The sequence below is a fragment of the Limanda limanda genome, chromosome 1 (assembly GCF_963576545.1).
Source record: "Limanda limanda chromosome 1, fLimLim1.1, whole genome shotgun sequence".
Taxonomy (NCBI): Eukaryota; Metazoa; Chordata; class Actinopteri; order Pleuronectiformes; family Pleuronectidae; genus Limanda; species Limanda limanda.
The window spans coordinates 5,819,554-5,963,732 of NC_083636.1; the positions used below are offsets into that span (position 1 = coordinate 5,819,554).

Here is a 144,179-nt window from a genome sequence, read left to right on the forward strand (position 1 = left end):
TGGCCGTCTGATCCTAGGCCCTGTGTCCCGGTTGAGGTCTTGTCTTTCCACGAGTCGGGGGTCCCAGGCGTTGTGTCCTCTGTTCCTGCGTTTGGTTTCATGGCTGCTGTCTTGTCCGTTTCCGTTTCCGAGTCTGTTCCTGTTTCTGGGGTCCAACCAGCCTGTTCCTGAGTCTGTTCTGGTCCCAGTTGACGATTCCCCTGGTCCTTTATCGGTTGGGTCACCGGGCTCAGTGCTCTCAGTCTTATGCCAGGTTTATTCTCTTCGCCATTTGCTGTTTAATATCCATAACAACATTAAAGTTTAGTGTATGGAAAGTATCAAGGAATGGTTGGGGGGGGCTCTATTAAAAGCATTTATGCACCCATGGGCTCGGCTCCTTCTCCATTACGTCATAATTGTGACTGTGATTGCTTCAAGGACATTTTTGAAGTCTTTTTGCTCAATTTCATTAGTGGTCCCTAGTTTAGTTCTGAGGCACTGCACCGTATGAGTGATCTGTCGGGGGTGCCAAATGGCTTTTGTTCCTGTTTCAGCCGAGCAGTGCCAGCCAGAGCAGATAAGGACAACCACGGACAACTTTGACTGGTGGAGATTAAACAACCTGTTACAGGCAGTATAGTCACAGCAGTCTCCATTCAGAGTTCCCTCTTTGTTGTCACGCTTGTGATAAAGAAGTGGGGACTGGTTTAATAGCAGATGTACGACAGGCTGTCTCTGATGTCTCTGATGTCTTTGTAATGTAGCAGGGACAGACATCTGTTGTCTCTTTTGTTGAGGGCTTAAAACGGCGGTAAATGATGTGCAAACTCAAATGATAGATGTGTTGAAAGCACTCGACAGAACTCCGAAGATCCAAAGTAATAAACTCAAGTAATGAAAACTGGGGAAACTCAGGTAGATCTGTTTGGGAACAGGATGTCACATCAGGGAACGTAAACAACAGCAGACGCCCGGCTTAGTTAAAGGTTCAATCCAGCACACTTCACTTTTTAGAATAAGGTGCATTTTCCATTTGAACGGAGAAAATTCACTTTGCTTTGTTACTTTCTTTGCCGCTGAAATATCATCAAGGTTTTATAACAATCATCCGTTCACTGTGAGTTATCCTCCTAGTCGCTCCCACTTCTATTTCTTCTATTGTTTAATGCTGTCACATCTTTTGCAATTTCGTCTGAAAGTCAGAACTATCCAAGGCAATGCTTTCAAACTAAAAAAGGTATAATAATATATTATACTTTTAGAATTCACCATAAATTGTACCATGTATAAATGACAGTATAGTATAAATTACAGTCACTGTTTAGGTCGGGGACCATAATGTTACAGAAGCACAGGTCAAGTTACTTTTTCGTTTTCTAAAAGTAGTTTAAAGTTTTCGCTGGGATACAGCCAGACGTTTGTCCTCTTTGCTAACTTACCCGCAGCTGTGCTTGTTTTCGGTCCACGCAGTAGTTAGCGTCAACATCTTTCAACGTGCGTCCATGGATCTTCTCAAGAAGCACTTACAGTATGAAGGGGCTCCAGAATCAATTCCTCCTCCTTTAAACCAATCAAGGACACGTGTCCATGTATTAAAGCTTCTGTGTTATTCTTTATTCGCATATAATTTTTAAATCACTTAGTTACCTTGTTATTATATAAGTGCTACAGATTTGTTCTTCTTTCAGAGTGAAGGATCGATGAAAAGCAGCTAAAAAATAAACTGTCACTGAGGAATGAAATTAGATACACGGCTTTCTCTATTCACCGTCAACCCGTCTCACTTTGTTATGAGTTTGATTGATGGAATAAACATAAGAAACATAAGAACATTTGGTAAATTATTCTACTGCCAGCTGGATTCGAAGGTGAAAACAGACGACATCTAAGTGGCCGTATTTTTTCCTCAAGCCTGTGGACTCAGAAATACAAAAACGTTATAGATTATGAAGCGTTTTGCTGTGTAAAAGAGAAAATATAAAGTATAGAGCAACAACGCAGCTTCCTGAAGGACGTTTTTCTCTCTGACAGCTCACACTCACAGCACTGCCGGGCTCCTTTCCTGTCAACAGTTGGAATCACTTAGCTCGCATGTGAGCCTGATGCCTTTCCGCCAGGCAACCGACAAATTCCCTGTCATTACACGGTGCTGAAATCACAGGCAGAAATCACACACTGCTCGTCAAGGACTATCTGGTCTGCAGGCTTTTCAAGGCGCCGGGACGACAGGCGCAGATCAACAGGTGTGGCGCGGCGATTGTGTGAACATGGGATGTTGTGCAGCTGCTACGAATAAAGTAAAGAACTGCAGGCGGCATCCGTCTCCTGTGATTCAGGCCGAGCTGTCGTGTGAGTGACACGTCTCAGGGGGATCGCACCAACACCTTATGGTGGGAATGAAACCTGAGGATTACTGAAACTTGAAGATGCTAAACCCCAACGTGATGATTTATTTCCAACAAGAAAAACACGTCTATAGGCCTGGAGAGAGGAGCTCTGGACTTCAGAGTAGTTACAGACCGACTTACATTTGGCATTTCTGGAATATTTGTCATCTCACAGACATCAGACATCTGCAGACGGGTCAGAGTAACAGCCTGTTGTGAAGCTTCAGTCCTAGACAGCAGCGACATGATTTGCCGCCACCATGCTCCTTCACCTCATTCGCCATTTTCTCCGGCATCCGTTCTCCTCACGTGAACTTTGTGCATGTCCTCCTTCCTCCCTCTCTCCTTCTTTACTCTCATCCCAATACCATACGACACGATATGTACACAAGGTACGTGAATCTTGTGACGGTAGTATTGTTGGAGATGAGTATGTGTCACTGAAGAGCAAAGAAACCAGGCACAGGAAAAGTTCGTCTCAGGGGCGATAACCCTCTCTCCTGCGCTTTGAGGCATTGGGTTTTGTTTACTGGAAACTTTTCCTTGCACTTAGAGGCTCGTGGTGCAGGTTGGTTTTGCCTGAGAAGTTTGGTGCCTGCTCTAATTACAGGCTGTTGTTCTCGTGCTGTTTCCAACCTCACCGTGTCATTTTCAGCCACTGCAGGTGACCTGCTTCTGCTGCTGCTGCCGAGCAACCATGAAATCACTGCTTTAATTCGACAAAACAAAAGCAGAACTAAGAATCTACAGCCAGAGTCTGAGAGCGAGGTTTGATTTCTGCCCGATGAGATGTGGCTCTGCCGTCAAAATTAGAAAAGACAGACTGACAATAGATCCTTGAACACAACACACTGAGAGACTTTATATCTGAAGGTCGACACCAGCTGGATCCAGACTGGTGGGAACCTGCAGACTAGTTTGCTCTCTTCTCATGATAGACCCAAAAAATCATAAACACTATCATGTAAATAAACTGGAGGTGAAACAAATCTTTCTGTCACTGTTAGATTTAGAGTATTAGGTGTATTTCTGCTCATTTGAAGTATTATCTACAAGGAAATTCAGATAGTACTTTGTGTTCTTTTCATTTGTCTGTTGGATGGGGCTGGGGGGGATTGTGATTCTTAAATTACTTGACACACACAAGAGCTTATCAGTGATTTCTGGAACAACAATGTTTTTTTGTCAGGAAACACAGACTGTAGGGTGCAGAAGCTTAATATTCCTACTAGAAGTAGTAATTATGGTTATATTTAATTTATTCCTAAAGACTGCTTTAGTTTGTGGAGCCACAGAGTTGGAATATTATATTTACTCTCAGCGTTAATATAAATAATGCTTGTCACCTGAAACCTTATTGCTATTTAATTGAGTTTGGTGTTTAATGCTCCGCACGTCTCTTCCAGATAAGAAGGGAACATATATTCTCAATTTTCCACTTAAAGTCTTTACCTGCTGACACAGTTAAACTATTTAGACCAACTGTGGTAATCTGTGATAATCACACCTGCTCATGATCGCAATCTAAATGAGATGAAGTGAAGCAGAGAAGCAGTAAAGCCCGTGACTCACAGTCCCCTCGTTTTAGAATCGAGCTGCACCAAGTTTCACAGCTTTATAGATATCAGTTCCCTCAATATGCTGGATTATTGTTGTTTTTTGTGCCTTGTTCACAAACAAACCAATCAACAAATAGAGGTAATGAGCGGGAAAAATGAAAAACCTGACGAAAGTAAAAATCAATGTTTCTCTGCAGAAGCTATCAAACCAGGTTTAATATAAAATCCCCTAATTTCACCAAATCACGTAGTTTACTCTTATTATATTAAATAAATAACTTTTATGATTCATTTATATTCCATTGAGCATCTAGCTTCTCCCCAAACAACACTGTTGTCAGGGAACAAAAAAAGATCTATTGATTTTGAAAGTATTTGTTCATGCAAAACACCCAAAACGGGCCGAGGGGAATACCAATCAGTTTAAGTATTCACGTGCTTTGTTGTTGGCGAGCGCAATCAATGTGTTTGAACACCTTTCATCCGCTGAAGGATAAACACCGTGATGTAAAGAACCCGTAAATTACAGCAGACGGAGAAACAAAGGCTGCGTTCAGGTTTATTTATTAAAATATGACAAAAGAAAACACGCTTTGCTTCGTTAGGCTTTAAACTGAGATCAAAGTTGGTAAAACAGATCATTTAAAAGAGGCATTGAAGAGGATATATAAAGTAAACAGGTTTATATAAATGAACAATGGATCAATTGAAGTTTTAAAAGTTTTACAGTGTCACATTTTCATCTGAAACAATGGAGACCCTGATTCAGGGACTGAATAGAAGTCGAATTCATTCAACAGAAAGTTTTCATTTTATATGACAAACAAATACACAAAAACATTACAAATCTAATAAACATACATTGTCTCCCCCATCAAAATACATCATAATATATGTTTTCACACACCACATATAGTTTGACATTACAAAATATTACTTTAAACTAGATTAATATATATTAAACTAAGAATATTCTTTCAAACAAAGATATAATCTAGAAAACTTAATCAGTTTTAATATTTTGTGACATCCTGATAAGCTTCTTTTGTTTTTGCATAATTTTCATAGTTGTAAACAATATTGAAACATTGGCTGTAAGTTCAGGAAAGACATTTTACAATTATTTACAAAAGCATGTACAGAACTCACAAATATGCTCAATTATAATAATATTTATCTGTATATTTTCACTATTATAATATAAAATGCATATATTTTCCTTATGTTAAAACGGAACATATTCTTCAAAGGGGCAAATTAAGCCTTTTTCTTTTAATTCCAGAAAAGGAAGCTCTGAAGCAAACGTGGGCTCAGTTAACTTCTTTGTACAGGTGGATTCTCAAGGACACGCGGCAGCCGCCATTGTAAAAAGGTCGTCAACTCTCGCTGTAATCAATGAGAGAACGAGAAATACTCAGTGCAAGGTGAGCGCCCGTGGGATAACGAGAACACGGACGTCTTTCAAAAAAACCCTCCGTCTCTTGGGCAAACGCCTAATTAAAGTGAGAGAGGGGTTAAGAGAGATTCTGCTGTACTGAACAAAAAAATAAAGAAAAGACTAATATACGACAGAAGGAAAAGATGATTCCCTCCCTTGATGCTATTATTCCACAGTCTGCTGGGAGGCAGCGGTCGAGGTAATTAACTTCGCTGACATGTTGTGAATTCTCGCCGCTCCGGCAGAATTCTGGATGCTCAGATAGGCTGATTGAAAAAAAGTCCCATTTAGGTTTCAATCTTCAAATTATCCGCGTCAGACCATATTTCCGCGGTAATAACGCTGATAATCGCTGTAATTGTACATTCGGGCTGGAGATAATAGTCGGGGCTTATACGCTCGGGCAACAGGCGCTAACCGCCATGCTCATTTCTCATTTTCCTGTGGTGGAAAATAAATGACCTGCTGTGTGGTCCACTTAAAGATGGAAAAACTTAAAATAATTACAACGTCCACGAGGTTAAATGAAACATAAACCAGTGCATCGCAGCGGAACTCAATCTGAAAATGTCACAGTGCTGCAGGGAGTTCTGGTTTTGTGTAGTTTCAATGTTGTCGTCACCCTCGGGTTGTTTGGTCACATGTGTGAAGGTTGTTGACAGAATAAAGTTGGATTGGCTTTTGTTGCTGTTTCTTATAATCTGTTGACTGTTTTCCAAGATATATACATATATGGAAACTATAGGCTTTATTGAAAAGTAAAATTCTGCATTTTAACATCTGCAAATGTTAAATAGTTAAAATTTCTTTCACTTGATGACATCTTTAATGTAAGTCCCAGCTGAAAAATGATTGACTATAACAGAAATTACAAGTAGGGATGAAACTCTTCACATTATCTACATCAACTTTTCAATAAATGTTCTGTTTATAATTATATATTTGATATATAGAGTCAAAAAATATGATTGAATAAATGTAAAACTCTATTCTCTGTACATAGTTGTTCATGTTGGTATCGATATTTTCTTTCTGCTCCTGTTTTTCTGCTGCTATTATTGTTTATATATATATATTTTTACATTTGTCTTCATATAATTTTATTTCACCTGAGAATAATGGGAATAAAGATGTTTCTGATTCTGAAAATCATGTTTTATGAGCTTTTAGCCATTAAATATTACGTTATAAAATATACTTAAGAAAAAATCTGCACTTTTGAACATCTCAAAAAAGTTGAATTGGTTTTTCTGCAATTAATCAACTTTACTGATTTGAGTATCACATGTTTAAGGGGAGTGGATTTCAGGTTTACAAACTTAAAACGACAGTTGCAGAGTCACACAACCTCCAGGTTACACACAACTGTAGAGAGAAGCAGGTTTTCAGCTATTAATGGAGTGCCTGCTTTGGCCTTGAGGTGAAAAACCACTGAACAACACTTGTGCTTTCAGGTGGGCATGAGCGCGTGATTTAAGATAATGGAACACATTTATATTCCGGGGAGACTTCTGACATAGAGACGACCTCTAATCTGAGGCTGTTCAGCTGCTAAACACTGTACCTTGTTCCCCAGTTTGTCTCTAATGGCGTCCACCTGGTGTTTGAGCAGGAGACCGAGCACAGGGTTTTTTATTCCAGAGGAATTTTTCAGCGAGAACGAAGCAGAACAGTCAATTTTCAGGCCGAACAATGAGCTGAAACTCGCTGTGAAGCTCCATAAACAGTGAGGAGCTGCAGGTTCTGGTGATAAATCTCTGCAGCATCATCTCTATCACTTCTGTTTTTTTACGTTGTCTTCACATTGTCGTCATAAAAATATCAATTATAGCAGCTTAGAGAAATTTTACGAGATTACATCTTATTGTTCGATGCTATTTATGTTCAGCATCTGTTTATTTTCTGTAACAACCTGTCGATACAGTAGTTTTAATGTTGATTTAAAATATATTCTCATTTAAGGGAGACATTTTATAATTTAAATCAGTGCTAGAAAAGGTTTTAATGCTCTTATGTTCAGAAAACACTTTCCTTGATCCTCATTTCACCCCAGACAACAACACTAGAAAGAGAGAAAGAAAAGAAACACTGAACCAGCCTCATATGTCTCCTTTAAAAGCTTCAAAGGGTAAATCATGCCTTGGGTTTTATTATGAAACAGGAAATGCGGTATATCCCTCACCTCATGTGGCCCCAAATGAAATTCCCCGGAAAGTGTGTTTACGGGGACGAGATATTGGAAATGTTTGATTTTTCCTTTGTCAGCAAACATGGCAAGAAACAAAGAAAAAGGACAGGCCTCTGTTTTCAAACCTGAGGTCACGTGACATCTCTGCTCACGTTGCAGAAACATCAGACCGTCGCCGCTCGTGGCTTTGATGGAAACGGGGCCAAGTGTGGACTGATTGCTTTGCTCGAACAATAAACAAGAAATCTGGAAGATGGAGCATCAAGGAAAAACTCCAAAGCTCCTCTCGAGCCGTCACTGTCTCACGTCTCGTCGAGAGTTGGAATCACAGGGTGAGAGAAACACACAGATTTAGCCCGAGTTGGAATGAGTGCTGACGGAGAAACAAAGAAATCAAAAACAAGTTACACGTCAATGTCAACGGCTGCTTTGGCATTTGAATGATAAAAGTGTTTGCCTCTGAAAACAGAACGTTGAAGTACCCGCGCCCCGGCAACACTTGTACACAGTCAATACTTTGGTTGTTTGCTCTCAGCATCGTGAAAAACTCAGAGACAGACGAGAAATATACGTGTTTACCCCCCCCCCCCCACCCCAGACATCTGTGTTGTCAAAGTTATGTAACGGTCTAAATAAATGGAATTGAAAAAGATGACTGTGACACAACCTCCGATCTTTTTCCACGGGGGGTCGTCTGGAGTGGCCGTACCGAGGCCATTAGTATAATTGGAAGCCGGTTCAGATGTAAGACAAGAGTTTTAATCAATCAATAAAGTTGAGCAGAGTGTCAACAGATCTGAACGGGGGTGTACGACACCGTGCTTTGTTTTCTTCCGGCTTTGACACTGTGTTAAAGGAGCAGAGCGAGGAGAGAGCGGCTGAAGCTGACTTGAAAAACTGTGAAACTGTTCAATGCACACTGTGTTTTCAGCAACAAATTAAACCCTGATGCCAATAAGTAAATTTCAAATTTAAAGTTCTTAAAGCTCAGTTAAAGAAAGTGTCAATTCACGTCTGATTTTCGGAGCAACGGGGTCGTAGTTGTTGAAATAGAACAAGCACATTATTCACATTTTTATTTGAAAGGCCTTGAAAACCTATTTTCTCAGTAAGATTCCGACAGCGATCAGGCTCCAGATGCACAAACTGAATCTCAATCAAAGTTCCGTTGATCATTTCCCTTGAGAGGTTGTAAGTGCACAGCTCAGGAAACTGTGACGTCAAATTATTTGGACCAATCAGGATTAATGTGTATAAACAGAAAAATGTGTTGCGGTCCCGGAATTATCTCCAAGTCAAATCCAGACCCACTTTGAACCCGTTAACAGACGTCCTGTCACCAGTGATAAAACACACATGCAGATTTAGATGTTAAAAATACTGCACAACCATTTTTTTGTATGTGATTCCACCAGATAAAGAAGTCTGACTCATCTTCTCCACCGCTGCCTTCCCACGGTAAGGTGTCGGTAACTCCACCCGTATCATTTGACTGGCAGAGGGAAACAAAAAAGCTAGAAGGCTAAGAAACCAACATTTTCCTGTCTGTGATCTCTGCTCTGTTCCAGTATCAGCGGGAGGGCGGCCTGCACACAACAACCAGTGCAGTCGCAGTGGAGTTTGATTAGCTCCATAAATTATTTACATGTTCTGGTGCAGCAACAAGTCAAACAGCGTGTTCGGTGCAGCGTTCAGGTTCCTCTCATGTTCGGATACAAAAGCACATGAATGCACCGCAAATGGGAGCAAAACTTTCTGAACTCAGCAGCGGGATCGAGTGAGGGCCACACTGAGAGACACATGGATGTCAGTGAACATGAACCCTCCTCGGTGAAAGTTATCTGTTTATCAAGAGTTTATCGAAGTTATGAATAAACAATGTTTTCACGGAACAAACAGCTTGTTTGCATCTTTTCTTCTGGAGTTCTCGGTTTTGGGAAGCAGAGGTACTTTTATACATCGAGAAACTCCTCCTTTGAATTACGTTTAGTTGGAACCTTCTGTAGTTACAATAAATTTGTATATTGTTGTACTGATAACTAGAAAAAACAACGAGTCCTAAAGCCGCAGTGTATCAGAGACTGTAGAGAAAGATGGCTGACATGACAGTTCCCCAAAAGTGAAGCCAAATCTTCTTGATCGCTCCCTGGTGGCCGGCTGCAGTACAGGCCATAAACCCTGCCTCCTACATGTTTTCATTTCCAGTGGTTTGTTTGGTTTTAACTAATTATTTAATGCTATAATAATACAGAGAAACAATATACCACGACTGCCTCTGAACAGAAGGAAGTGAAGACTTGTCGTCCATCTTTATTTACAGTCGATGAAACAAGCATATAGAATCTGAAACCTCCCCCTAGTGGTGGTTTAGAGACAGCGGCAGATGGAGAGCTTCATTAATTTGAGTAATCACGGCGAGTTGACACCTCACCCTCTACGGTAACATGATGAACATATGGTTCAACTTCTCAGCTATAACGTGACATTTCCTTTTATTAGACTTTGAATAGTTTCCACCTGAGAGATTCACTTCCTGGCATTTGTGAATAATTCATCGGCTGCTTAATGGGCGTAATAAAAGTGCGCTTGCTTTAAAGTTAATCCACCTAAGTATACACAATAACTGATAAAGGCAGCAGTATAAAAATCTGCTTTACGAGCCCTCGCCATTGTCCACGTCTCTTTGTGAACAGGTTTCCTTTGAGAGCTTTTTATTCCACAGTGAGTCCACACTTCTATAGCATCAATGCCTCTGCAGGAGCATTTCATGATTGAATCCTCAGGAGCTTTCAACCTGCAACATTCCGCAACTCCCTAAAGAAATCTGTTATACAAGGTTGTAGCCCCTGCTGCGGAGAACAAGGAATTATTCCTTTTAAAAGGATTACATCCGGTAGACAAAGAAAATATTTCCACACACTTTACTGCGTTCTTTGTCCTGGAAGCGCAATATTTAGATATGGTTTCAAACACATGGGCAAAAGAAGTAGTGCTGACTCCAAATCCCCAGAGCGGCACGTGGGGTTTGATCATTTGTGGACTCCAGCTACAGCTGCGTGTGCGCCAGAAAATGAGAATGTTCCACCGAAGTGAATCATTGATTTGCAGTAAATGTAGCCTCAACGAGTGAATTCAATTATAGGACGGATACCCCACAATGCTCCGCTACAGTGTGGAGTTCTGAGTTAATTATTTGGTTGACTAATGTGACGGCCCTGAGCTAGAGCAAGCAAGCAAAACCCATTTTTCCCTTTTGCCTCCATTGTTCGGGGAAGAAAAGGCAGCAGCAGGTGGCGAGAGCAGGTTTCTCTCAGAAGGTTCGGGGCGGAGGCGCTTGATCAAAAACTGGGAAGGAGGAATTTGCGAAAAAAATCAACACGTTCATTGTGTCAGAAAGCTTTCAAACATCTTCACCTTTTGCTAACTTAAGTGTGCAATATATTAGTTTTTAAGCAATTTTTGCACATTTATCCACACTCAATAGCACGACTATCTATCCATCTATCTGTCTATATGTGGCAAACATATCCCAAGAACAGGCCTGTGTATTGTTAAGGGCACAAGGAAGTGCAGAATTTAATTTGGTGCGATTTGGACACGCGATATGTTCAGTATGGATTAACTTTGAGTAAACAGTGGACCGGCGCTCTGAAGCAGCGCTGGCTGACACTTCTCAGCTCATCAACAGTGTTGTTTACAGCGGATTCTCCAGTTTTGGTTGCTGCACACTGAAGTGAGCTCCACTGAACTGGAAATGGTGAACAACTCTTTGTGACAGGCTCAAGCCAAATTCCTAAAACACACGTTTCCACCTCGTCATTATGGCTCATTTAATCTGGATTGTTGCCAAAATACAGACAGTTTATCCGTTTAAATTAAATCTACGATAAAAAGAATATGAGCAAAAGGGTGAAGGGGTCTGGAAACTTTCTGAAGCCACTTACGATCACATGATGCAGTGAGCTGTGTCCCACTCGAACGCCTCATAACAAATACAATTCTTCACACACACACACACACACATACACGAGTGCCCACTCACACCAGAAAGTAACACAGCAAAATGTCTGCTTAACAGTCATATAGTCGGTGCTGGCAGCCTCAAGTATCAACAAGAGCAGTGAAGCGGATGTGATGGCAAATCAAGAAAAGCTCCAATCTAATGATGACTATGTGTGTATACATCTACACACATATATACACATATAATGGGGATTTAATGCAACAGGCTATGTAGAATTTAGAAAGATGTCCGCAGAATTCAGGACGTTTGTATGATTGATGAGTTGCATGATTAAAAGTCCAATGCACTGACAACTCAACACGATTGAATTTGTGATTAATTACGTCCAGCGACACAGTTTAATTGACATGAAGCATTTGTCTTTTCAGTCCCTTCCATTTTAATTAGCACCCGGTCAGATATCATCCATTTTTCATTAAAAAAAATCTGAATTTAACCCTCATAATTACAAGGTGGATTATGGAGCGAACCGCCATTTCATACAAACACATCATAAAGCTCCACACAAATATATTCTGCTTCCATGACTGAATCCATCACAGGGATTCGACAGAAATGAAGAGATTCTGGTCTGAATGCTGTTTTAAATACTGATGTGTCTGAGCACTCACTCCCACTGCTGTAATTCACAATTTCCTCATTAAGTCCACAAACAAGAAAGTTGATTTACGACCCCTGGGGCGGCACGGGAGGCATTAAGCCCACATAACATGTACCACTTATGAGCACGACTGTTGTCTGCCAAGTGTGAGCACAGAGCAGGTGCTGCTGGGAGAGAAACCCACTAATCAGCCCGTCAGCTGACCCTTGGAAAATTACAGGCAGAACACGGAATAAAAACTAATTTCCCTTCATGTGCGTGAGTAAAATAAACAAGGACAAACCCAACAAAGTAACTTGACCCTCTTCAATTATGGAAATTATCAGAGGTCTCGCTTCACGGAGCAATGAGGCGGCCGGAAGAGAAAACACCCGGATGTTTGGATTCAAAAGATTTAAAGTATTTTAAGGTCAAACAAGAAAAAAAGTTTGAGGAACAGTGCAGCAGAATAACCTTTTCTATGTGATATTTGTCTTCCTTAGTTATTGGCATTTCATAAACACCTCTTTTGTTAGACTCAGGGGTGATTAATCATCTCTGTCGCCTAAATCATCCACAGCTTAAATCAGCGGCTCGATGATGCCTGAGGCCGTTTTGTCCCCTTGTGTTTGTGCAGATTCATCCCCGGATGATGAATGCACATCAGACTTCACCGGAGAACAGAGGGAATCCATCAGCACACACAAACGCTTTGATACAGGCAGTTGGGCAAACTGTCTCTGAGGAGTTGAAGCTCAAACTCAGACCTGTGCATGTTAAAGATGATTGAGGAGTGAAGCTTGATAAGGAGACGCAGCAGAAGACCAACCCCCTCAAAAAAAAATCATTTTTCTTTTTCTTCCCTTGGATCGAGGAAAGAAAAATTCAGTCCAACAGACAAAAGCTCACTTTCTGCCACATGCAGTTTTTGTCGCCTCGATGAGTGAAAGGACACACCAGTGAGATGAGCCGAGGGCTGCCACTGTCAGAACAGCACAGTGTCTGGTTCTGGCTCAGCAGAGCAGCTGCTTTGATGCCCTGGGTGCAAAGACAGCTGAGTGCATTTCCTCACAGCCTTCGCGGAGCACGGCATGCTGGGAAGGCCACGGAACGGAGGAGGCTTCAGCAGAATCATTTTGAGAAGCAGGCCTGTGGGTAGAAAGAAAGTTGTGAAATTATCTTTTACTTTTTCCATTTTACTGCAGTTGTTATTTTATTAAACGTCTGTGCACCGCAGCTTCTCTCACAGGTTCAGGTTTGGATATTATCTATTGGCTGCGGAGTGGAAATGCAGCTTTGCAGGTTAACTTGTTGGTTCATTCAACGGGAGCGAGAGAGTGAAGTGCAGTAATTGCAGAAATGGCGTTGCCCTCTACCACGCACACCGCACACTCTTTTATGAAAAAACAAAATGTGAAATGAATTTATTTTGTTTTATACATTTGAGTCGGAAAGTTTTCCAACTGCCCAGGAACCATTTCACCTAAATTAGGCATATTCACCTATTTTCAGTCAGGAACACTTATAATTGGTGTTCACTGTTCATGGTCTGAACCGGGACCTCGCTGTGCTGCCACATGCCCGAGGTAGAGAGAGGACGCCTCCTCACCCTTCAGAGTGCATACATGAAAAGACTGCATCCACATTATTCAGTCTTAGTTTTAGTATAACTTTTGTTTAGGCCTGTAGCCACACACAGTTTTTCAGAATCTCGATGAAGCGTGTTATGATTGGCTTTTTGAGGCAAAGAAAACTATGATGTCTGTCGATGAGGGCGTCAGATCAGACTTATATGTGCTGCCTTCACTTATGAAAAGAGAAATGTCTGTTTGAAAGAATGCAACCGTCATTGTCCACATATGAGTCCTTTAGGTTGACATGGTTGTTAAGCAATGCATCCACTAGAGGGCAGCGCATGAGCAACAGTTTTGTCCGATATGTGTGTATCCGTAAGTTTATAGAGGACTTGTAGAATGAAGGGTTTATCCCTTTCCCCATACATATCCAAAGTTGAGTCTAAATGAGCCTTTAGTCGTATAAAGCAAGACCTGGAGTGATGTAGCTAAACATGAAAATACTGACATCGGTGTTTCATCCCTACGTCCTGTATCCTCATCCAATAGAGAGCTTGGATTTGTCCATTGAACTTAATAAAAAACATTTGGATCAACGGTAAAGTCTTTAAATAGGAAATCATTCGGTTTAAACGCTGCATCAATTTACCACGATTTACAATTCTATACAGACACATTTATTTATTAATGTTATTTTCCACTGTTTCTAACTAAATGTAAAAAAAAAGCATATATTGATAAGAGAAGAAGAATCCTCACCATCGCCGTCTCCAGGCTCTGGGAAGACATCATCTGCATCCCACTCATAATTCTCATCCACGGAGGCCTTTCTCCTGGAGAGGTCACAGAGCATCACATTATACCACGAGTAAACCCAGATAGGATGTTTACAGCGAATGGCAAAGGACAATTGTGTGTTGTGGAATACTTCCTGTGCAAGTAATGGATGTTTGTTGAATCGATTTCAGATTATTTAAATGCTTATTTTATAATTATTGACCTGAAGTCAAAGCCTGATGTGCAAACTGAATAGGAAACTCGTGCATTTCAATACAGTTAAGTGCAAATGTATAAAAAAGTCTCTTTGTCTTGGAAATCTGCTAAATTTAACTTTGACTACGTGGAAGATAATTCAAATCTATAATCCTGCACCTTTCTTTATTTCCTTCTATAATATTATATTGGACATTGTACATTAGCTTCACCTTGAAAGTCTCTTATACATATCGACCACACAAAATCCTGCCGTGCCACAAATGCGAGCCGCCACATTTTCCTCTATAAAACATAATTTATCATATTCATTAGGTCCTTAATACCTCTGGCCGTGTTCCATTTGGTGACTGTGCTTGTCCTCTGGGTTGAACAGGCTCTCCTCCACAGTCTCAGGTGAGCTGGTGAGTGTTGGGGACAGGTGGCACAGAGACAGGCGTCCGTTCGCCGGCTCCATGCTGCCGCGGCCGCTGCTGGCGTAGCTGCTGTAGTTGCTCCCGGACTCCAGCCCTCCCTCGTAGCCTCCTGCCTCCACATACAGTGCCTCCTGGTGGTTGTTGTTGGGGGGTAGATATCTAGGAGCTTCCCTCATTGTGTCTGAGTAACCTTCTGCATCGTCCACGGCCTCCTGGTGGTAAGCGATTGGCCATGTGGCAGAATCTGGAAAGATGGAGTCGTCTGATCTTGGCTCGTAGTGGCGAGTTACGTCAGGATTTGGAATGAAGTTCTCTGGACTGCTGCCCGAGGATAAAGTGTGGACGGCAGGAGGTGAACAGGAGGCATCTTGGGTAGCAGAAGGAGAATTTACAGGAGACTTTTGGGTAGGAAAGCTTTGTGGTTCCCTGAAGAGAGTGTCTGCATGACACGAGGATTCAACAGAACAGTTCTCTTGGCTAAGTGACTCTATCCACACATCAGGGGTTAGGAAATTTCTCTCATTCCGTCTCCTTGAGTCCAGGCTACGACTTCGATGCTTCGAGTCCCAGACTTTGGAGCCTCTGGTCCCGGCTCTCCAAAGTTGTGCTTCTGGACGTTGTGGAGAAGTTAGCAACGGGTCCACGGAGGCCGGAGTGCGGCAGTTGAAGCTTGTGCTCCTCCTGGCGTCTTCACACTGGCCTCTGGGAGTCAGCGAACGCCCGTGTTGCACATGAGAGGCGATTCTGTGGTGCAGCATCGGCCGCGTTACGCATACGTCCAACTCGGGCTCATCCACGCTCATCTCAGCACATGCATCACCACCTGCGGGCCTGTGGAACAAGGCCTCTGCATCGATTGGCGAATACGAGCTGCCTGTATAATCATTTCTACGGAAAGACGACATTGAGAGGCTGCCATGACTGAGGCTGTTCTGTCTCTGTGCCTCCGAGCGTGAATCATTTGTTTGCATTTCTAAGACTGTGGATTGTGGTGAATGATCATAGCCCCGTGGTGCTGCCTCTGCTCTTTCATGTCTCTGGCGCTTGGCGGGGAGCTGTGGGAGAGTTAATGCGCGTCTGGAGAAACTGCCTGCCTCCGCACACTGGAGTGGGGTCTGACTGGTGAATGATGGAGTGAATTGGCGGTTGCCAGACTTGAAACAGGAGGCAATCGCAGGTGAAGATGTGCCGAGCGGAGGAGAGACAAGTGGACGGGCTTCCCAGTGGACAGAGGATAAAGATAAAGGGCTAACGGATGAACCGCAGCTCCTCCTGCTTCCCTGAGGGTATCTGTGAGGCAACGTGCTGCTCTTATACTCCCAGACAAACTCATCCCCGCCGGCCTCTCCTCTCTCCCGGTCCGTCGGCTCCCTCTTCATCTCCCTCATGGAGCCTCTGTCTAGCGTGTAACTCTGCAGCTCCCTCTCCAGCTCCTCCCTCTCCTGAGCCAGCTTCAGGCAGCGACTCAGGTTCCCTCGATCCCGCTCGTGCTCCATCTGCAGCACCAGGGCGCTGGCCGTGGTGGACGGCTGACCCAGGCCGGATCGGATGTGCGGGAGCACGGGAAACGTGGGAGTCACTCCTCGGCCTTGGCGAGGAATCGTGGCCAGACTCGTGTTGGAGCACAGGCTGCTCATGTCGGGAAAGCCATCGTAGCTCGCCTTCTGATTCCAGATGTACGCATTGTGGAGGGGCAGGGGCGGGACCATGCCACAGATTTGGCTTGTGGAGGTCATGGACTCCGCTGGTTTGAGAGGAGGGAGATCAACAGAAAGCACAAAAGGTCGTTCTTTCCTGTCTTCCCCTCCGGAGTGCAGCGACACAGACCTTCGGACTCTGCTTCCCTGGTGATACCTTAAACTTTTCCTGCTGTGAACACTTAACGTGTCAGGGTCGTAAGGTGTGAAGCGCCCGTCCGGACCCCTAGAGATCAACTCAATCGGGGGTGAAATCGGGGAGGAAGTTGTCCTGGTGAGACGCCCCCTGCTGGGGTACGACGGGAGATGCTTCCGCCGATTAGGATTCTCAGCGCCGGAGGAGAAACAGTCTGTCTGCAAGGAGGAGGAGGAGGAGAAGGTGGCGGTGGTGGTGGAGGTGGAGGAGGAAGTGGTGGGATAGAGGCTGCTGGCTGGAAGAAGGCTTTTCTTCAACACACTGTCTGGACTACCGGTGCCTGGAGTCTTTCTGTGAGAGAAAGAGAGAGGGGGAGGGAGTGGGGGTGACGGAAAGAAAATTGTAAAGAAAACTCGGAGGTGTGAGAGGAAGAGAAACAGAAGCGGAGAAAATACGATTTGAGTGAGAGTGAAGGGAGGGGGCCGGAGACGTGGAGACGGAGCGAGACGGAGACAGAAAGCAATACATGGAAATGAGGAAGAGAAGGAAGATGTGAAGGAGGAAAAGAAGCGAGTCGCTGGCATTTTCCCCCATGTTTGAGTTTGGTGTGGAAAAGCAGAGGGAAAGGTCAACGGGAGGTCGTATCATGAAAGGATGAAGGGGTACTCACATGGATGGGGAGCGTTTATAGATGGCTGGAGGGGGTTCTGAAAGGGAGGGAGAGGGAGCAAGATGGTATCGGAGCCATTAGGATACAACCACACTGACCAAGAAGTAAAAACATAATCAACCCCAATAAGAGCCCATTAAAGGGCCCGAGGCACCCGGGCTCGTCCAAAAAGTTAATTACACTTACATTTATCAGCCACTAATGAGAAATTACCCTAATTAGCAAGTAATGTAAATGACATCAATAACTTTTACAAGGGGATGGACGAGCAGGAGACAAGAGGAGCGCCAAATCCATGCAGAGGGGTCTGATTTATGTAATGGATTGAAAGTGCCTTCAATATTTTATTGAATAAATGATGATATTCATGATGCAGTTCATCAAAGTGAGTGTCTGCTAAGTCTCAGGAGGGGGGGGGGGGCACTTTACCATCCTTCTTCTTCCTGCGGCGCTGGTTCCTCCTGTGGCTGATGACACAGGCGGCCCCCAGCAGCAAGACCAGTGCCAAGCACATGAAGCCGACCCCGCCCAGCACGCCGGCCAGTAATGGCTCCGGGACGAACTCCAGGAGCCGGGATGTGCCGGGGTAGATCTCCATCGCTGTGACATCATTTCATCAGTGATGTAATTCAGGGGGAAAAGGAAACATAAGCAGTGAGCTGATAAGTGAGAGTGAAGAGTCAGCTAGGACCATAAAAAACTAGAAATAATTTAGTGAAAGGAAAAGTTTCTTTCCACCGTTGAAACAAACTTTAGAGAATCAAGAATACTAGTCAACGTGCATTTTTAGATATTTAAATAATGTTATTAACAATAAAAATATGATTCTGCAGTCATTTCAACCCTAACCCTAACCCACCGTTGAAACAAACTTTAGAGCAATAACAAGAATACATTGTCAACATACGTTTTTTGATTTTTAAATAATTTTATTAACTATAAAAACACAATTCTGCAGTCATTTCAAATGCAGACGTGTTTAGAACAGACACTGCACTAGTTAATCTATAAATTCAAAATATAAAAAAGATATATTTTATACTACATTACTTTTCATTCGAGAGAAACAACGCTTTATTCATCAAGTTGTACAATTATCTGATGATAAACCGCCTGGGATCCGTCTGTTTGATGACTCTTGCTCATTCACATTCCAGTCACATTCTCTATAGAATCAGAACGGACGAGTATCAATTCCATCACTAGCCCTTCTGAGAAAGTTATTAGTGGAGCTATTTCTATCATCCAGCCGCCTAATGGACGGCGTTCCCTGGGGCCCTGCTCTAATTCTGATCCAACACTGGGAACAGTGGGACGGGGAAGAAATAGAGGAGAGAAAAGGAGTTTAGAGAAGGAGAATGAGAGAGAGGGGGAGGTGGGGGGGGGTTGAAACAGAGGGTGGGGCGTGGAATACGACAGGGGGCAAGGTTGCTGTGGAACACCTACCCATGGTGGAGACATTGACTGATGGACTGGGCTCGCTCAGCAACTCCCCGCGACGAGATAGCAGCCGCAGCTCGTACTCACAATCCTGAGGCCAGCACCCACACACACACACACACACACACACACACACACACACACACACACACACACACACACACACACACAGAGACACACACACAGACACACAGTGGGGAGGACAGAGGATGAAACCACACTTTGTCAACACGGGATTGTGCCTGCAATGCTAATGAAGTTCATTTGAATTCAAGTAGGCCTATATAGGAGAGAAAAAAGGGAGGATGAAAGAGGAGGAAAGCAGAAACGGCAGCACACGCAGATCGAAAGACAACAGAAAAGTGATAAGTGCCACATGGAGTGCATGAGCCTGAGACTCTACACGGAGGTATAGCCTAGATACGAATCTCTGAGGCATTCAACAAGCACCGTGGACTGATTAGTCTCAGAGGAAGCAGAGCGGGGGGGTGGGGGGGGGGGGTTGTTACCTTGTGCAGACCCGGAACCACTATCTCACTGCTGTTGGCAGCGATGTCCTCCACCAGATTATACCAGTCCTCTTGCTGGGCTCGGGACTGGAGGACAAAGCCCGTGATGGGGGGGCGCTGCTCTTCAGGAAGGACCCACTGCAGGACGACACCTGCTGGCCGCTGATCAGCTGACAGAGACACGGGAGGCTGGAGTTTGCTTCTCCTCGGCGGAGGATCTGTCACATGGAGGGAGGTCCGATCAGTTGACCACCCGGATACGCTCGGGCGGAACATTTTAACCACAGCGCTGGAAATTGCTACTGTCACAGATGTTCAACCTTGAGGCGTCGAGGTTCAAGTCCAACAAACCGGCAATTATCAGTTCACTGTTCGATGGAGAACAACATGTTGTGACGTAACTTTTACTGTATTTCATAAGTTTCCTGCTGCAAAGTTTTAATCACAAACTACTTGACTATTTAGCTGATTATGTGTAAATGTTTATTTAGGAGATTTCATCGACTAAACACGATCAAAAGGCTGCATGACAGTGAGGGTGTAGATGCACCCAAAACGGATTGTGGTGGGTTTATGATCAGTACTGCACACAGCCACCAGGGGCGATCAAGATGTTTTGGCTTCACTTTTTGGGAGCTATGTCATCCATGCATATATACAGTATAAACATAAGTTTCCTGCTACAACGTTTTAATCAAAAACTACTTTGAGCTTGAAGAGTTGATGACGGCTGATTATGTGTAAATGTTAATTTGGGAGATTTCAGCGACTAAACTTGATGTCAATCAAAATAATGCATGAAGGTGAGGGTGTAGATGCACCCGGGACGGATTTTGGTGTGTTTATGACCAGTACTGCGCACAGCCACCAGGGGGGAGATCAATACGTTTTGGCTTCACTTTTTGGGAGCTATGTCATCCATGCATATATACAGTCGATGGTTTTAGACCCGTGCAAACAAAAGGAAGATGTAAATTGAGTTGCACAGGACGATCACATCTCAACCTGGACCCTGGAGAGGCAGGTGTGAATGTAATCAGGTCGACTCTAGATACGATTTGGAAAGGAGATGAACTTTTAACAGTGACTGAAATGGAGTCAACAGCCGCGCTCGCAGCTCGCAGCTCGGCGATGGCTGCACTTAGGCACAGAGGTGGTTAGAGGCAAATGCTAACATGCTCTGACAATGCTAACACCCTGACCTTTAGCAGATGCCGCTTGATGGATCAAAGTTGTGTCTACTCTTCCTGAGAGGGGACACAGACGCCTGCACCCGACTTTTACTCTGAATTTGAAATTTGTTCCAGAATTCATTTTGACTGACGGACAAACATGGACGTCCGTGCAGCCGGAGGTTTGAGTTAGAGGAGTTACATGTGGCCAAAAGAGGAAGGAAGCGTAAAGTAAAGCTTGGTCCCAGAGGCTGAACTGTGATCGTTGAGAAGTGTTAAGGAGCGGTTTCCTTCTCCTGTGGTCGGGCACAAACTGTGGCTTTTAGCTAGCATATTTAAAAGACAACAGCCAAGTTTAATTTTGGCCTTTGGGCAAGTTACTCATGGAAATAAATTTCATTAACCACAGCTCATATAATCTGCTCCTGGCAAGATCTGTCATTGAGCTGAAAAGAGAGACGACGGAAATGCGAAAAGCCTGCGAGCTGAATGTTTCGTTCTTTCTTCATTACCGATAAAAAAGCCTGAGGAGAAACACAATCTTTGGTCCGAGACTTTTGAGATGAAAGTGGGAACGTTACCAACCTAAAGTCCGAGCGGTGGCGAACTCGCTGAAGGGCCCCGTGCCCATTTTGTTCTGCGACAGGATGCTGAACTGGTAATCTGTGGCGGGAGACAGGCCCGTCACCTGCAGCCTGGCGCCGGAGGGCGGGGCCACGGGCACGGAGAACCACGCCTGCTTCTCATCATCATCATCATCACCGCCCGCTGAAATCTTCTTCACCCTGCCGAGAGCGGGAGAGAGACCGAGAGATAAGAAGAGAGAACAAAACAGCGGCGGGGAACTCTGGGAGTCTGGTTTTATGAAACATGACAGAAAAGTAGGTTTCATTAATCATTCATGTGCATCATCGACTCCGAATTTGTGGCAAAGACAGCTCTGACATCTCCCTGCTGCTGTAGAGACAGCCTGCACTCTCATTATTTATATATAATTACAGAAATGTATATATCTCAGATGTTTATGTTCTTACCATAGCTGACATGCCTCAGATCTATTTACACGGAGATCTTCTTCATACATTAATATCAAAGAAAGCTTTTCTTGGGTTTCAAAGAAACCGGCTGTTCAGAAGTGATATTTTCTTTTATGATCAAATAGAAATGGATAGAAAATGACTCACATTGACATAGTTGTGACCTCTTTTCCTTTATAATAACAGGTTCTTTTAAATGAAGCATAATAAACTCTGCCAAAGAGGTAATAGTTTAATTTGCATTTATTAATTTAAGTTGTCTTTTTTGCAGGATTACACAAAAGCTACCGGACGGATTACCATGAAATTTAGCAGAAGGCTGCGGTACAGGTCAGGAAATAACTCAATATATTTGGTACAGATCCAGGAATCTTATTTTCAGTAATACATAGTTTAATTCAATTCATGGATCCTGATAAAAAAAATTATAATTAAAACAATTCCGCATGTTAAGGGTGCTGATATTTATGAGCAGTTTGTTGCAGAGCCAAATTAAAATCCTGATCCAGTGAACTCTAATATGGTTTCACAAGGAGACTGCAGGGCCTTCAGGGGGAGTATGCGCTCTACTTGTTACCTTTCTACTTCAAGTATGCGGTGAGAATAATTGTCCTTTGAGCTTTCACAGCTGTAAAAACCTGTCTGCTATCATTATTATCCTTCATGAGAAACACAGAGACAGCTGCGGTTGACGTGCCATCGGGAAAAGTTCTGACACTATACGGCAAAGAAAAAGACAAAGTGTTGATTGTCTGATTTCTCATAAAACTGTGCGTCTCCCTCCTAATCTGTGGCCGTGACACCTCGGGCTGTCAGACACTTCAGGAGCCTGTATACACGGATTGGCTGATCTATTTTTACTGTTTTAATGTCATTTCTATTTCTTTCGATGCTGCTTGAAGCTGCGGCGATGACCCACTTCCCTCTCAGGGATTAAGATCGCTCATCTCATATTCATCTGATGTTCGCTCCCAGGTTACAATGTGATTAAGACGAGCATTAGGAGAACTTTTCTGGATACTCAAAGGAAAACACAATAATCTATATATGTTTTTTATTAGATAAGGGAAATTTAAAAAACTCTAAAAACAGTTTACTGGAAAACCCTGCTTTGTGGTACATGATGTCCGGTCATTATAAGTGGGGTACAGGGATGATTTTTTGTATTTAATGGAGAAAACAGTCCTCACAATGTGGTTGTTTTTTATCCAACTGGCTGCAGCTGGACTTCCCTTCGATCCAATCGTTCTCTTGTTTAATTTAGCTCATGCACATCTAAAAACACTGTGTTCTTGTTTTCTAAGCCAATATAAAAAGCCTTGATTTACAAGAAACCAGCGTCTTGTGTTCTGTGAAGTCGGTAAACTCCCATTGCAGCCAGCATGGCCACTGCATTACAAAGCTATGCTCTGCAGCAGAGTGTTTTTTTTTTAATTTTTTTTACTGTAGCTGCCAAGAAGTGATAACAGATAAATGAATTCCTCATTCCGGAGATCAATAGTGCAATACCAGCGTTGTCCAATGGCTGCCATGGTTACAGCACGAGAAGAAAGTGGGAGGCTCTCCACCTACCAAACTGCGAATGTCTGCGCCGATCCTCCATCAAAGCCGGCCTCCCAGGACACGTTGGCCTGCCTCACCCCGGGGGAGACGGACAGAGAGGTAGCCGCGTGGGGACTGGTGCCTGTAATGGAGCAAGCGGAGAGGAGTTGATGGAAATCAGCCAGCACTTCAACTACCTGACACCACTAGAGTTTAGAGGCCATCTCGGGATGTGCCACATTTATCCGTCGGAGGCGGAGTGGAGGCACAGGCATCCGTCCTGTGCCGGGTGTAATAGGAGGGTTCATAGAAAGCAACATGAAGAAAACCATAAATAAAATATGTGGGAAGGCTCATGTTGTAGCAGACTGACTTTTGAATTATGTCGGATGGGAATCCTCCGGTTTGCACTCACCGAGGACAAAGACTTGTGTGCTGGCCTTCACCGAGGCCACGCGGTTCGTGACAGTGCACTCCCACGCCCCCTGGTGGTCCTTGGTGAGCGGCTGCAGCAGGAGGGAACCGTTGGGCTCGATGGCGTAAGCGATGCTGCGAGTCAGGTCCACCTGCGCAAACACAAACAGATCAGTTAAAATACTCAAACTGTGTACAAGGTGGGAGGAAAATAATGACAATTTCAAAATCACAATATAATTGAACAAGCTCTATTAACTGTGCACACATGTCATAAATCAACTGAGAATAGCTCCAGATACCAATTAAATCTACCCAGGAGATAAAGAAGCTTCACACATGTCTGCCATTGTGTCTGTTCCTGTCAGCTCTATCATTATACTCACACTACAGTTCATCTACGATAATGGTCATCACTAATAACAATTATCTTTTATCGGTGAAGAATGAGGAGTTGTCACCACAAAGAAGTTACGTGATTTCTGTTTACCGTCATTTCGAGCAGCAGAGAAAGAGAAAGAGAGAGAGAGACCTTCACCCTCCAAACAGAGTCTATTGTGAAAGGTGTCGGTTTTTATGTATAACTGTAGATACCTATTTAATATGGCTGTCAACATGTCTCTTTTCAGTCTATTCACATGTGAAAAATAGGCGAGATGCCGAACCCCTAGAGGAGCACCGAGGCGAGAGACCCACACGTGGCCGAAAACCAAGATGTTTGGATCACATCAATCCACACACACACAGGCATAGAAGAGTAAAACGCACACAGGCTGAAAATCTGTGTGTTGCACCTCTGAACGAACCCAGCATCGATATACATGGACGACAATATTCTGATATTAACCAGAGAAACAATATTCTTTAACAATAGCAAGAGCAGGTTCTGATGAGCAGCAGAATCCAGACTCCACTGAGCTCTGTGGTCGTGAGTTTGCTCGGTTGTCTGTGTTGTTTGAGTTTCCTCTGACTGTTGCCTGACTGTTATCTCTGTGTTTTCACTTTAGTAGAAGGTCAGGAAATAACTCAATATATTTGGTGCAGATCCAGGAATCTTATTTTCAGAAATACATAATTTCACTTAATTCATGGATCCAGATAAAACAATTATAAATAAAACAATCCTGCATGTTAAGGCTGCTGATATTTATGAGCAGTTTGTTGCAGAACCAAATTAAAATCCTGATCCAGTGAACTTTAATATGGTTTCACAAGGAGACTGCAGGGCCTTCAGGGGGAGTATGCGCTCTACTTGTTACCTTTCTACTTCAAGTATGCTGTGAGAATAATTGTCCCTTGAGCTTTCACAACTGTAAAACCTGTCTGCTATCATTATTATCCTTCATGAGAAAACTCAGAGACAGCCGCGGTTGACATGCCGACGGGAAAAGTTCTTACACCAGAAAAACAATATTCTTAAACAATAGCAAGAGCAGGTTCTGATGAGCTTCACCCAGATAACGTCACACAGCAGAATCCAGACTCCACTGAGCTCTGTGGTCGTGAGTTTGCTCGGTTGTCTGTGTTGTTTGAGTTTCCTCTGACTGTTGCCTGACTGTTATCTCTGTGCTGTCACCGAGTTGTCAGGGCATCGTCACGGCGACGCTACAGCGCTGTCACAGTGTTTTCTCAAACCACTGTCACAGTCTTGTCCTGAGTGTTGTCACATTGTTTTCACATCGTTGACCCAGTGTTGTCCCATCACTGTCCCGGTGGTGTCACTTGGTCCTGGACAGCCGCAACAAACACAAGTTCTCTTTTCCCTCCAGCCGGGTGTGAACTGGTTCTGTAAAGTCCCAGTGAAACCACAGCTACAGGCTCTTTCCCTTCAGTAACGTAATGTATTTCTGATTGAAACAGAGCACAGGGGAGGTGCATAACGATGGGAGCGGATTTGATTAAATTCCTCAGATGTGATGGGCGAGCGCTCCAGAGTCAGCTTGTTGTGATGAATACATGAATGAATTAGACCTGGACCACGCTTCCTTTTGGAAATCTAAACATAGCTTTTTTTTTTTTCAAATGACACACAACCCCTGCGTGACACTGACAACTAGCATCCAACGGCTAACAGCTAAGTGCAGCCATCACGAGATTGAAACTTGAAATGTATTCCACTTTGGAGGTCTTTGCAGGGCGGATTGAAGCAGTTGGAATAATCATCCATTATGTCTATGTCCACTCTAGACCATGTGTTTTGGTAATTGCACAATTCCACAGGCATCTCCTCCTGCAGGCCGGAGTGCATTCTGCCCATCGCGTGGACAATGCTCCCCGCCCACTGCACAGCGGCTCCACAAAGCAGAGGAGTTCAGTCAGTCGCTGTCTCCACAGACCCAGGGAGTCTTTTGTCCCTCAGGCCATAAAGACTCTTCAATGCCTCCCGGCAATACTGGAATTATAGTGACTATCATTCTGCCTCTGCTGCTGAACTGTCACTCACTGGATATGTTTGCCCTTTGTGCAAAACTCTGCAGTCTCCTATATTTTCTTTTATGGTCATATATTTATCCAATTCAGAACTTTACTCCTATATACGTCGTATTCTCGCTACTATTTTTATGTCACAGTTTTTTCAGTGTGTCTTTCCTCTTGTGTGTTTTACATGTTTTGTGTTAATAGAAGTTCTGCAAATACTATTCACCCCAAGTCAGTTTCTTTTCGATCTAACTCCTGAAGGCATGTACACAAGAGACCAAGAGCACTTGTTACATACATTCTTGATGACTGCTAGGAAAATGGTGACAATAAAAAGGTTGAATCCACAGCCACCTACAGTGGCACAGTGGAAACAGAAGCTGAGGGAGGAGTATGGAACGGAGGCTTTAACTGCTCAATTACAATTAAGGTCTGATGTTTTTGTGAGGAGGTGGGAACCTATTGCAGGATACCTCTCTAACTGAGGGGAATCCTGTGGTACGATGGAATGTCTTAACTGTCCATTTATTTATTTATTATTTTTCACTAATCAGTCTGTCATATATAATTTGTGATGTTGTCAAGGAATGTTTGTGTTTCTCTTCAATAAAGTTCTAAACAAAAAAAGTTCTGCAAAGTTGAAAAGTCTTTAACAAACGTAACTATGGGTATTTTTTCCCCGTAGAAACATCGCAATAAAAGTCCTGAATAAACCTCACCGGGCTGTTTACCTTGCTCCAGGTCACTCTGGTTGTCGGGTCCTCGTTTCCCTGACAGGGGACGAGCAGGGTCCGGCCGGCCTCCTGTCGGTACTGCCTCTCCGGGGTCACGCTGAATGATGGAGGGTCCTAAAGATTGAAAAAACAATTTAGCTGAATCAAGGAGATTGCAGGAAAAGCCAACAATGGAATTTTTAAGACTGGATTACTGCCGCGTTGGCCAAGATTATCTTAATAACAAGAGGATTAGCCGCACAATTAACTCCCAAACTGTGCTGCCATTGTCGTGCGAAGAAGTTGACTTCCATTAACGCCGGGGGGGGGGGGGGGGGGGGGCTCACACGTCGGAGCGAAAAGGTCAATAAAATGTCGTTTTTGTGAAGTTTGTTAATGCGCTGTGACAGATGCCGTTGTGGTTAATTAAAAAGCACAGCGGTGTGTGGACGGACTGTTTGACTGGAACTAGAAGGACAGACTCACCAGTGGGTTCTGAGTTTCCTGGTGTTTAAAACTCAGGATATGTAGGCTTCTTTACGATATGCATTTCAAATGATGTTATGTAATGTACAGCATCGCTACACTGACTGACCCCGGTGACCCCGAGTGCTCACTCACCTGCAGAATCACATTGGTGGGCCCAGATGAACCCATGCTGCCGTAGCTGTTGGTCGGAGTGCACGTGTACACGCCGGCTGCATCATCATTGACTGTGGCCATGAACAAGGAGCCCAGCGGCGTCAAGGTCCAACCTGGATACTGGAAGAAAAGCACAACGCCCATAAACTCCACTTGGAGATGGAAGGAGCCGGCACAGTCTCTTAAACGATGCATAGCTTTAAAAAACTTAAGTTAGAAGTATGGGGAAAAGCTTAAAGAGCTAAAAGGCAAGGGGAGGCTGTAGCAACTCCAAAGCCACAGCTCTGTTTAAAGGATTTACAGAAATAATGTTTCTGATATCTGCCTGCCTCAGTCCTGCAGTGGTTAAGTACTCGATTCCCCACTGGGCAGATTATTTCCAAACTTCTTTTTAAAAAATCAGAAATTATTCGTTCAAGCCGAAGCTGCTTTTTGCAAGATGGTATCCGACGAGATGAAGTGAGATCCTGTTCTGTTCTCTTGATTAGAAAATTGGGAAGCATTTGCATTTAAAGCAGGTACATTTCTTACTCCTTTTTTCCCCATTAAGCGGCAGCTAAGGGCTCGTCTTGTGCTTTGATTGAGCAAAAAAAAAAACAACAACCTCCCACTCGGTTTAATGAAGGCAAAAAAACTGCTATTATCCTTCCCCCCAGAATGAGGCTGTGAGGAAAGAAGCATGACTGTGGGTATCAGCGCTTGTGACATCCAGGGTGGAATTGGAATAATTGGCAGAATAACATTCCGACGCCTGTGTCCTGCTCTACAGGAATCTATCACATTTCCTGCGGTGCTTCTCATCCACCATCATGTCCATCGCTCAGACCAAAGTGTCGGCGAGGGGAGGGGGGGGGTCAACGCAGCATGTGAGGACTGTGGTTTGGAATTAAAAACAAAGGAAATGTTTTTTAAAAGCTCTTACTTTGGAATAGAAAGAAGCGCATATTAATTTCTAATGTGAAATCACGAGGAGTTAAAGAAAAGGCCTGGATGTGACGCCCTCTGCTCCTCGTCCGTAATGGCTCCTCCACCCATTCCTCTAATGAGGGGAGGGTTGATTGAAGTGAAAGATATAAAAAAAAAAAAAAAAGAAGGAGAATGAAAGTGGGCAATAAGGAGTTCCTCTGGGATTCCTTCAAAAGCTTTTAGGGTTGAACAGACCGTCCCCGTCCATAATGATATAGTTGATTGAATGACTTTGAAATTGAAAACCTGAAATATCCAACGAAGAGGCTCCGACGCTGTAACAGCAGTAAAGTGAGCATTCAGTTGTTCCACTGTTGAGCTGAGGAGGAAAACGTTTGCATGAAGAGCTGCTAATGGCGGCGGCTCTATATTCCTGTTGTCAGCAGCGGTGGCGCTCAAAGAAAACTAATGCAGGCCGAGGCTTCCCTGTGAGGTTTGCTGCCGATAGAGGGAGAACCAATACAGAGCGGTGCCACAGGAATACGAGTTAGAGCGTTACTGTGACCGTGCCTCCGTGTGGAGATTCGTCATTTTTATTACCAAGGACAGATCCAGCGGTTCTCCATCCTTTGTCCAATCCACGCGGAGCAGCGGAGGCTGAGCCGCCGCCGGGCAGCTGACCACGCCGTCCATCCCGGTGGGAAGGTACGTGTCCTCAGGCATCGGAAGAGCCAGGGCCGGGTCTGAGTGGAGGAAATGGAGGAAAATCACCTACTTTGAAACAAATAAACTACAAAACCTGCAGCACTGCTCCTGAGCCATGACTTCTAAATTCATTCTAAGAGCAGATCTCCTCCATGCGTGCCTGTGTTTTGCTCCTTTTATTTACCGCAGCCGACTGAGAGTGTCTCAGGGGTTTAACAGGTTTACACACAAGAGACAAATATTCAGAGGAAAAGTCTACATTGCCAACTTTTACGGTTTCGGTAAATATCCAGTTATTTCTGTTTTTCTGGAATCACTAAAGGATGGTTTACATCTGTAAACAAGTAAACAGGCTTATATATTCATTTATGATGAGTTAAACTCAAACAATCACAGACTTCAGGTAATTATGTGATCACACAGAACTAATCTCTGCTGAACTTGATAGTCATGCTTAGAAGTTGTTTTTAAGGACTTTTAAAATGAGTTAGGAATTTCAAGGGAAACTACAGTCAAGTTTTCAAAATGTGACTAAATATGAAACCAGCATGTTAAGAGAAAAATTATTAAAATCTCCATCTGTAAATGTGTTGAGAGGTAAAACACAAGCTAAGCTTTCCACCAACTTTTTTACATCGTAGCCCAACCAGTGGGAGATGTAATTTAGTGTAACTTTAAATGGTTATAATAGTATAATAGTATAATAGTTCATCATTTATTCAAAATGGTTAAATTAATCTTAAATTAAGTACTTAAGAGAAAATTACTTTTTATTAACTGTGTTGAAATTCTAAGAAAAATAAGATTATATATAAAAACCAGAAGAACAGAGGAAATATAAAAGAAAGCCGAGATACTCGACGTCTCTCGAGGCCTCACACACACGACATTAACTAAAGACTGAACCTACGCATCACGGTGAGGTTGGCGGAGGCCGTGGGGGGGGTCAGCAGGCCGTTGCTCGGCATGCAGGTGTAGTTCCCAGAATCCTCGGGGACGAGCCTGGAGATGAGCAGGGTTCCATCCACCATGATCTTCACCCGCGTTTTCAAAGACCTGTCGGTAAAAACACACGGGAATTCTTTATCGTGTGAAAAAAAGAAAAGAACAAACCAGCTGCTTGAGAATATCAGCGAGAGGTAAATCAGCTCCTGCATGCGAGTGAAGTCAAACAGGTTCTCAGAGAATCAACAGTGTGGGAGTGATTCTTTTTCCTTTTTTTTTCTTTCCTTGCCGTGAGTTATTCACCAGAGTGCAGATGGAGGATTAGGAAAAATTCATTTCAATTCAGTTGGAGTGGGAAGACAAGGGCCCACTCATTTCATTTTATACATTCTTACATTTACAGAGAAGCAGAGAGAGAGAGAGAGAGAGAGAGAACCCGAGCACATCACACGCTGCTCACGCTGGTGATGATCACCGATTGTGGGAAGACTCGCAGTCACACATTTGAGCTAATTAGCATGTAGGTCAGACGGTAAACAACCTGGATCACTTCCCATCACTTCCTCTCCCCCCTCCCCCTCGCAGCAGCACCAGCAGGAACCCGTGTGACCGAGGGCTGCTGTCCTCCGAGCTCCATTTACCAATATTTTGTGTGTTAGCGATGACTCGGGTGAGTAATGTGAGGGGGTTTCGCTCACAGAGACAAACTCGTGGAGAATTATCACCGACTCCACAGCTCTACAGAGCCTGTTAGAGCTCACTCATGTGGTTTTATGGCACATTTACTGTTTCGGTGAGAGCGCTCTCATCAAAAACACCCGTTTCCATATGCGGCAGCGGCAGCAGCAGATGGAAATGTTCAGGAAACAAGTGATAACAAACCCAGTGTTCACTACCTGCTCAGCAACACACAGCAGACAGAACAAACACAGGTTGACCAACAGGCTAGAAGCCAAATATATGTAATTTACAGTCATTTAAATAAAGCTTATTCTCATACATTTGAGAAGCAGAGAATGTTTGGGCTTTTGTGATTGAAACACAACTAAAACAGTAGTCCTAACTGGAAGGAATTTGGCTGGAAGCTTAAAATGAGATACTTCAGAACTCCACTTATAACCTCCAAATGGAGCATCACATCAGCACATTGATGGAGGGGTTGTGGCAAGGTGGGAGACCATACACACATATTTTGGGAATGTCCAAAGCTATCAGAATACTGGCAAAAAATACAAAAGGAACTAAAAACTTGTTTATTTATAGACATACCATTAGAACCATCACACTTCATTTTAGGGATACTGCCTGATAACCTTGAAGAAAACAGCCAGACAAAACTTCTTTTAAGAGCAAACAGAGTAATAACAGCCTCCTGGCTGAAGCTACAGCCCCCCACAATAACCCAATGGAGGGGTAGAATTCAAGATATGTACAGGATGGAATACTTGAGTGCCCTATTACAACTGAAACAGAGGTTTTTAAAAACAACTGGTCCCCGATTGCTCTACATTTCCATCTGATATGAGCAATATATATATAGATATATTGCTTTTGTTTTCCCTTTGTTTTCCCTTTTAAGCAATGGACATAAGCAGGCCATGCTATTTCAGAATATTGTCTTGATGTAATGTTATGTGAGATGTATTGTGTCTGTGGAATATTGTTAATCAGTAACTTGATTCTGATATATCTGGATCATGATGGCTTGGAACCGAGACATACATGGACAGTTAACCCCAGTAACCTAAGACTTGTACCTGTGATACCTAATTTCATGTTAAAAACGATGTACTGTATGACTGTATTCGACAAAAGGAAATAAAAAGAAGTTCAAAAAAAGAAACACAACTTAAACAATATAAAAATCAATTAGCCATTCATCAGCAGTTAATTAAATGATTAAGGGACTAATTGTCGCACCGAACACTAATCACAGCGACTTTATAAAAGTAAAGGTTAGTCAGCAAATGATTTAGTTTTACATCACAGTCTTTAAGGTATGAATCAAATCCACACCTCAGACTCAGGTGAATAAAATCAATAATGAAAAAAACTGAGGCTTCATTCAACCTAAAAAACAAAGTGCAGGATAGTTGAGGGCGTGACTGAAGAAAAACTAAAGAGAAAGCCAGGTCTGACATTTCCAAAGTGCAGCTCAGAAGGGACGAATCCGGGATTCTTTTTAAATGAGGGGGCACAGGAAGGACCAGGACACAGAGGGCTCCTGGGAAATCAGAAAATTCCATCAGATATAAACAAAAACAGCAGTGTTGACAATTAGCTTCGAACACGCTAGGCAGAATTTCCAGATTCTGACATTACTGTATCCTATTAATACAGCTGCACTTTAGTTTTTACCTCGGGACGCACAAAAGAGTTTATAGATCGTAGATAATCAGAATAATCCCAACAGCTTTATCCATCAGCTCCAAAAAGCCTCTTTACTTCCTGGTCACCATCAGGCTGAGCATTAACCTGCGGGTGTCACCGCCATGAATAATCGTCCGTGTGACAGAAGTAAAGCAAATTAAACGCTCCGTCTGCACACCTGACCCCCGTCCCAGCTGAGGTTTGTCTGTTAGGAACGTTCGATTTTCTGGAGGCCGGGAAATCACCAAGCGTTTCCCCCCCGCTGGCTCGGATCTCCTCCCTGGAGCCGAGACGCTCACTCATCGCTTCACAGTCTCAGGCCAATTTCATTCTTTTCTTCTGAATCTGCACGACTGAAGCATTTTCTTCTGCCTTTTCTTTCATATTGTTCTTTTATTAGTCTCTTTTCTCACAGACTCTTTAATAAGTCTGTTTATGTTCAAGTCAAAAACCAATTATTATTCAACTTATTCCGTCTAACATGTGAAACAAGCGACTATATAAACATTTAGCAGATGTGGGCTAACATAAGCATTTGTTTGGAATCAGGTGTTTGAAGATTTGATAAATTTAAGTCCAACAGTCAGAAAGAAAAATATCTGAGCTTTTCTTTTTTTACCTTTTGCTTCCCAGCAGATGATAATAGAGCTGAGGCTGAACCATAAAGGTAATGTACTGAAAAACTCAATGTTAGATACATATACCTATGGAAGTATAAAGATATATATACTTCTCCGTACTCTGCGTTTATTTTGTCAGTATCTTGCGAACGTCGTCTCTAATATTAATGTCATTAATATTAAAGTTAAACTGTTTGTCCCTTCAGATCATCAGACCGATCAATGAGCAGGTTCACACTGGAGTGATGCTGTCACGCAGGATACAGCTGCTCCTCCGAGATCCCCCCCATCCCCCCCCCCATCTCCTCTGAGACACATTTAAGGGATTGGAGCAACCCCCTGACGGTGACGGACCACGATCAATTTCAGGGTCGTGAACCTGGGGGGGGGGGGGGGGGGACGGAGGAGCGAGGAAGGGAGGAAATGTAATTAGCAGAATGGAAAGCTTCCTCTGAGTTCACTTCCACATCGCTGCAGCGAGGAGGGAAGTACTTCCACTGGAGGTCAGGAAGAAACAAGGTGTTAAGCTGGTGCTGCTACTCCGAGATCTAACTGGATTGGACATGTGTTGGACAATATATAAATATTTGAGTTTTCGATTACGCAAAAATTACAGGATGGATTTCCACAAAGCTGCATGGAAGGATGGTCAGGAGAGAACCCATTAAGTTCCATCATGGATCCAGATCCAGGAATCTTTTTTCTCTCGCTTTCATATTGCCATTGGGTCATTTTTTACCATTTTCTTTTGATTTTCCGAAATAATACTTCCTTGATATTGATGAAACAATACAGACTTGTATTAGGGATCGGATATGTATACGCGTGTGCTGCAGATACAAATAAAAAATCTAGATCTAGTGAATTTAAACGTGGTTTCATAAGGAGACAGTTGGTGTGGACATGAGCTCTATTTCACTTTTATTTACACGTTTTTTGGGAGCTATGTGCTGATGTTCCCAGAAAGCATTATGTTGATATGTTATGTTAAACATAACCTGAGCATATTTTATCTATATAAATAAGCTCTTACTTTAGCAGCAGTCACTCAGCCTCCTCTGTTTCCACTGGGGAAATAAACATGTTCATATGATCCTACGTCTGTTCTCATAGTTCTGTAACTCAACAGAAAGAATTGCAAACATCCAAAGAGAGAAGCCGCGCTATCCTGACACAATGTCAACCCCCCGAGCTACGAACCTTGGTCTGTACGTTTTCTTATTTATTCTGATTGAATTTCACATCACAGGCTGCAAGAAAAGAAAGAAATCCACCTTTTATCATCTCAGGAATATTTGCCGATGCACAGCTCTCACTCTCCCGGAGAAATAAAGCTTCCTCTCATCACGCTCAGGCCTGATTACTTCCATTACCCATTAGCCACACCACTTATCCTCAGGAGGGTCGCAGGGGTGCTGGAGCCAATCCCAGCTGACGCCTGGCGAGAGGCGGAGCTACACACACCCCGGGGCGGGTTGCCAGACTATCACAGGTCTGACATATAGAGACAAACAACCCGTCACGCTCACATTCACACCTACGCGCAATTTAGAGTCGACAATAAACCAAACCTGCCCGACTCTGCACTGTGGGCGGGAGCTCCGGACTCCTCCTGCACCTCCTGCACCTCCTGCACCTCCTGCACCTCCTGCACTTAGAATCCTCCAACATCACAGCAGCTCTGGCCTTTCAGAGTATTGTGTGCAGCCAGAAAGAAAGAAAACTATTTATATCATAAATCAACTGGAATGGCACTCAGTGGAGCGTTTACCTCTGCCAAGGCCCAGCAGTTTAAAAAGCTTGGTGTGACATTCATTTGAATACAGTATATATATAAACTGTGGTTTTCCCAAGTGAATCCACATGATCTCAGCTACACACCGGTGGTAGTTACAGGTTTTGAGCCGTTTATTGTTACGGTACAGAAGCAGACAAAAGCCTTTATCCTCTATGAAACCACATTAAAATCCACGTGATGCAGATTTCTATTTGGATCTGAACCAAATTGCACACACTCATTAATATCAGTCATCTTAATTTGCCAGATTTATTTCATCAAGATGATACAGGCATGTAAAAATAACCTCCTTGGTTTCATTTGTTTATCTGTAAATTAGCAGGATTACACAAAAATGACATTTGTGTGAATCCAAATTAATCTGCAGGAATTTGGTTTCCCACTGAATTAATTCAATGTATGGCGGCAGCATGGGTTGCACGTGCACGCTCACAACCAGGAGAGAGAAGGTGCACAACTAAAGGTGAAACTATGAGGTCTGACTGTCAGCGGGGGGGGGCGACAGGTTGTTTGCAGGAGTACACAAACACGACATGAAAGAAGCTGGAAGGATGTATAATGAATGAAGGAAGTACCTATAAAATATGCTGCAGATCCATATCAGGGGTCGGATCAAGGAATTCGTTTTGCTCTTTAAAATTGCAAGATTTCTTGACATTTTCACCAATTTCCCAACAGACTAATTAATAATAAAACATTTAGGGGACTGAGATTTATGAGTGTGTACAATTTTAATTTACGGGCACTGTTATATGTTCTCTGCCGGGTGCTATTCCAGTTGTACAGTTTGATTAATATGGTTGTGCCGCTCTTACTATGTTACTTCCACATGCAAACGTCGGCCACCACAGCAGGAATCACCTGAGATGCTCCCTGGGGGGGGCAGCGCACCACTCTGCGCTCGTGAATAACAAAAACACGGAGCGGTGAGAATCTCCCGGAGGAGCCTCGGCGTCGCTGTGGAGTATTCTACCATCGCCAGCTAAGTGTTGCTATTTCAGTGCAAAGTGAAAATGAATTGGCAAACTCAAAGCTGAGAACATGGAGGAGTCACATCCAACATGAACAGACAATGGAGCGACAGGGTGAGGAGTTTCAGATGAGAGGGACTTTTTGGGGCTTTTTTCAGAGCTTGATGTATTATTGAGGAACAGTAAAACATTTAGAATTCATGGGTTTGACTCAAATGACTGTAAATTGTGTGGCTTCTGTGTAGAGTTGCAAAATTCCGGGAATATTCAAAGTTGGAAACTTTCCATGGGAATTAACGGGAATTAACGGGAATAAACTGGAAATGTTGTGGGTAATTTATACTAACTGTATTTACCTTGTCATATACAGACATAAATATAAACATTTTGTTGTGTCATAGGCTGATTTGAGCCCTGAGGAAACTTTGGGCACTTGACTATATGCTTCTGCATCGTTGTGTCATTCTTAACATAGGTCTTTGAACAGTATTTTCAAATGTACACAGCCTTTCCTTCTACATTGGATGGGGTGAAATGCCTCCACACATGAGATAGTGCACGTGGCATTGTTCTGTAGAATAAGATGAGAAAAAAGTTTGTAAAAAAACACTAATGCAATGCCAGAGATATAAATAGTTAGCCAAACAATTGGAATCGTCTGTTAACATATTTTACAATTGATAGATAAATGAATGGAGGCTAGATGAACAGATGAACAATCCTCAATCAGCATGCTAATATATTTTGCCCAGTAATATCATCGAAACTTACCTGACTAGTCCTGCACACTACAGCAGGCCTCAATAGCCCTGCTGTAGAGTGAAGGATGCTGGGAGTTATCTGTGCATGTGATGGTAGAATGCACAGTGGAGGGTTGAAACTCAACGTGCAGCGTGTGCTGCATTCCATACATCTTTAAAATAGAGTTTTGAATGATGTTTTTATTGCTCAGCGTTTAATTTGTATAGTTTTTTTTTTTTTTTAATTCCCAAAATTCCAGAGCTTAATATTCCCGTGGAAAGTTTCCGGAAAGTTTCCGGAAATTTACCGGAAACTTTCCGCCCCTTTGCAACCCTACTTCTGTGTGTGGACGTCCACCTGAAGCGGGACAGACGCTCCACATCAGCAGAAGTTTGAGAAGTTTTCTTCAGAGCAGTTTAACATCATGTGCTGATGACCTGGAGCAAAGCGGGCTGTCGCTCCGGTTTCCTGAGGACGCTCCTCTCACTCCATGTCACCTGTAGTGGAAAAATCCACCATTTGTTGTCAACATGTGAACAACTGTCAGACAGGCTTTTAAGAAATGTCACTTCTGTTACTTCGTAAGCCGACAGAGGCTGGTTCTCATGAGCAGTTTTCAGACGTGACCTCCAGAGGAACTCAGGGGGAATTGGGTCCGTTTGCCTTTCACAAAACTCAGCTGGAGGTTTTCGGCTCAGACGCAATCGCACCAGTAACATATCCTCTACACATCCTGATGAAAGAAACTCACTCACATATTGCAGGGACTGTCATCTTTGAGAGGAGCTGAGTAATTGTGCGTAGAAACTGTTTTCACGAAAGTTCGAGGGGTGTGAGCACGAGCTGAGGAAGTGATGTGTTTTAGTAGCAAGTAAAATAAGCGGTTTCTCACCACAGAGGAAACACTTAAGAGCAATAACTAGATAAAACACGTCAAAACATAAAAATATGATTCATCCCTTTTGTCTTTTTCACTTATAGTTCTGAGTCCACCCAGCAAGGTATGTTTCTATTCCTGTTTATCAGAATCAGAATCCTTTAATAGTCCCACAGTGGGGAAATTTGAGGGTTTTACAGCAGCAGCGCAGGCACAGGGCAACAAGAGCAAAAGAAAGAGCAAAACAACATAGTAAGAAACAAAAACAACAATGAGCAAAAAGAAAAAAGTAAACAGTAAATAAGCAAATAAATAGTAAGTAGTAGAACAACTAAACAATACAATTAAATAAGTAAATAATTAAATTAAATAATTAAATAAATTAAATTGCACGAATTGTGTTGTGTGTTCAATGGGATTATTTGTTTGTTAGCAGTATTATGTAAAAACTACTGGACTTATTACCACAAACCTATAGAATCTTTGAGTGGAGCCAGGATTTAAACATGGTTGAGGTAAGAGATATAAGATATAAGATCTTTGCATTCCCGTCTTAATCTGACTTCCCTTTGATAATGTCACAAAAAGTTTTGCGAGGGGTGTGAGTATGAGCTGAGGAAGTAATGTATTTTAGTAGCAAGTAAAATAAGCGGTTTCTCAGCACAGTGGAAACACTTACTAGATAAAACAGGTTAAAACATAAAAATATGATTCTTCCCTTTTGTCTATTTCACATATAGTCCACCCAGGAAGGTATGTTTCTATTCCCGTTTGCTTGTTAGCGGGATTATGTAAAAACTACTGGACTTATTACCACAAACCTATAGAATCTTTGAGTGGATCCAGAATTTAAACATGGTTGCGTAAGCTTTGGTTGAGATATAAGATATAAGATCTTTGCATTCACTTCTTAATCTGACTTCCCTTTGATAATGTCACAATTCCATTCTTCTTTTGATCTGTTTCACCTCTCTGTGACTGTTTTGTATAAAAAATGCAAAGTTGGGGTTTGAATGATGTGAAACCGCCGTTACTGTGCCACGATCTTTAGGAATAAAAACCCTCACACAGACACAAAGGCAACATTTCACTGCACCTGCTCCAGGTTTCAACACCAAACATCAAACGGTTCACGAGGCAACGCTTCGAGAACAAAGAGCAGCGGCGACACTCACTCTATGTGATGGACGTTCTCTCCACCTCTCTGCCACACGTAGGTCATGTTGGGGGGGTCGGCCACCGCCTGGCAGCGCAGAAGTGCATTCTGGGACATGTTGAGAGAGGCGCTTCTGGGAGGGACGACAATGACGGGCGGACCTAGAGAGAGAGGGAAGTTACAAAACATCACAAATTTAATTAGTTTGACATTAAAGTTCAGAGTCGGGTGAATGAAGGTGACGCAGACGATGGATCAGGATTATGTGGATTATTATTATAGTGACATCTTTGTGTTGTTTGTTAAATGTATTGAATAATCATCAGACGGGAGGTAAGGTGAAAAATGAACAAAAATGAAAAGAAATGTACAAAAATAGGTTTGTTGACAGGATGTTATACTTAAGTGCAACATTTTGCACGTAAGGATAAATACAATAAGTGTTTTGGTATAAAAGCTCCTGAGAATTATACAAACCATTAGAGAAGCAGTGTCAATCCCTTCAAGCAACAGGAAATTCACTGTGTTGTGATATTTGAATTGAACCAACAGTGCGAAGGTCAATCCGGGGTTTGACCGAAGAGAGTGAGAGAGTTTTAAAAACAATCAAAAACTGTAGTTATAATAAAAAGTATTTTCTAGCATATCCCTGAGATTCTGTGCTGTCAAATAAACGCCTCTCACAAGTCGTCCTCATGCTAACTAATCACATGCCATGTCACATCCATCACGCCCCTCCGCCGTGCCGACCGCAGACACGTGCACGTTCGGCAAAGAGCTAATAAAGGAGTCTCGTCACGCCACATGTGTCGTGTATTAATAACCACATGATCTCCGCAGCAGTCGTTACTGATCAGGTTTTTAATCGGGAACATCCCATGTATATTTATGCCCGAGTGACAGCTGAGGGGGTGAGGCAGACTCCATCCAGATGAGCCATTAGTCGGCAGTAATCCGTCCATGTGGCACGACCGTGGAACCGCACAACCAAAGCTCAGATAATGTGACTTGGAATGAAACGTATTAGAGCAGTGTGTACTCACAGTGAGTCAAAATCTGACCACCGAGACTGTGAGATTCCAAAAAAACGAATTGGAAAAACCTGAAGGTGCTAAAATACTTTGCCAACTCCCTCACCACGCTCTCTGTGGAGGAAACAGTAGGAGGACGAGTAGGAGTGAAGGAAGAAGTCAGAAATATACGATGCAGAGGCGTGTCGGTGTAATCCGGTGATCCACAGCAGCAGGTTTCTACATTCTACACGTATTTATATGCAACCACACACTTCTGTGAATGTGTCATGAGTCTAATAGGAACCGTGGAGATATTAGAAACTAGAATTACAGCCTTGCAACTTGTACGCCTCCACCAACCAGGGCTGCTTTCAAATCATTTTCTTTGCCAGATGCATGTGAAGTCACTTTGAGCTCTGAAATCTAATCAATTCATCTAGTACAAATGACAACTGGTCCAGATTTGAAGCCACCATGACCTTGACCTTTGACCACCAAGTTTTACCAGATGTTAAGAAATTCCCTACAGATGTTTCTGATATATCAAATTCACAAGAACATGATCTTTGACCTTTTATTCATCAAAATCAAATCAGTTCATCTTGTTTCCAGGTGGACGTTTATCCCAAATTTGAAGACATTTTCTCAAGTTCCTGTGAAAACTTGTTTTGCTCACAGCGCCCTTGACCTTTGACTTCCTCAGAGTTCATCCTTGAGTCCAACTGAACGTTTGCACCAAATTTCCAGAACCTCCCTCGAGGCGGATCAACACGGAGGCATACAAATCTTTAATCTTGTTATTGATATTTCTATTCATCACCAAATATCACGAGGGACATGTGGGACCTCAATTCAAAAGAAACACTCTTCGAAATCAAAATAATAATGATGTGAATTTCATGAATGAACGACAGCCGCCTAACGAGCTGGGAAAACTGTCACGACTCATTTATTCAACATTTAATTTGAGGGTAAACCTCCCCCCCCCCCCATATGATCTCTTGTCTGGTATCATAAGATCAGTGTTATCTTCACAGGGACAGGGGAGGGAGTTTAATTCAGTTTGAGTTTTCCATTACCGCTCTGTCATATGATGCAAGAGGGAGAAACAGGGATGTAAATTACAGCGGCTCCGAGCCAGGCACACGCAGACATCACAGAGACGGAGGGGAAGGACAGACAGACAGGCAGACACACACACACACAGACAGGCAGACAGACAGGCAGACACACACACACCCACAGGCAGACAGACAGGCAGACACACACACACACACAGGCAGACAGACAGGCAGACACACACACACACACAGGCAGACAGACAGGCAGACACACACACACACACACAGGCAGACAGACAGGCAGACACACACACACACACAGGCAGACAGACAAACAAGCACACATATTGACAGACAGGCAGGAAGACACACACACAGACGGACGCTTGAGCCGACAGGCAACAACCGACCTTTGACCTTCACTTCGGTCACCCGGGTCCTGTTTCCCTCGGCGTTGGAGGCGTGGCAGGTGTACTGACCCGCTGACTTCACGCTCACTGCTCCCAGAGATAAGGCTCCGTCCTGGTAAAGGTACAGAGACACAGTTCATGGAGACACACGTGTATTATAGATACTATCTCACCCAACAGCTATTCTGAGACTGAGAGATGTGAACATGCATGTGTTTGTGAAGCTACACCACAGACAACATGGCCTCAAATCTCCCAAGTATTTCTCTATAATGATTAATTTTGATGTTTTAAATATGTAAATGTTGATTTTACTACATTTGCCCAGGTGCAAAGTACATGACGGCTTTACTGCTGGTACTTCATGAGTTCAGGTTGGATCCTGTATCTCAGTCTAAGTCCCTGATAAAAAAGATAAAAACATTTTAAGACCTTTAAAGGTTAAACCAACAGTTTGATCCAGTGACTTCATATAGTGCAGTGTGTTGTTGTGGTTTTTCTTCTCACATCTCAGTGAATTCCACTCTTAACGTTTCAGACAGCTGCTTCGAATTATTAAACATTTCACAAAAATAAGAGGAAAATATCAGAGAGAAAAGTTCAAATACCAAAACCCAAGATTTCTACAAAACAGAATTGATCTGCCCGTTTAAATATCTCATGACCCGTCAGATTTCTCTTGTGACCGTTTCAGAACCTCAAACAAACACAAGAGTGAAATGCTGCTGAAAAACAGTTCCATTTGATTTGGACAAAATAAGAGGTGGCTGTGATAGGTGGAAAGAAAGAGACATGTTTAAGAAAATCATTATTCATTCACAACCAAGAGTTAGCTCACACGTACCTGATAATGTATTCGTTCAATAACGCCTCCATCTTTCAGCCAGGTGATGGTGGGAGGGGGGTTGCCATTGGCAACACAGGGAAGAAACAGGCGACCTCCGACCAGAGCCTCCACTGCCGGGGGCGGGGCTTCAGTGAATGTGGGTGGGGCTGTCGAACAAAACATTGGGATGAACATCTACATCAAAAATCTACATGTGAGTAAATGCGATATCTTTTATGGCCCTTGGACTAGATTTACAGTATTTAAGTGAATAACAGTACAACTCTCCAACTGTCAACAGGAAAAGAGAAATAAACAAAGATCCACACATCGTCCTCGAAGCTGCACAAAAGAAAAAAGAAGGACAAGCAGACAATACATCTCCTGTCTCTCTCCCTTCTGTCCTTCTTTTATCCATTCATATACAGCACGACAGCAGCTCGGCCTTGTTGTTGTTAGACGGCTGCAGCCTGTTCTCAGTTCTCTGCCGTCAACTCGTGTCATTATTTCACTTCCCCGAGTGAGAATGTCAGTTTAAAAAACGCCGTCGTTTAGACACAAACACGCTGGTGCCACTCGGAGTCTTGGATCTCATTAGAGCCTTTTAAACGTCTGCCGCCAAACAAATAACTCACTCGTCAACATTTTATTGTTTTACTTCTCGGGGCCTGCGTCCTAAACGTATCTCTGTGTAAATAAACGAATGGCCAGGAGTTTTTTATTGCGAGTTTGAAAGTGGCTTCATTTATTTTCTCTTTTTATTGGACTGAGAGTATCGGCTCCTTGTTTAATCAGAATTACAGATGGAGACTCTCCAGCTTCACTGCACTGCACTGCAGGAGAGAACTGGTGAAACTACAAGAGCTGCAAACTCCAGGCTTCTCAAACACTAAAAGACTATTTTGCATGTCTACTAGATTCACACAAACAGAGGGCAGTTTTTTAAATGTACAGCTTGTTCAGCTCTGCGTGGTCGAACCCATGAAGGCCACTGACAATCTCATGTGTTGATGCAGGGGCGCAAACAATAGGATGTGAAGAGCGCACCTGCAGGGCACGTCGGTGAAGTTATATCCAAGGCCTGCAGTGCAAAGTCATAATCTATTATAATTCTCATCTCCAACCTGACGCTCTCACAGAGCAGCTTTGTGAATCCGTCTCCCAGAGCTTTGATCTGCTGTGTGCTCGGATACTTTGTTCTGTATGTTTGTGTGCAGTCACCGCAAAGGTTTTTCCCCCAAAATATATAGTATATAGACTTCAAAGAGCAAAAATAATGATGCATATTGAATATATATATATATATATCGATTAATTATTTAAAAGATGCGTCATTGAACCTGTCAATAAGTGCGATCGTAGATAAGAGTCAGGGCTTGTTCTTTCAAAAACATGAAAGTCAGAAGTCATCCGAACTACCCGATCCGTTGAGAGTTTCTGACACTGGCGTCTTTAAAAAAAGTTTGGAGAAAAGTTCTTCTTAAAAGTTTAATTTCACAGTAGAGTTAGAATAAAGTGTTCACTGTCAGTGCATGGTGAGGTCGTGCTTTACAGAACTAATACAGACAAGGGACGTGCACATTCAATCAGAAGAAGATGCTTGATGAGGCTGATTTCACACATGAACTCTGGAAAACGTCTGGAACATTTTGGTTTCATCTTTCACATGTGGAGAACATTACCGGTCAGACGTGTGCACAACAACAGAAAAACGTTTCGGTAAATTCAAAAGCTCTTGAATCTCGCTGTCTTTCCACATTTAAATTATTCTACCTCTATGACATCTGTTTTCATCATGAGGAATTTATATTCTGTTTGTTCACCTCCGTGCGGCCGCTGCTGCGTGTTCCTCTGGAAATATTCCTGTTGGGTTTTCATGTGGGCTCACGCTGACATTTCACTGCATTAATTCTCTCACATAAAACCCCATTGGAAAGTTTCAGGAAAACTTCCAGACTTCAGCGCTTGTCTGACAGCAGCTTCAGATGCACATCATTTGGCAGAAATATGAAAAGTGGCTGAAACCATATGCCAATGTGTTGGAGGACACAAATTTGAAATCACAAAAGGATGTCTTGAAGTGGTACCTTGCGAGAAATTGGAAGGACTAGGTGATAATATTCAGGGTTTCCCCCAGAAAACTTGCTAAGCCTGGTGGTAGGGCTGCTAGAAGGCATCCGCGGGGGGGGGGGGGGGTGGTGTTGAGTCGGATTTTGAGCTGGACACCATTGTTTCTTATACTCTAAACATGTTGCACTTTGTTTAATATGCACACCTAACTTTTTTATTTTGATAAGGGGTTAAATAGATACTTTGATATCTTTTTGAGTTGCACTGCTGACTTAACTTATAAGCCCTGTTTTTTATTTATTTGTATCACGTTGGAGTTGCTAGTTTAAACCTACAGTTTTGCACTTTAATATTTGAGCCTTTGTTTACATTTTATTTTGTGCTGCATTATATGGTGACATACAGTTTGTTGTTGAAATAAATTAAACACAGAACTTTGTAGGGCTATTTGAGTCCTCCTCATATTTGTGGAAAATGTATGAAATAAGAAGTACCCTATTTTTAAATAAATAAAACCAAATAGCTGCAGCCTAATCGTGAAACGGACTAGGTTTATGTTTATGTTCGGTTTTGACTTATGTTCAGTAAAACACTGTGTTGAAGGAGCGTTCTGATGTCTGACGGTCAGTGAAGGTGACGTATGTTCAGTAAAACACTGTGTTGAAGGAGCGTTCTGATGTCTGACGGTCAGTGAAGGTGACGTATGTTCAGTAAAACACTGTGTTGAAGGAGCGTTCTGATGTCCGAGGGTCAGTGAAGGCGTCTGGGTGGGACATGTGACTGTTTGGACCAATAGGATGGTTGCTTGGGGATCGGGGCTCAATGAGGAAGTAAAGTGTTGTTGATGTGCGCGAGTGACGGATTTTTATTTTTTTTTAAATAAAAAAAACATGCGACGCTTAGCCTGGCGGGGGGGGGAGTAAGGCCAGGCCTATACAGCACTGGGGGAAACCCTGATATTAGATTATAACAATGCTAGAAATGTATTAAACCCTATTGATTGAAGCAACGCCTACGTTAGATCTACCGGAAAGGCGACATCTGCTCCACTATCGGCGAGCTGGCCTCCGATTTAACTTTCCACGTGGAAGCAGATTAGCCGGACTTTCCCTCTTCCCACTCTCCACATGCTATATAAACTTTTTTCAACCCGCCTCTCCCTAATGCTAAATAATAAAGAGTCAGACAAAGCTGTGTGAGCTCTTTGAAGAACACATGCATGGTGCTGGTGCTCGGGAGCTACAGGGCATCTAGCAAACGCCAGCCCTTAAATGTCAGTTAGCAGCTGCCATGGGAAACACGCACCCAGAGGCTGGGAGATTAAACGCCATTTCCATAGTGTATGGATATATATAAAAAGGAAAGCTTATCCTTTTTCAAAAACGATAGATTATTCACAATAGCTGCAGTATCGTTATCAGTTTTCTTTTCCTCACATAAAAAGAGAGGAGTATTTTAAGTTCTCTTTGTCTTTAGGGGCCCGCAGATTTTTTTGACCCTATGAATTACAAGTATATCTAAGTGAAAAGTTTGACGGAATATAAGCTCTTTTTTAGTTCAATATAATATTGTCTGAAAACAAGCAGCCATATAAGTGCTTTGTTTTATTATAATTGGCAAAATAATGATTTAAATGAGGCCATAATAAGTAAATAAAACTACAAATCTGACACCAGTAGTATTTTGTGGGATATGCACCGAAAAGTCAAAGTAATCCTTCCTGATTCCCTGTGTTTTGATTGACAAACTGGACGAGGGCCATGATCTGGATCAAATGTTATTTAACTTCAGATTAAGTCGTATTCACTTAAACATAATCCACTTCAAAAACAAAAAATAAATCCATAACCCTCACCGGTCACAGAGAGCCGAGTCCAGGTGCCGTTTCGCAGCTCATCCGTGGGTTTATCCAGTAAGAGGATTCGACACTCGTACGAACCCTGATCCTCCAGCCTCAGGCCCTCCAGCCTCATGGCAGTGACACGGACCAGAGACACCCGGCCTGTGGAAACAAGAGAGTGTGAGAGAGAGTCGCCTGCAGGTGATGCTGATTTCACGTTATACTCTCTGGTGTCTGAGCGTTGGTAACTGTTGCAGGGCCGATTCTTTGCTGTGCTGAAGAATAACACACAAGAGTACATGCACAACAACATACACACAAACAACAGCTAAACACACACACACACACACAAACTAAGAAATGTGAGCTCCTGGTTGCCAGGTGACGGATCCCTCGAGCCGGAGCACAGCTCGCGACCTCAACCTTTTCATATTTTGCAGTCGGCAGCTCTCGTCAGGTTTTCACACTTTATCAGACAATCAGACAAACAATCGTCCAGTAACCTGACATCACGTGGGACGGCTTCGCTGACAGGACACTCCCAATGAAACATTCACAATCTCCTCTCTGCACCAGCTCGGAAATTAAAAGCATATAAACAGCAAACACGACACAGCGTGAATTATAAACAGGCTCTGATTTCTGGGGGACTGAGGCGGGGATGGACGGTCCTGACTGTCAATAAGGAACCAGGAAGTGTGAGTTAGGCATGCTGCCGCTGATAACACACCCTATTTGCTTTTCCAAGCTGCCAAGAGCGACTAAATCTCCAGGGGAAAAGAGGAGAGGAGGGGTTAGAGTCGAGCTAATACACATCAGCATACACTCGGAGGGATTAGAGCGTTTCAAAATCCCACCCTTTGACCCTCGGTGGTTTTTTTCCCCCCTCGCTCATGTTTACTGGCTCCCAGTGATATAGGTCAGCACGGCACCTCAGAGGAAAGGTAGTGCTGAGGCAGGGATGCTGTGCGAACGTGACAGAAAGTCGACAGATAGAGGAAAGGGAAAGGGCGGAGGTGGAGTGAGAGCGTGACCTGACGACAAAATCGCAAGGCTGTGAAAAATGCATGATTGCAAGTGATTTGAATGTGAGGTAAATTGAGTGTGAGAGCTGGAGCACAGACAGGAGGAAGCACACGGGGGAGATTTAGACCTTTTTGTCTCTCAACACACAAGATGGGTGTCGCTGAGTTTAAAAACAAGTTTGTGTTGGCAGGAAACACGAGAGGTTTTCAGTTCTCGTGTGCAAACAGACACAGAGAAATTAGGATCCTTTAATTTTGCATTGTTGATGCAAGTTAAACAACAAGACTTCCCTTTTTTCCTTCCTTTCGCTTCAACCTGCATCCTGCCCAAGAAAACCCAATTACAACTTTTACCTACAGGGTTGTTATCAGCTCCATAAAGAAATGCTTTCCACCAGCTCGGCGTGAAAGAACTCGGTCGGGCTGCACAGATGATATCATCGTACATCAGTGCTCCGGCTCACACGTGTTGTTGTGGCTGAAGGAAAGAAACTCCCTCAACTTCCCTGTTGCAGGAGCAGATTATTAACCCTGCACCAAACCTGGTGGAGAGACAGGGCCTGGGACTGGGAACCCTTTGGATATTGGTCCGAATAAGGTTTATGGGGCCTATCCAATAATGTATTGTCATCTTTGTTAACTACGTTGTGTGACAAACAAACTATCAGGTCAACAAACCACTGCCATCAATCCATTTTCTTGGATCTGCTCTTTAAAACTCCCCCACCCTCCCGGCGAGAATGGATGAGCTCATTTGTTACCGACAAAAAAAAACTTTGCTGCGCTTAACTTTCTCCATCATTCAGTTATTAGACATCTTTAAAAATGTGCTGCCTCGCGAGTTGTGCATTAGGATGATGAAAATGAAGGTAAACAGCTAAAAGCTCGGCTGAAACGAGGACTAACATTATTCCATAGATCACGATGCACTTAACAAAATAAGAGGGTGACAACAGGGCGTGAAAATGATACTGATAACAGGTAGAAGCTCCACCCACCCCCCACCCCCACCGACACCACTCGCCTCCATTACTCCATTAAATTAGCCTAGGAGTGGATTTTGGACTCGTCCAAGGAATACAATATCTTCTTTCAACCACACACACACAAACACAAACGCACACAGACACACACTTGCATTTATTGGCCAAACTGCTCCCAACTGAAGCCCCCCCGCTCCCCCTTGAAGGCTTTGTCCCTGACTTCACTCTCAGGTGACGGAGAAACGCGAAACCATTCAGGGCGAAGAGGAAATACTCGTCTTTACAAATGAAAAGGTTTCAGTTTGAAATGAGACGCCTGCAGACTCCCCACAGAAACGTCTTTAAAAAGTAAAAGATGCTTTGCAGCCGAATAGATTATTAAGTGTGCGGGTCATTATCTTCTTTTAAGATAATTGCTTTCCAAGGATGTTTTTTTTAGAAATAATCCTCATTCAACTGAACCGCTAATTAAAATCCTTTGTGTTAACGTCATTTGGAAATGGATCGAGTGGCGTCTGGAGGAGCCTGCGCAGAAAATCACATCTGTGAAAAACACTTAGTTAAACTCATATTTAATCAGTTAGTTCTTTAGTTACTTAAATACGTGCCCTGTTCCATCATGTTTTATAATCTGTAAAGCCCTGGTTTTTTATGTTTTTACTGCTTTTGCTGATTTTATTCCAATATTATACTGGTTTTTAAAATGTTTTTCTACATAAAGCACCGTAATATAGATTATGCTTTAAGCTACTTTTATCTTTACATTAAACAGATTTTACCACCTAAAGAGAAAACAGAACTTTAGGAAACTTCGAGAATAAAGTTGTACTTTTACTGGAAAAAAGTCATTTTAAGGCAACAAAGTCATAATTTAGAAGAATAAAGTTGTAATATTAGGCCACATGTCATTTTGAAGGGGGAATATTAGAAGATCAGCCTGACGCCTGCATTAATATGAGGAATGTGGAGCATCTTAAGTTATATTTTAGGTTTCACAAATGCTTAAATACAATATACAATAAACAATACAAGTATAAGTTCTCGTTGGTGCTTTTCTCAACAGTTTGACTTCCTTCTTGGTAAACTACAACTTTAATCTGGTAATATTACAAAATGTTCCCCTCATTATGGCCCCAATACTCCATCGTACATTTTAAATAGACCACAGGTTGGAAGTGTTTTACAAAACAGTAAAGCCTATGGACTACGTTATATTTTCTCTCTTTTATTCAGAGTGAAGGATGCACCGGAGATATTGATTTTCTTTCCCCTAAAATGGATCTGTAGCATTTTGGGAATTAAGTTTTTAAATGATAAAGAAACGTCTTCTGGGGAGAGGGGGATTTTGTTTTCTGGAAGGTGTCTCGTTTGGTTTGACAGGGCTCCGTATGAAAAATTATCTAAATTCAATACCATTTTGCTCGACCTGGGCGTTTATGTCCCCGGGAGCGTGATGTTCACGGGCACGGCGCCCAACATCACCTCAGAGATGTCGTCAGCTCTTGGCAGCCGGCGCACAGGCAGTCGGGTTTCACTGAGAGGAGAGAAGCAGCTACAGTTTCTCTCCTCGCTGCGTGTTGATCTATTACAGTGTCATCGTTTGGAATTTGAATGAAGATGTGTCGTTATCAGACGTTGAGGCCGATACTTACAGACACGAGGACTCCCAGTGCAAAGCCCCTTGTTTGTGCATGTGGAGGAGGAAACATATTGATTGTGATGGGATTTACACGGAAACATTTAATTTCCACAGCTGTATTTACTGTGTTATGCAGTCGGGTGCAGCTGTACGGGTGCGGAGGGATTTTCTCTCCTTCGCACAGAGCAGACGTTAATCCTCAGATCTTTACTGCTCTATTACAACAAATACATTTAAACCCTTTTAACTCTCGACGCTCTCGGGGGAGCAATCCGAAGAAAATCTAATGTATCTCGCACTTTGTGGAGCTACACGCAAGATCAAGCACAAAGACTATTGATGGAGGGCATAGCCGGCAGTCAGAAACAGATCAATTCTGAAAATGTATTTCACCCATTTAAGGTTGAGAAAAAAAGAGGGAGGAACGGTGGAGGGGAATAAAATGAGCCGCGCACATTCACACTCTGCGTCCTGAAGACAAACTGTTGAGTCATCCGAGAAGAGGAGGTGAAATCCACACCAGTCGTTCCCTCCCTGTTTCCAGTTTCCCATGCTGCACCTGTTGCTCCCACACCAGCCAGCACCTGAGATAAATCCCGTCCAATCGGCATCCGACTGGACAAAGCAGCTTCTTCTCCTTCAAACCTTTTGTATTTCACAGAGAACAGCAGCTTTATGTTTGTCACCGGAGACGCATGCGGTTAGCAAAACCTGTCCGTTTTATAAAGAAAAGGGGCTTTTCTGTGCTGGATGCTTTACGATCAGGTGAAGGGAACAGAAACTGTAACTCATGGGAGGGAGAAGCGGCTAATTTTAGGCTTTTTTTCCCCGGCTTCGTCTGAAAGTAGCTTCCAGTGTAATGAGCTGTGACATCATTGTGTGTTGAGGGATCGTCTTCGGAGTCGGCGACAAAAGGCCACAGTCTTTTATGAGCCCGGGCTGGAATTAAAGTCCGCACCCCTCCCACTAACGATAATTCATCCGCCAAGGTTCACCCTGACTTTATTGCTATGTAAATGTCTGTATCGTATTTCCTTTGCGCGGCCTCGGCGAGGGAGCGGCACCGGAATCAAATGAGAAAGGCCTCCGCTCGGCCGAGGGCAGCGACTGGTCCTTCCACAAACAAACAGGCACCTCAATGCACTGATTGCAGCTCATTACTGGACGTCACTCAACCGATGAATCAGTCACACCAGATATTTTTCTTAGATTTCATGTTAGATATGTAGATAATAATCAAAATATTAACCAAAATAAACCAGCGTGGGCTTTAATCAGTCAGAAATTAAACAAAACTGTGTGGAAACAACGCGTGATATCAAATATCTACTTCACCTGGGTGATAAAGCTCTATTGTTTTTTGAAACCCATTAAAAAAACATCACTGAGTCAACACCACTTATTATCCCAAGGCTGTGAAAAGTCAGTAACGACTAAATATGAACTCAGCCGTGCAGAGAATCCACACAAAAAAAATGCATAATTTTGCTCTTGTTTGATAAAGTTTGATTAAAATATAAACTAGAGAATTAAACTTTATTTTTAAATGTCTGTGTCTTCAGTCAGAAAAGGGAATAGCAGGAAAGGGCTGAGATTAAGAGACGGTTTTGGTCTTTTCATGGGATTTGTCGACATTAAGAAAATGATGGGATAACATCCTATCATTAAAGAAGCATATTTTCCCATTATGGAAAAAACATATTGTCTCTATATTTTTGTTAATGGGGCTGCAGCTAATAAATAGTTCCAGTTTTGATTAATCCATCAATCCTCACTTGCTCTTTCCGAGGTCAACATGAAATTAAAACCTCATCTTTCAGACAGGAATCCGTCTCTGGGAAGCTCGGAGACATTTCTGACACTTTTTGGAGATGTTTGAATCGATCACAGGTGGGTGGAGTCTCTGCGGTGGCTACTGGAGGGTCACTGTGGTGAGTCGGCGTTTCAAAAATTTATAGTTTTTGTGATTAAACTGTCAACACCCACGTCTGTGGAGACATCACGTTTTCAGTGTGTTGCTGTGGAGTCGCTCCTGTCTTACTTTCACAACAAAGCATTATCTTAAAAAAAAGGCAGAAAACCAAAATATGTACCAAAGCACTACATTATATTATATATCTATATATCCACATTCTCACCCTTTCACGTCCTCAGTTGGTTAAAGCTCCCTCGAACAGGATGTCTGGTTCGTCATGTTTAAACACATTTCCCTAAAAATCCACCTGTCAAATTTGATTTCTGCAGAAACTTGGGGAGCTCCAACTAGAATTTAAATCCGTGGAGTTTAAACAACGGTTGGCTGAACAGCACGAGTCTGCAGAGACTGATGCAACAGAGGGTAATAAGGGTTTATGAGGTTAAATCGCTAATTGCTTTAGCAGGAGTTATTAGATGGCATGTTGCTGATATCTATTATCTACCAGCGGCTGAGAGTTAATGACAATATTAACTACTTGGCACTTGGAAGCTCATGAATGTTTAACTGACCGAATTTTTTTTTGTTACTCTTGCAGATTCGATATAGACCGAACTTTGGGCAGAGGAAAAGAAGACGACTCTGGCCGACACGATTCCTTTCTCTTCACGTTAGTCCCATTGTTTGTGGCTTTAAAGGATAACAGAAGCTACACAGCCGTGTTCTTGGTCCATTGAGGATCCCTCTCCCCTCAGACTCTCTTTGTTCTCAGTGCTGTGGGCAGAATATGCACAATGGACGATGATGCAACGTGAGAGTTTCAGCTCCTTTAAAAAAAAAAGTGCCTCCCACTGTGGCCGGTTTGAAAGGCCGTCAAGGTGTGGTGCTGAATAGACTCCCGGGACCCAGATACTGGTTACATTATTCCAGTGGAAGGAGCTCGGGGCTGGAGCATAACAGCACTCATTATTCATATTTTCAAGCTGGACAAGAGCTGTGGGGACATTGTCCTCAATACCCACAAAATGTCAACTGGGTACAGCTGCTTAAGTACGAGTCATCGAACCACAAATGTCAGGGGAATTCAAAGCCACATAACCATGAATGTCTCTGCATGATCTAATGGCAGCCAATGTGACAGTTTGTGAGAAGTTTCAATCGAGGCATTGTCAAATTCACCAAGTGACGTCCACACAACTGCATTCTGGAAGCTGCCGGCCTTCTTCGTGGTAATGTTTGGGACTTCTACACTCCCACAGAATATTGCGGAGTACTTTTTAATGTATTTAATTTAAAACCAGTGAGCATTTGCTTGGAGATCCAGCTGATATAACCGTCCTATACAGCCATGATTTGAAGATTTGAGGCTGGAGCCGGTCCCACCTGACATTGGACAAGTGACCGAATAAGTAGCCAGTGTGTTTGCACGGTTGAGACACAGAGGAAAAAAAAAAAAAACACCATTCACACCCACATTCACATAATCGCCAATTATCCTGAGATGCATGTGTTTGGACTGTGGGAGGAAGCTGCAGTTATGCTTACTGTGAGGTGCTGTCACTGTACCACTGTGCCGGTATCCATAATTTGTGAATTTGTTGCTTACCAGCCAAAAACAGATGTTTCTACTGTATGATATGAAATTATATGATTTACTGGTAATAGTGGTCATACAGTCAGGTTTATCCAGCAGGTTATAATGCCTTAAATGGTAAAAGCAAGGGGGCAATGCATAAAATTGTACAAATGTTCAAACGCAGTTAAATGGTATCACACCATATAAAAATAAGAGTCCAGTTAACAATTCACCACAATTATCGTCGGCAATTATCGTCCACTCAGCGCCGTCAGTGAACAGAAAGGACAATGTGCACATCCCAGTCGTCAGTGGGAGGATGTAACGGGATCGTGGAGGCTCACCCTCATACTGCGGATGGACCCGAGGCACGTAGGATCCAAACTTGATCAGGACGGGGATGTCGAGTCCCTGACGAACCCACTCCACCACATGCAGGGAGGCAGAGGACACATCGGTCGGGAACGATGGAGGAAAGCTGCACTCGAGCTCCACCTCGCCTCCAGCCTTTCCTTTCACTTCCGGACTCGCACCTTCAACGCTCCCTGCTGGGGGGTAGGACAGATTATCTTCAGGTTGCTTACTTTGATGCAAAAATAAGCATTAACAGAGATTAGGGTTGCAAAATTCCGGGAATATTCAAAGTGGGAAACTTTCCATGGGAATTAACGGGAATATACAGGAATATGCGGGAATTAACAGGAATATACGGGAATTAACGGGAATTAACGGGAATTAACGGGAATTAATGGGAATAAACTGGAAATGTTGTGGGTAATTTATACTAAGTGTATTTACCTTGTCATATACAGACATAAATATAAACATTTTGTTTTGTCATAGGCTGATTTGAGCCCTGAGGAAACTTTGGGCACTTGACTATATGCTTCTGCATCGTTGTGTCATTCTTAACATAGGTCTTTGCACAGTATTTGCAAATGTACACAGCCTTTCCTTCTACATTGGATGGGGTGAAATGTCTCCACACATGAGATAGTGCACGTGGCATTGTTCTGTAGAATAAGATGAGAAAAAAGTTTGTAAAAAAACACTAATGCAATGCTAGAGATATAAATAGTTAGCCAAACAATTGGAATCGTCTGTAAAAATATTTTACAATTGATGGATAAATGAATGGAAATAGGCTAGATGAACAGATGAACAATCCTCAGTCAGCATGCTAATATATTTTCCCCAGTAATATCATGGAAACTTACCTGACTAGTCCTGCACACTACAGCAGGCCTCAGTAGCCCTGCTGTAGAGTGAAGGATGCTGGGAGTTATCTGTGCATGTGATGGTAGAATGCACAGTGGAGGGTTGAAACTCAACGTGGAGCGTGTGCTGCATTCCATACATCTTTACAATAGAGATTTGAATGATGTTTTTATTGCTCAGCGTTTAATTTGCGTATTTTTATTTTTTTTCAAAATTCCCCAAATTCCCGAGCTTAACTTCCCATGGAAAGTTTCTGGAAAGTTTCCGGAAATTGTCCGCCCCTTTGCAACCCTAACAGGGATACTGGTGGGTGCACAGTGGAAGATATACTCTGAATACAATAATGGAGATACTTACAAAAGAGGCAGAAAGCTGCCACCACCATAAAAGTCTGCATGCGGGATCCCGCTGGCTCCATATCCGCAGCTCATGCAACCTGCAGCATGTTCAATCTGTTGGCCGAAGAGACACAATTGTCACAATCACATTAACTCTCTTGGCTGCACGCAGGACAGTAGCCACATGTGACAGATTCCCAAACTAAAAAGGCAACGACAGAGCGGCTGCTTCTGTCATAATTTTACAGATAGGAAGGGGGGGGGGGGTTATACAGCTTTCCAATAACTGGAATTCGTCCCATATCATTACACAAATGGCCAGAGCCGCCTCTGCTGCCAGAAAACTCCCTGGCCCCTATATCCTTTTTCCGAGAGTAAATGTCATAAATGTCACATTAATCTTTGGAGAGTCACGTGCGGAGTGACATCTAAGTGTTTTATTTAGAGCACATCAGTGAAGACGTCTGGCTGAAGCAGGCAGGAGACGTGTCCCTGAGAGACGGAGATAAGACGAAGCTGACGGGAGCAGACAGGTTACGGCTCCAGGCATCAAGGAGTGCAAATTAAAATCATGATCCAGACAATGATTGATCTGGATCATGACGATTGTTGTCTAAATGCGTTTTACCGTAAATCATCTCTAGAAACTGTTGAATAAAATGTTTAACTTTTTTTAAATGTCTGTGTTGATATCACGTAGGGAATTTATGTTGTGCCCAGTGTTGCCAGATGTGCGATAATTGTCGTATTTGTACGATAACTGTATGATGTACGACCAATAATGCATCATGTACAGTAATTTGATCATTTTGTGAGGCTAAGTAGTATCAGTTATAATCTGGATGGTAAAATAAGGATCACGTCTGTTTACGCATCTCTTTTCATGTAGCGTCTTTCCAGCCAATCATCACAAGCTTAACACAAGTCCTTCCTGTCTCCTTTTTCACAATAAGAGCCTCGTGACTTGGAAAGAATATTTTCAAACATCTGTATCCCATCCCTCCTCTGGTCATATATGATAATTGTCCTCAAAATAAAATGATTTTAAGCTTAAGATACTTCAACGTTTCCCAACTGGAAATGCTGGTTCTGCCCCAGTTGCTGCTATAGGTCAGATTTGACAGGTAACTGCCTCATACCAGGTCCATAATAAACAAGATCGGCCTCACCTTACTCTCTTTAAAGCCCACATCTCACTGCACTCGTTCACGTCTACTACGCCCAGAGAGCAAAGGTTACTCCTTATCATCGACTGATACGACAGGCGCGTGCTAAACATGGCGACTCACCCGCGAAAACAAACACATGGCAGATAAGAGACAGAGATGTTTTCAGTCAAGAGCTTTTGTGGGTTAACTTTAGCTGAACCACAGCCATTGTGGCTATAGAAAGAGAAATTACTGATTGATACTGTTGAAACTGCTGTGAGTTGGATGCTCATCCTCCAGGTTTGCTCTGATAAACGTAAAGTTTGCCGACACGCAGATAATTTACTGACGTGTCTTTTGTTTCTTGTGCAGATCATCGACAGTTAAATGTTTCAATACTTCTAAACACGAGATAAAAGAGTCTATTATACATAACAAGGTAGAGTTTGATGGATGATGTCACATTAATGATGTCCTTGTCATCGCCTATGATCTCGACACTTCCTCTACACCCCCCCCCCCCTCATATCTTCTCTCCCTCACCATGAGGCTTTTATGGGCATTTTCATTTCATGGCTGGGGCAAAGTCTGAACCTGTGAAAAACAATTACGCAGGCTGTCAACAGCTTGTTCCAGCAGCACTGCCACGCTGAAGCAAACAGCTCTTTGCTGGTTGGCGAACTTCCTATGAATTAACATTACAATCTTTACCACACCCGATCGCGATCCACAACCCGAATTGCGATCGTTTCTCCCAAATTTGGAACATTCTATCTAAAGAGTCTTGACTTAAACCAGACAATGAAATGTCTTGATTGTTCGAGGACCTTGATACCGCAGCTCGCCACCACAACCACCTGCTGTGCAGACTTTGGCTCCAAATTACATTTTATTGCACCCGTATCCAAACTATTTGAGCTTCATTTTAGTATCTTCAGTATCCTTGTGTGCCATTTTGATCATATTGTAAATACCTGTCTCCTTGCACTGTGTACCCTGTACAACACTCCGCTCCATATACTGGAACACTTACTTCACATCATATGTGATATGTGTTAATACAAACCATATTGATATTATATATCATTTTATACAATAATATTGTCTTTTGCACACTCTGTCTACATATTCTTACACTCATAGTATATTATATTATCTATTGTATAGTCAAATACTTATATTTATAGCTCTACTATATATTATATCATATTATATCATACTCTTTGTATATTCTTTGTATATATAAGTCTATATACACATATTTATAGATGTGTACATGTTATTATTATTATTATATTTACTATTATTATTATATATACTGTTGCTGCCATTATTACTATATACTGCTATTATATTGGTATAATTACTATCATATATAAATATATATTATGTTATATTATATACTATATATACTGTACTATCTTTATCTACTGTCTAACAATAACATTACCATCATATCATCAGTACTATTACCATCATCCTGCCACTGCACCTTATCTACCTATTTATCTTGTGTTTCTGTTTTTATTCTTTCTACCTCAATATTTTTTATTTTATTCTATTGTATTGTATTTTATTGTATTCAAATATACCGGCTGCTATGACGACTTAATTTCCCTTCGGGGATGAATAAAGTAATCTATCTATCTATCTATCTATCTATCTATCTATCTATCTATCTATCTATCTATCTATCTATCTATCTATCTATCTATCTATCTATCTATCTATCTATCTATCTATCTATCTATCTATCTATCTATCTATCTATCTTTCTATCTATCTATCTATCTATCTATCATTCAATAACAAACTTGTTATGTTTTAAGACCACTCAATATCATCGAACTGTTAGACCTACGAGCTCCAGACCAACTAAGAGAGAAGACTGAACATCTAGTATCTGTATTGATATCATCTCGGATGATTTATTTCAGCACTCTGTCATAGAGAAACAAATACAATGGTGGCATAAAAGAGAAAAAGCTTTGAGCAGCACTCTATATCTCCACTCAGGTTTCTATGGCTGTGTTTCCAAATCAAGGTCAAACAAGAGCTCTCTAAGTTTATATTATACAAGTCTTGGTTTTTTCCACGTGTGTCAAACCGGTGGCGAATGCGTCTGGAACGGTTGCGGCTGAAGGAGGATGATTCTCATGAGTGAAACCCTCTGAAAGCATTATCTTTGTATTCTCTTTGAAAGTGGTATAGTGTTACACTTCGGAGCGCTCACCATTATCTGATAAAAGTTTCCTTGTGATATACCTGACTCTTTTCTAGCCTAACCACCTCCACACTGCATCAAGTGCTTTTCTCGCCCAAGCTCCAAGCGGCTTGCTCGCGTTCAATTATTTTTCAAATATATCACAGAAGGAGACCCTGTGATATAAGAGGTAGACTGAGGCTAAATGTCATGAAATGTCAACGTCCCTGTAATTTTTCAAACTTAAGACAGATGTTTTTTTAAATATGTCAACATTTTTTTTCAAACTTTTGATAAAAAGCACTGCAGCCCTCTCCGGGATCGATTAAAATACAGAGTCGTCTGATTGTTCACCCTTGCCCGGCACACACAGATCTTCCACTAAACCAAAGTGAAAGTCAATTTGAACCCTCAATCTCCAGCACGTCTGCAGTTTGCAGTCTAATGGAACATTAACAGATTTCTATCCCCTGCCCTTCGCCCGTGTGGCTCCGAGCAGAGCAGCACTACTCAGAGTTTATCCTGAACTTAATACACTCGAACAATGTTTGCTGAGTCTGAACTCGGCAAACCGAGGTAGAGCTCTACCGCCGCTATTCTGTTGCTTCTCTTCCTCCCACAGTGGGCGAGGACAAAAGAGCAGCACACACTCGTCTTCCCTCTTTGTCGAACAGATGCTCGCCATCTTCTCCTCATTCTTCATTCACTGCCTCTTATTAAATCATGAGCCGAGCCATGATGAGGACTGAGCACCCTGTAATGACATTTATGCTGCTGATTAAAGAAATAGAGCCGGTCACATCGAGTCGGCTGTGGATGTGCAAATACAGACGAGTATAGATGGATTAAAAAAATGATGTTTCTCGTTTTGGGGCTGTGTTAAGATGCTTATTGGTCTGGCGAGGTGGCAAAGTCAATACAAAATACCAGTTGTGTGGAGGGAAAAGAGAGAGAGGAGGGGAAATGTGTCGAATGCAGCAAGAAGAGCGATGAGAGGCGACAAAATCTTGTTAAGCTGCGGGACATTTCGTGTCATTAAATCTGGAGCAGGAACTCAGAGAGCAGCTGCCGGAATGAAACGGCCTGCACAGGTGAAACGCTCCGCCATGGTAACGCAGATGGTCTCCAGACATTTCCCTCCGACGTATCATTTCATCCCTCTGACATTGAGGACATGCATAAACATGAGCGCATTGGTGACGACGGCCCAATCTGGAAAAATGTTTAAGGCTAGAATAAATGAGCCGGTATCGCACAAAAGAAAGCGCCCTGTCCTCCTGCCGATTTATCAGCTGACAGAAATAAAAATGTCAGTGACGGGCACGCTGTTGGAAGTCAGGGTAGTTGCGGTTTTCATCTACATAAGGAGAGAAATGGGGACCAGCTGATTAATTGCAACCGAGGCCCAGTAACAGATTTATCAGCAGCTCCGCTCTCCCCCCTACCCCACCGCACTTTAAACCAAAAAAGATAAAGGGGCTCCTACATATTAGCTTTCTGTTCAAATTCCATTTCTTTCCCATGGGTATCGCCAAGGTGCATTCGTGTGTATGTGTGTGTGTGTGTATGTGTGTGTGTGTTTGTGTGTGCACTCAGAACATGTCCTTGGTCAGTGGGTTAGGCTTGTTTCAAGGCTGTTTGTATCTGCCAGCGAGCTAAATTGGACATTAACCTCTGATCACAGCGAAGGGGAAAGAAGACAAACTTTCCAAATGCTCCAAAAGGTACAACACAAAACACACAATCATGCAGAGCTGCAGGAAAGATGGGTTTCCTGTTTCCAGACAATACAGTAGCGTACGTACACCAATGCATTCTGGGTGATATGCATATGTTAATGTAGTTTAAAGTCAAAGGAAGTTGATGTTGTCGAGCCACTTCATTGACAAGACCAACGGGAAAGACACAATAATGCAAGTGAACGGACGGCAACGCCACAAACATGTCTGATGTGTTACATTAATGCAGAGCCTCACATTAGAGATGACGGCGGTGTAACCATGTGTCGATACCCGATCCGTGTTATTGATCAACTCGGTGCTGTGCTGTTTATTTTTACATTTTTATCCTCAAGAAAAAACACACAACATGATTAATTTTCCATGCAAAGCCACGTGTCTATCAGCTGTCAGCGCTAACTCCTCTGAGCTAACGGGCAGAATTAGCATTTCAGTTTTAGTTACAGATACAGATGTTCATCTTGATCTCCTAGTGATGACTCATTGTGTGTTGTTGTACTGCCTCGTGTCTGCACATGCATCTCACTAGATTTGTGAGCATTGAGGCAATAAATCCAAGTTTAATTGCAGCCTATGCACTAGTAATAAGATATTTTATAACCTGATAAAGGAACCTGATACATTTTATAATCTGATAAAGGAGCTTTTCCTGAAGGCTTCCAGAACACGAGAACACAATGTCCGAGTCAGCTGTTCCTTGCATAGTCCAAAAAATGTTCCTTCCAGTCCCCTGGTTAAATGTGTGAGTGAGTCCATGTAAGAATACAGAAGGAAACTGATGATGATTATCGTGACAAATGTGAATAAAAGATTTGGTGCCGTAAACGCAGAAAGCAAAGGATGTTGACTTGGAAAGACGACGAGATACGAGAGCTTCCTATACGTTGTGTCCCGCCTCACATCATGAGGCAACGACAGCATATAGCTACACCTAATTCTACAATGAACAGGAAGTCAAAGTAGATTCTGTAAAACGTTATCGTCATATTTTCAAGCTGCTTTCATGACATCAAGTGGAAACATAAAGTGGTCAAACCCACAGTTTCACACACCAACCACACACTGTCCTGCCAAACACAAGGTTCTCTCCCAGTCGGCTTGTTTGACTGACAAAAGCTTTCCCTCACAATAGCAACCGCCAGCCTGGCTCAGTTTGATGTGCACTTAAGAGAAAATAGGACACATTAAAAGCGGAGCAACAACAAAAAAAAGCAGGAAAAGAAAGAGGTTTAAAATCCATCTCAGCGCTCAGGGTGCAAACGTATACAACCTTTTTACAAGAATCCAAGAAAAGGCAAAACAAAATCTTTTTGTTGTTAGGTTTCATATACTTCAGTCAGGAAAAGAGAGAGCACGCCAGAAGTGAGGTGAAGTCCTAGTCTTTGAATTTCAAGTCTTTATATAAACATCTCGACAAATAGAACTTTTTTTTGCAGCTTGTAAATTAAAACATGAACAGAAAGAAGAGCAGAGACTTTACATGTGAATCTCATCATAAAAATACATCAAGTCTCCTGCTCTACACAGCCAAACTTTACCAAATTCTTTCTGCTGACGAATTGTTGCAAGTTGTTGAGTTTTATAACGTCATTTTGTATATTTGGGCTCCAGACGACATTAAGTTCAATTCAATTCAGAAGTCCAAGCAATAACCGGTCAATCAGGTCAAGTTTAAAGTTGTGGGATTCGTGACTCATGTCCAAATTGTGTGACTCAAGTCCTGTTTCCAGTTTCCTCGTTGTGTAACAGCAGCTGTAACTTGATATTCAGATGGTGTTACTCCTGTAATGTTCAACCTCTTTACTTTTAAAGGCCCTGAAAATCTATTTAACTCAATCGGCTACATATGAATGAAGGTATTTTACATTATTTTATTTCAATTCATATATTTTTTTGTTTTTGTGTCTTTATGTCCTGCGTTCATCTTTCAGTTTGATCTGGTCGGTGCTATGTTGGAAACAGGTGACATCACACAACCCTGAGCACCAATCAGAATGTAGCAACATTTGAATGTTGATCTACACAAGATGTCAGCGTACAGACGAGAACACAAAAACAACTGAAAAGAAGCATGCCGGGCCAGTAGGTGGCGATACTGACTACATCAATGATCTATTAGGTTCGACAAAAGAGCACAAACTTGTAATTGGACCTAGCAGTGCGAACCAAAAGTAGATAAACAAGTATACAGCTGCTATTGTTGTAGTTTCTGGTGCATGGTCATAACACAAAGCAACACAGAAACTGGAGATGTGCACTTGAAAGGACGTTTGTAAAAATATCTGTTCTAGCTTTAAAACACTGATGATTTGTGGATGAGCGGCTCAAACGTTTCTTTTGGTTTGTAAGCGTGTTAGTCATGATGAGTGACGCACAGGAACACTTTGCATCTTGAAGCCAACTTTTCAGGCCTTTTAAAAAAGGAAGAGAGCAGTTTCTTTTACATTACTGCCAATTACTGTTTTACATTACTACCCGTGTTGGACTGAGCTTTCCTAGATGATTCATCTCAGAGATCATCATGTCTCCTTTCATTGTGTCAAACTCATCCTGCAGCTGTGATTCAGAGTTTCCTCTCAGAAACTAAAACTACTCTAGATCTCGACACAGAGCCATGTGCAGTCAACTGGGATAAAGTGGCAGACTCACTGGTGTGGGCTTAATGGCGGTTTCGCAGGTAATTATTTGCATCTAATTCTGTCGGCTCTGAGTCGACTATCAGATGTGAAGTGCTGCTCTTTAATTCAGAGGGTGTCGGGCAAATCCTTGGCTTTCACCGAAAAAAAAGCGATTCCACTAAATTAATATCCACTCAGCTCCCTAGGATGATGCAAAACTTTATGGGAAATGTAAAACTAAAACATTATTCTTCCCTGAACCACGTCAGGAGGAAGTATGGGAGAATATGTCTGCTGTAAATCAGTGAAATACAGATGGACTCTGGACTCCAGCAGAGCAAAAAGACAACATGTATTCTGGCTCTGACTCTAAATACTGTACTGTGGTATAGGGAAGTTATACATGAATTCATATAATAAATAATGTGTATCTGCGAGTGTAATGAAGTGAAAAGGACAAGAAATGAAAGAGTCAGACTCATCTCCTCTTTGTAGCGCAGACCATTGAAAGAGTATTCAATTCAATTCAAAAAGCATTCATCTGAATGAAAACACCAAACAAAACAAGAAATCCATTCCACTAGTTTCAGTTCACATAGTGTCAGAGGGGAGGACAGGCCTGACTAAGATATGGAGGCTTTGAATTAAAGCAGATCGATATGACCAGAAACATAAATACAATAAATACATTAATACATAAAAAGATTTGAGTTAAGATACAGATTTGTTTGTGAAACCTTGTTTGTAACTCTTTAAAAATTAAATAAAGGATAAGCAAGAGGTATATTATATACACGGCTAGTTTTCTAATAGTGCGATATATTTTTTACAATAGAAAACAACTTTAAAGCAAACACTAAATCTCTAATCCCAAATGAAAAGGAGCAGAAAGAAAAATAATCATATTTAATCTGCTCAAATATAAAGACAGGGTTGTGTAATCAATCCAATTCTTTGCAATATACACTGTACGATATGTTCAGCAGGTATTTCTTGACTTACGGATTTTATATGATATACTGGACATTATTAAATATCGTTAATCGTTTTACTGCTCAGTCTGAACTGTCCTGAGAAGTTCCAGCTCCACAGACTCACTTCTGCCAGGTTCACATTTCACATGATAATGAAAATCTCCCATAGAAACTTCATTATAATGACGTTTAAATACACGACACAGTTCAGAGGCTTGGGGAAGGAACGTTTCCACAGTGTGAGCTCAGCACATTAATTTCTCATCCTTTCAAAGCTGCAGGAAACTTTTCACAATCATTAACTTCTGACTTTTACAGCTTTTAATTTAATTTTAAAGCTCATCCTACCTGTAGCACAGAGTCAGTTCCTGGATGTTTTAAAATCCAGAGCTCGGTCTTCTCTTAACGCATCCTCCTCTTCCCCCTTGTGTGTGTCTCTGTGTGTGTCTGTGTGTGTGTGTGTTGAGTCCAGAGGAATTAAAACAACTCTGGGCCTTGTTCCTTTGTGGAGCTGCTGAAATATGAGCGACTCTCCCAGAGAAAAGCCGCAGGCAACAGGTGTTCATTTCAGGTACAGGTGAGTGTGAAGTGTCGGTGCAGCCACACGGAGCTCCGGAGTCCCACCCCCCTAACTCCCTCCCTCCCTTCCTCTCTCCTCCCTTCCTCCTCCCTCCCTTCCTTCCTCCCTTCATCCCTCCACTAGCGCTCCAGTTCCTGTTTGTGTTCAAAAGGTCCAAACCACATCAGAGTCCCATCAGCTCTTTAATGTTTGAGCCAAAGTAGATTTGATAACAGAGTTGGTTTGTGCAGGCAGAGGATGAAAAGGAGATTTGTTTAATTATTTATTTCTTTATTTTTTTTAGCCTTTAATCCCCCTGATGGCTCAGTAGTAACCACAAGAGGGTGTCCTTTACCTCAACCTGCTGTCTGGCACCAAGCAGACAGGAAGGGTCACACAACTAAGTCAAAGTAAACTTTTATTAATCATCAGATCAAATAAATATATCTCTTCATCCTGGCTTTTTTTTTATAGACGTTCATCTATTGCATCTGTGTTTTCAAAATGAAGTTATATTATCCATATATGTGTTTAGCCCCTTTTATTGACTTCTTAATAGTTTTATTGTTGGTTTTTAGTTTTTCAGATAGTTGATATAAACACACAGACAAGTAAATTTGCCAACAAATGTCAAATTCCAGCTTTTATTGGATTTTTTTAATCAAGCAAGTGGATGTAAAAAATACATCTTCCTCTGACATTTCAAATCAAATGAAATATACACAAGGAGCAATAACGCAAACAGTAAGAAATCATTTTCTCTCAAAAATATACTGTACTTAACGTAAACTTCTTTGGATAGTTCGGCAAATACAATCCATCAGGGAGGAATACAACTTCCCAAGCTTTTTATGATACTATACAGAGTACAATCACAAATAAATATTTGTTTAAGATAAACTTTTCAACTGTGCAGTAACGCTCACTCATCCAGGGCGAGGACTTTCTAGCAGTAGTAAGCTGAAGGCATCTGTGTCGACTCATAGTAACGTGTCATCACTGATCCAAGGTTTGTTTTTGTTTCTTGAATGTGTGGAAACCTTTGACTAACAGTAAAATGTAGCTGCAGCGTTGGGAGATTCTATTCTCCTGAAGCTCTACAGCCTCTAAGAGAAGCGTGTGCATGGAGCTTGATATAGAGTAGAGATATAGAAATATTGATATAGAACAGTTCAAATCTATTGTCTGTGCAACCAGACACAAACCTGTGTCTTTTTTCATTTTGCTACATACATTCAGAAACAAGTAAACAGCAGGCAACAGTCTCAGGATGCAGTGTCACTAACGGGGGAGATTCTCCACCAATGAGCGGCTGTCGTTTGGCTCAGTCCCCGAAATCCGGGATGTCGTCGTAGGAGTAACCCCGGTAACCTTTGGCGGCGTAGTAGGCAATTCTCAAATGGTAAAATCCAGGGAGGAAGACGAGCAGCCCGATGATGATGACAGGAATGGTGCGGTCAGGATGCTGAAGACAAAGAAGAAGAGGAGAGGATTTCTTCAGGTGTGTGAGTGTGTGTGTGTGACTCACTATTAAGTCACTATTCTGTTCTTTCACCGTGTGCTCAACAAAGACATGAAACACTGAGGAGTGGACATGGTAATGAGATGCTGGAGGAAGTGTAATGAACTCAGCGGGCTTTAACATACTTATCTCCACATCGCCCGCGAGCACGACACATAAATCCTGGGAAGGAAAAGGGGGGGCAGGAGGCGCACAGACACGATGACTTCATCTGTCTAAGATCTGCCTCCATGTAAATCATCAGTCATCTCACACACACACACACACTCACACGGAGCAGCTCAACACCAGAAGGGACAGTCTCAACACTAAAGTGATGTGTGTATCTCCACCAGCAGATGGCAGACTTGTGCACCGAGTTACTTCAGCCCCTGGAGGAACCATGGCAACGAGCCTCATATTCATGAAGCTTTAAGGCCGTCAGTTAAGTTTTGCCAGTGTCATGTACTCTACCAGTCAAAAGTTTTAGAAGATTTTTCAAGTGTTTATCAAAAACTTCAGCTGTTCAAGTCCTGTGAAAAACCTTAAATGGTCAAAACAGGAGGTAAAAGGTCAAAATTTAAAATAAAGGTCTCCAGAATTTGAAGAATAATGTAAATCTCATATGAAAAAGGCCTTTTTCAAAGAACAGGTCATAGTAGAGCTCACCTGCAGCAATGGAAGTGAATAAAGCCTTGAAAATGAATGAAGAATATTTCTTCATATAATTACACTCCATCAATCGTGATATATTTTCTCTAATTCATGGGAAACTGACCCCTGATTCTAAAAATCCAATTATATACTGCACGATTTATTATTAGCATATATTAATAAGTTGAGTGAAAGGTTAAGTAGTTTCTGTATGAGCTTTATATGTAGAAACTGTTTGTGTCCCATTTCTTCACCATGCTCAGCTGGAGGCCTGTGTAATTTGTGGTATTAGATATGCTACTTTAACCCACGTGGGCTAACTGGCAACCAGACGGCTCAGATACGCTGATGCTGCCTTGATGTCAGATCAAATTTTCTGCAAACACAATCCACAGACTGCGAAAAACGTTCCCATTAACCTCCTACTGATAATTACAAATATAATATGTGACGGCTCTGTCGTCTCCCACATGGAGTGTGAGATCTGAGAAGCAGAAGGCGCCGCGGGGAATCCACCAAAGTTGACTCTCTAGAGGTATGAAATATCAAAATCATTATAATCAAAACACACACACGGGCCATTTAAAGCGGGAGTGCGGCGGAAAAACTGTGAGTAAAGCAATAAAATGTCATGATGACTGTTTAATTACAGCCATTTAAAAACAAGATTAACTGCAGTCTGAGTGTTTTAATTAATGCTCGAGCTGAATCTTCGACGGCTGTGTTTGGGTCGCTGTCAAAAAATTAGAGCTGGATATCAAACCACTGCAGCAGTGAGTGCAGACGACTGCCAAAGAGAAAAACATGGATATTAAGTTCTTCGTCTTCTGTGATTAAAAAGTTACGGATTTAAAGTTCCTGAGTGGCTCCAGCTGCAGAAAGGAATATAATATTCGTAAAAATATGTAGAAAGCACGAACCATGTTTCTGTGTTATCTGAAGCCAACCATAGCTGCTCCTACGTGTTTGGAACGTAGTCTGTAAATTAAGCTGGACTTCTTCCCACTATTTATATATGAATTCAAAATATCACAGATACAAATGTGCACATTTCTTTACTCCTGGGACATGAAATAAAGCTTGTTTTGGTTAACCTACCAGAACTTGCTGTTATGTAGCAGTTAAGAAGAAGAGGTAATTTCCGGTGAAAGGAAACTGCAGTTTTATCTGGGCGACACTAATGTACTTATTTGATCGGTACTTAGATTTGGATTTAGATTTGATTTTGATTTTGATTTTTGAATTTGATATGCTGCTGTTGGGACATCTTTAAACCACAGTCCATTCAAATCCACTCTGAGACGAAGATGTTGTGGCCCAACTCACCTCCACCTTGATGGTTCCTGACAGAAGAAGGGCCCCGAAGATAATCAGCAGGGAGCCGATCAGAAACAGGAATATTGCAAGGGCAATCGCCTTGTATGGGACCTTCGGCGGGCTTTTCTTGAACTGGAAAATGTGTTTATAGTTAATAGCTACAGACACTTCAAGTTCAACTGTGGTAAAGATTGTGCTCAGAAACAAGAAGCATCACTTTTATGATTAATATAAAAGTAAAAGAAGACGTGTTAAACAGAAACAGATCTTTAACTGAGCTGTCTCTTTCACAGGCGGTTCTTCATGTGTCCTCTGCTTCAACCACAAGATGCTTTGGCACAAGAAGCTTTGGCTCATAACCAGGAAGTCATTAATACGGATTTATTTCAAATCCATCGCTTTTGGCCTGGTAATCACTTGGTAATTACCAGGCTGATGTAACAATAACAGTCATTTCAACCACCACAGAGCCGCATGACACATGTCAGGGTTTGTAGAGGAACTAGTCCCATACCTGTAAGTCTATGTAACCGTCCTCATCAGCCGCCAGGCGGGAATACTTGACCTTGGCGTTGGAAACTGCAGAGCCCAACATGTTGATTCTAGCTGCCTTCATTTTAACAGAGGAGCTGTTTGGACAGAGAGACACAATCATCACAATCCCATCATTTCCTTACTACTTATTTATGTACTTATTTATCGCATGTATTCCACGGAAGCCAGCCAGCGGTATTAGAGGGAATTTACTCATAAAAAGGACAAATTGTCATTCCTCCATTGTGTTTGAGATCCACCCACAAACAGAAAAGGAAACAAGAAGAATAAACCATCGCTGATCTGCCCTTCAGGGACGTGAGACCTAAGTTTTGTTTATATTGGCAGGTTTTGGCTCTGTGCATCCTTGCTCTTAAGCCGCCCCTGTGGGGAACTAAATCCAGTCCATGAATACAGACTGTTGTTCCTGCTTGAACAAAGTACCCAGGAGCGTTAAGAAACTGTTATTTAGCTGGCAGCTGTCACATCAACCCACCACCAGCCCCTGCGAAGCCGAGAGCCCAGTTGTTGCGGAGCTGCATCAAGGGAATGAAGAAGATTTAGTAAAGACGATGGAGGGAATGTGTTGATGTGACCTGGAAAGTAATAATGTGCAGTTTTGCGAGAGGACTGTTCACATGAGGCTTTTCAATAACATCCACCTGGTTTGGTTTCAGGTGGAGAGAGAGAACTTTTAGTCAAAAATTAAATTGTCAGGGTGATGTTGACTTCTAGGAGAATCCTTTTAGGTTTGGTTTCTCACACGTTGAATAAAGAAATTTCTCCACTAAGTTATTCTCTTCACTTTACCACCTGGTTCCAATTTGTGACAATGCATACTTTACATTTTAATTAAGACTATAATATTAAACACTATGTGTGCAGCACTTTACTTAAGAAAAGTTCTAAAGCACTTAAGAGTAAGAATAAATGGAAAGTAACTATTTAGACCCCTTCAAAACCTTTCATACACTTTTTATATTGTTTGTATGTAACGCAGGATGTTTTTTTATATAAAATACAATACTATTCCTGTTTTAATTACTCCTGTTGTTATTAGTAGTGCTGACTGGTACTTTGGATTTTGAAGTATTAGTTTCACTGTTTCACCGTAATTTGGTTTATTATTTCATTTTCATTTCTACCGGTTCTGCATTAGTCTGTATACACTTTATGTTTATTTCAATATTCACTTATATGTTAGACCTAATTCTCTATGGTTTAATTCGCTGTATTCTACTTTATTATCTATTGTGGTATAATCTTAGCACCATAATTTTAAGAGTAAGAATAAATGTATAGTAACTATTTAGACCCCTTTAAAACATTTCATACACTTTTAATATTGTTTGTATGTAACGCAGGATGTTTTTTTATATAAAATACAATACTATTCCTGTTTTAATTACTCCTGTAGTTATTAGTAGTACTGACTGGTACTTTTGATTTTGAAGTATTAGTTTCACTGTTTCACTGTAACTTGGTTTATTATTTAATTTTCATTTCTACCGGTTCTGCATTAGTCTGTTTACACTTTATTTTTAGATTTCAATATTCACTTATATGTTAGACTTTATTCTCTAGGGTTTTACTCACTGTATTCTATTTTATTATCTATTGTGGTATAATCTTAGCACCATCATTTTAAGAGTAAGAATAAATGTATAGTAACTATTTAGACCCCTTTAAAACATTTCATGCACTTTTTATATTGTTTGTATGTAACGCAGGATGTTTTTTTATATCAAATACAATACTATTCCTGTTTTAATTACTCCTGTTGTTATTAGTAGTGCTGACTGGTACTTCTGATTTTGAAGTATTAGTTTCACTGTTTCACTGTAACTTGGTTTATTATTTAATTTTTATTTCTACTGGTTCTGCATTAGTCTGTATACACTTTATGTTTTATTTCAATATTCACTTATATGTTAGACTTAATTCTCTGTGCTTTTACTTGCTGTATTCTACTTTATTATCTATTGTTGTATAATCTTAGCACCATCATTTCCTTTGGGGAAGAATAAAGTCTTATCTTGATTATTTAGTTCACCACTGAATGTTTGTTATTGACATGCACAGTGTATTAGCAGGTTATTATAATGCAGATCCATGTATTTAGGATGAATAAGCTCCACTGTGATAACTGAACCACATGTCAGCATGAAGTTATAAACAATAAAACATTGACTACTGATATCGTGGACGTGATGCGTTCAGGGTCTGAATCACAGACTGTAAAAAACAAACAGCTGACGTGAGGAGTTGCCTAGCTAATTAGCTTGTAGCATTAGCTTGTCACAAGTTGTGCTAACAGGCTCGTGTGCAATGGAAACGCAGATATGACAGAAACTCGTTTCTTCTGCTCGTCGCGTCCTGACCCAGGTGTGAGTTTTAATAATGTACCTGATGTTGTTGTTGTGCAAGTTCTCCTCCTCGTCTGAGACGTTTCTCTCCCATGGAACATCAACTTCCTTGTTTTCCTCCAGTTGACGCATGCGCACTGAGCTGCTGTCCCCCCTGCGGTCCAGTCTATGTGCTGGACACAGGCCATGTTGTCCAGGTGATGGTGCAGACTAATCCTTGGATGCTGATGTTCAAAGGTGGAGGGAGAACATGTAAATACATTTATAATAAAGTTTAATCACTAAGATGTAATGATACTATAATAAACAGGAATGAAAAGTTACATATAATGAGTTGAAATTCAATAAAATATTATTCATAACTTCAGATCTGACAGAATTACTTTATTTGCCAAGTATATTTGCAAATAGAGTAAATTGCCTTGGTGTGGTTGGTGCACTGTACATAAAACATAAAACAACAATTGGACATAAATCAACAATATATAGAGTAAGACAACAATATATACAGTAAGATAGATAAGATTTATAGATTATAGTTGAAAAAAAGAGGTTTTCAATGATATGAAAACATTTTGCTAGGAAACTCCATTCTCATGTAGAAAAATCAAATCAACTTTATTGTCAAATCTGCCAAATAACTATGCATATTAGTACGCAACATATTCATATTCGTATTCAAAACATAGTACACAGTACAACATAGTCATAAGGCACACGGTGGATAGGATGAGAGTATTTCAAAGTATTTCTAAGGTAGTAGAAATTGTATGTTTTCAAAATATAAGGATAAAGATGAGTATTGTCACATATCTTCATAGATATGTTCAATAGATAGAGTTGTCAAGTCGTAAAAATTATAATGATGATGATGAGAAGAAAAGAAGAAGAAGAAGAAGAAGAAGAAGAAGAAGAAGAAGAAGAAGAAGAAGAAGAAGAAGAAGAAGAAGAAGAAGAAGAAGAAGAAGACTATTAATAAGTTAAGTCAAGATGCCAATCATGTTGTAGAGCCAGCAATATAAATAATAATAGGACAGAATTTGCATTAACACAATAAATTATGTAATAATAAAATAAGAATCCTCATTAAAAAGAAATTAGAAAGCTGGAAAATACGCAGATCTATAAAACAAGGAGTAAAGAGGAGTAGAATAAATAATAGAGCAACTAATAAAAGAAAGCAACCATTTGTTAATAACCTGTTAGATTATGTGTCTATAGAAACGCTGCCATCTCATTGCTCTCCACAGTTCATCGTTGTGTGTCCTTATCGGGTGAAAGTATATTTCCATAAAGCAATAATCTTTTCTTGAAGAATCCTCTGCTTCTGATGAGCCTCAGCTCCATGAATCAATATCAATCTTCTTTGTTGGACACAGACATTTACAGTGAAAGTGCTGCAGACACTTGTCAAACTTGTCTGGGCGATATGCAGAGTGTTCAGATCAAATCACATCAACTGAGGACAAATGTCAGTAACGATCGGTTCACGGCTGAAACAGCCTGTGCAGACTGTCGATAGCTTTATCCTCCCTCCTCCAGGCAGCTCCCCCTCTATCAGTGGGAGTCAGAATCTGATAGGAAGAGGAAGAGAGTTCACACAGTTCACAAACCCCTGATACATTTATTAATAATGAATCCTGCAGACGAGCCACAAAGCTGCACCTCAGAGAGCCGAGACCTGCAGGAGCAGCATCCTCTGTTGTGACCTTACATCAATACATATTTATAACGTTTAGGGAATAATCTATAATTTGTAAATATGATAACAAGGTTAGGTCAACTTGCTGGCAGCCGTCTTTTTCTAATATCAACAAGTGCATGAGCTAAATGCTCAGATAAGGATATTCACTGAATTAATTCTTTGCAGGTCAATTTGTAGCTTTCTCTATCTTAGATTTGTGTGTTCTCAAGCAATTATTGGATATATATCCATCGATTCTATGTTTTCTTGAATGTCTTGTTCTAGTTTCTCACTAGCATCAGGTTGCCCTGGTTACCGAACCCTTGACACAGACCTCCGAGCCGGTGTATTAACTATTAATCCTGAGGCAGGCTGGTAGCATTAAGCAGTTTTTCTAAGGTATCTGACCAGAACTGAGCTGTTCCTATAGGAATGCTCTCTCCTGGACAGAGACCTGGATGTGGCTCCTCATGTTTGCTGGAGCTGCTCTCTGGGGATAGATGCAGCAACTGGGGTTACTTGTATAGTGTCATTGCTTGTATAGTTCTGTGAATTCCATGATCTCCGCCTTTGTACTTGAATGTCTTGTTCCAGTAACCCACTTCTCATCAGGTGGCCCTAGTTCCTTAACCCCTGATTCAGAACGTGTCTACCTGAGCGACCAGGGACTTATTTATCGTTTCCCTTTTGTCTGAGGTGGTCTGGTAACATTAAGGGTCTCCTGTAACGACATCAGTGACGTTATCCACTGAGCTTTCCAGCTGCTTACGATGATGTGTGATCCAACAGTTTGAGCCTGTGCTCACATATGATATATCTCTGAAACATACAGACATCACAGTTAAAAAATACTTTACTTACAGTACAATATTACAAATACAAATAGAACTTGGCAACATAAGAGAGAACGCTGCTGGAGAAAGCCCATCATCATTACCATCCATCAGTAATGGAAATGAGAACTGTGCATATTCCAGATGACATATCAGTAACTCCCCTTTCTGTATATAATAAATCAAACAATTAAACACCCCTCAAATGAGCAATATTCAAATTCAGAACCTCCTCACCACTAACCAGAGAAACCTTTTCTCTGCAGCGAGTATTTAAATTAAACATCCGACAGCCACAAACCTACGCTGTTACTCAACGGCCACACTGGTACATTTAATATAACAGATGCGATCAAATGCACAAGAAGCCTTGTGGCACACAGTCCACATGCAGCGCACCATCCATCAAAGTCCTCGTGGCACTTTAATAACACAAAAACCTCTTTTCAGTCTCTGGTCATCTGAAAGTACAGAAAAGTTACTGCTGAAAATACGAGACTCGATGCCAAGAAGCTGCTGCTAAAACGGGAAATACTTCACGGCCTCCAGCGTCCTATCCTTTATATTCACAGGGTGTTAGCTCCTGCTGCTTCTCCAGTGGTGGGAAAGAAAATACAACCTCCTGAGACGAATACGCTGCTTCACCTGTTGTGGCAGAGCTGGCAGGACGTCCTGCTCACTTTGGCAGGCTCATAATGCATCAACTGCTGCATTGTATAGTTTGGTTCTGTGTGTGTGTGTGTGTGTGTGTGTGTGTGTGTGTGTGTGTGTGTGTGTGTGTGCGCACATTTCAACAATGCATGGAAGGATTTCAGGGAAACTTGGGAGGAATATTACTTTGGAGGGTATCTCCATAAAGTTTGGAGCTGACCTGCCAAAGGTCAAAAGCCAAGGCAAACTAAAATATGGAAGGAAATCACATTTAAGAGATTTATCAAAGAAAATTGGGAGACGTACAAAGATATAAAGCTGATATTGATCGGAAATATGATGTCATATGATGAATACAACACATATAAGCGCCAAATTGAGGGAACAACATTTTGAGATTAAAAGAATATGTGATAGTATTACAAGATTAAAGTCGTAATTGTACCACAAGGTAATATTACAATTTTATTTTCAAAAGCAATATTTTGAGGAATCTCTGCATCTTAAAGAACAATAGACATGACCTACAGCTTATATAGATGAAAACATAATTTATATATGATAGGAATGTTATCATCATATAGTGTAGTGATGCCTTAACTTTTGCAACCTTTAAAATTACTGACCTACACAATTAACCAGTCATTAGCCATCATGTGATATAATCAATGTCTTGATGATTTAGTTTTGAAATGGTTTTGTTGTTATATAAAAAAGCCAAGTCAAGTTTATTTACAAAACACATTTTATCCTTATATAATATGATGAAATAAGATAAAAGGCTAAAGGGTGAATAAAAAAGTATATTTTTCAAAAAGCAGTATTGCCTGGTTGGAGTCTGTACAGCGTGTGCAGGGTGTGTCTCCTCCTCTGATGCTTTTCATTTTTCCAGTTTTGTCTCATTACCTCCTATCATGACCCAGCCTTGGTAACCTCGCCTTAAAGAGAAAATCATTGACTGGCACCGCACAGCAACACACCTCACAGTCACTCAATTAGAAATGATGTGCTCCAGGTAGCACCAGGGAGCCGCTCCCACAGCGACTCTCAAGTAGCCCCACCAACATTCCCATTACAAACCCTGTCTCCAAGAAATTGCCCTTAGAGACCACAGTTTGCTACACGGACATATTGAGTGGGTGATACAGTCCCTCACTGGTTTCGTTTCAGAGGCAACATTGAATTTATTCACTGTCAAACCAGAGCGAAATCCTTCTCTAACCATAACACAGGGGCTGTGAGTGCCAGGACATAACCATACAGTAGAAAAGGCAAAAATAATGCACCAAAAGATGGAATATTCTAGATTCTTAAATATGTTGTCTGTGCAATCCAGAGTCCTTCCAAACGTATTGGTAAGAGACAAAAAAAGATGAGTGAATTAGAATATAATTAAATCTATTATGAACTACGGCACTCAGTCGAGCGCATCTCTCTGCCAACCAGTCCCCTCATGAAACCACATTTAAATTCACTGGATCCAGATTTTTATGTGGATCTGCACCAAATTGCAAAGATTCGTGAAAACAAGTCCCCTAAATATGCCTGATTTGTTCGTTAAGATCCACGATTCCACCACAACCACAACAGTTGCTATTGCAGGACTCACAATTTAAACTAAAACTCAAGCCAGTCCCAAAATTAACAGATTTATTAGATGGTCCAAAACTTGACATGTACAAACTGAAAGAACCAGTTTGTTTTCTCGGATAAATGCAGCAACTCTAGCAAAGTCCAAAAATCAATATCCTCATGCCACGGGCCTGTCTTTCCATTTCAATTCCACTAAAGTTTTTTCCCTCTCTTCCTCTTCTTGACTTGATGAATCCATCGTGTGTTTCTGTCAGAAACCCACAGGCTTTATAAGTTAATGAAACAAAAGTGCTAATCTCAAATTCCATTTCCCCATCTCTGAGTGCTCTGCCTGATTAATTGGAGCCACCTTATCTTTTATCCCGAACAAGCCCCTGGTATCACAGGCATCCTCCAGCGTCCTCTAACAGAGCCCTACACAGCACAGGGGAATTAGATTAACATTGACATCGCTCTCTTTGAAACACCTACACCACCGTGTCCACACAGGGAAGGGAAGCAGAGTGTCAGACACCTGCTGGCTGTAGTGTCTCTGTAATGAACTGGGCTCCAAGGAGGCTGCACTGAAAAGAAGCAGAGAACAAGATTGTGCTTTGTATTCAATCAAATAACCTCTTATTTCTTACACTGCACTGTTACTCTCACTCTTTTATTTCTTCTTATTAAAATTGTACCATTTTAACTCTTTTTTATTTATGTATTATACTGACTTGCTGACTTTTACATTGTGAATTGTTGTGCTGTTCAAATATGCTTTTTTTTACCAGTGGAGTTGAGAGTTTTATATTTCACTGAAAAATAGAATTAATATGACATTTCCTGAACATACTTCGTAAACATCACCAGCCTAAACCTTCTCCAATCTGATGTCTAATTTCCCTGTAACTTCTCCAACCTGCAAATAAGGAAGTATCCATTATTGCTGAGTGAATATTAGAAGTTGTTCTGTAAATAGACCCTGAATGTCACGTTCTCTTCTCATTAAAGAAACCATCCTGGATCCCGGTGCTCAGCCAGCCTCACTCCACCATTCAAACTGGATGAACAATTAGTCGAACTAATCTCATGAGGCCAAGCCTCTACCTCCCTATGAATAATTTAAGCATTTAACCAACTCAAGCTGATAACGGTGAAATGTATTTCCCGCTGCCAAACGGAGCCGGGTTCTGTTTACATTCCTCTGGCGGTGAAAGGAGAGAGTGGGTTTTTCCAAAAAAAGGTAATCAATTTAATGTCTGTGCTCGGGGAATGCGAGACAACATCAGTTATGAGAGGAAGCTGCGAGGAAGGCGGTGCAGTGATGGCTTTCTCAGGTGGCTGTCTGCCAAGGGTATAGAACGAGAAATATATATATATATATATATGTATGTTTATATATGAGGGAGTTTTCTTTTGACAGGTCAGCACACCGTAAAAAAGGAACAGAAGAAACACATGACTGATTGACGTTATTAGTGAGTTTGAAGTTAAATTAAAGACTGGAGACTTAGAGATTCAAGCTGAATATGAGCAGAACACTTCAAAGTGCAGTTTGAGAACCTGAGTTATTCTCTGAACTTTTGTGAAAAACAGTCAAGCTGTCATTTCTCTGCAGGAGCGCAGGAATCAATGCAACTCCTCACAGTCTACATCTGATAAAGTTTATGACCTATGTTAATGAGCAGCCAAGTTCAGGAAGACGATTTAAAATCAATATTTCTTTCCAAATAACAGCCTCAGTGTTGACACCTCTTAGATCTCGACTCAGAGCAACTTGACACATACCTTGAAAATATGTTTCAAGAGACTTGATGACATTTCTTTAATTATTAACAGTCTTTGGGAGGCTAAGAACACCGCTGTGTGTTTCCTGGCAGAGTCAAATTTACCACTCTCCTCCAATATCCATCCATCATCATCTGCACCACTTATCGTCTGAGGGTCCAAGAGGGAGCTGCTGTCAATCCCAGCTGACAGGCCAGACGGGGGGGTACCACAGGGATGAAGTGTAGACAAACAACCACTCACATTAATATCTAGACGAGCAATTTGGAGAATTAACCCAAGCTGAATGTGTCTGGACTGTCGGAGGAAGGCGGAGAACCATTAGTTGGTCACGTGACAACAAAATACAACACATGAGGGGCTGCAGTTTGTTCTATCTATCTAACAGCCCTCAGCCCTTTAATAAGTCCTTCATTAATGAAGGTCAAAACCCATTTTCATTACAGAGTTGATGAGAGTCTTAAGCTAGTAGTGCTGTTAAACTGAAGAGTGTTGTTTTAAAGGTGTCTCTAATGAATATTAAATTACAAAAGTTACTTTACTCATAGTAAAATTGGAGAAGGAATCCTTAAAATCAGTATTACAAGTTAGAAGTAAACAAAAAACAGATAATTGGGTTGTGTGTGGTGAGGAGATTTGCCACAGGACTGACTTGATGCTCTGGATTATAAACTTCAGGCTCCAATGTTTAAGCTCCAGAACTGGTCTGTAGCCCCGGAGACTGAAAAGCTCAGAGAGCGAAGAGTGAAGCAACCGTCACATCAGTGAGGAAACAAGTCTCCTGCATCCTCCAACCTACCCTCCTACCCTCCTACCCTCCTACCCTCCTAACTTCCTAACATCCTAACCTCCTACCCTCCTAACCTCCACAAACTGATCTCCTGAAATCGTTCCAGATCTCCATTATTTTCAAATAACAACTTGTTTAATGTTAAATGACAAGTGTTGATCCCAAACAGCAAATGAGCAGCGATCCCACTTTTTCTTTTTACAACAGAGTAAACATATTTTACAGTTTCAAACAATGTGAGCTTGGAGGTTTTATTCTTGTGCAGCTACTGTCAACCGCAACACAACACTCATCTTTCACAATATACCAGAGGCATAAAACCCATTTTATTTCATTTATTTTTTATAAATTTCCTTCATTCGAGGTCTGCATCCTTGGCGGCCGCTCTGTGAGTGAGGCGCAGTGATGCTTTCATTCAAATGCTAATACTGGAATGGCACTCAGTTGAGCACATACCTCCGCCAAGGCCCAGCAGTCCCCTGGAATTCAATCAAGCTGCACCGAATTCCAAACACTCACTAGATCTCAGTCCCTGAAATATGCCTATTCATGCATTATTCCCTGGGAAATCAATGTCAAAATGTAATAGCTTCTATTTTGGGCCTGTGTCCGTTGAGTACGTTTTGAGGAAATGCATTCAGGGGCTTTTGAATAAACAAAAAAAACAACATCAAAAACTAATACATGAATAAATAATATTAGGAAGATATAAGTTGTAATATTACGTTGTGCTAAACAACTTAATTCTTAATATTATGAGGAAACGTAACCTCCTTGGCGAAGGTAAGCAGTAAAGGTAAAGTTGGGGTTTAGATATTTACCATTTTGATTATCTTTGTCAAGCATGTTTGTAGTCAAACTGTTTTTAATCAAACTTTTATCTTTTTAAAAGACCTAAATTCTTGATGATTCATCATCTGGCGATACAGAAGTTAGTGCTGATCCATCCAGTCTGGACATAGCAGACCTGAGCTGAGAAACATCAATGTTTAATCCCGTGTCATAGACTCTATGTGCATCCATTAAAAGATCGATGACATGACAGCTTCCTGAAAGCACAGACTGTCTCTATCTCCCCCTGGTAGCTGGCTGCAGTATAGCTCACAAACCTTGCCTCTACCATGTTAGCGGATAGGACCTGGGTCACAATATGTATGTAAAAAAATTCGGTGTGTGTTCATTTTAGCGATCATTTTGTTTTCAATTTATTTGATGCCATTGAAAAAATGCTAATACTGGAATGGCACTCAGTTGAGCACATACCTCCGCCAAGGCCCAGCAGTCTCCTGGAATTCATTCAAGATGCACCGAATTGCAAACACTCACTAGATCTCAGTCCCTGAAATATGCCTATCCATGCATTATTCCCTGGGAAATCAATGTCAAAATGTTATAGCTTCTATTTTGGGCCTGTGTCCGTTGAGTACGTTTTGAGGAAATGCATTCAGGGGCTTTTGAATAAACAAAAAAAACATAATAACAACATAAAAAACGATCCATGAATAAATAATATTAGGAAGATATCAGTTGTAATATTACGTTGTGCTAAACCACTTTATTCTCCTGATATTATAGGGTTATCCTCCTTGGCGAAGGTAAGCAGTAAAGCTAACGTTGGTGTTTAGCAGTTTACCATTTTGATTATCTTTGTCAAGCATGTTTGTAGTCAAACTGTTTTTAATCAAACTTTTATCTTTTTAAAAGACCTGAAATCCTGATGATTCATCATCTGGCGATACAGATGTTTGTGCCAATCCATCCGGTCTGGACATAGCAGACCTGAGCTGAGAAACATCAATATCTAAGTCCGTCTCATAGACTCTATATAAAGATGAAAGACATGATGACTCCCCAAATGCACAGCCTGTCTCTATCGCCCCCTGGTGGCTGGCTTCAGTATAGCTCACAAACCTTGCCTCTACCATGTTAGCGGATAGGACCTGGGTCACAATATGTATGTCAAATAATTCAGTTTGAGTGTTTATTTTTGCAATCATTTTGTTTTTAATTAATTTGATGCTGTTGAAACAGAAGGAAAAGTCAGGAATGACACTTGAGACTGACTCGTGATTGGTTGAGTTGGACAGACTCCAGATGACGGTGCAATAGGAAGTGGAGATGCGTCATCCATCTTTATTTAGATTCCATCGTGAGTTAGAGCTCACAAGCATTATGCTGCTCTCCACTCATGTAAAGTACTTTCACAAACCAGATGCTTCTCCATATATTCACCCACAGACGGTTGTGGGGAACAGTGGGACCTGATTGTTAACCATGAGATGGATCTCACTGGTCCTTAGTGTTCGCTGTGCTCGAGGTCTGGAGCAAACAGTTCAGTTTACCGTCTCACTCACTCCACATAATGATCCACATGTTGATGAGCTCAGTGCTTTGGGTTACACCTGCTCAAACTGCCTGTCGGTAATTTGTTCAGGGGTGAATGAACTATTCAAAGTTGTAAAAGTTTTCTTTCAGGTTTTCTCAGTCTCTGGTGTAAACTCCAGAGATTCTACACAATGAATCTCCTCTTTGTTTTTGAGACTGAAGGAGGCCGGTCTCGGGACAAACGCCGAAAGCTGCTGACGAGAAAAGATCTGTGTGCCGGATCGATACACCCGGCGGCGGCCGACTCATGAGACCACTCAGTAATTTGAATATGAAAACATCACCCTGTCACTCGAGACTGAGGGAGTGGGGGGGCTGGGCACTCACACCGCTCGGTGACAGCTGCGGTCAGGTCAGTGAGCCGTCGCTGAGCCATAAATAACACAAACTGAAACAATAACCAGAGAAAAGAAATAGCCTATTTGTCATCCTGGAGGGATTATTGATGCACTGGGCCCCTCCCGTCCCTGTTCCCCCCCCGATCGCCTCAGCACTGGTGTCCCTCTGCAAATTAAAACATGGCCACCACCAGGACTGAGATGGTGCCTCCAGTCCCCTGTGTGTCCCCTACCATGTGATTTAAGGTCCTTGCCGTCCAGTTGTCCTCCAAAAGACCTAAAACTTAATCGGCCCGAACAGCTTCATCAGCAGCCGAGCTACAGAGTGTGGACACCTCGGTCTGTTTCAGACGACTTGATGGGTCTTAGTTGCAGTGAAGGGAGTCTTAAATCATGAGAACTGCAGTGGAGCAACAGTTTAGTCAGTCGAAGCTCTCACACCTGTCGTCCTCTGAGGTTAGTATCGACCAAAATAAAAGGTTCTTCGGACCACAGTCTGGAAAACAGACGGAAATTTTTTCCCAATAAATGAGGTGGTCTCGGTTGGGATCAAACTGAATCATGTTTTCAATTCGTTTTCTTTGTGAAGACACGGTTTGGAAAGTCCGAACTTTCAGACCAATCGCAAGAAGATGAGAGAACATTGAACTTAAGAAAAAGAAGCGGAAGCGGCTCTCAGTTTTGATCATATTCTTCACCTCTGACGATTACTAAGCACTTCGTTCAAAAGATGTAAGTGAATATACGACAGCTGAATTCACAACACGCCGACGTCAGATCCCTGCCCGTCTACGAACACGTCAATGTCAAGTATAGATAGATGATCAAGGATAGATAGATCGTAGATGATGACGACAGGACTTCGTAAAATTGAAATCAATGTGAAATCAGAACCAACTGGATCTAATGTAAATGTATCAAAGACTTGAACCCTTAACATGGAGGAGATTCAAATTGTGTTGCTGTTGATTATAAAAACAAAAGATGGACACGAGAAACAAAGCGTATGTTTATGTGTTACATCCGTCCACAGTTATTTACAATGCTTCTTTCTAGAATCTCTTTCCGTCCATGCTATTTAAATATATGCATTTATTTCCTAATGGGTTATTAATACAGAGCAGTCATGTGGCTCTGGGGTTACCAGGTCACGAACAGCGTACGTGCACGTGAAGGTCAGGGGGGGGCAGGGGCAGGGGCAGGGGGCGGGGCCTGAGAGGATCAGGTGGGGGGTGCTCCACTGCGACTTTAGCTCTCCACAGAGGAGGAGGCAGCAGGAGGAGGCAGGAGGAGGATGGAGAGAGTGGCTGTTCTCTCTGCTGCCTGTGACGGACACAGCAACGCACGACTGCCGTCAGAGACAATTAGCTGATTTACACCTCTTACCTTTATTTTGAAATCCTGTGCAGGGAGATGTGAGCGCTGTGAAGAAAGAAGGTAAGACTCCTCTTCCTCCTCCTCCTCTTTTCCTCCTGCTCTAACCTCATCATCCTGCAGCTTACTTCACAGGCTATCACTTCTAATTTCAAATATTGATCATTCTTATTATCTTTTTTGATTATTGTTTAACAGTTTGTTTGAAGATTGTTGTCTTTATTTATAACACACCACTCATGTGCATATTGTGAAAATTGCTTTATTTGCTGATCATTATTTATGCACCCTAATGTTTATTGTTTCTTTTGAATTATTGTTCATTTAAAAATGATTTAAACAAGATAATTATTCAAACAAGATAAAAGCAGAGTTCCTACTGGCTGTTTCCTTCCTTAGATATTATTCTGAATATTTCTCCCTCAACAGGTAGGAAATGTTCATCTAAACAATAAAAGGCTGTTTCATGCAAACAAAGAAAATCATTTATTAGTAATAGTATAATTTGGGATGTGTTAAAGGAAAACAAAGCATCATCCTCTGGGATTTATTTGCCGTTTGGGAACAAACACCACAACCTCCTCAGATGGATGAACCCACAATAGACTGCGTGAAGGGCAGTGTAGCCCTTTGGTTCAAGGTTGATCACACATAATGGCGAATGTCATGAATGATCCTCGGGCGATCGCTCTCACTCCCTCACGAGAGAGTGCAGCATTTTAGAAATGGACCTCAGTTAATCACGGTAGTGCACTGCTCCTGACACAAAGCGTTGTGTTTGCACCGACACATGATAGATGAAGTCCTCAGCGGCGTAAACTGGCAGCAGAGTAGATGGTGACTGGAGGAACAATAACCTGAATCTTAATGAAGATAAAGTAATTATTCAAACCATTGTTAGGTAACGTCTCGCTGTTGAGAAAAGATTTTTGCATTTTCCGGACACATATATTTTCAAATGTGAGGATTTGCTGCTTATGTCAGATTTTATATGTTTGCTTTTTACTTCATATTCGTTTCTGAAAGGTTTGGTACATGGCATCCATTTATTGTTTTCAGAATTTAGTAACAAAAGGCGTAGTTTTATTTAATGGAGACATCAAAATGAAGAATTCAATCAACAAGAAGGAGAACAGCAAGTCCTAACAGCCACTTTACGAAACAAATCCAAACACCCTTGTTTTATTAAGTTTACAAAGTTGTACTCTGTCCACGTTTCTCTTAGTTCAATTCAAATACAAACGTGACTGCAAGACTGCTTCTTAGATCACATTTATCCGCCAGGGCCCAACAGTCCCTAAAATTCAATTAAGCTGCAGATAAAAAAACACATTTAAATAAGAGTCCCCTTAACATGCCAGACTTTTCTATTAGGCCCATTAGTTATTCTCTAAGGAATCTATAAAGATTTGGAAAAACACCTTCTCTCTATGTCTGATCCAGACCAGAATTTCACAGAGTCTTCCCTCACTTATACACCATCCTTCCACCAGGTTCCGTGGTGATCCGTCTTGTCGATTTATGCATAATCATTGTTGTAATTGGCAAGTCCCCCCCCCAATCAGTCAAATGATAAATCAATATATTTCTGGAGCCAACAACAGATCAATCAAGAATAAAAACACCAACTGAAGTCCTGAGTAAAGAAAATACAGAAGAACAGTGATGAATCGTTTCTGTTACATGTCATCAAGTTTGACAAAATGCTCGAGCTTAAAACCTGATGATGGATGTCACAGAAATAATAAACATAACAGAATCTGTGAAAAGCTATAGACAAATAACACATGTTTTTTTAAGCTAAAAGGAAAACCTGACGTTCTGCAGAGACAGAAAAACTTACTGTGAGTTTCCCCTTGTAGTAATAACGTTGTTCCACCATGGTCCGCTGTTCTAATTGAGTATCCCCGTGGTCGGGCTACATTAAGCCATTTAATATGCTTCTCTGTCTTAATTAGAATTCCAACCATGGATTTAATTGGCTGACTTTGTTTCGGTTCCGTCTCGGCTGCTCGGACGTAGGCGGAAACTTTCCACGAGATTTCCTAATGCAATAACCAGAGAGGTACACCTGCAGTTTCCAGCTGTGAATGGGAACGTAACGACGTTCAGTGAGACCTTTAAATCCAATGTTCTCAGAGGAGGAAGGATGTAAAGAAAAGATGTAAGGAAATGTCCTTACAGGCGACATAATGTCTCATTATCTCTCATTCCTTTTACGTTGTAAAGTCAGAGGCCGTCACGAGTTGACATCTTCAACTTGATTGTAGTAATATTCCCAAACAAAGACAATAAGTAAAGATGAAGCCAAGTCATCTAGAAAACTGTAATACAACATCAAATCAGAAAATGGCTCTGAACAAGAGAATACAAAGATGGTTAAGGACAGAGGATGTCCCACCATGTTAAAGACCTGTGAGACGAATTGTGATTTGTGAATATGGGCTATACAAATAAAATTTGATTGATTGACTGATTGATCGCCCCCCCCCCTGGTGGTCTTCTGGGTCATACTCCCTGCTGCCTCCATGTTAGCAGATGGGACATAGTTCAAAGTAGACTTGTCGGTAGTTCTTATCACACTTATGTATGTTTCTAATAAGTTTGGTTTCAATTAGTTTAATTACTTATCCAGATCAAATTATGACATTTCTAACACACAACAGAAGCAAAAATTGAAGATGTCAGGAGGGTTTGTGGTGATAAGTGCCTGTCGTATATTCGTTAGAGTAGATCGATTTGGTATGTGTTCAAAACATAATGACAGGCCTACGTTTATGATACCTGCCTTCTGGACTCTCAGACATTCTCAGAGAGTCCTCCAGATGTTTATCTTAGAAGTTCTCTACCTTTTTGAAATGACCTTTGACTCTCGGAGTGACCTCTGACTAGCTAATGGATAGGAGTAGGAGGAATGTTCTTGACCAATGTGTCTTCATGTTCGGACACAAAAACATGTCCCTCTTTAGTCAGAAATCCCATGGGGGACGGCATATACCTGAAGTCATGGGCGGAACCAACCTCTCTATATATACTGAGTGTCCGACCCCTGCAAGTCGGATCTCACTATTTGGCCTGGGTGATTTCTCCGAGTTCTAGAGCTCGTCCTGACCTGTGAAACTTCTGTGTAATAAACTCTGTTATACTGTAAGTATTGGGTCCGCGGTCCTTTCCTTCATAATCAAACTTCTACAACCACATCAACCTCTCGGCTGACCAGAAATATACTTCAAACCACTGCCTCTTATTTCCTGGGGCGTTGTTTTACAAGTGTAAGTCACTCTACTGTTGGAGAGCAGCTCCTGAGCACAGGTGAGCTGAGGATATACTCACTTTTTTTAGATGCGATCTTTTTCACTTCACCACCCTGAGAAAATTCATCTCAAGTGAAAATGTTTCGTTTAAATATCACTGCGCCCGTTCTGTGGATGAATCCGTCATGTGGGTGAATGTCGTTCTACCTCGTGGTTGGGGGGGGAGGGAGGTGCAGCGAGCTCGAGCTCTTGACCCTGCGTAGAAAAACCGGACGAGCACAACTCTGCTCTCCGAGGACTTCATCACGGCTGCTCTTTCATTTCCTTTCTCCGTGGCGTTAATCTCCCGCCCTGACATCCCTGGATCTCCCTCACTCCGAGTGGCACTGAGCGGCTGCCAAAGCCGCTGCCGCAGTAATATAGTGGCGTCCTCAAGGCCTGTCATGCAGCGGCTGAGTTAGTGCCCAGTTTGCAGGAGCAAGACCTGAAAAAAGAAGTCTTCACAGGCTCCAGATGCTTTTTGTTTATCTTCTTATTTCCTGCATGGCTGCCTGTATTTCCCATAATGCCACGCATCATTTTCTTTTTGCCCCCAAGGATTGTTATTGCCTCTGTTACGTCCTTGTCATTACCTTGTTTTGTTTTTTAATGGAATCTTTCTGTTTCTTTCTTTTCTTGTATAATCCTCGCCTGGAGAACACAGACTCTGTGGAGACGTGATTACCTTTAATCGATCCGCTTGGTTAAGTGAAGTACAAGTATATTAATAATGAGCTGTTATACAGACGGCCCTTGTTTTTCGTGAGGTTGCAAAAAGACATGCAGGGTGTAAATGCTGTTTGGATTAAAAGGAAATTGTGATGGCAACTCAGTTCACTCGAGCAAAACCTGATTTCTAACAAAGGGGAAATGAGGGGAAAATTATTTGTGGACTCAGAGTTATATTTTCACCTTTTAATCAGAGCTGGGTGATGTGTATTTACCTGTTAAGGGTTTTATCCTCCGCCAAGGAGCTTGTGTTTCCGTCTGTGTTTGTATGTTTGTTGTTAGGATTAATCAAACGATATAAATATAGATGTTTTTATCCAGCTTTTCCTAAAATGGTGAGATTAAGCCATGGACCATAACAGAAGAAATCTGCTATGTATAGAGGAGGCAGTAGCACGACATTATAAGTGAGCACATGACAAATAGCACTGCACCCATCAAGTCAGGCATCACTAATGTTATTATGAGAAGTGTAAAACAAATTTGGGTTATTATGAAACTTGTCACAGGACAAATTAGAATATGTCGGGCCGCCACAGTCTAGTAAATTAATGAGATATTATGCCTGAGCCCTTATCTTTGCCAAATGAACACTTAAGTGGTAATGAGCCTGTTTGATAAAATCCCTGGCTCATGAATGTGTTGTTAAATATCCTTTTGTCTCGTCTCTTGTTTTAACAGGTGTCCTGCACTGAAGCGTGTGAGCATCGCTGATGATGAAATCCCGACATGAAATCCCAAATCCATCAGCGCCTTTAAAAACAGAACATTTCTACTCTGCTTTTTCTGGCCTGAATATGACGAACCTTGGCGGTGGTTCTTTCTGCCGAGGAACCGGGTCCAGGACCATGTGACCGGTTGGCAAAGAACCACATCATCTGCGAATGAACTGGAGGAGCAGCCACAGTTTGTAGCTCCTGCTTCAGGAGGAGCAGACCAAGGCAGAGACGCTGTCGAGGAGACATGAGTGTTATTAATCCAACAAACCTTTAACAACTCAAACCCACCCGACAGATTACGATGTTTCCTGCTGAGAACGTGAGCGTTTTCTCTTCTGCAGATTTCTGTCCCAACTGCAGCTCCAGCACCCAGCCGGAGGTGGATGTGATCAAGGTGGTGGTTTTGGGCCTGGTGCTGGTGGTGTTCGCAGTGTTCGGGGTGCTCGGGAACATCCTGGTCATCCTGTCGGTGCTGTTCCACCACCACTGGCGCTCGGTGACCCACTACTTCATCGCCAACCTGGCGGCGGCCGACCTGCTGCTGAGCTCGGCCGTCCTGCCCTTCTCCGCCACCTCGGAGGCCCTCGGCCGATGGGTGTTCGGCCGCTCCTTCTGCGCCGTCTGGGCCGCCCTGGACGTGCTCTGCTGCACCGCCTCCATCCTCAGCCTGTGTGTGATCTCCATCGACCGCTACCTGGCCGTCAGCTACCCTCTCCGCTACCCGGCTCTGGCCACAGGGCGGCGAGGCCTGACGGCGGTGGCGGCCCTCTGGGGACTCTCCGCAGCCATCTCCGTGGGCCCCCTGTTCGGCTGGAAGGAGCCCGACCCGGAGGACGAGACGGTGTGCCGGATCACGGAGGAGCCCGGCTACGCCTTGTTCTCAGCGTTGGGGTCTTTCTACATCCCTCTGGCCATCATCCTGGCCATGTACTGCCGGGTGTACACGGTGGTGAAGAGGGAGACAAACACCATCAGGAAGGGCAGCAAGGGAGAAGGGGTCGAGACGGAGGGGGTGGTGCTGAGGATTCACAGAGGACACGCCGTGCAGACGGAGAAGCCGGAGGAGGACGAGGAGATCAAGAGGCATAAACGCTGCGCCCTCTCCGTGCTGAGGCTGCTGAAGATCACCCGAGAGGAGAAGGCGGCCAAGACTCTGGGCATCGTGGTCGGGTGCTTCATCCTGTGCTGGCTCCCGTTCTTCCTGGTTCTTCCCATCGGTAAGGTACCAGTCTCACCTGACACAGCCCCTTCTTGTAAATCTGAATGTTTTCTGTTTTACACTCAAGCGTTTGAGCCAAGTGTCAAAGACGATTCCCTGGCAATCTTTCAAAAAACCCTGAAAGTTGTCCGACCATTGATGTGCTGAATAGAACCCAAGGGAAATGGATTTCTGGTGTCCGATACTGATGCGATTATAGGGAATTAAAAAATATCAGACAGTGACAAATTGGTTGATTAAAAAAACTGCCAATGAAGATTTAATCAAACCTTCATGACCAGGGGTGAGGAGCCGTCATCCCCTTTCAGACCAAAAGGTTCCTCCCATCCCCTCAAGAGAGGGAAAGTGCTGAGGCTGCAGATTGAGATGCAGCCAAGGATCCTAATGCTGCTGACTCAATACTCGGATCCACAGTTTAGTCTTAAAACTTGAATCCGCCTACTCCAGTGAGATTTGCGTCGGCAGGACATGTAGAGGTCAAGCTACACGCATTTACAAATGTTACAGAGGGTTGAATTTTACACTTACAACTTACAACCATAAAATGTCTGATAAATAACGATATATTTTATTTTGTTTCTGTCAAAATTTTAGGGTAAATCCACATCTTGTCATATTTGTGCATATTGGCAAATTAGATCCAAATATTTCAGTGAATGAATCACATCCCAAGATTTATATTGGCTTCAGCACAGTAATAAGACTTTAAATCTACATAACTGCTACTTTCCATCATCTTATATTTTAATACACAAGAAATTAAAGGAAATATCATTTATTTTGTGTATGAAAATATAGAATAATAGAAGATATGTGAAGAACATCCAGTTAATGGAGTACTGAAGATGTGTACTTATACCTCAACATCGTGGGTGTACAGTAAATCTCTGCTCTTCCGGCCATGTGTGTAAACATGCACCTCACTCTGAAGGATTTATTTTTAACAATAACACGTGAGAAATACAAACTGGGGCCTTGAAATGAATCATCTGATTCTGAGGTAATAACATAATCTCTGAATTTAAAACAGGGATTTAAATGATTAAAGAATTCATTAATGTCGTAGTTAGAGCTTTAATCATCACCGTAATCCATCTTTAGAGAGGCCCACTCCACTCTGGGAGAAAACATGAAATGTTAATAAGTTTTCATGAGTCATTTTTTTTATCAAAAGCAAAGCTGAATAGAGATGAACTGATTAACGTTGACTCTGCTGCTGTGTGTTAAAACGTCTCTGTGGTTTAAACATCAGGAGAAAAGGTTCACGACTGCGACGCCGCGCGGTGTCAACTTCATCTTTTAATAAATAAAACCTCCTTTTTGTCAGCGTCTGTCAAAGGAGACAATGCGAGAGCTCCGTTATCGAAGATGTGAGCGAGGACAGAGGAGCAGCCGTTTGTGAAGCTCGATCTCAAATCTTAATTGCTTCTGAATCTACTCTCACGGCTGGAGAGAGATAAGCGATTGTCGGAGGAGGCCGGTGTGTAATTAAGGGCAATCGTCAATCAGCAGTCGGCTCCCGGGTCACAGATGGTGAGATGCTCGCTGGAACGTGGGCTCGGTTACAAATTGTTATCTCTCCGACAGAGAAAACTGTTGCTCTGATACAAGATGGAGGCAAAAGGAGGATTAAACACATCTGAAACAAACAATGTGTGTGTTTACATCCATAAGCAGCCTTATCATAAGCCCCAGATGTGTAATCCAGCTGTAAAATGTGCTGCAGCAGGTTTGCACTGTAGATACAACAATAGTATTACACCGGAGTATTACCAGGGGCCCCAGGACAAAGGGGCCATTGAACAAAACCATCAAACGGAAGCCAAACATTCCATCCGATTCGTTTAGTCTCAAAAATATAAACCGAGTGCAGAGTGTGCGTAGTAAATAAAAGTAAAGTCGTAAAGTTTACCACATCGTACACACACACACTCGTCGGGGGGGGGGGGCACGGTGTCACCGCCAGAAGGAGCCGGCCTCAGGGGCCCCCTCTCAGATCAAAGCCCCATGCAATCACCTACTCTGCCCACCCGGTTGCGACACCCCTGGTGGTACACCGGCTCGTTTGTGTGGCGATGCTTGATGGTGTGTTTCTCTCGGAGCACCACGCCGGGCTGGACCTTCCCCCCCCCCCACTCTTCCTCAGAAGGAACACGGAGAAATTCAATTACAAGCAGGCAAATAAAACACCGCACAGGAGCCGAATGGGCTTCCACTGTGTGGTGAAATTGAATGAGCCAAAGCACTGCTCCCTCCCATGAACGCTGTTACAGATAACAACCGTGAGGCGTAATGGGCCGTAATGCTCGGAGGCATCCTCAGTCACCCCGTGGCCTCCAGAGACACCGGAGTGTAGTTATGCATTTCAATTGAGACAGACCTTCATGGCTCACAGCACCGGCGCTCAGTCAGGCTCCCAGACAATGAGAGTCTGAGATTCCCTCACTGAGGTTTAGAGAATCCACTGCATATTTGATGCTTCACTCTGCAGTTTCCTTATACCCGGCTAATGAAGTGAGGTGGCTGCAGCTCATCAGAGAAACATACAGTTGATGAAGCTGCTGTGAAGCACGTGGAAATCAGACGTGTGACTGGAATTTAACGCCTTTTGTTCCCCTGGACCGATGAGGCAGAGGGGTTTTATCTCATTCTATGTGCTTGCAGGTTTGCATAAAATCAAACTATAAAAATGCAAAATATCTTCAAACGTGCCGCACAGGTTGTTATGGTTCTGTTGAGAATGCATTCAGGTCATGTCCCTCTCTAAAAGGATAATTCTGTGATTCTGGTTTCTTAGTTTGGAAATCATTAAATCCTGAAATCCTGAATCCAGACAGTTTTTTTTGTAATTACATTCTGAGGTTGGAAAATTATGGAATTCAAATTAAGGGCCGTTTGGTTAATTTATTTATTTTTAATTTGTTTTTATTGGCTCCTGCACATTTTATCTAATATTCGTCAAACTTGCCACCGAATCGGTTTGGATAAGTCCCCAAGAAAACCTTATTCTTTTGATGGTGCAAATTTTGTTTCCTTATTGAAACCACATAGATGAAATACAGTTTTAATACAATCCTGCAAAATATGATAGCATTCCCACAACAAGTTGCACAACAACAACATTATTAATTCAAAATATCGAATACGTTCCATCCTCATAAAACATTAAAGACAGTTTTATACATTATAGATGTATAAGAGTTATTGGATACCAGTGATTCAAAGATGGGGACAATTTTCTTGAATAAAAAATAGCTTGCATGAGCCATTTGTTGTGCATTGTGCAGCCCAGTTGTATATGGATCCCCCCCCCCCAGTCTCTGCCTATATATGGTACATTATTATGACATTAGGAGTAAAAACTAGCTTCTAGGCTCTTTTTTACCAATAATAAACCGCAACAAAGTATTAATAGAGAAAGTATTAACCATCCTTGCCCACATAAAAGTATGTGGGCAGAGGAGATCATGTACATTATGCCATGTTGTATGATTAATGTGAAGATTTTTCTTTTAACGCAACAAGATCTTGGCTTTCAAACAGTTATATATTTATCTGATTTATGAGAATACTGTGCATTCAGAAGCTTGTTCAGCTTTGGCAGAAGAGCTGGCTCTTAAGTGCTTTCTGCTTCCTGCTGGAACATGAAGTTATAGTGTTGTTTATAGTATAGCATTATAATTTATATTTTCGATTTACGTGTGTTCATGTGTGTGTCCTCCAGGCTCCATCTTCCCGTCCTGTAAACCCTCTGAAACCATCTTTAAAATCACCTTCTGGCTGGGTTACCTCAACAGCTGCATTAACCCCATTATCTACCCGTGCTTCAGCCAGGAGTTCAAGAAGGCCTTCCTCAACGTGCTCCGTGGCCGCTGCCTGAGAACCGCTTCGCCACCGGGTCACATCACCACCCACTCCTCCAGCTCGGGCCCGGCGTCCAACACCTCCGACCCCTCGGCCCCGAGCAGCGGCTCTGCTTCCTCCTGGTGTTGCTGCACTTCCCTGTCACCCTCCTCACCGTCTGCAGGCGGTTCAGCTCCGGCTCGGACCTCACAGATCCAGAAAAGGAGTCTGCTGAAGGCGTGGTGCTTCTCGGCGAGTCGAACTCCGGTACCGCAGACCAGATCAGCGAAGGTCTTACATCTTTCGCTCGGCGTTAAAGGAGAAGCTGTTTGAACGTCATGTCGAGTCAACGTCAACACAAGCCGACCCTGTACTTTTGTTTTCGCCTTGGGGAAACACTCGCGGACACTTTTTGTTCTGTATCCCTCGGAGGCTTCAGAGTGCAGGGCCTGACGAAAGCGGTTTTCCTACAGAACGAGCAGGAGGCAGCTCTGTTGCCTTCGGGCTCGGTGCAACGTTTAAACCCCCGGAGGGTCGCAGAAAACATGATTCACGGAAAGTGACTGAATAATGTTTTGGAGGGGGCACTTAATGTCACAGAGTCTAGAAAGAACTGCTCCAGTGGAGGACTTTGAAGTATGAGCGCTCTCGAGAGACAGTTGGGGTAATTTCTTCCCTTCTCAAGGTCAGTGGGGATAAGGATCCGTGTTTGGCAACGCACAAAAGAGATAAATGCATCTTTTTGAAATGACATTGTAAAAGAACCCCAGAGAGAGGATGTCTTTTAACATTAGTCCAATTCTGCAGCATGTACAAAATCCCTTTAGTGTCGGAGAAATGACTTAACAACATCCAGCATCTGTCTTTGTGGCCCTGTGACAGGTCGAATGCTCATTGTGTGGTTTTGTCTTGGCTGTATCAACCATGTGCTGAATCTGTGTTGTTTACATGAAAGGGTGTCAGATGATTTTCTGTCACTCTCATCACAATCAAACATAGTTGCAATTTCGCTCCAAGAGTTTGGCCCCATTTGTGTTTCCTTGTTTTCCGTGAGAGATGCGTTATGCGAGTGTGGGAACCTCACACTCCCCCTCTGTTTAAAACAAGCGTCCGTGTTCTTCTTCGTCTTTTTATTCTCTTCTTCGCAACCAAATCAAGAGCGCACCACCAACTGGACTGGAAAGTGTTGAACAAGTTCATATAAATGTTACCTTTAGCATGCATACAGTGAGTGCGGTCACAAATATTGGGCTGAACGTGGATGTCCACATAGGGGTTCATGGATACCCTGCCTTACATTGGTGGATTACGTCATGAGGACCAAAGCGGACCCCAGCAGCCCGGTGGACACGGATAAGATCAAAACCCATTTTGTCTCAGTGATGGACTTCTTGTGACGTCTGGTTTCCTGTCAGATGTGCATCTCTGTTTGTTCTAAACTGATGCATGAACAGTTCAATCAAATATCGATAATGTTGTCTCCGTTCTTCTGTAACTTGCGTCTGTTTGCTTTGTCTTTAAAGCTGCAAATGTTCTCGCTCTGCCACTAGGGGGCAGAGTTATGGCTAGCCAATGCATTGCTATTACTGTAATAAAACTACAGTATGATTAAGATGTTTAAAAAGCATCTTCAGTGTTATGATTAAACTATAAAAAAAACAGTTCATATAAAAAGGCAGAGCCTACGTCACACATGCACATATCAATCATGAAAAACTGTTGAAAAATCCTTGGTCAGAAAGTGAAGAATAAAAAATGTTACACCTACTTGAACAAGATGCTACTTCTGAATGAAGGCTGGCTATTCATATATAAATGAAATAAATCTAGTGAGGCCAAATGAAAACAGGTGAAAGTATAAAAAAAGGTGCACTGCTGGTGCAGATTGGATTCTTCAATCACTAATATAGATTGAATATTATTTTTAGCCTTTTACTTTGCTAAGTTTGCATTTATGACATTTTATTTTTGTTACAACTGGTTTATCTGTTTTGCATTTTGACTGCATGGATTGGAATTACCTGGATGAATGGATGAATAGATGGATGAATGGATGAATGGATGAATGGATGAATGGATGAATGGATGAATGGATGAATGGATGAATGATGGATGGATGAATGATGGATGAATGATGGACGGATTCACTCTTCTCACCACTGCATATTCGCTGTAGAGACTTTGTTTCTGACAATCAAATCATTCATTTTTATGTTGTAAATAAATATGTAAGTCAGACTATGTTTTATTTTAAAAAGCCATAAATAGGGGGCGCTTCTGCACTCCAACAGCCCCCCCCCACCATGCACTTCCATCATCCAAGTGCACAGATGTTAATGAAATGTTGAATAATAGAGTTTTTAATCCTTTTAGTGTCAAACGCTTGACATGAATTTTCAATTTGCAGCCTCATTCGATCACCTGGACGTGACTGCAGGTTTTTTGGTATTCAGCTCGCGATGATGATGAGGACAAGTTGACCTTCATCATTATCTCATCAATATTGTCCAGGAGAGTTAGTGAATTCACATCTTTCTGATCAGGATCTTGTTGTATTTGATTATATCATGGATTTCTATGTGTGAAATGATGCATCCATTAGAAAATCAAAGCTCGCCACATTACATAAAATCCCCCCAGTGTTCATCCAGTGTCAGGACAATGGAAGTGCTTCATTAAAAAAACACGTCATGAACACTGATTCTGTCGTCTTATCTTTTCCACAAAGTTGTCACACACGGTTCTTCTTAGCTGTTAATCCTTTGCTTCCCCTCCGTCACTAAGATAGTTGCTTTTCGTTGCCGGTCTTGGATGAGAGACGTTGTTTTTTCGTTTCCCCGCAGACAAGACAACGGTGAGGAGTACCTGAGAATTCTTATCTGTGGAACACAGGATGTTTCCAAGACCTTCCAGAGGAGAAATGATTTGGCAGTTTTACAGTCAGGCGGGTTTTGCGACTAACGAGACAAGCTTCAATCAGCCTAACGTTGCTGTTTGGGATTTGAGCTTTAACAGTGGCTTTGTGTACAGTAAGCGCGCCGAAGGGTGATTCAAACTCCTGTAAGCTCCCACGGTTTACATTCATTTAGCTGCTAAATTGTCTCCGATAACTAATAAACATGCAGCTCACATTTCTGGAGATTTTGCAGCCAATGACTCAATGTCACGCTGCATTAGGCAACAGCAGAGAGGAGACATGCTGACATTTCATTATTGAGGCATAACTGACTGCAAAAGTACATGAATACTATGACATTTCACGCCTGAGCTTCAATCCACATTTCATAACTTCCTTTAAATCTGGATAATGTCTGTTTCCGATAGAAAGAGAACATTCATTTTCATCTCTTCAGTGACAGTTTCTTCCATTTTCCCGTTGAAATCGACTTCTTCACGCTGCAGCTGCCGCCTCCCATTGGCTTTTAAATAGAAAAGAAGAAGAAGAATCTTTAAAACTAATAAATCACAACACAATAGGAGCAGCGGAGGGACCCCCGAGGCCGAATCATCAGAGCACTGATTGTTTTGTGTCTGTGTGTGTGTGTGTGTGTGTCTGTGTGTGTGTGTGTGTCTGTGTGTGTGTATGTGTGGTCCAGGTATTGCTCATGTCGTGGGGACCTAAATCAGTTTGCATAGTCACATTACTGAGATAAAAAGCAAGTCACTACTATGTAAATCATTACATTTTAAGGTGAAGACGTGTTTTGAGGTTGGGTTAAGCTTAGCTAGAGGTTATTGTTAGGTTAAGGTTAAGGTTAAGGTTAAGGTAAGGGTTAGGATTAGGGTTAGGCAAGTAGTAACTATTGTCAAAGTTAGAGTAAGTCTCCAGGAAATCAATTGCTGTGTCTCAATTCAGCCGACGCATCCTCAAACGGCCACATACCAAGGTCGACCATTGGGATATGTTGGGCCGGGAAGGATCCACCCACTGGAGCCTCTGTTGCTCGGGGGGGTGGAAGGACACATTTGGAGGAGCTTTCGATTTGGGACAGTCTAGTCTCATCACTGGGACATCATCAGTCTCCCCAAACAGGGTCAGCTCAGGTAAGTCCATGTAATGTCCTCTGAAGTCCAGAGGATGCTCCTGCACGTCCAAGCCCAAATGAGTCTGCTATCAGTGTGTGCACACCTGTGTTGTTTTGGGTGCAGTGCGCGGTTCTTGTCGGTTTCAAACAGCAGCACAGGATCCACACAGTGTCGCAGCAGCTGTCACATCAACACAGACACTGTTGTGATAAATGGATCCAGGCTGTGGTTCCCGGAGAAAGACAAGCTCGTGCTGCTCAACCTGATCAGTGGACTCAGCAATGTGAGGTCCGTTACACACGGAAATCGGGATTTAAAACGATGTCCAACACCCGAGTAAAGCAGATGACATGAGTGGAAACAGGAAGTGAAGGAGGCCACATTATTTGCAATGTGGAGACTATGGCGTCAGTTCCTTGCAGTTCTTCCAAATATCGTGACATTATGACGCAGGTTTCTGAAGTCAAGTCAGAGCAAATGTGTTAAAATGAGTAAATGCACAACCTGGCATCGGTGGTGTTGTTGCCAGTTTCCTCCTCCGTGTTGTTCTGTGTTGGACGTTAAGATGATTAGTTGTAAAACAAGAGGTGACAAATTCTGTCTCCCGCAGGAAATTAAATTGGACGACGTTGTAATGCCTACCCCGGTGCTTTGGAAGTTTCCGGTTATGGCCAAATGTTTCTAGAAAGTTTATTTTCATGGCGTTTATTTTAATTTACCAAGTTCTGAAGCGGCTCCACAGAACATTGAAGTATGAGGGGAAACTTTTTGTGATATAATTTATGCCCTGTCCCTCCTTCAGACAGCCTTGGGACATTTTCATTGCCGGGTAGTAAAATGAATGATATTTAAATCAGTATTATCCAGTATTTCAAATCAAATGACTGGATGTGAAATCGGGGAGTAAGTGGAGCATTTATCAGCCAAAGTGGATTCGGTGGAAACGAAAACAGAGTAAAAAAAAGAGCATGTTGCACTTAACTATATCAAAGATTTCTCCAAAAATGTTGCTTCATGTCTGAGTCGTTTGCTAAAATGTGAGTATTCATGATAAAAAGCCATCAAGGCAGGATAATGAATTTTTTGGCAAATAGTTGAATTCCAAATCTAAGCAACAGTTTATTTGTATTCAACTGGAGTTTATGTACATATCGGAGTTTGTAATAGATAAATCTAAGCTAATGTGAACAGTTTCTCCTTCTACACAACTGGAATTCATATATATTATAGTTTGTACTAAATTAAGTCCACATGAAGATATCAAACTGTTTGCTATTAGTCTGGTAGCTTGATTTGGAGCTTATCAATTAGTTATAACTTGCATGAGGAATCCTATAAAAGCACATTAAATGTGAATTGTTGATGCAATATTGGGAAGAAAACCTTAAAGTGTTCTTAAATGCATCAACAAGCTAAATTAGCTTAATATTAGCAAACATGTTTCAGAGTTGAGGGGCTTTAACAACATTAACAGAAAACTAAAGTGTTTGGGTTTTGACAACAATTGCGTTGTTTTCATTATATATGAGACAAAGACGAGTCTAGAAATATTGACGTATTCTAGACAAAGCTGTGTTGACTTTAATAAACATTTTTCTTAAAAGCCTCACAGCTGTTGAGATGCAAAACCTCAAAATCCATTTATTTCACTGTTGTGTTTTTTGCAGAATAGTAATTTACCACCACCTCGAGTCTTTTTAGTCTTTGCATATGAAGTTATTAAGGCTGATTGAGACGTGTGCATGGACCAGTGATGTGGATGCAGCCTGGAAATGAAATAGCTCCACACGTGTTCACAAGCCAAAGTCATATGAGATGCAAATCACTGAACATTTGTTTAAAGAGCAGTCAGCTGCCGTCTGGACTGTTGATTCATGTCTCCCGGGTCGTTCAGGTCGCTCTGACTTCATCGGAACACCTCTCACACTCCTGCTGCTCACAGCCCGGAGCCCGGGGCCATCAAACATTTTTAGTTTGCAGCTGTCAACTTTTAAACAACATTATTTCACAGCAAGTGAGCAGAGTGATGGACCCAAAGGTCGGGAGATTTGTTCAGGAGAAAAGAAATCGAGGGGCCCATCGTAAAAGCTGGTGGGGGTAAAAAAACGATGCAGTTTGACTTCAGGCAGCAGATAAGCCCAAGCACAACAGGTTTGGACTCGTTTCTGAGAGGCCGGGCTGGAATTTAAAAAAGGTCAGAACACTTGTCCACACGTCAGAACACTTGTCAGGTCACTGGTCCTATTTCCTCTCATTCGGAACCGACCATTTAGGACGGCTGAAAGGTTCTTTATATATAAACCCAGAGCTGCCAGTGCAGTAGCAGGTTTGTGATATAAATCATATCAGCCGTGGAAACGTGTGAAAAATAATTAGCACCACTTGGAAAAAAATCTGAGGAAAAACGATGTTGACAATCTGCAAAACATGAGGTTAAACATGTAGTTTGAATTTGGTGTCTGGGAGTTTAAAAGCTTTGCTTCTATTTGGATTCAACCAATGATGTGAAATTAGAAAATCTAATTGAGTCCATGCTGTAAAAAGCAGTTTGTTAGAGCAGTGATTATATTTGTTTGTTTACACCGACTTCAGAAAGTAGTCCGACCCCTTCTGCACATTCTGTTGTGTTGTATGAGTTCAACTACATTTCCTTTTTTTTTGCAATCTACACAGATCACAGATGTTTACTTTATCCGGTGGATTTAATTTGCCGCATTGGCATTTACCTTTCCACATGAATTCTTTATATGTGAAATGTATATAGCAGATTCATGTGTGGACGGGAGACACAGGGGACATCAATCTGTTATCAATCAGTCGCTGGGTTTTCCTCTGGGTGCTCCAGTTCTCTCCTTCACTCCCAGACGAGACGTGCAGCTCAGACGAAATGGAGACATTCATTTCCATATGTGTGAATGTCAGTGTAAATGATTGACAGTGTGCGTCATCTCTGCGATAGACCTGAGCATCTGCTGTGTCTACATTCCAACACATGAGGGGATAAAAATAAACCATTAAAAGGAAGCTGTTCATGTGATGGTCCAGTGACAGGAGCAGTTGGTTTGATTTGCAGCTTGACAACCCTCAGTGCTCCTGAGCTCCTTGACATGGAACAGCCACTAGAGGGAGTCTGCCTAACTATGACAATGTATCCACACACAAATATCATCATAATTTAAGAGAAATAAAGATGTATGCTCTCCTTATGAAAACAACTTTCTTTAAAAGAATACAAACAGAGATTAGACCTGAAGAGAAAAATCGATGCTGAATGAGGAAAAAACTCAAATTATGCTTTTCATTCAAATCTCAAAAGGCTCCTTCCTCCTGTGAGTGTTTATTTGTGTTGTCAACTTTTCTCTCATTTTTTTCCACGAGCCTCTGAGGAAGACACATGAAAGGGCCTCTGAAGTCAAAGAAAGCTTTAAAGTTGAAAAACTGTTTAAATTCATTACACAACGGTGGGTTTTTCACTTTAATGCTCACGGGGACAGATTGAAACTTAATTTTGTAGCATCAAAGGTAAATATTACTGTACTTAATGAATGTGTTTATATAATACCAACCAAGTGAAATATTTCCCCTAATCACCATTTTACACCTGTTTGGATGATGGATTGTAATTTTTACCTCTTAAAAATGTTACCTTTTAAAAAATGGAGGTGCAGATCTGGATCAGGGCGAAGATCCAGTGTTTATTTGACAATTTCCCCATTTTCCAGGTTGCAATTCATGGATCTTAATGAAACAAATCAGATATATTAAGAGAATTGATATCTATAAGTGTGTATAACTGCTGGGCCTTGACGGAGGTGTGTGCTTTACATGCTTGAGAACTAATAACCACTTGTCTGCATGTTGTACAGCCTCTCCACACCCCCTCGTTCTCTTCATATCTTTGTGTCATTTGTTATATCAAATATAGATTTATGTACCACAGAAGCTTTTAATTAGTATTTCTCTCTTTTTACAAGCAGACAACTTTTGTTTGTCTATTTGTTTGTAATCACAAAAAAATTAAAATATATTCTACATATATATATATTCTAACATATTCTTCTCAAACTGCAGGTATATTGGTGTTTACAGCCAGAGACAGAGATGATACATTCAATATGAGTGTGTGTGGGTGTGTGAGTGTGTGTGTATGTGTGTGTGTGAGTGTGTGTGTATGTGTGTGTGTGTGTGTGTGTATATGTGTAAACCGGTCTATGGTTTAAACAGAGGCAGCTTCTCTCTTTTTATTTAGATGTGGTGTGTGATGACTGATGGATAGTGTTTGGGGGAGACGTGATATTGTGTAGAAATTGTGATGATATATCTACAGGTAGATATTCAGTTTTTCACTCATAAGAAACGAGACAGTGGCTCAGGAAGTGAGAAGTGGTGCATGAAGAAGAGGGCACTACTGCCACCTAGTGTCAGAAACGTTAATACAACCACATGGAATGGAATGTGATGAATGCAGTTGCAAAAGTTAGATTTAGAAACTAAAGTACGTTACATCCTTCATTCTCATGTCAGAGCTGCAGGGGGGGGGAGAGACTCTCCCAGCCAAGCAGGGGTCCGGCTACAACCTGGACATTTTTACACATGGTTCACAGACTGAAAGGCAAACACATTAACACCTGTGTGCAACTTAACCTTTCACAGAACCTGCATAGTTTCGACCATGCAGGGTAAAAACATGCAATCTGCACAGAGAGAGCTCTCAGTTGGATCCTGATCGATCATGGTCCACATCGGGTTTTTCATTTCAGTGCAGGAGGTTTGTTTGTGCTCCAGACAAAGTGCACGTGGGTCTAACACCGTCATAAAGCCATCGTCTGACAGCTGAACACTTTGCTCAACTGGAAAAGTGCACTCAAAAATACTAAGCCTCATATTTGCATATTTTAATTGCATTTAAAATTTTGATTACAGATTTAACACAAACAGACTAATAAACTTAATGTGCTGCAGGTTTATCTGTCAAAAACTAATTAAACAAGAATGAGATAGAACTAAAAAACCCTGAAGCCACTGTTGGATGATGTCGAAAGAAAAGCTGGATATATTTTGTTGAAAGTATATTCAGCCCTTAGGTGTTCATTAACCCTGCTTGAGATCATAGAATTAAAGATCAGATCAGGGCTACCACAAAAGGATATATGAGTCTGGGAAGAACTTTCTTTCACATTGTGAGATTAAAACCTATTTTGGAAACATTTTCTAGATTTCTCAGAAGAATTCATGGAACTTGATGAAAAACACAGTCATGTTTAGGGGAGAGATATTTAGGAGTGTATGGAATCTGGTGCAGATCCAAATAAGGATTAAGAATTTAAATCTGGTTTTATAAGAGGACCGTTGAACCTTGGCAGAGATCTGCACCAGCTTCTGTGTTTAAAATGCTTAATAACCAGGATTACATTGGTTCTATTAACCAAAACTCACTTTTGATGTGGTGAGTACACGTTTTTGTTACAAGCATATTAAGCCCATAAGCCAATGTGAACATACTGAGAGTCTATAAACCAGCTATCTGCTACAGAGGTATCACATCATGATTGTTTCTGTGGCCTTCACAGAACATTCACTGATACAAGTGAGCAGAGAAAATACCTTTCAGTCACAAGCTGATAGAAATCCATTACACAACACTAACAAAGACACAGTATAGGAAGTTGAGCTGTTGTCAAAAGACTTATTTGTGCAGTATTTGTACTACAACAGTTTCATCTTTCTCAAACATCTTGTCTCTAACACTCACTTTAAAACTTTCTGTCAGAAACAAACGAAACAGAGATTTGATTCTTTTTTTGTTCTCGCTTTTAATTCTTTGAAATCCTTGTTGTTTTTTTTGTTTCTTTTTTTTTGCTTCTTTTTTTTTTTTTTTTACATCACCATCCATGGGATTTGACACTTTTTCCACATCGAGCAAGCATCCCAGGAAAATCCCACAGCCACCAAGACGAAATACCATCACACAGTTTCACTTTCACGAAGGGGGCACAGGCTTCTTACAGAGGGTGGGGGGGCTGGGGGGGGCAAGAAGGGGGGAATCAAGAGACGACCTCGGAACGGGACGGACGCTCCTCTCAGTCACGTAGTGTACATACATATCAGTCATATATCATTAGCATAATATGGCGTAGAAAAAGCATCCAAGCCGACAGAGCGTTACAGGAATATAAGTGTGTGGTTTAGTGGATGTGTTCAAACTGAGGAGGACTGGGACACGGTGAGGAGGAAGAAGTGACAGCGGGTTTCTAACATCCAGGTCAATGCTTCAGACATGGGTGCACAGCATTCAGGGTGTGTGTGTGTCTGTGTGTGTGTGTGTGAGTGTGTCTGTGTGTGTGTGTGCTTTCAACTCTAATAGATTCTTTTCAAGCAGATTCCACAACTCAGCACAGGATTATGTAGAAACGGTGCAGCACTGTCAAAGACTTATTATAAAAGTGTGTGTGTGTGTGTGTGTGTTGTGTGTCAGTGTGTGTGTGTGTGTGCGTGTCTGTGCGTGCTCCAAGCTTGTTCTACTGGCACCAGGTCAGAGCAGGTTGCTCATGGCAACCTCCGATCCGACGAGGGGTTGCCATGACAAACAAAAAGCAGAACCCCGAGAGTGTGGAGGGGTCTGTCACCACGGCGACAGCCAGAAACAACGACAGAGCCAGGGGAGGAAAGGAAGGGAGCGGTGGAGAGAGAGAGAGAAGGAGAGAAAGAGAGAAAGAACAGGGAGAATGAATAGAAGAGAAAGACGGATGTGGAAAATATATAAATACAAGAAGGGTGCATTTAGACAAATCAGTGTTTGAGGTCGTCCACGCTCCCGCCTGCAGCACCAGAGGAGTCATAGTACTACGACCTCTTCAAAGAGGAAACTGTAGACCACAGAGAGAGGAAGTTGGAACAAATCCCTCCATCCTGACCCATGTTGTGTGATGTTTAAGTTGCCGTGGAGATGGAGTTTCCAATTTCTTATCTGGTCTCATCTTTGAATTCTTCAGAGACGTGCATTTGCTCAACTCCCCCCCCCTGCTTTAGATTCTTCACATGCATCCACCATTTGTAATGCTGAAGGACTTTCCCTTCTATAGGCGTCCGTTTAGATGAGAGGGAAGGGGGGGGGGCAGGCTTTGTTGACTGGGGTTGAAAGCACAAACACAGAGATGGTGTAAGTGTGTGTGTGTCAGTGTGAATCAGGGGCCAGTTGCATAAAGATAGACTTGAATACTTTATGTCAGACTTGCTAACAGCTATGTGTGTTGTAGCTCCTCAGTTTGGACATTTGATGGATACACTCAGAGATTTTTCTATTATTTAAAGTTCAAGACCAAACTTGTAATCAGCACAAACATGAAGAATACCGAACAAATTATTTCCACTTAGATGCAGATCAGATTTTTTGTTTTGGAGTTTCAAACAGCCACAACGACACAAATACTTGTTTGAATATGTTTAAGTAGCTTAATAACTTTGGGTTAGGGGCTTGATTTCAAATATACAGAATACCAAACAGAATCTAAATGAGTGTGGTATTCTGAATGGTACATACAGACGTACGCGCTCTACTGAGTGACATCCTAGTTCAAAATGAGTTGGTAGAAAAGTCTGAGTCATAACCTACGTTTGCGTAACCGGCCCCTGGTTGTGTCTGTGTCAGGCTGAGCTTGTTGCTCCGTGTTGAATCATAAAAAAATAGAAGCTGCAGGACGATGGTGGCCAAGACCTTGTTGACATAAGAGGTAACGCAGGAAATCAGTCGCTTGGCTTAATGAAAACCAGATCGGGCCCAAAAAAAAGCTGAAAAATTAACATGTAAGCGCTCAGCACAGCTCGTATAGAACCGTACAGGAGCCTGTGGTGTGTCCCATCCCTCGCACATCAACACTGCACACTAGTCAGAAGTACATTAGCTCATGGCTACTTTCAAGCGTAAAAACAATAGTGCTCAGCCCTAAGGCAACTAAATACAGGGTGACGCTAAAAAAAAAGCAGTTTGACGACAAGTTAAAAACTCTAAAACATTCGAACATTTCAAGATATCGAGCGGTTTTCATCTTTATGGGAGCTCCTCCGGAAGAGGAGGCCCTATGAAAGCGCAAAATCTGGCACCTTAGAATCGGTTAATCCTGGCTATTTTACATCTTTAATTTATCTTACATCCTTCACTTACCTCAATAAGGAACACCAACACAAGAAAAGAAAAAAAAAACGAGAAAAAAAATAGATCAAACTATCGGTACAACTTCTGTGGGTTCAGGCACATAAAGAGAGAAAAAGAAAGAGGGATCTCGATGAGTACAAAAGAGTCAGAAACATTCTGTGTGTAAATGCACTGGTTGGTGATGGGACGGTTATCGGGCTGATTCAACAGCTGTCGAAAAGAAATATTTGTACCGTTGCGATTCTCAAACTGGAAAATAAGAAGCTGCGTAGTGAACAAAGTCGTTTCTACGAGGACGCCGTTAAGAAGCAATAAGGCCATGAGCTGACTCTCTTTCCTAAATCTTTTCCTTCAGTCCTCTCACTTGACGATGGGACCTAGCGCTCAGAAACGAGACTTAACGCTCTATTTACTACCTGCCAACGCCGTTCCCCCCCAACCCTGCCAACTCACAGGCTCTAATCGCAGCTGCCAAATTCGGGAATATGCTCTTTCACTCAATGTACCTCAGCTCAGCCACAGATGGGCGAACTCAAAGAGTCTAAATCTCTCTTAAGAAGGATTCCTGTGTTGCTAAATTTTGTCAAATCCCGGGGCCGCTCCCCGTGGCAAATAATCAATTCCATACTGACGGATAGCAAGGCCCTGGAAAGCGATTGAAATGCAACACAACACGAATCACAGGTAGTCACAGGCTTGATGGAAGAGTTAGATTCTTGTCAGCTGAATAAACCGCGAGACGATTCAATTTTCAAGCAACCTACTGTTTCGGCCTATTTTCGAAACCAGAATGAGGAAATAACAAAACTGGTTTTGGACCCAAGAGAAAATGGAAATACAATGGACATCTTGCATGAAATGTATCCTCTTTTTCTGAACTGTATTAATTCAGTTTAGTCTCGACCCCTCTATTAAAACAACAGTATAACAAACACATCCAAAGGACACACGGCAGGGAGAAAGTACATTATTTAAAAAAAAAGACAAAATAATGCTTTAAAAAGTGCTCAAATAAGGAGTGTTTTTCATTTTTTTCATTATTTGTCGTTTTGTTTCTAGCAGTGTCCTCTAGGGTCGGGTGTCGGGGAAGAGGAGGAGGAGTGGGGGTGCATGAACACGCAGCGGAGGAGGAAGTCAAAGATCGAGGTTAACGGACGGCACCGGTGCTGAAAAGGGGGCGGGGCTCTCTCCCGGTTATCGCGATGTTGTTTCTCGACCCTTTTGCTCCCGTCGGCCGTTCACCGCCTCAGATCTCCGTTCCCTCCTCAGCGGCCTGAGGTTGGAGCTTTTAACCCAGGCTGGCGATGTTGGACTTGCCACCAGGGGGCGCCACGATGCGCTGGGTGCTGCGGCGGGGAATGTTGTCGTCGGTTTGAGCACCTGTGAGATCAAATGGAAAAATTAGCCAGCCAATGACATTTCATCCTTCTGGAGGTATTGGGACTCGCTGCAGAGAAACATTATTCAAGTGCGATAAGCTAGTTAGCTTGTTTGTGTACGATTCTGAAACTTAGATCCTTTTTATTCAACTTTACAAATTCATATATTACAGAGTGTAAGACGTGAAAAGGCCTGAGTGGGTTTGCGTCACTGACCAGATAGACTGAATCCAGACTGGTGCAGGTTGCGGACGGGCTGGTTGGGCAGCTTGGCAGGTGAGGTCTTGGCGGAGGAGGCGGGAGTCATGGTTTTAGGCGTGACCGACACTTCGCACACCGGACCGTCATACAGTCCCCTGGGCACGCCCCTCAGCTCTGCCAGCTGCATGATGGGAAACGAGACACAGCGGGTCATAGCAGTGAAAGAAACTAACGGGGAAATGTTTCCATCGTTCATTCCAGGACGGATACAAGCTCATTAACAAGCGTCATCATCCCATCAGCTCGCCACAAAGGAGCCATAAACATTACTGGGTTTGCAGAACAACATTTATGACAAAATGACCTTTCAACAACGGAAAATCTGACTTTTTAACAGCAAATAACTGAGAGATAAAAAATTTCCCTTCCTCAGACAACTGGAAATAAACACATGTAGGATGCTAGCAGGAAGAAAACAGCACTGTACCCTGCTGCGAGCCTTTATCCTCTTGTAGACGTAGTCAGGGAAAGGTTTCCGGGCCACGAAGCGCCCCGAGCCCTCGGTGGTGTGGAGGCTCCCCTCCTCCAACACGATCTTGCCCTGGCTGATCACCACCAGGGGCCCGCCGCGCACCTCGGTGCCTTCAAAGATGTTGTACTCCACAGTCTGCAGACGAGAAAACACGATATCCACAAATACTTGTTAAAAAAACACGAGTCTACACATTCTACGCTCTCATATCTTTTTTTAAGGATGATTCTTTCCAGTATGAAGTAACCTCAAAAACATTCTTTTCACCATCTGAGGTCACACATGCTCAGGTCACATGATTTGTGAGACATGTGATATGGAAACTGACTCAAGTCCTTGTTCATGCATCATCATCATGAATCATCGGAAAGATAAATTATCTGTGTACAGTCATGGATTTGAGTTCAAAAGCCACATGGGGTAAATTTGTGTCGTGCAGCAGAATAAATACAGAAAAGAGAAAATATAATTAAAGTTAAACAGAATCAAATCAATCAGAACACAAAAATCAGTTGAACTTGCACTGTCAGTTGAACTATTTTGTACAGAATAAACAATGCAGAAAAATATTTATTTTCTTAATTCAAATTTGATTATATTTGGTATTAAAGTTAGTTTAATTTTACCACCTAATACTGGTTTTGACATTTCCCCTCAGAATATTAATATCAGATAGTGTCTACAATCGGCAGAATCAACAATCTCTATATTCAAACACATATTGTAAAGATATTTTTAGTTTCTTATAAAATGTTAAAGTTCTCGTCTGACGGCCGACACCTCTATTTCTCAATGCTTTCAGCTTCATTCATCAATCAATACTTTAAACTTCACAGACACAACTTCATCACAGTCCATGATTCATCGTCTCCAGCTGATCTTACCGACATGGACGATGACGCAACCTCCCTGGAGCACATGCTGCAAACCGCTGCTGCTCGAGGTCAAAGATTTACGAGCATCTCACTCAGTCGCTATCTGAAGAATTTTGCCAGAGCGGCATTGACGGACTGGACGTTCTGTGTTCACACATGATGCCAGCGTGAAAAATGTTTATGGATTAAAAGGCACTTGTGAAAGGAGCTTAACTGATTTAACTCACACGGAGAGAGAGACAGAGGCTTCAGTTCTCAGGGAAAACGCAGAGGAAGAGGTGGGGTCGTTCAGAAGTCTGTGTGTGTGTGTGTGTGTGTGTGTGTGTGTGTGTGTGTGTGTGTGTGTGTGTGTGTGTGTGTGTGTGTGTGTGTGTGTGTGTGTGTGTGTGAGTGTGTGTGTGTGTGTGTGTATGTGTGTTTGTGCGTGTGTGTTTGTGCGTGTGTAGGTGGGGAGGTTGCTGTGTGACCAATTTGGAGGCTGGAACTGTTTGACTGCTCTCTCCTAAAAGCTACTGGAGCTAAAGCTGAGGTCATGGCAATCTGGTGGACTCTGAAATTAGATCACCAGTAGGAGACACACACACATACACACACACGCAGACACACACACACACACACACACACACACAAACACACACACACACACACACACACACACACACACACACACACAAACACTTACATGTACACACACACACACACACACACACACACATACTTACATGTACACACACACACACTCCAAATGAGCACTTTCTCCCATGAACATTAGTCCGTCATTTTCTTCCCAAGTGGAATAAAATGAAACCAAAGATCATGTAGGGATAAGAACATACACAGCACAGTTGCTCCGTCTCTCTGTCACACACACACACACACACACACACACACACACACACACACACACACACACACACACACACACACACACACACACACACACACACACACACACACACACAGACAGACACACAGACACAGACACACAAACACACACACACTGATCGGCCTGCTAACAATCAGAAATGATGTCTTCCAGTTTTCTGGCAAATTTTAGGGATGACCTCACTCCCTTGACGCTGTGTGAGGCCCACACCCTCTTCGGCCTTAAAGCCTGAGTCGAGAATACAGTGGAATAATAAACCTGCTGCTGGATTACATGAACTCAACTGTGATCGTTCATATTTATCACATCATAGAATATTGTGTGTTTCTAATGTAAGGATGTGTTTTAAGTAGGGCTGGGCAAGTTAACTCGTTTTAATCGAGTTAACTCAAGTGATGAGTTAACTCGATTAATTATTTTATCTCGCATTAACTCAGGTTTGATTATTTATTGTTTTATTGTGAAAGTCAGGCTTTTATTTTGTGGAAGTCTGTTGCTGACTGCTGCGGAACAGGAAAAAAGAAAATAATTGGCGGATAAACAACCATGGATAAGGGTACGGAGCTTTTACATGGCCATTTTCATTTTAAAGTCCTTCCAGACGGCGGAGTCGACAGAACCAAAGTAATTTGTAGCCACTGCCAAGGTGAATTTTCTTAATACCGGAGTACTTCCAGTCTAAAATATCACCTGAATGCAAAACACACAGTTGATATCAACAAATCACTCAACGAAACAGCGAGCGGAGTGAGGCTTCGGCAGACTACGTTAGACGCAGGGAGAAGTATACATTTTTTCCATGGCAGTGGCATTGAGCTTTAATTTTGTATTTGCTTTGATAACATTGTTAAGTTGAGATTTACACTGAATATTTTATTTAACTGCTACTGTATTAAATGCTGATGTTAAAAGTGTTTGCACAACAAATGTTATGGCACTTTCGTTCATATGGCAGAACATTGAAAATAAAATTGCGCTATACACTACTTTTTAATTCATTATTGGATTTTGCGTATACAAATGCGATTAATCGTGATTAATCAGGGAAATCATGTGATTAATCGCGATTAAAAATTTTAATCGTTGCCCAGCCCTAGTTTTAAGTAAAATCCCTTTAGTGGACATAAATAATAATAGTTTTGCGTTGAGGTGTGAATATTGTCGGGGAAGTGTTGACGAGCTGGGGCCGTACCGAATTGTGAGTCTTGGCCGAGATGATCTTGGTGACGTCCGGGTCCCACAGCACGAGGTCGGCGTCGGAGCCCACGGCGATGCGTCCCTTGCGTGGGTACAGGTTGAAGATCTTGGCGGCGTTGGTGCTGGTCACCGCCACAAACTGGTTCTCGTCCATCTTACCTGTCACCTGAAAGGAATCAGAGCTGAGGGTGAGAGGAGTACAGGAGTCACGGTCAGGGTTTCTGGATCCTCCCGGCACAGAGTGGACTGAAGGGTTTCACCGGTTCCACGGTTAATGGCCGACCCACGCTACCTCCTGGGTCGCAGCCGCCTGTTTGTGGTGTTGTTAGTTCACCGAATAAACCAAACACAACCATATCCAGAAAAACTGATTTAAAACTAGGTATAGACACACTGGACGCACCACACACTTGTCCCAGATGATGGACATCCTCTCCTCGGTGCCGTTGACGCCCTCGGGGATCAGGCTGAAGTCGTCTTTGCCCACGGCACGCTGGGCGGTGTTGAAGGGACAGTGGGCGCTTCCTGTCACCTGCAGGTCGCCGCTGCACAGGAAGTGAAGGAGAAGGAGAACAGGGACGACACGGTGTTCACATCAAGACGTTTTTTCCACCGTACCTCCAGTTTCAAAGTTGTGCATCGTGGACTTACCAGGAGAGCAGGGAGTTGAGATAGTCTGGTGTGGTCGGGTCGGGGCTCAGGGGGGGGGAGGTGACGAAGGCGGCCGCTTTGGCCCAGTTCTTGCTCCAGTAGTGTGACCCGTCCGTTCCCAGGCTCGCAGTGATCGGCTCGCCGTACACCACGGTGCCTGAAAGTTCAGTCCCATTTTAAAACAAGACGCTACTCAAGCTGTTTACACTCATGTCATGTGGAATGTTTCAGGACTTATGTTTTCTTTCAAAACTGCTTTGGACAAACACTTGATTGAAAATGATGATTTTCTAGTCAAACTCTTTTTCTGTCATGTGTCATTTCAAGTCTCATCGCTATGGTTTTCCGGTTTTAAACTTTTCAAACCCGACAGGTTAATGCTGATGATTATTTTCCGTGTTAGCGTCTCACCCTTCTTCCTCGCCTGAGCGATGACATCAGCGGCGCTCTTGCTCATCACCTTGGTGACGTACAGGGGACAGTTGGTCTGATTGGCCACGGTCACCGAGCGGTTCACAGCCTCCGCCTCCACCTGAAGGAGAGAGAAGTGGCGTTAGGGATATACAAGATATACAACTTTTATTTTGAAGATATACAACTTTAATTTGATGAAATAACAGCAGAGAGTCCCTCAGGAATTATTGAATACTTAAAATAAATTAACCCTTTAAAATGACTTTCTTACCCAGTTTAATAACCCCTAATAATTAAAAGAGCTTATTCATCTAAAGTGCAATCAAACACAATACAACAAGTCACTGTACAGTTTTGCCTTTTTAACCCTATTATCTGTGTCCATCCGATTCTCTGGAATAAAGCAAAGACTTTCCACTCCATCCGCAGCAACAAAAATAAGGTAAATCATTTAAGAGAAACTTGGCAAACTTGTTTTGACAAATGTAACAGCAGGATAGTGATTTGTCAGTGAACGCCCCCCCGACAAACACAGAGAAAACTGTGGATTCCTCACGTTGTCTGTTTTCGATTAGTTCAGGGCGTCCATTTTCTCTCCGACTTTTGCCAGAGGTTCTTAATCTAGATCAATTATATTATGTAATTCCTCCGTCGTGACAAGTCAGTCGGACACTAGTCCCTGTGTTATATTAGTAAAAGGTTAAAGGAAACAGTCCCACCCTATAATAAAATATACACCGGTCACTTTCCAAGTCCTGACACTCACCTCCTCAGGATGACTCAGCACGTGTCCTTCAGGCCCAGTGATCCCCTGCTCCAGGATCTTGACCTGCTCCTAAAACACACACACACACAGACACACACACACACAAATGAACACACAAACCGCTGTGGAAGGTTGTTGAGTTGTGTGCAGGTACACACATGTTCTTCATGACCAGCCTTGGCAGTGAAAAACCCAAGCATGGCCATCGACTCCATCATCCTCATCTGTGGGTTATTAAGAGCTCAGCACCGAACATGTCATCGCGACCGGGTTGAAAACGATGTGTCGCAGGTTTGACTCCAGTTTAATAAACCACAGAGACGCCGTCGGCCCTTTGTGCTGAGTGGGGGTTTAAGGGTTTTATATCCCGACAAGGAGCAGAGAATCACTGCAAGTCGTTTTGGATTAAAGTCTCGTACCTCAGCTACGATGTCTCCGTTCTCCGCGTGAACCTGAGCGATGGCCCCGAGGTCACGGATCACACTGAACACCTCGTACACCTGCAGAGAAGACACACAGTAAACCATCAGACACCTCTTCACTACAATAATGATCTCTTTGTTTGAGTGATTTTAGTCATTATTGATTATCTGAACAAATACTGGAGTATTTGAATATCCTGTCTCTTGTCTCTAGACTGCTCTGATTGGACTGAAAGCTATTTAAATCAGCCGTCATCAGACACATCATCACTTTGAATTATGGGTATGAGTATTAGAATATCCTGTCCCTTTAAGGCCCGATAAAACCCAGTCTGCTCTGATTGGACTAGATCCTATTTGTGCATTATGTAAATGTAGGGAAATCCGGAGGTATTGATTGGACTTCTGAGGAGGACTTTTCAACTTTGTGGAACTTTGTATTCACAAAAAAAATTTTTAATCACACGGGAGGAAAGAAAAAACAGAAAAAGCATCATATGTGTCCATTAATCCCAGAAAAAAGACTAAATAAAAACCTGAATGATTCAAAACTTTGTGGTGAAATGAAACATTCGTCCACATCGTCAAACAGCGAGTGAATCTCCCCCCCACTCGTGGTGATGACTTCACCGACATGGAGTGACTCATCATCCGCCCGCTGCCAAACACTCAGCAATAAAGAGCCATCGATGTTTGACACGGGAGAGAAAATGATAAACTCTGGCTGCAGCGGCCGGAGAGAATTCCTCACACAGGTGCGAGAGACCAACACGGATCTGTTTGGAAACAGCTTTCAAGTGGGATTAATTCGTTTGAACCGTGAGTCAGAGAGGAGAAGTTCAGAGGGAGAAACACGAAGCGAGACGACGGCCAAGAGGGAAAGCAGCCGTAACTCACACTGACAACAGAGTGTCTCACTCATTGTCAGCTCCCAGTCTCTGTTTCACCGGATTAAACAGATACAAACACAGATGTGGAGGAATTTGACACGTTTTCTTTTGTTTTCACACTGGTACTGAGCTCAGGGTCTGGACCAGTGAACAAGTCATGACTCAGATGTGAATGCAACAGACTTATAATTAGACACTGATGATCATGTGGAAAGTTGTCAGATTTATATGCTGCTGCAAGTTTCATGTTTACTGAGAATTTAACAGTTTAATTCAATTCGGTGGAAGAGAAGCTGCATCTCGACAAGACGGTGACTCCTTTTAATGTTTATTGTACAAAGACATTTGATTTAAATCATTATAGGACATTTGATTTATTTTATTTTATTGTATTTTACCCTTTTGTCATCTGTAACATATTCAATCCTCTAGTTCTGCTCCATTATTATCTAATATTGTGTGATCATGATCATTATTTCATGGGATCTATGATATTATATTTGATTTAGCTGTTAACTGGTTTTTCCATAACAAATTAGATTAGATTAGATTTCTTTATTTATCCACACAACGGGGAAATTCACTTGTTACAGCAAAATAAGAGAAAAACAGAATTTAAATAACAGTGCCGATGCACAATAAAAAAGATCACAATATGTACACTACTAAACTACACATAATGAGAGTACAGAAACAAAAACAAAAACAACCACAGAATGAAATGACAGTGAAATGACGAGAGGCCTCACCTGAGCGTCAGTGAGCTGGAAAACGTCTTTATAAGCCAGATAGACCAGGAAAGAGTTGACACCTACAAAATGAAAAGACGAAAAATGTTAAAACTACAAGGAAACGGTTTAAAGCAGAAAGTATAGAGCTCTCATTTTTAGCAATGTTGTGCTTTATTAAAAGCTGTAAACAACTTGATGCACAACATCTCAGAGTGAGCCTGCAAAACAGAAACTTTAATTTACCATGAAGTGAAACACTGTAAATTTGACCCCATGTTTTAACCGGACACAATATTTGAAAACGTTGCTACTTGCTCTTGTCTTTGTGTTGTGGGTGTGGTGAACATTGCAGCCTCAAGAGGTCGCTAGAGGGGCTTTTCTACTTATATTATATTATATTAAAATGTGCCCTGAGCTGTTTTCTGTCAAGTTAATCATATTGAAAGCATTGGGCTGTTGAACTGTGCGGCTGTGAGTTGGGTGTGGTCGCACCGTGATCCTTCACCAGCGCCTCCATCTCCTCCTGGATCCCCCGGTGCCACTCGGTGATGTCCACGTGCAGAGAGTAGTCGCAGCAGGACTTGCTGTCGGCCCATTCACGCCACTGCTCGAAGGCGGCGAGGAGGCTGACGCCGGGCTCAGGTACCACGTGGTCAACTGGAAAAAACAAAAAACACAAGCTCAGACTCAGGCCTGGTTGATATCACATGTTATCTGAATCTACTGAGTCCACAGCCAAGATGATTCAGTTTGGATCCGAAGCCCAGTTTGTCCGAAATGAAGCGTATTGATCTTTGAAAATAACCAGATACACGTCTCCTGGTCCACGTTCAAGCCGCAGCCTGCGCTCGCAGCACAAACATCATCTGTTCGTGGTTTCCAGCGGCCGACGCTCACATAGATCAGCTCAAGATGTTACGTCTGCAGACGATTTCACACACGGTGACTGTCTCGAATCTGCTGAGGCGAAGGATCCAGTTGATTTACTGATCCTTCGGGGCGGTAACAGAATCTGAATCAGCCAAGTTGACTGTGTATGTGTTCTAATACAAGGAATTTGACTCTGATTTTAGGTTTTATGTAAAAAAATATAATAATACGTTAAAGAATGGTGCAACATACGTCAATTATAGTTGGATGGTTGTATACTGTACAATAACATGTGCAAAGTAGTAATATACAAATATTTGCATTAAATCAATGCATAAACCGTCATTTGAAATGTCTGTCACAGTTTCTGAGAGTCATTATTGTCTAATTTGTTATTTATTGACAAACCAACACGTCGCTTCGGTGCTAATTCGTGTCATCCTCCTTCACACGTGGTCACAAGTGTCTCATGAGATCTTAATCAGTCTGGATCATGAGGTTTAATCGTTAGTTTCTTCATCTGTGGTTTGAAATCTGATTCAAGTCGAAGCTCCGGCCTCTTTACAAACTGTCACTTTCCTCCTGTTTGGTGCAGAGCTGTGTGCGACAGCCTGAGGCGACGAGGCTGTGAGTGTGTGTTCTGCTGTGACTGAGGCCGAGGAGGGTGGAGCAGCTGAGTCAGAGGGAGGAACCAGTGCGACAATTACAGGGATTTTTTATTTAGCTTTGTTTCCCCGTCACGTCAGGACTAGTCCTCAAACCGCCACACCTCTGTCATCACCAGGATGTCAGAGTGCAAGAGTTCTAGGTGGGTCGGCCAATCAGGGTCTTTCTGTGGAGTCTGCGTGTTCCCTGTGTCTGTGTTGTACTCAAGTTTAAAAAGAAGGAAAAGAATTAGAAACATGACCCTTCAAAGATAAACGGTGTTATGGGCGTGTTGAGATTTAAATGAAAGATTATGAAAATGTAATGTAAGTATTAGCAATAATGCTAGACGAAGGGGGCTGCAGCACCTCCTACTGGTGAGGGGTGTAACTTCAAGACAAAAAATGAACAAAATAAATCGATACAAAGAAACTTATTTCATTTACTTTCTCAGAGAAGCACTGTAGCACTTTATATAATATTAACTATATAATATAAACTTTGACCTACAGTTTATTTGTTTCTGTTGTTGTGTAAAATGTTATTGGACATTCAAATTAACACAAAATTCATGAATGTTAAAATATCTGAGTGACATATTCCATGTTTGTGAAATAACAGAATTTTGTGTGTGTGTCTGAGGGGAAAGAAATTCACTTCCTGGCTCAGTGTGAACTTCTCAGAGCAGATGGGCGATTTCATATTTTGGCTCCGATGGGACCAGACCTGGCACTTTTCCTGTTCTCATTAAGATATGTTCGATATATATATATATATATATAGATATATATAGATAAATAGATAGAATCCTTTATTAGTCCCACAGTGGGGAAATTTGAGGGTTTTACATCAGCAGCGCAGGCACAGTGCAACAAGAACAAACGAAAGAGCAAAACAACAAAGTAAGAAACAAAAAACAACAATGAGCAAAAAGAAAAAGTAAACAGTCAAATAAGCAAATAAATAGTAAGTAGTAGAACAACTGAACAATACAATTAAATAATTAGATAATTAAATTAAATAATTAAATAAATTAAATTGCAAGTATTGTGTTGTGTGTTAATGGGGTCACAGCTGGTTATACAGTCTGACAGCAGCGGGAAGGAAGGATACTTACTGATCATGGTGGTGCCCCCGGCGAGCGCGGCCTTGGTCCCCTGGTAGAAGTCGTCTGCAGACGTCATGCCTCGATCCGGCATCTGGAACCGAGTGTGCGTGTCCAGGCCGCCCGGCATCAGCATGCGGCTGTGGGCGTCGATGGTTTTGACGCCGCCGGGCACGATGAGGTTTTCCCCAATTTGTCTGAGAAAAAAAAGTAATTAATTAAAAAGAAGGGAAATAAAACACAATAATTTAGATTTAAAAGATTCCTGTTCTTATTTTTAACTCCACTATCAGTTTTAATTTTGCCCCTGGTGGTTTGTTAGATTTTTCAGCAGGATGATGCAATAACTGCTCATTCAGATTTCAATGAAACTATATGAACTGTATGTACGGTTCAGGGAAGAAGAGAATACATTCTTGATTGGATTCAGATCAGAGGACAGATCCTGGAATTTTTCCAGGAATAATTCACGGATCTTAGTAAGAGAAATCAGACATATTCAGAGGAGCAATATTTATGAGAGTGTCTAATTTTGTGCAGCTTGTTTGGATTGAATGGGATTGTTTGGCAGAGGAACTCGCTCCACTGAGCAACAAACCAGTTTATATTTGTACTAAGATACACGGACAGATTCTAACTTTGTAAACATGTTGTCAGCTGCTGGAACTGAACTCACTTGATGACTCCATCCTCGATGTAGATGTCCGCACAGAACGACTGGTCATCGTTCACGATCTTCGCCCCTTTAATGAGGAGACGGTCACTCTGGAAAAAAACAATAAAGATGATTAGTCGCTGCACGTATAATAACACGTCGTCGTGAAAACAGAAGATGCTCGAGGTCTGAACCCTCTGGGGGTTTTATAGATGACTGTAAAAATATGACCATGAGGGCAAATATCAGATTTGACTCCACTGGATGTTGGATTAATTGCGTTTGATGAGAGACATTTTGGGGAAATGTCACATGAAGGATCGGACTCAACAAAATGCAAATAATCCAAACCTGTTTAATCTACTGAGCCGTCACAATCTGGCCTTTTTAGGATTCACTCAGATAAGAAACATGCAGCTTAAACAGATACTGGATTTCCTCCTACGCACACACACACACACACACAGATAAATGTACTGCAAACACACACACTTCAAACACACAGTGATGTTTGGATCAGTGTGTGGATGTGAGGCACTAAGACTGTTTTTAATGCCAGGAGGGAAATGGAGGAGAAGGAGTGTTTTTTAAGGAAACCCTCCTCGAGTCTCTCCTGTGTTTTCTGGTTGGAAACAGTAGCTGCAGTTCACTAGTGAAATTCTTCAGCGGCCATTAGAATGTAAATAACCGTGACCTGTGACATAATGAGAAGAATTCAGCACAACAATAAAGGACAGACACACCACCCCCCCCTCCCTGTGCTTGTGAGCTGTTGTAGTAACAGACACAAGGTTGGGCCAATCAGGGCACAGACTGTGTAATCAATCATCGAGATCACCCACTCCCACTGAGCCCCTCAACCCCCGGCCCTCCCTCGTGTCCCCCCCCGCTGCTCGGGTCCTCTTTCCAAACAGGGAGTGGCAGCCCTTGGTCACAGGGACTCCAGCATCCCCGGCTAACAAAGGCTGCTCTGTCTGAGGCTGTGTGTGTGTGTGTCTGTAGCTGCTGCTGCTGCCCGGCCGCCCGGCCAGCAGCTCGGGATCCTGAGCACGGCTGCTGCTCTTCAAAGCCCCCCCCACTCTGCACCATGCACCGAACTCTGAGCTGCAGGACGCAGCGCCATGAAATCTCATTTACAACCGTCCCCTTGTTTCAATAACCAGGGGGCTGAATCGTTTACTGCAGCACAATGAGGAGCAGGTGGAATCTGTTTGGTACATGAGGGGCAGTTCATATTCAGCGTGTAGGGAAACATATGAGATCATTTTCAGTCCCTGTTGATCCCTACAGGTGTTTTTATTGTTTTTATTCACATGCATTTTGTGTTCTGCAGCTTCCAGCATCTCACGTGGACGCATTTACTGCTGCACTGTTTCTTATAACATCATAAATTGAACATTTCATTATACTTTGACATTTCGAACTAGAGTGCCATCGCCCAACAGACCCCTGAAAGTCAATCCATTTGAAATAAATCACACACACTCATAAATATCAGGCCTCTCACTGTGCCTACTTTCTTTCCATCAAGATCTATGAATTATATCCTGGGAAATGGTGAAAATGGTGAAGTACTAACATTCTGGATCTGCACCAAAATGAGTTTCTCCCTGACCCATAACACATCCTCCTATTAAATTTTATTAAAATGTCGTTCAGTTCAGTTTTTGCGTCTTCAGACCCGACTGACAGAAACTCGAGTGGCATCACATGACGCGGCTTCACGCTGCCTGTGAAACCACAAACTTCTTTGAATCTTTTCATGGAAATGTGGATAAAAGAATCATAGTTTGAAGCCACAAACTCAAGATTTGTCAGGTGGTGAGAAGAAATATGGTCAAATTCATGGGTTTAAATCAGAAAAACGTCTTCTAGCTCAGATTTTTGCATTTCAATCTTATCTCCTCTCTGACTTCCTTTATTTTCCTTCCGTAGACAATCCTACACACTCTTGAGGACCTCAGCTGACGGCAGCCGCTCTGGAAAATGTCGTGCAGCTGTCATTTGAAAGGTGTGGCGATGCTCTGTCAGCGCTCATGGAATTCGGGCAAATAGATTGTGTGGTAATCTTCGATCTATGTGGTGCAGACGGCTCTGGTGGAGCCATGTGCTGCGCTTCAGGCCGCCTTTGGCCCGTGTCCATCCCAGCGACTGCTTTGAAACGATGCCGTTACATCATCACAACCGTCATTATCACATTATACCGCCCGAGTTCGCCAGCAGTCCTCGAGTCAACAGTCGTATGAGCCAAGACTTTGGGTTTTATCCCTAAAAAGAGGTGGATCACAAGAGAGGTTCAGTTTCTCAGTTTAATCTGCAAAACAACCACTTCCCTTGGATCCAGACTTATCAATTCATTGTTGTGGAGCTCACAGGAGCTGGAAAGTGTATCAGATTGTTCTGGATCACAGCCAAACATGACAGTGACCTTTTCATCACGGGAGCCTCTCACGGCCTCACAAACAGGATGTGGACGGAGCTCAATGGGCTCACTGTTGCTATAGAGCAGTGTTTTCATTCCACAGCACAAAACATGAGCGTGCTAATGTATATGCAGCAGAATGCAGTGTGCTGATCCGTGGATCCCTCACCCGTTATTGTACGGAGAGAAAAACAACTTTCCTTAACCCTAATTATCGACCTACATTCTCTACGTCTTCTTAAAGAAAACATCCTGGTCCAGGGGGAAGCTCGACAATGGCGGATGTAGAAGAATTGTGAGGAGGGGGAGGAGCGGAAAAGAAGCTGAACTACGACAGAGAATGAGGGACAAGTTAAAGATAAAAGATTCTACGATTTCCAGAATAAACAATAAAGTCCTAATTTGACGAGACTGAAGTCAGACTGTTGTGAGAATAACTGTTGGTTACATTCGTGTGATATTAAAAAGGGGTTTTCTAAAAAGAAAGAAAAAGCATAACACAAACTTTTCATAGCTAGCATGTTAGCAAGAAACCCACAAACCAAAATCCTCTCTTTGACTTCCAAATAACGTCAACAGTGCAAAATGGCGGCACCTGCATTAAAGATATTTTGGTTTCATTTCTGCACAAGACACGTCGTCCATCTTTAAATACGCACAGCCAATCGGATCAATCTGTTGTATCACATGACTCATGTAAGATATCGTTATTAAAAGCACGTACAAACAAAGCCACAGACTGACGAGTGGAAATTTCAATCGCCGCACAAAAGAAAAGAAGTCGTCTGCTGACTGAGACGTTTGGTAAAATTAGAAAGAAATCTGCACAGTCGCAATGAAAACAGTCGCAATGAAAACAGTCGCAATGAAAACATCTGCAAGTGTTAGATGTCTCCTAGCAACGTAGCGTGTTGTTGTCCAAATGGAAGGTATCCTGGCAACATCTGTGAAGTCAGGTGGAGAACGGTGCCAGGTCCGACCCTCGGCACGCTGATTTATGGGAGTTCTGGATTATTCAAAAACCCTCCTGCTTATTAAAATAAAGAGCTTGCATGTTCAGACACATGCTCACGTTAGAATAACAGACTACAACTGGGATTAAACAGGTTCCCCAAGAGAAGATGTCGAGCTCTACAAGTTGTCTGGAAAAATACAGAACACCAAAACCTAGGTTCAAATCATCCGAGATATTCAAGAATCAACCATTCAGCAATATAAAAATTAACCTTAAATCTGTGTTATTGACTTTAATAATCGTTTTGATTTACATTTTCTCTGTATCATTGAAAAAATCCTCTTTAATTCTTGGTTTTACACTTAAGTCCTTTAAATTATCTTTTATTCAATGAAACTTTCACTTACATTCTCTCATTGACTACATCAACGTAAATTCTCTCTGATATTAAATTCTTAACTTGACCTCGGAAATGCAAAGCAATACTTTGTATATTTCACTATTCTGTCTTAAAATCCTTTCATACTTTGAAAGTCTGATTACATTCTACATATATTTGTATATTTTTAACTTCAACTCTGACTATGAAAATTGTATTTTTATAGTATATTGTGTTTTTGAATACTAATTTGATTCTGTCCGACACACCTCGAGGACACAGTGAAGGTTGAGGCATCCCCTACAAGAACTGCATGAATGTAATATTTGGTATTAAATAAAAACTTTCTATACACACACACACACACACACACACACACACACACACACACACACACACACACACACACACACACACACACACACACACAGTATGTATTTATGCTGTCATGAATGGGGTAAATGAACTGTGGGTGAATGAGGATGAAGCGGGGGGGTGATTTGGACACCAGCTCTCTGTGTACGACGTGAGAACAGACATGGCCCCGGGCTGATGTGCACTGATAACAGCATGAACACACTGCAGTGACCTTAACTGTAACAACACAAACACACACACAGGCACACACACACACAAACACACACACACGCACACGCACACACACACACACACACACACACACACACATACACACACACACACACACACACAAACACACACACACACACACTGTACTCCAGGTTTACTAACACACTCTGATGATCTCTCATCCTCTGAGGACACGGAGTCACTGAGACTTTAATCCAGTCTTATTATAGCTTCGGTCTATTTATAACTCTCCACTATCTTTGTACATTGAGCCTTTTTTTTACTAGTGAAGACCAAATGACCCAACTCACCGTTTTACTGACAAACTTACTTTACAAAAATATAGATGATAATCCATTGATCAGGTTCCATCTTCTCACACGTGAGGATTTGATTTAGCTTTTCAATATTTTACACCAGTCACAGCTGCAGTTCATTTCTTACTATTTGGTATTTTAAATTAAATAACAAGTGAAAGATGCTTATCACGTTTTCAGAGTCAAACCATCAGGCCAAAAAAAATTATGTTTAATTAATAATTTACCTATTGCATTAAATGTCTTTTGGTAGAACAGGAGGATGTTTGACGTTTTACTTGATAAATGAGTTAAATGACTCATCATTGAACACAAACATCAATAGACTAAATAAATAATTCAGTAAGTGTCTCAGACTTAATATTGGAAACTGAATATTTGGGGGTTTGGGATCATTGCTGAGTTCAGCTGCTTCTTTGCTTCTTTTTATTAACGTTTTAATCGAATCATAATAAAAGTATCATTGGTTGCAGGCGCTTCTCACTCACTTCTTTGAACTCTGCTCGTGTTTCATTGTATGAATCAGAGATTTCATGAGTCACAGCGACGCTCTGATGCCAGGTGGTGGATTTGAAGAGTTTCATTCATATTTGATGAGCAGTGCTTTCAGTACCTCCCGGCCTGTGGAGCGGACCCGCCTCCATGTGGCCGAGACCAACCAGTCGGCCCATCGCCGTCCTGAGTGCAGGCTGATTCATTCCCCTTTGTATTAAATCTACTTAAACTCATTAAACTGGCAATTTGTCTGAGGGACAGACATAATTGTTTGGTCAGTGCTTCTCCTGTATTATATTTATTCAATTAAAGCTCATTCATTTCCTCTCCGGCTTGTGTTTGCTTTAATAAACTCATCAGTGGCTCTGTCACACGGTTGAGACCCAGGAGCTGAAATCAAATCCCTGACGGGGTTTTAAAAGACAAAGCTTCACTGCTCCTCCCTGATGAGACGTGTGTACAACTCACAGGTAGATCCTCGATTCTGAAGAAAACTGTTTCAGAGACAAGTCGCTCGTCTCTGACCTGCTTCTTCTTCCATGCCCGGTTCAAGAATAGTCAGTCTATCCATTTAGTTCTTACTTAATCACTGTTGGGACTACACCTCCGACTAATCCTCTCAGCTCTCCACCAACCGGCTGCTGCAGCTCCAGCACAGAGACAGTCAGACGGGGGGGAATATGTTTTCATTTATTGTGTTATTATCATTGGAATTTTCTTTTTTGCATAATGCCTCTTTATAAACAACTGACATATGAAGTGGTTTCAGAATGTTTTGCTCTCTTTATATAATCTATGTCTGAGACAAACCACTTGATAGTATTTTTCCATTTGGATCATCACTCAGAGAAATCTCAGTTTCTGTCAACGTCACTTTTTGCCTGATAGAGCAGCAACTATTGACTGATTTTCATTATGGATCAACTTATTGATTTTTTTTGGGACTAATTGATGAGTTGTTTGGTCTTGAAAGCGTCAAAAGGGCAAAAAACACTCAATGAAGAGCTCAATGAAGCAACTACACATCATGTGTCCAACCACCAGCTGCAAACCAGGAGATAATTCATTTATAATGAGGGTTCAGGGAAGACCTGAGTCCAGGCTGATATGGAATGGGAGAGGTTATAGATCGCTGTGTGGGTCCTTTCATGGTTTACATTGACCACACGCTGTCTTCATGTCGTCCACAAGGAGGACGGATGGAGGTTTAGGCCTCAGCTAATGGAGAGTAAGAGAGAATGTAAGGTTGGGCCCCTGGGCCAAGATGCCTGAAGGGCCTCTCATCCTCCTCCTTCCCACCATCATCCCACCAGAGTCCTGGTGACGGCTTCTTCACCATGACCTCAACGTGAAGATGTTTCCTGGTTGTAACTTTTACTGAGGAGGACACATGAGGCTCTGGGTGACAACTCAGGCCCAGACGACCCACTGTACAATAAATATAATCCAATCAATAATTCAGCCCTGCATCTTTTAATCTGCTGCATTTCAGGATGAAGCCATGAAATCAAATATGCAACACACAACTGAGATCAGCTTCATGAAAGACTATTCCAGCTCCGTCCCTGTTCTGAATGTGTCCGGACATTTCTAACTCGATTATTCCACCTTGTTTCCGCCCGGCGACCTCCCTCCTTCCTCCAGTTCTGCCGGTGTGCAGCAGCAGCATCTTCCCTTCATTACACAGCTGAGCGAGAGAAACATGGAAGGAAATGGGAACCTCTGTCCCCTCCCTTCCCCATGGCTCCCCTCCCTTCCCCTCCCTATTCTCCCCTTTCCACTGAACCAGCACCACCTCCATCATCCAGGGGAACTCTCTGCTTCCACCGTGACACAGTTAAAGTGTCCTAAAAATAAAAAAATGAGATGTGTGTCTTTTATCAAAGAGAAAATGGAGCTTGTAGGGAATGAACGAAGGAAAATGCAGGAGGTGTTGAGGGGGATGAGGGGAAGCATTTGCTCCACCAGCTGGTGGGCATTGATACCCGGCTCCCAGACACACAAAGACCACCGGCGTGAAATCTCCTTCTCCTCCTGCACGACCCGCATAAAGGAGGACCGAGTGGTGAAGCTGCAGCAACAATGAACGGGATTATTCTAACGGTTTTTTCTTGGCACTTGTCGCGAAGATGCTGCAAAAAAAAAACAACCTCCCACATTTTATTTTAGCTTCGAGGGCCTCGGGTGGTTTTCATCGATCCTAACGAGCCTTCATCCTCTCACGATACAAAACCCCGACATGCATGTGTAAAAGATGCATTAATAGGGAAGAACCGCATGAGGTCAGCCTGTGCTCCGAGGCGCAGCAGGGGCGCAGGGACCGTGCCGTGCCATGCCGGTCCCATCCTGCACCCACACCCGCATGCAGGCCCGGACCCACCCGAGCCAGGACTCCGGACCGGATCCGCTCTCCTGTGTAACGTGTACAAACACCCAGAGGACACTCACTGTGATGCGGGGGATGTTCTTCTTGCCCTGGTAGCCAGACATCTTCGCAGGGTTGATCCGTCGTGCGCTGCGCCTTGGACCGCTAGGAATGCACCGCGGATTATACTGCTGCTCGCGACGAGGAAGAGGAGGGTGGTGACGAAGAGGAGCAAGGAGCAGGAAGTGTGGTCGCAGTCGATCCTTAGGGAGGCCACGAATGTGAAGAAAGTGTCTGTGGAGTCCTGATGGCAGCCTCCCGGTCTCCACCGATGCACCAAACCTTCTTCTCCCACCCAGACGGAGTCAGACGAGAGGGGAGGAGGGAGGGAGGGAGGGAGGAACGGAGGAAGGGAGGGAGGAGGGAGGGACCGTCCCCTTCCCCATAAAAAGAACCCCACGGAGCATGCGCAGAGCCTCGCCCTGCTCCATTGACGGAGAGAGGGCCACTAATGCCATCAATGGCTCTCTTTGGATTAGTGAAGGCAGAGTGCACAAGACGGAACAAATGAAGAAACATCCAGCAGCCATTTTAACCTCTGATCACTTTATCTGCAAAGCACCAAATCAACCAGAGGAAATAAAAGAAACAGTGATTTCACAACTGGTTTCAACCCGAGTCATCAGTCACTGCTGGTTAGGGTCTGTATTCATAGAACAATCAAAGCACTTCAAGGTAGTTTTCCATACAGTGAAGCACTTCCTCTATTACAGTTTGGGTTCAGTATCTTCCCCAAGGAATCCTTGAACCACCGACTGGTCAGTCGACAACCCGCTCTACCTCCTGAGCCACAGCAGCCTTGGTGCTACCGATTCAAAGCGACTCAAAGTAGTTTCCAGTTGAGAATAGAAAGAGTTGGTGACAATTGTTTGAATCAGGGGAGATAATACGATGGGGTGTAGTAAAATGAGATTTAAAGGAATATCTTATTGTAAAACTGGTGGAAGTTGTTTTAACTTTAGGCTGCAGAGGTCAGATATTAGACACCTGACCTGACTGGTTCTCCTCATATGAGAGATGGTATTAAATTGGACAGAGAAATATTCAAATATTCAGTAATCTGAGGCTGTCATGGACTCCATCTTAACTTCAATAGCAGATTGTTAAAGGAGGTTATGGCTTCATCCATTTAGTTGTTTATCTGTCAGCAAGTTTATTAAAAAAACACTGAACCGATTTTAATAAAATTGTGTAGAAGGGTTGGTGATGAAATAAATCACTAAATGACAATCTGTATTTTGCTAAAAAATGATTTCTTACACCAAAGAAAGCACGTTTAAGCAGATTTTTGGGGAACTTGCTAAAGAAGCTGACCGACTCCTGAGTTTGATTGTGTTTGCCTTTACATTTGGGCTTAGAGTGAGCTGCTAGCTGCCGTCATGAGTCAGCCTTGGGTTGATGCTCCACAAATTTGTGTTATTAAAACTTATTTCCTTCAGGCTCAATTTTCCTGCCTCGGGTCCAAGAACCTTAGCAGGCCTGCACCTACTAGCCGCTAATTAGCATGGCTAGCATCGTTTTAATCATGTGAATCTGCAAACAAATTAAGATTGTGACAGATGAGTAAGTATAACCTATGATATTTACTTATTTGTTGTAAGGCAGTAGGTAAAGTTGCACACAATAAAAGTACTCCAACAATACCTCAATAGGTACCCAAATACAATACATTAGGAATGTTACTTTCCACTACTGCAGTCTGCAAAAAATCATTGTTTTAAATCAAGCATAGACCTAACATGTCAGGTATCATTTAATCATCCAATCATTTCATTATATCTCTTTTATTATTCATACGCAAGAACAAACAAGTTAATTCCAATTATATATATAGGCTTATACGAGAGAAGAGCAAACTATACATGTACGATTAAAGTAGACAAAGGAGTTACGGGAGTATCAGGAGTGGATTGTGTTGCTGATGCTTCCGATCGATACGTAACATGAAACCAGGACTCAACATCACAGCCAAAGCTTCTAATAGCATCCTGAGTGCTTGAATATTTAGTAAAGGAAGTGATGTCAACGCCATGATTCACAACCCAACTGCAAAACCTGGGTAATGTGTCGAGCCAGCAGGGAAAGAGTGGATTTTTCCTGCAAGTCAGAGCTGCAGCTCAAGTCCTTCAGCTCCACACCCTCAGAGAAATGAAACCCTGCAGTCGAGCATTATGTCATGAGCACTCAACCTTCTGTGTTTACATGAGTCTCAGGCAGGAGGGGAAGACACGTCTAACTCCTTGCAGATTTACCTGTTTAAATAGTGATATAGCTCAAGGGCACTTCAGTAATCCATGCACACGAATGCAAGTACAACAAAAATCCAACTGTATCAGCTGGAGCCAGCAGGAGCCACTCCCTCTGCCAGCCCTGCATGCGGGGCCCTCCACAGACTCTATTACATCACAGTGCTTTCTGGGAAATGTAGTCAGGGCAAGTTGTCTGTCGTGAACAGGCTGCAAGCTTAAACAAACTCAAATAGGTGGCAGGGGCTTTAATTGGAAGATTATTGGATGCAAATTACGCACAGATCTGATGGAAGAAATGAAAGATGGTGAGAAAGAGATTGAAAGAAGAGAATGGACAGAAGAGGTAGAAAATAGAAAGACAAGAAAAACAAAAATCACCACCTTATCGTCCAGGTTCTGCAGAGCTTCTTTCCCGGTGCTCAGCCGGATCTCCACCTTCCTCGGCTGGGAGATGTCGGTCTGCCGGTCGATGACGCTCCTGTCGCTCCGGCCCCTGCACATGGAGAGCGCGTCAAAGTCCAGCGTCTTGCTGTCGGTGGATCCCTCCACCGGGCAGAACATGCCACAGAACTGCTGCCTCGGCCTGGCCGGGCTGTCGGAGCCCATGCTCTTGAAGCCTTGTACTTCCCCGCTGGACGACATGCTTCTGGAGCAGCTGGGAGCTTTTCTCTGGGGGGGCGGGGGGGGTCGTGTAGCTGCACAGATGCTCCGGTCTCAGCTGCTGGTGTTCTTGTGGACAGCCACCGCCTTTTGCCGGGTTCCAAGTGCAGGTGGTCGCACTGTGACAAAGAGCGCAGGCAAATCTGTGAGGCTAATGCTGCATGAAAACACTCCCACTGTGTGGAGAGCGAGGAGAAACGATGCGAGGAAGATCCTCTTTTCCGTCTAGGAGCAGCAGACAGTTTTGAATTGCTTACTCATGAGTCTGAATTAGCCTCCGGGCTGCAGAGTTAGAAGTCAGCGTAGGAGGAGGAGGCGACCAGCAGCTTGAAGCGTCGCCAGAATGAAGATCCACTGGGCTCAGGCTGGAGGATTAGAACCTGGAGTCTGTGTGAACCCGGTCAGAGATGGTGGTGGTGCCAGGAAACGATCGCTTCCCTTTTCTGTCCAAAGTGACTTGTTCTGTGGCTGCATCGGTTCACAGTGCGTGGGTGTAAGAGCTGTGTGTGGGTCTGTTGTGTACCTGTTGTGATTCTGGAGGCGTGTGTGTGTGTGTGTGTGTGTGTGTGTGTGTGTCTCTGCGGGGAGTTTCTGGCACAGGTTCGAGGTCAAGAGGGGATCAGCACCATGGACAGTTCCACCAAAGTCACCACACCCAGTCCAACAATGAGAGGCGCTGTCCCTTCAGCACCACACACCCACACGCACACGCAAACACACACACACACACACACACACGCACACACACACACACACACACACACACACACACACACACACACACACACACACACACACACACACACACACACACACACACACACACTTCTCTTAGTGAGGACACTCTTACCATAACGCCTTCATACCTACAAGTATAAGTGAATTTTGTCGTCTGGAATTCTCTAAATACCTAAGAGGTCCCCTGCCTCCCACCCTAACTATCCCTAACCATAACTAACCCCAACCTTAACCATCCCAAACCGTAACCATTCCCTAAACCCAACCCTCCCAAACCTTTACTTTCCCTAACCCAAACCCTGTGCTGCAATATAAATGTTATTTTTATGGGACATATATAAACCAATAGGACATTGTTAGCAGGTTGGGTGACTCTATTTTTCTCTTGCAGCCCACCTCCTACGTTCTATAGAGCCTCCTCAGCTCAGTTGGTATAGAGCAGCAGCCTAGAAGCCTTGAGGACCAGAGTTCAGGGAACTTCTTCGTAGGCCATAAAATAATCACATATAAAGATGACATAGATATAAAGTCTCCTTGTCGCCCGTGCTCCTCTTGAAACACCAAGTGGCCCCCAACCTAATTCTAACCCTAGAGCCACGTTTCAATGTGTGCTTTCATTGTAGGACTCAATTACTCATATTGAAAACATTCTAAAGCTCAAATGCAAATTAACTGTTGAATAAGTGACTTGTGTTCTGCAGGTTTTACCCTGAAGGTAAAAGTGGTTGTTTGATTAATAAGACATAGCAACGTATCCTGGAGGGGGAATGTAAAGAAGCTGGAAATTAAAACCTGACAACCCATAAATTAGATTTATTTATTTACTCTTAAAGCCATTACTTAAACAATAAACCCTTTATCACCATTTTCTTTTACAAGCTGTCCGCTGTATTAATACACACAATGTGCACAGTAAGTTGATATGTGCAGTTTACTGTATAACAGTATATGATGATTACATATTGATCCCCAGTAGGATCTTCAAAGTCTCATCAGCCATTAAACACACAGGACAAATATAGAAGAGCTGAATCATAAATAAATTATAATATCTAAGAGTAACATGAAATTACAACTTATAATAGTAACTTGCATTCAAGGGGAAGTTTTGCATCATAAGTCTGAATGTGGAGCCGTGAATTTGAATGAATCAATTAAACATTTTTGTTCACTTGCACCCCTTTGCCCTAATATTGATTTTCTACCTCTGGAAAATCCTGCAGTGAAACTTTTGTTAACATCAGGGGATTTCACACTTTGAAAACATGACACTTTTTTTTAACCTCAGATCGACTTTGGCAACAATTAATTTTGACCCATTTGACTCTAGAACAAAGAACATTCTTGTATTTGAAGCCACAGTTATTATACTGAATTATATGAATTCAGTTTGAAGTGGTTTTGTTTCCTGTTTCGTAGAAATCTGCCTTTAAAACTGTATTAAAGTGCATCAATGCATCATAGCCGGATCATAAAATATAAATATCAACAGGAATCACGAAAGTTTCTAGACTCTTATTGACTTGCTTTTAAATATCCTCACTAGTCATATGATGTTGGAATAATAGGACATAAGGAATCATAAAATGTACCTGTGATATTAGATAAGAATCATCCAATAAGTAAAAACAAATGATGCATTATAATTTAACATTTATTCAGCAAAGAAATGTCTCCTGGCCGAGAAGGAGACATACAATCTCAGAACAGACACAAACAGGTCATTAAAATCATCTTCAAATGATGTAAACTTACCAATTTATGAGACATGTGCCATCATCATATCAGGGATTTTATCATAAAACATATTCTGATGTAAGCAGTAAAATCCTCCGTCCTTTTTATCTTAACAAACTTTGTACGTTGCAACATTAACATGTGATCTTGCGTCTTCAGCGACAGACACCCACACTAATTATGGTTTGTTACAGAGAATGAGATGCATGTGAGGTCTAAATAACATCAGTGCTGCATGCTGATCAATAACAACAGGCAGCCACAGCTCAGTCTCGCACACATTGTTAATTCCTGACTCACACTGCAACAGACAAAAGCTCTGTTACACAAGTGGCCATGGAAAATGTTTTAACACCGGGTCCATGTCAGCGCAGTTTCCATAACAACGTGGTGGGCCGCAAATGGCTTTGCTGCTACTATTTCCTCTCCCGGTGTGTGTGTGTGTGTGTGTCTGTGTGTGTGTGTGGTCATGTCTGCAGCAGAGGCCAACAATGTGTGTTATCTGAATGTCAAAGGTGGAGGCTGAGATGTGAAAATGTGGAAGGTGCAGCCACGCCCTGAGGCCCACACACATACAACACCTCCGCCTTATGCTGAAGTGTCGTTCCATAAAAAATAAAAAAAAATCCCCCACTGGGAGGAGAGAGGTGGGGGGGAGTGTTGGATAATTAGAGGGGGAAAGTTGGCAGCGTGCCGGATAAACAGTTGGAAGAGGCGGAGTGGGGGGGGGGGGGGGTCTGGTCTCTGGACAGGAAGGGCACGGTCCTGGCATCCAGGGAACAGATGTAGGACAAGCAGTGAGATCAGCAGAATGAGAGGATTCTCTCCTCCTCAACAACGTACTGGAAGCTTCTATTAGATTAGATTATTATCTCTGTGCAGCCGTTTGTCAATCTGAGGTAAAACCATCTGATGTCAGTGTATCACCAATAAGTGGATTTTCCTGGAGAGTAGATCCAAGAAAGTGAAATCAATCTTGAAGGTTGGTTCATGATCCATAAATAATACATTGAAATTCACTGGATCCAGAGTGTCGTGTCCCAACCCTCCAAAAATATTCATGAAAAGAAATAGTCTTGGTGAAATCCGGCTAACAAACAAATAAACCAACAAGAATGCTGCTCATTATAAAATCATTATAAAACATACCTCCTCTTGTGAAACAACTGTTACATTTACTAGATCTGGATTTTCATTTGGATCTGCACCAAATCACACACACCCATAAATATCTTTCCCCAAAATATGTCTGTTAAATTTCATCAAGATCCACAAATTCTTATCTGAGAAATCATGGGAAATGTTGAAAACTCCTCGTCTTACAACGGTGAAGAAAATAAATACCTGGATCCATCTGCTGGTCCAGAGCTGCATTTAAATTTAATTGGTTTTTCCCCATGTCGTCTCCCACCCGTCCACAGAAGTTCATCTTTTTTGTGTAAACAAACAAACAAATAAACGAACAAAGGAGCAAATTAGAATTGTGACCCCCTCCAGTTGTTTTTGTGCAATGTCAAGGTCTGATGTTTGCAGGTTAAGGCAGGTGTGATGTGTGCATTAATTATTATTAATTAAAAACTCACTGTGCCTGCAGAGGGCGCTGTTCCTCAAGGTGTTGCTTTAACGCAGCAGTTTAAGTTCAGACAAACAAAAATGTTCACGTACACACAAGTCAACAAGTATGTTCTTCACGTGTGACGTGTACAACACTTCCTGTTGTGCTCGCTGGCTCAGCTGTCAATCAAATATGTAAAAATGATATTTCCACAAAGACCTTTTTTTTCTGTGAGCAGTGATCGACGTGCTAAATCTGAAATAGCGACTTTGACAGATTTTAAATGCATACACATACTTATGTACTAAAAACAGATTTCTCTGTATTTTACAGCTGTGTTTGGGTCTAGATTTTGTATTTTTCACTTCAGATATTCGACTATTTTGTTATTTGTTGTTTGACTTTATGATAAAACATGAATGGAGCTGCTATTTCACACTGACCAAACACATAAGATGTCTTGATTTGCAGACACAGCAGGTGAAGAAGTGAATCCGGCACATGACCAGTGTGTGAGTCCTGTGAATTATTAATAATGGTCCTTATGTCAATATGTCAGGGAGTCTTTAATTGGCAGTTAAAGCTGCTGCAGTGTAGCATGTTGAATCCTTAGGAGGCGACGAAGAGGGCCTCCTCCTCCTCCTCACTGGAGGGATGGAGCTGGCCAACACCCTGTAACCCATGGTAACGCCATCCGCTGCAGTGGGAGGAGCTGCGAGTGTGTCACTGTGTCTGGATTGGCTGGGAACAGGTGTGCTGAGGTTCCATGAAGGGAGGCTGGAGGAGGAGGAGGAGGAGTAGGAGGAGGAGGAGGAGGAGGAGGAGGAGGAGGAGGAGGAGGAGGAGGAGGAGGAGGAGGCGGCACTGAGGAAGAGGAGGCACAGGGCTGGAGGTTGTTCACTGTGTGTGATGCCACAGGCCAAACTATTTTAGTCAAATAACAAAAAAATCCATCTATTCATTGTAAGTTGTTTGTATGTTTTTGTTATTTTCATGAATGAAGCAGCGGAAATCATGAAATCAATGATTAGTGAATTTGATCCGCTGAAATATTCCTATTTATTTTGTATGAATCCTCCGCATCAACCGACTCCTTCATGAAGGGACAGTATCACATGGTGTCTTCACCCTGGTGAATGTTGGTGGACGGGCAAACAGCCCAGACTGGGAGAAGCACATGTTAAAGGGATTTAAAAATCCTTCAGCTGGGAGGATCAGTGGTTGACAGGAAACTCTGCAAACAAATCCCCGTAAAATTACATGAATAAGAGGAAGATGACATTACATCATGTTTTAAAGAGGCAGACATTTTGGCAACAAGACAAAATCTGTAGATGTGTAGAAAACCTTGAGTAGGAAGCAAAAACCAGGTTGGACGTTGGGTCCAGGTGATTCTGGAAGAGGATCCTGATACAGCCTGTGCATTTCTTCTTTCTTTTTTAAAGCTTTATGATCAAAAACAACACGGAAGCTTTAAGAGTTGACAGGAGGAGTCAACACTGCAGACGTTCTGCCACTGGAGAGCAGTGTGCAGCAGGTGAACTGTGTGTGAGGTAAGAAAGACGTTTTCTCCAGGAGCCGCACTGAGAACTTTCAAATGGTTTAAATCAGCGTTGACATGAGGTCGTCCTCGGCTCCGGTTTCAAACAGCTTAAAGGTCAAGGGTCACGTGATTGATGGGGTTCTACCAGGAACAACTCGATGCCTCCTGACACGTTTTATTTATACTCACAGGTTCGTTTGTCAGAGCAGGACAAACGATGACAATCTCTAACCCCGTCTGGGCAGACCCTGGGATTAACTCGCTCAGTTGAACTCGATCCCTCCTCACCTCAGCTGTTTTCCTCAAACCGATCCGGGTATCTTCATTCTGTCACTGTGAGGCAAAGCATGCAGGAATTCCCAGCGAGTTGGGAAGCGTCATGTGGCTTCCTGTGGAGCCCAGAGGCCTCCGGGGCTCAGCTGTGTGTAAACGGACCAGACGCACAAAACAACAGGTTGAGGACTGAGCCGGCTGCATGGTGCGGATGAAGCAACAGAAAAAGCCAAAACACACGGGAGTAGCTTCAGGTTACGTTTAATGACAAAATGTTTTATCTTTTTTTCATTGTAATGGGAAAAAGAAAATCAAAGCAAATGCATCATTACAAACACTTGTCTTTCCGCACCTTCACTTCCTATTCACATCAGGCCCTGCCATCATCAATAGGGGGTTTGTGATTATCACACCTTATTTTTTCTCAAAACGTGTCTCGGCTCCCGCTCTGTGCATTCACGAGTTCAGGAAAAACTAAAACTCACAGTTCCAGATGCTGCACGTACGAACACAGACAGAAACATGGATGTCGCACATGAAAAGAAACAAAACCCCCCAAAAAAGTGCAGTATCTCTGCGGCTGAAATGGAGAAGACGACAGGAAGGTCACCGCCCCAACACGGTCACTGCTGGTGGATAAAGGGCCTTTTATCAGAGATGGCCGCCCGCCTCGAGTCGGCCTGGGGTCAGGGTTCCACGTGTCACTACAACGCATCAGGCGGATGTTGACGAGTCAGTTCTTACATCTTAAGCTTCCAGATCGAGTTCTGATGAGGAACTAAACATGTTCCTTCAGCAGTCTGAGGTTTCGTTAGCATTTTCTTCTCTTGAAACTTTGACAACAAAATGCTCGTTTATTTAAATAAGGGGACGAGGCAAATGTCCATTTACAAACAGAATTTGTCATGTTGAGCTTCACAACTTGAACTCAAATTTAAGTAAAAAGAAATGATGCTCTCATAAATTAATTACACCCTGAATGAGTGAAAATCTGTTTCTCAGAGGCTGCTGGTGGATTTCAGGACAAATCCAAATCAATATTGTTTTAAACCCGGTCTTGTCTACTAATTATTCAAAATAAAAATCAGGAAAACTAAAAAATTCAACACAAGTCTATCCTGTTTATCTCATGTTTTCAAACTTTGAGGGATCAAATCCTTTCTAATGATTTAAAATCTTAATGAAAAGAACACAGCTCAGTAATATCCAGCCCGACGTGGAGTCAAAGAACGACGGAAGCGAGCGGCTCGGACCAGACGTCTCATTTGAACAAGTGACTGAATCCCTCTGGACCAAACATCTCTGTTACCCAAAAACCCGACCACACAATACTGTTAGTACACACACTGAGAGGGACACACACTGGATTCCAGTTTTTGTCACTTTGGCTGCAGAATCGGATCTATTTGAATTTCCGTCACACAAAAAAAAGTGTTGTATAAATCTCTCTCTTCTAGAGCCTCGGACTACCCCCCCGCCCCAGTGCAAATTGACGAGCGCTCGTGGTTCGTGATGGCCACTGTGGTAACTCCATTTCATTACAACTTCTCAATAAACCACCGCTGTTGTGTAATAAATACAAAAAGATAAGGCATTAATACCTTAAGAAGCTGAACAAAAAGGGCTACTTTCAAAAAGGCATGATCACATTTTCGGTTTGCCGACTCTGAATTTGGTCGAACCCCCTTTTTCTTGGGGTCGAGCGTCGGGCGACTTGTGGCACAATCTGTGGTCGGTCCTGAAACCGGACGATCCTCCCTCGGTGTCAGATGATCGATGGGTCAGCGTGTGTCGTGGAAGAGTTTGATTAAAATGCTGCGAACCCTCCCTGGAAACCCACCCGTTAAAAACATCTGAACACAGGAAATACAACCTTATTCATTCATCGAAAAGCTTATACAAATGGTTGAAGGATATAAAGGAGAGGGGGGAAGGGGGACAGAGGTGGGAGGGGGTATCAAGAGTCAGAGAACAGCCGAAGAAGGGCGGGGAGGGAGGGATCATGTCATATCTCGGGCAGGAGGAGGGGGAGCAGGCGGGACAGAGGAGGGAGAGACGGGCGTTCGTTCTTTTCACGACAGCAAAACTTTCTCCCCCCCCCCACAAAAAAACCAAACTCGTGGCCACTCGTCAGGCACTTCTCTTCAGTCGGAGCCTCAGAAGGAGCCGGCCGGGGGCGTGGTCAACCTCTTTCCAATGTAGACTCTGAAAGAAAACACATTTAGAATCAGCCCGGTTTGAATCTAATCCTCCTGTGGAAAAACAAGGTATGAGAAGTATTTCCTCTTCCAGTTACAGTCATTACTCTGTCTTCACCTTTCAATAAATTCACTGAAAATAACGTTGAGTCACTGGTTTTCCAAACCGCCGACTTTCTGACTGGTTTCCCGACTTTGCTGTGTAACCATAGAAACCCGAGAAGGGCCAGCAGGGATGTTATGACAGGTCTGTTAACGACTCGCTTGGCAAACAGTATCACGTCCAGGAAAACGCTGCCGTCTCCTGTTTCACTGATGTGACATTATCTGACTGAGGAGCCGGGACTTTTGTAAAGTGTTTTATCGCGAAACAGCGGCGGCTCCTGTGAGAGACGGCGCTCGCTGCGAGACGGCAGGTGTGCAGACGTGCAGCTGCTCCGACAGTTTGTCAGACGAGGACTCTGCCAACGTGTCTGCAGCTCTACAGCTCCCCCTGCTGGGGATTATCAACAACTGGGAAATATTCGAAATTGTGTCTAATAAAATATACTTAACTGTTGACAGGAGAAAATCAAAACCTCATGTTATCAATAGTCAAACCTTTAAGAAAATGAAATTCAAGATTTCTTGTCTTTAGGGCAGATTACTGTGTATTATTATTTCCTAAAACGAGTATTTGTTGGAGCCAACCACTTCCATATTTTCTGGGACTGCCAAGCAATGAGGTCTTACTGGGAAGAGATCCACAAACATATTAGCAATGTATTTAATGTGAACATCCCATTAAAATGTGAAACTTTGTTTTTGGGCAATATATTGTTTGAAACGTGGAACATAAAAGACAAAAAACTGTTCGCTATACTGTTGGCAGCTAGTAAGAAATGTGTTACGAGGAAATGGTTAAAAGTGGACCCTCCCGCCATTGATGAGTGGATTGAAATTGTGTATGAGATTTATGTTATGGAACAGATATATTTTTCCCTCAAGGTCGAGAAAGACATTTTTTATAAGACCTGGACCAAATGGACTGAGTATGTAAAACCAGTTAGATCTGATTTTATTTGAATATACTTGTGTTTTGTGTGATCCTCCTTTTTTTTTGATGTGATGTGCGCTCCCCGGTTGTGTTCTCTTTACCTCTGTTATTATTCCTACATGGAGTAGTTTAGGTCCATAAAACAAAACTCCAGAAAGGCAGTATGAACAAAATCACCCAAACTTACTACATCCATCTTTTCTTATGTCCTTGACAGACTAAAGCTGTATTTAACGTATGTGGTGGAAATGTGCCTTTCTAAATAAAAAGAGAATTTCCAAAAAAACGAGTATTTGTAATATTTCTGAATGAAAACAGAAATAATATAATATACATTTTTTCCATTGTCCACGATGTTTCACCCAAGACTCACAGACCTGAACCATAACAAAACCCCGCTTAAACCAGGATTAGAACAGAGACACTTCTTGCTGGGAGGCCACGGTGCTAACCACTGGACCAGCGTGTCGTTTCTCATTCATTGCTTGAAAGGAACTGAAAATCACTTCATGAATCCTGCGTCATTGTAACAGTCTGTGTCTGTGTCTTACCCGAGCCCCAGGGCGAGGATGTGTGATAGCAGCAGCGAGGGGATGAAGACTTTGAGGAACTCGGCAGAGAAGACGCCTCCTTTCTTCATGGCCCCGGTCTTCCTCATGCTGAGCGTTACTGAGCGGCGAGGATGACGGAAGTGAAACTCCCTGTAGATAAACACACAAGACATTTTAGAGTCTATCTGACAACAACACACACACACACACACACACAAAACACCTGTTAGTCAACGTTAACATATCTAAGCAGTAAATAGGTCTCGGGTCATGTTTCAGCACAGACGACTGATGCATATCTTGATGTTGTAAACTGACAAACAAACACACACTGGACCATTTAACTGCTCTTGGCTAACTGGCCTGAAGAAGTTTTATATAACGACAGAGTCTGGGTGAAGAGTCTCAAGGCTATGACGTCATTTCACTAGGAAACATTTGCGAATGCGCCTCAAGGGCAAGATTTCATCACTTTTTATATGAAATGGAACCGTTTGATTTTGTCAAGAACAAAATTATCTACACCAGACAAAAGTGACAAACATTTCCCCAGATTTTTGTGATATAAAAGCCTTATTTTGTCAATTAAATTAGTTAACAAGTCACTCTTTAACAAGTCACATCAGAGTTTCAAAGACAACTCCTGACAGCTGCCTTAATATTTCAGCGTTAGACCAGCTTTATTTGATTCTATTACTATAACGACCATAATGACAATAATGGACAGCTGCATCCACAGGACAAACAAGCAGACGTGTGTGTTCAGTTGCCACGGAGACCTGCTGATGTTGTTTACCGAGCTGAAACTTACTTGGGGGGGTTGTTTTCCGGTCGACTGGACCAATCCGCGACCCAATCTGCGTCCTTCATCAGGATGTCCATGTCCCTCTCCTTGTCCGAGACGTCCTCTTCTGACTGATGAGACACACACACACCTGGTTTAGAGACCTTGGCTCAGAGTAGATGTCTCTGAGGACAAATCATTCAGCACAAATAAGACACTTTCTGCACAGTATGTTTGTTGGTTTGTCTAAAACAACCACAAGTAAACAAGTTTTAGTTTTTTTTCAGCCCTGACAAAAGATCAGAAGAGGAAAAAACTGTGAAGAGTGAAAGTGACGACACAAGCTGGGCAAAAGAGGCTCAACGGCCATCGCCATAGAAACTAAAGGCAGGCAGCAGCTGTCATTCAGGTGTACACACACAAACCACTTCAGCGCCAGTAGACAGGGTTGCTAGGGCAACAGACTGATGGAGAGCCCGGGAGGCGCTTACTTGGCTGTCTCTCCTGCCAGTCACGTCCACGTCGAAGATGATCTGTCCGTCGTCCTGGGGACTGTGAGGTCGCGGCGGGCTGCGGGGAGCGAAGTCAACAGCGATGAGCCACAAGACTCGGTACCATGAAGCCTGAAATGCTCACGTGCGAGTTAAAAAGCTTTTACACACCGAAGGAGATGGAATGACACACGTACGATACGGTCACAAGGCAAAGCACTTCAAAAACGTACATTAGCTGATTTCAGAAGTGTTAAAAAACGACTTCAAACCAGTGTAGACAGGATATTACACGTCAGGTAACCATAGCAACAGTAGCCATTAAGGGTTTAATGAAGTACTAAAAACCCATCAAAACTGTTTGGAAGTGCACGGGGGTGTTGGGAAATAGAAAGTGTAAACACATTTACACTTTTATCTCATTGTGTTTCAGCTTAATGCTAAAATCAATCTGCACTCAGTGCCTCATAACGACAGATTTCTAGATAATTAGCAGACGCAGACTAAACATTCAGACCCGGCAGCAATTATCCACCTTTTGTTTTGTTGTGTTCGATGAAACAAACCTGCATTTGGGCATTAACTGCCATATTTTTCTGCAACTCCCTGTTCTTCTGCTTTTTCATAATAAACTTATTGGATTTCATCTTTCATTTCCTTATGAATAAATAAATTGGAAATCCAAGACACAACAGGAAGAAACTGTTTGTTTTGTGGCTTGTGTCAGAGCAGCTGGTTGATTCTGAGTTTTGAATAATATGCCTTCCTCAGGTGATTCACCGCCGCGCTCTCTGATGACCTCCTCCTCATCGCAGCCCCGTGGATTACAAACGAGCACATGATGCGACCCGAAGAGTCAGGATTATTAAAAATGGGAGGCGCGCTCAGATGGAAGACATCCGTTTATTTTCAGAAGCCGACTCGACTCCTGACTCAACATGTCGGGGGTGTAATTATGACAGAGGAGCTTCTGTTGGGTTATGAGGTTGTTTTACTTTTCCATTAGATTGCTGAGGAAAGTTGAGGATTTTTGAAGAGTCAAGTCCAACATTAAACATCTCCTATAAAAAGGTTTTTTCTGTTACAGTTACACCAGTGAGCTTTTACTGGGTTGTTATGAGCATCCACACAGGAGGAAGCTGCTGGACTATTTCATTTAAAAATATAAGTGATTATATGTAAATCCTTTTAGTTAAGTTGCTTCTTTGGGGCCATCGCACCATCCGTGCAGTTAGAGGAGCAGTTTGAGACTCACATTAAAGATCCTCACATCACATCCAGGGTAAGAATTAAGTGATTTTGCTTCAACTGTGCTGTGTTTTCTAAAACCAGGCTGCCCTTAACCTAGTGAAAGTGGAGGAGAACATTACACAAGTACCAACTTCCCCATGTGGCCTTATCGTCCGCGAGTCATGAACCCAAAAACTCATGACTTGTCTTTTCACTTTTTAACTGTGGTGGAAATTCCTGTGTCTTCAACTAGATTCACAATATCAACTGTTTTTGTGTTTTTTACTTAGTCTAAATACATAATTTTTTTCCCCACTAACTACAAAGCTCCAGGGACTTTAATCTTCAGATTTGTGTTGTGCTTTGAACGGCTTCTTTGCGTTACCTGTCACACGAGGAGTTGCTGCGGCTTGACTCGTGCTGGGCGTCCAACAGGATCTTCTCCATGTCTCCGTTGTGGATCGAGGACGAGGACGGGACGTGCTCCAGCCCCCCCACCATGGCCTCCTCTTCCTCCACCTGAGGAAGGGGCAGCAGGGCCGGGGCCAGGCCGCCTGTGGAGGACGACAGGGCCAAGCTGGCCGCAACTCTGTTCATCTCCAGCTCCACCCAGGACCCTGGTGGTGCACAACAGAGGAACACTTTAACTTCACTCACTCACCACTGTCTGAGCAAAGGCTCAAATGATACCATTGAAGATTAATGTTACCAGGTTCTAATTATTTTCACTCATATAAACACAATTTATTATTTTTACCTCCGGCAAGGAGGTTATGTTTTCACCCCTGTGGCTTAATTATTGCAATTATGCATTATTTCCATTTTGATGTTACAACAGAATTTATGTTGAACAACTGGACTGCTCTATGTTACAACATAATAATCATAAAGCTGTTTTTTGCTTTGTGAAGAGTTCCCCAGTGTCTATACACAAATTTCAGCGTTACCTGATAAGACGGAGTCAGTGTTAAGTCGCAGCTAAAACCAATGAGCCAATATCCTGTTCAGGGCGAGATCTGATATGTACACGTAGAAGAGGCAGATGAAGATGCCAACTTGGAAAGATTATGAGATTCGAGAGCTTTTGGTGACAAGAGCCAACTGGTGTTAGTGTACTGTAAACAGAAACACTGAAAACGGAAATTATACTCAATGTCCTTCCTCCTGTGGGGACAGACTCGGGATAATGTCCTCACAAAATTCTGCAGACAGTTTGTGTCTGTAAACAGTTTTTAACCAAGGGGTCGATTTCTGACAGAAAATCTGAATTACCAACGAGAGAGAAGAAAGCGATAGTTTGACCACGGACAGAAATCTTTTCACAGCAGATGGTAGATTTTTCATAAACGAAGGATTAATGTTGGCTCCTTAAAATTGTTAGTGTCCTGCTGAGCCAGAATACATAAAGCATCAGTGTGAGAACTGGCACAGCTAACTGGATCTGCAGGGATCGTTCATGTTAACTGTGCTTTTCCTGCTCTGACATGTCAGAGTATCCAGCACTCCCAACAAAGTGGAGCAGAGGAGTCTTTACTCAAAACGTGAAGAACAAAGAAGTCATAATGATTTTCTGATCTTCCACAGAGGGAGGTGACAACAAGGCCGACAGCCGGGGAAGTCAAAGAAGTTCATGAGTGAGGCCCTGTTTACTGCTGTGTGATGAAAGGCCAGTAAATGCCTGGCCGTGTACGTGCTCAGGCTCCATGTGGCTCCCGACTGTGATATGTGACGCTCTCCTTGTTTGTACATGAGCTGTTGCGTGCACTGGTAGCCGAGGAGGCAGAGCAGGTCACCGCTGGGTTACAGATACATAAAGGAAGGGCAGGTTAACGAGGACAAGCAATCGGAGACGCAGGGGAAAGGAAGGAAGTGCTTTGATTGCCGTCATTATGTCCCTTTAAAAATAACACACAAAAAAACACTTTCTCCTGCTGTCTTCACAAACATAAAAAACCTCCAGAGCAGGTCACATGACCCCATCATAACAGTATGTAAACACCGCGTCCACATGAGCTTTCCGGGCGACTGCATTTCACACGCTTCAGGTCAACAGGCCCACCGCCCCTCCCCCCCCCCCCAGACACAGGCCTGGACTCAGCACTTGCACTCATCCTGCGGATTACACGGCGGACAGCGAGCCAAGCTGCTGCCGAACATCCCATTGTCTCCGCTCCGTGGACTAAAACCACGTTGCCATGGAGCCGACGCCTGTGAACACCGTGTCCGCGGAGCCGCTATCAGCTGCCGGGCGGGTTTAGAGGAGGCAGACATGGTGTGACCTCTCTGATCCACGGATGCTCGGGCTCAGGCGGGAGGAACCAAGGCTGCCTGAGGATTCCCAGGTATTAGATCGAAACATTTATGACACTGGCAGGGGAGCTCTAGGAAAAATCCAAAAATAAAGTGGTCTCAGATAACAACAGTGGAGTGCATTGGTACTCTGAACAGTGACGCTGCTTCTGATAAGTGAAGGGTCTTATTGTCCCGGAGGCTACATCTCAGGATGTACTGTTCACTGTTTACGTGATCTGGTCGTAGCAACGCCAACAACAACAACAACATCAGCTGTTTATTGCATCATTTGTCAGTTTAAATTATTCTGGATTAGTTGAGTAAAGATGGTGTTGGGTTAATGTGGTAGCAGAGGATTATAAGGCCCCTGACAGGTTTTAAAGGCTGATCCGTCTGTGGTGTTTACAGGGTGTCTCCCATAAGAGCTCTGTATTATGAAGCTAGTTCAACATAACTATGATACCATTGTTATTATCTGGTTTCTTTGAGATTAACGTTGGACGTCCTGGAAGCCCTGTATCTTGTTACTGGTTATCAACAGGCTCACTTTTATCTCTGGGGTTTCCTTACTGGCTACAAGTGCGACCCTGTGGAGGAGGTGGAGTCTGTAACTATCAGGAAACATAGTCAGGGCCGGAAATAAAGTATCTAGCATGATATCATGAGAAGGAAGATAAGCATATTTGAATATTTGCACTACTGCACAAATTGAACATTCATCTGTAAAGATGTATATTTAGATGTATATATTTTATTTTCTATTTTAAATTTTTGATATTCTATTCCATTGTTATTCTATTTTATTCTATTTTATTCTATTTTATACTATTTCTATTTTTATTTTATTTTTTTGGGTTGAAATTACTGAGCATTGCTTAAAGAGAGTGTGTGACCCAAGCTTTTCATTGACAGTGACTACTTCATGTTATCTCTGTTCATTTGACAATAAAAAATCTTGAATCTTGATACCTGAAAGTTTACTTTTAATAAATGTATAATAAGGATTTATCGTGAATATATACAAATATTTTATCGGTTTCCTACTGAGTTGGTATCTTTGCTCGTTTTCTGATGCTGAACAAACTGTTATGAACATGTGATGCAGATAGAGAAGTTCATGTCAGGGTGTTTCTGCTGTCTGAGGTCAATCTGACTTCAATGTTTATAACTTTATGATAAATCAAATATATTTCATAGGTTGTGGATATTTTTGGAGTTTAAAGATAAAAGGTATTCATTTCTAATGAGTCTCCAGAGTGTTCTAACCTGCAGCGATGGGAAAAATGTAAAAGCATCAACACTGTCAGGAATAAAAGAATCTGTGTTCAAATTAAAATGAAGCTCTTTATAAGATGTATTTATGAATTTGATAAACTCTCTCATGGTTTGTGAGAAGTCGTGTGGACACATTGAAAGTCTGGAGGAACAAACTGAATAAACTTCTATAAGAATATCTGCTGCTCCTTATTAGTTGTCACCTCATTGTAAACTATTCTGTCCGTGTCAGGATCCAATGGGAATTATAAGTCAGGTTTTCCAGTGATCTGATTGGCCAGTAGCTGGGCTGATGACATTATGATCCGATCCTATGAATGTGAACCAGCAGCCGGGGGTTTAGCCTGATGTTACGTCGCTCACCCCAGACCCTGGGGAGGCCTCGGGTTTTCTGTCTACAGCTTGCACTGTTCCAAGATACACAACAGGAACAGCAGACTTAGACACAACGACAAAACTGTGTCTGATGAAAAACTGGGTCACTAAAATCCCTTGGTGTCTGGAAAGTTTGATTCCCGTCCAGGTTGCTCTGTAACACTTTCCCCCCCGACACTCTGCACGTCTGAAACGTCTGTCCTCTAGTCACCGGGGCCATAAATAGCACGCGGAGTTACGGCCCCCCCATAGTGTGGTAAAGTTAAACCAGACCAGAGTCAGTGCAGCAGGGTAATAAACAGGCCTTTGTTTATGTCCCTGTGGAATATGTAAGCTGAGGTCTTATGTGTTTATATAAGAGGTGAAACATTTCCACATACATTCACTTAGGCTGTGTGTGTACAATGCTGTTAGCTAAATGCTAATTCAATCTATCAGCTATTTAACAATTGACACGTATGTACTTTTAAATGGATTATTTCCCCCATGAATCCTAGAAGTGTTTTCTTATATTTGATTCAAGAAATCTATTTTATTTAATAGTCAATTTGCTTTCTTTTATATATATTCTTATAATATAACTGCTAATGCTGATATTTGTATAGTTTTCTTAGTAAAGGTACATTTTGAAGAGGATGACACTTTGAAAACATAGTTTAAATCGGAAATATTGAGTAATAAAACACTAAATGTGTGTTTAAACTTTAAATATCTTCCCTGCCCTCGTGTCAAGTTATATATTGTCTGTTAAACACTTAAACTACTTCAAAAATATAAACTGCACGTCCCCACATCCCCAGTTTTGTCCATTTCTTCCATCCCCTTGTTGACGAACCTTAGCCCCGCCTCCACCCTTCCGCGTAAGCCTCTGATTGGCTGCCGCGCCTGTCACTCCAGCGTGTCGAAAGCCTATTGGCTCTCCCACTGTCAATAAACACGGAACATGGCGTTCTGTCTGCTGCTCCACAGAACACAAGCAGGGGAATCGAACCCTCCTTTAACACCAATAAACATCATCGATAGCAAACACCGGGGGGCTTACCGTTCAGCCCGGGGTCTGCGCTGCTGTCCCCGGGAGGAGGAAGAGGAGGAGGAGAGGAAGAGGAGGAGGAGGAGGACATCGTCTGGTTGTTGCAGGAGAAGAATCAGAAAAAAAAGACAATGCACAAGTCTCCGTGTCTCATTCAGTCCGAGTCGGCTCCCCGAGCAGCCGAGGAGAGAAAGGCACGAAGAAGAAGAGGAGGAGGAGGAAGGAGGAGGTGAAGAAGAAGAAGCTAATGCTACAGCGCTGCAGCCGCTGCTCTCAGTCCGTGAGCTGACGAGTCTCTGCGGGAGGAAGCAGCGAGAGGCTGGGACTGGAGCGGCCTGATGACGTCAGAGGGGGAGGGGGAGAGAGAGAGGGAGAGAGGGGGGATCAGAGAGAGAGAGAGAGAGAGGGAGAAGGAGAGACAGACAGGAAGAGAGGGGGGAGACAGAGGGAGAGGCAGAAGGAGAGGGGGAGAGAGAGAGGGAGAAGGAGATAAGGAGGAAGAGGGGGGGATCAGAGAGAGAGAGGAAGATAGTGAGAGAGGGGGAGACAGAGAGGAAAAGAGAGGGGGGAGACATAGGGAGAGGCAGAAGGAGAGGGGGAGAGAGAGGGAGAAGGGGATAAGGAGGAAGAGAGAGGGGGAGAATCAAAGAGAGAGAGGGAGGAGAGGAGGAGAGATAGAGAGGAAAAGAGAGGGGGGGCAGAGAGAGAGGCAGAAGGAGAGGGGGGAGAGAGAGGGAGAAGGAGATATGGAGGAAGAGGGGGGATCAGAGAGAGAGAGGAAGGAAGAGAGAGGGGTGGAATCAGAGAGAGAGAGAGGGAGGA

At 42.5% G+C, this 144,179-nt stretch overlaps 5 protein-coding genes across 7 annotated transcripts; 1 reads left to right on the top strand and 4 right to left on the bottom strand.

Moving 5' to 3' along the window:
* Positions 1–8,141: 8,141 nt before the first annotated feature.
* igsf9a (immunoglobulin superfamily, member 9a) lies at positions 8,142–63,804 on the bottom strand. The gene is made up of 21 exons (XM_061083245.1): positions 63,565–63,804; positions 54,554–54,648; positions 53,323–53,526; positions 45,856–46,002; positions 41,949–42,097; positions 41,105–41,216; positions 38,640–38,781; positions 30,053–30,198; positions 29,038–29,180; positions 27,511–27,651; positions 26,908–27,024; positions 23,760–23,910; positions 23,375–23,486; positions 21,351–21,550; positions 19,594–19,811; positions 19,091–19,175; positions 18,074–18,244; positions 17,645–17,681; positions 15,052–17,325; positions 14,492–14,565; positions 8,142–13,307 (listed from the first exon to the last, which is right to left on the bottom strand). Exons 2-21 carry the CDS (start codon positions 54,612–54,614, stop codon positions 13,144–13,146), a joined length of 4,848 nt encoding a protein of 1,615 aa, XP_060939228.1. The 5' UTR covers positions 54,615–54,648; positions 63,565–63,804; the 3' UTR covers positions 8,142–13,143.
* Positions 63,805–64,405: 601 nt separating this feature from the next.
* Positions 64,406–70,270, bottom strand: tmem230a (transmembrane protein 230a). The gene is made up of 4 exons (XM_061073728.1): positions 70,188–70,270; positions 67,762–67,876; positions 67,257–67,379; positions 64,406–65,240 (listed from the first exon to the last, which is right to left on the bottom strand). Exons 2-4 carry the CDS (start codon positions 67,861–67,863, stop codon positions 65,100–65,102), a joined length of 366 nt encoding a protein of 121 aa, XP_060929711.1. The 5' UTR covers positions 67,864–67,876; positions 70,188–70,270; the 3' UTR covers positions 64,406–65,099.
* Positions 70,271–86,601: 16,331 nt separating this feature from the next.
* Positions 86,602–91,695, top strand: adra1ab (adrenoceptor alpha 1Ab). The gene is made up of 2 exons (XM_061078888.1): positions 86,602–87,517; positions 91,244–91,695. Exons 1-2 carry the CDS (start codon positions 86,602–86,604, stop codon positions 91,693–91,695), a joined length of 1,368 nt encoding a protein of 455 aa, XP_060934871.1.
* A 12,843-nt stretch (positions 91,696–104,538) lies between these two features.
* On the bottom strand, positions 104,539–126,231 carry dpysl2b (dihydropyrimidinase like 2b). Of its 3 annotated transcripts, none has more exons than XM_061080567.1 (14): positions 125,971–126,231; positions 115,781–115,869; positions 115,117–115,301; positions 112,977–113,141; positions 112,503–112,564; positions 110,861–110,941; positions 110,442–110,510; positions 109,673–109,793; positions 109,262–109,418; positions 109,014–109,155; positions 108,606–108,776; positions 105,608–105,787; positions 105,136–105,301; positions 104,539–104,920 (listed from the first exon to the last, which is right to left on the bottom strand). In XM_061080567.1, the coding sequence occupies exons 1-14, from the start codon at positions 126,229–126,231 to the stop codon at positions 104,829–104,831; spliced, it is 1,941 nt and encodes a 646-aa protein (XP_060936550.1). In that variant the 3' UTR covers positions 104,539–104,828. The 3 variants fall into 3 exon arrangements, with proteins under 3 accessions (XP_060936550.1, XP_060936542.1, XP_060936557.1); XM_061080559.1 differs by having other exon boundaries at positions 125,968–126,231; XM_061080574.1 differs by lacking the exon at positions 125,971–126,231 and adding an exon at positions 123,364–123,536.
* Positions 126,232–132,340: 6,109 nt separating this feature from the next.
* bnip3lb (BCL2 interacting protein 3 like b) lies at positions 132,341–143,604 on the bottom strand. Its single transcript, XM_061066969.1, has 6 exons — positions 143,370–143,604; positions 138,771–139,002; positions 137,156–137,234; positions 136,692–136,795; positions 135,881–136,030; positions 132,341–134,300 (listed from the first exon to the last, which is right to left on the bottom strand). Exons 1-6 carry the CDS (start codon positions 143,446–143,448, stop codon positions 134,252–134,254), a joined length of 693 nt encoding a protein of 230 aa, XP_060922952.1. The 5' UTR covers positions 143,449–143,604; the 3' UTR covers positions 132,341–134,251.
* Positions 143,605–144,179: the final 575 nt, after the last annotated feature.

Coding starts and splice junctions, on each gene's coding strand:
- igsf9a (XM_061083245.1), bottom strand. CDS start 54,614: ATGGAGCCAGCGGGATCCCGCATGCAGACTTTTATGGTGGTGGCAGCT. Junction 19,812..21,350: donor CGCCACCGCTCGGACTTTAG/GTTGGTAACGTT, acceptor TCCATGTGACAG/ATCCTCCGCCGAGGAGAAGC. Junction 19,176..19,593: donor TGGTTCCGGGTCTGCACAAG/GTAACAACCCCC, acceptor TGCTGGCCTCAG/GATTGTGAGTACGAGCTGCG.
- tmem230a (XM_061073728.1), bottom strand. CDS start 67,863: ATGAAGGCAGCTAGAATCAACATGTTGGGCTCTGCAGTTTCCAACGCC. Junction 67,380..67,761: donor ACGGTTACATAGACTTACAG/GTATGGGACTAG, acceptor CACATTTTCCAG/TTCAAGAAAAGCCCGCCGAA. Junction 65,241..67,256: donor CAGGAACCATCAAGGTGGAG/GTGAGTTGGGCC, acceptor CTTTGTCTTCAG/CATCCTGACCGCACCATTCC.
- adra1ab (XM_061078888.1), top strand. CDS start 86,602: ATGTTTCCTGCTGAGAACGTGAGCGTTTTCTCTTCTGCAGATTTCTGT. Junction 87,518..91,243: donor CTTCCTGGTTCTTCCCATCG/GTAAGGTACCAG, acceptor TGTGTCCTCCAG/GCTCCATCTTCCCGTCCTGT.
- dpysl2b (XM_061080559.1), bottom strand. CDS start 126,231: ATGTCGTCCAGCGGGGAAGTACAAGGCTTCAAGAGCATGGGCTCCGAC. Junction 108,777..109,013: donor TCATCTGGGACAAGTGTGTG/GTGCGTCCAGTG, acceptor GATTCCTTTCAG/GTGACAGGTAAGATGGACGA. Junction 105,302..105,607: donor GGATAAAGGCTCGCAGCAGG/GTACAGTGCTGT, acceptor CCCATCATGCAG/CTGGCAGAGCTGAGGGGCGT.
- bnip3lb (XM_061066969.1), bottom strand. CDS start 143,448: ATGTCCTCCTCCTCCTCCTCTTCCTCTCCTCCTCCTCTTCCTCCTCCC. Junction 139,003..143,369: donor CGCAGACCCCGGGCTGAACG/GTAAGCCCCCCG, acceptor GTGCACCACCAG/GGTCCTGGGTGGAGCTGGAG. Junction 137,235..138,770: donor AGCAACTCCTCGTGTGACAG/GTAACGCAAAGA, acceptor CGCTCCCCGCAG/CCCGCCGCGACCTCACAGTC.